Source organism: Halichoerus grypus, chromosome 2, assembly GCF_964656455.1.
Source record: "Halichoerus grypus chromosome 2, mHalGry1.hap1.1, whole genome shotgun sequence".
Classification (NCBI taxonomy): Eukaryota; Metazoa; Chordata; class Mammalia; order Carnivora; family Phocidae; genus Halichoerus; species Halichoerus grypus.
The window spans coordinates 172,938,379-173,082,557 of NC_135713.1; the positions used below are offsets into that span (position 1 = coordinate 172,938,379).

The 144,179-nt window shown below is 40.0% G+C and overlaps 3 protein-coding genes, 1 non-coding gene and 1 pseudogene across 27 annotated transcripts in view; 2 read left to right on the forward strand and 3 right to left on the reverse strand.

Annotated features, from left to right (window-relative positions):
• Positions 1-1,145: 1,145 nt before the first annotated feature.
• Positions 1,146-1,838, reverse strand: LOC118543620 (protein LZIC-like; annotated as a pseudogene).
• Positions 1,839-16,501: 14,663 nt separating this feature from the next.
• On the forward strand, positions 16,502-38,704 carry DDX52 (DExD-box helicase 52). Of its 3 annotated transcripts, XM_078063926.1 has the most exons (16): positions 16,502-16,628; positions 17,675-17,873; positions 20,954-21,084; positions 22,681-22,866; positions 24,462-24,605; positions 25,225-25,336; positions 26,197-26,269; positions 26,783-26,986; positions 29,403-29,493; positions 31,731-31,853; positions 31,987-32,137; positions 32,338-32,413; positions 33,910-33,981; positions 34,563-34,655; positions 35,167-35,268; positions 37,529-38,704. In XM_078063926.1, exons 1-16 carry the CDS (start codon positions 16,542-16,544, stop codon positions 37,584-37,586), a joined length of 1,902 nt encoding a protein of 633 aa, XP_077920052.1. In that variant the 5' UTR covers positions 16,502-16,541; the 3' UTR covers positions 37,587-38,704. The 3 variants fall into 3 exon arrangements, with proteins under 3 accessions (XP_077920052.1, XP_035960698.1, XP_077920061.1); XM_036104805.1 differs by lacking the exon at positions 35,167-35,268; XM_078063935.1 differs by lacking the exons at positions 33,910-33,981; positions 34,563-34,655; positions 35,167-35,268; positions 37,529-38,704 and adding an exon at positions 33,513-33,887.
• Positions 38,705-40,632: 1,928 nt separating this feature from the next.
• On the forward strand, positions 40,633-118,058 carry SYNRG (synergin gamma). 19 transcript variants are annotated; one of them, XM_078063850.1, is made up of 24 exons: positions 40,633-40,802; positions 46,956-46,996; positions 50,328-50,449; positions 62,256-62,386; positions 63,037-63,142; positions 63,678-63,789; positions 68,342-68,644; positions 69,534-69,767; positions 70,691-70,768; positions 73,035-73,231; positions 73,843-74,091; positions 75,714-75,847; positions 80,273-80,391; positions 80,588-80,650; positions 85,651-86,598; positions 95,742-96,335; positions 97,604-97,767; positions 98,162-98,278; positions 98,564-98,617; positions 99,119-99,215; positions 101,079-101,227; positions 101,773-101,885; positions 115,960-116,070; positions 116,401-118,058. In XM_078063850.1, the coding sequence occupies exons 1-23, from the start codon at positions 40,726-40,728 to the stop codon at positions 116,048-116,050; spliced, it is 4,293 nt and encodes a 1,430-aa protein (XP_077919976.1). In that variant the 5' UTR covers positions 40,633-40,725; the 3' UTR covers positions 116,051-116,070; positions 116,401-118,058. The 19 variants fall into 19 exon arrangements, with proteins under 19 accessions (XP_077919976.1, XP_077919970.1, XP_077919984.1 ...); XM_078063844.1 differs by having other exon boundaries at positions 115,960-118,058; XM_078063858.1 differs by lacking the exon at positions 101,773-101,885 and having other exon boundaries at positions 40,634-40,802.
• Positions 96,863-96,969, reverse strand: LOC118543652 (U6 spliceosomal RNA). The gene has a single exon (XR_004921190.1). It is a non-coding gene; the product is annotated as a U6 spliceosomal RNA (small nuclear RNA).
• A 3,438-nt stretch (positions 118,059-121,496) lies between the features above and the next one.
• Positions 121,497-144,179, reverse strand: part of DUSP14 (dual specificity phosphatase 14) — a 23,688-nt gene continuing 1,005 nt past the window's right edge. The window contains exons 2-5 of one of the 4 annotated variants that reach the window (XM_036104815.2): positions 143,337-143,432; positions 141,731-141,805; positions 124,377-124,465; positions 121,497-122,833 (exon numbers count right to left, since the gene is read on the reverse strand). In XM_036104815.2, the coding sequence (XP_035960708.1) occupies positions 122,145-122,741 (597 nt within the window). In that variant the 5' untranslated portion in view covers positions 122,742-122,833; positions 124,377-124,465; positions 141,731-141,805; positions 143,337-143,432 and the 3' untranslated portion in view covers positions 121,497-122,144. The remainder of the gene's footprint in view (positions 122,834-124,376; positions 124,466-141,730; positions 141,806-143,336; positions 143,433-144,179) is intronic. The other 3 variants (XM_036104817.2, XM_036104819.2, XM_036104818.2) reach the window with 3 other exon arrangements.

The following is a 144,179-nucleotide window of genomic DNA, read 5'->3' on the forward strand; positions in this document are numbered from 1 at the left end:
CTGAGTCCACATCGGGCTCCTCGCTGAGCGTGGAGCCTGGTTAAGATTCTCTCTGCCTCTCCCTCTACCCCTTCTCCTGTTCGCACATGCTCTCTCTCTCTCCAAAAAAAAAAAAAAATGGTATTTGGATCTAACAACTTAATGAATGGAATTATTAAGTATTTCTTTTGGTGTGAGTTACCATGAAAAAATTAGTAAGACAATAAGACCACAGTTAATCAAGAAAAAGAAAGTTTGAGAACCTTGGTTTTCTCAATTGTAAACTGAGTCTAATAATAGAGTCTACTACACAGGGTTGCAGTGAGATTAAATGGATTAATATATGAACAATATTTAGAATAGTATCTGATGGGGGTGCCAGGCTGGCTCAGTTGGTGGAGCATGCAACTCTTGATTGCAGGGTCATGAGTCCAAACCCCACATTGGATGTAGAGATTACTTAAAAAAATAAAATCTTAAAAAAAAAAAAAAAAGAATAGTATCTGGCAAGTTGTCATGAGAGTAGTATTATCACCTCATTACCAGGTTACCAGGATGGTTCTTTTTTTTTTTTTTTTTAGTTCATATTTTCTCATTTATTATCAGCACTTAAAAACAAGGAGGCTTGGGGCACCTGGGTGGCTCAGTCGTGAAGCGTCTGCCTTCGGCTCAGGTCATGATCTCAGGGTCCTGGGATCAAGCCCCGCATCGGGCTCCCTGCTTGGTGGGGAGTCTGCTTCTCCTTCTCCCTCTGACCCTCCGCCTGCTTGTGCTCTCTCTCTCTCTCAAATAAATAAAATCTTAAAAAAAAAAGAAAAACAAAAAACAAGGAGGCTTAAAACAAACAAAAACAACAAGGAGGCTTAATAAAAACAAGCAGAGAAACTGTTTTCTGTTCTCTCTCAAACCCACAAGACATAATGAATAAGGCCCAATGGGTCCCTCATCCCAACAAATCTCGGATCACTCAGGCAGGCAGCCCTACACAAAGCAGAATGATGAAGAGTATAACCAGAAGCCACAAGTATGTTTTTCTGTCACCTTTTCTTAGGTTATCAATGCATTTCAAGAATCTCTTGATTTCTTTGCAATGATTCAAAATCCCTAGAAGACAAATGGCCATTTGCAGCAAGAATGAGCTCCATGTGCCAAGCTTCCACACCATGTCACTTTTTTGTTTTTTCAGCCTCAGAGCTTGCCAATGCAAGAACCTTGTCTCCAGAGCCAAAGTCTAGAGACTTTCTCAAACTGGCTGAGTAGAGCACCTGCATCTGCTGACAAGAAGGTCTTGTTATCTGCAGTTAGCTTCTCTCCAAGTGTCCTGAGAGCTGTTAGTTATCTCCACTTTCTGTTGAGTGTAGAGGACTCTTTCCAGCTTTCTCACCATGAGATCTCTATCCATCTCTACTAACCTTGTCTGAAGCTGACGTGGTTGTTTCTTTGCAAGTAATCTGATGACCTCCGGGGTTTGAAAGGCCTGGCTGATAGCTGCCTGGTTAGCCCAGTTACATTCAACTTAGCTCATCTACCAAAGTCATATTTCTGGGCATAATTTTCTTCAGTGAATCAGTAAATTCACTTAGTTGTTCCAGAGTTTCCTGTTGTGGTTTCTTCATAGTCATCTGTATCAAGTTCCTCTCTGCATTCCTCCAAATCTTGTAATTGCTGCATTACTCTATCCAACCGTTCTTCTAAATTCTGCTTTAATTTGCTTGTCTCTGTCTTTCCTCTGGAAGCCATTTTGATCTCTTGTCTCTTAGTACTTTGAACTCTGCGGTGTTGACTGGTCCCAAAGTGCATAAACCTTCAACTATTGAAGTTTCAAGTGTCATAAACCTGAGGAAACTAAAACTGTTCATCAGGACTACAAGAAGCTCAAAGTTCAAACCACTTGGAGGCGCAGTTTGCTTCTCAGGCCCTCAGTGTCCCCTCTCCCCAGGACAGTTCTTTTCAATGATCTTATACTTATTTCTATGTAATAGAAAAAAAACAGTTTTGGAGTATGTCTGTGCATCAGTCACATTAAGACTTTATAACTGCCATAATACTCATAAATTTCTATTTAAATTTACTATCTGGGAAGAGAACAGAAATTACTCCATTTCTTTATTGTTTGATTTCTTTGATTTTTAGGTCTCCTGGGATTGAAATCTTCATCCAACTGTTTATTTAACAACTAGAAACAGAATTTGTCCCTGGTACCTAACAGGGAGTTTTAAAAATTGCTATCAAAAACTCTTTTCCAACAGGCTTACATCTTTTCAACAAAATATTTTTAGGGACGCCTGGCTGGCTCAATCAGTAGAGCATGCAACTCTTGATCTTGGGGCTGTAATTTTGAGCCCCACATTAGGTGTAGGGAGAGGCCACTTAAAAAAAATAAAATCTTAAAAAAAAACAAAATATTTTTTTAACATTTGTTCAAGGAAACATCTAATAAGGTTTTTGACTTCCCACCACTCCCTTCTCCCCAAATGATGGCTTCCCATAAGCTATTCTGCTAAGGAGGCAGGCAGAATCAACTCACTATACCTTGATGACAGTTTTTGTCTTGCTGGAGCTTAGGAAATTCCTTGGAAGTGCTTTAATTACCATTTCTTTTTAATTTTTATATAATTCCAAACTTAGAGAAAAGTTATAAAAACAGTACAAAAATATTCCTGTATACCTCTCACCAAGATTTCCCATTCATATTTTACCACTATAAAATTTACTACTTTTCTCTTTGTAATTAATAAATATCTTATGAGAACATACTTTGTGACTATGTAAATATCCTGTTTCTCATCCATCATTCCTTCTACATTTATTAGCTGACATTCTACTGTAAAGGCTTATTTTCCCTTGTCCCACATTTCTTATTTATTTATGTGTTTACATATTTTTATTTTATTCCATGGGTTATAATACATAACTATCGTTTTTTATTTTTATGCTTAATTGTCCCAGATTTGGCTGGTAGGAGACCTTTCAGTATGGCTCTTTATCATTTGGACATGTCCCACCGTCCTTTGAGCACTTTCTAACTTAGTAGCTTACTATGAGGCATCATATGAGGTTCATCTTATTCTTTCCCAGCTCTAGCTCTGGAACCAGCCAATTCTCCAAGGAGCCCTGGTTCCTTTCAGTAGCAAATGGAATTTAGAAACCATGTTCTGGGTGGTAGGTGTGCTTATTGCTCCTGGGGTATCATTGCTTAGGAGCTTTCTCAGTGGACAGAGCTAAAAAATTATATACATATATACACACATCCATATCTATCTATATTAAAAGCCATGAGTTCATACTGTCTTGTCCAACTCTAATCCAGTACTATAGGATATATTCTTTTTTTAATTGTTATGTTAATCACCATACAGTACATCATTAGTTTTTGATGTAGTGTTCCATGATTCATTGTTTGTGCATAACACCCAGTGCTCCATGCAAAACGTGCCCTCTTTAATACCCATCACCAGGCTAACCCATCCTCCCACCCCCCTCCCCTCTAGAACCCTCAGTTTGTATTTCAGAGTCCATCGTCTCTCATGGTTCATCTCCCCCTCTGATTTCCCCCCCTTCATTCTTCCCCTCCTGCTATCTTCTTCTTTTTTTTTTTTCCTTAACATATAATGTATTATTTGTTTCAGAGGTACAGATCTGTGATTCAATAGTCTTGCACAATTCACAGCACTCACCATAGCACATACCCTCCCCAGTGTCTATCACCCAGCCATCCCATCCCTCCCACCCCAACCCCCACTCCAGCAACCCTCAGTTTGTTTCCTGAGATTAAGAATTCCTCATATCAGTGAGGTCATATGATACATATCTTTCTCTGATTGACTTATTTCGCTCAGCATAATACTCTCCAGTTCCATCCACGTCGTTGCGAGTGGCAAGATCTCATTCCTTTTGATGGCTGCATAATATTCCATTGTATATATATACCACATCTTCTTTATCCATTCATCTGTTGATGGACATCTTGGCTCTTTCCACAGTTTGGCTATTGTGGACATTGCTGCTGTAAACATCGGGGTGCACGTACCCCTTCGGATCCCTACATTTGTATCTTTGGGATAAATACCCAGTAGTGCAATTGCTGGATCATATGGTAGCTTATAGGATATATTCTACTCTTCTCTCTTCCCCTATTTGTAACTCTTTTCTCTCAGTGAGAAATTTGAATCCCATTGTCCATATATTTTTACTTATTTACCCAATCCCAGAATACACAGAAAGTAGTTTTAGAATTGCTACCAAAAACAAACAAAACAAAGACAAAAGCCAACCATTGTCGGTTTTATAGTTCATTTTTTCTTTAGTCTGAGAGTATATAGTTTTTAAAAAATTATATTCTCAAGTTATTTGGCTTGAGTTAGTTTCCCTTCCCTCCCACCACACCTGCATTTCAGTGTGATTATATAATTCATTTGAAACTTAGGTTGATTTGTTCATATTCCATTATTAGGATTTTCCCCTATTTGTGTGTGTGTATGTGTTTCTTTTTTTTTTTTTTTTTTTAATATATGAATCATTAACATGGCTCTAAAAGATAGAACCATACAAAAAGTAATATTCAGGGGGCACCTGGGTCTCTCAGTCTATTAAACATCTGCCTTCAGCTTAGGTCATGATCCCAGGGTCCTGGAATCAAGTCCCGCATCGGGCTCCTTGCTCATCGAGGAGTCTACTTCTCCCTCTGCCTGCCACTCCCCCTGCTTGTGCTCTCTCTCTCTCTGTCAAATAAATAAATGAAATCTTTTTTAAGAATGTTTAAAAAAAGGGGGGTGGGGGGATGAGTTAGCCCGGTGATGGGTATTAAGGAGGGCACGTATTGCACGGAGCACTGGGTGTTATACGCAAACAATGAATCATGGAACACTACATCAAAAACTAATGATGTAATGTATGGTGACTAACATAACATAATAAAATAAAATTAATTAAAAAAAAGATGCTGAATGAAAAAAAAAGTTTAAAAAAAAACCCAAAAAGTAATATTCAGGAGAAATGTCACTTTCCATCTTCTGCTCAATACCCACCCCCCGTCACACTTCCAAACACATTCCCACCCACCTCCTGTAAATAACCAATCTTGTTAGTCTCTGGTTTATCTTTCCTGTTTTCCTTTTTGGTCAAAAAGCAAGCACATGCATATTTTCTCACTTCCCTTCCCCCCCCTTTTTTTCTTACACAAAAGGTAGCTTTGTTCTTTGCTTTTCTCATTAAACAGTATATCCCTGGAAATCATTCCGTATCAGTTTGCAGACATCTACCTCATTCTTTCTTAGAGATGTGTAGGTGCTCTATTACGTGCTTGCACCATAGTTCATTCAACCACTGTCTTCTACATGAGCATTTAGATGGTCTCCAATATTTTGCAAATACAAACAATGCAGCAATAATTGACCTTGTGCACATGTATTTCCATATTGTTGGAGGTGTATATTTAGGGTGAATTCTTAGAAGTAGGATTACTAGGCCAAAAGTAAACACTTTTGAAGTTTTTAGATACCTAATAAGTTTTTAACGTAGAGATTTAAAGTCATTTTTGTGATAATGTTCATTATGTGTTTATCCATATAGGTATTTTTATTTTAGATTCTGGGCTACTAGGCTTTTATGCCTTTTAAGCAGCACAATTTTATCTTAATAAATGTGTTCTGGTGATTAAAAGCAATTGAATGACAAAATTCTTCTTAAGTAAGTATTAGATTTTGTATGTGTGTGTTTAATTAGATTTTAGCACCAAGGGTAGTGTCAAAAATAAGGAAGGAAAAAATCCCTTAGATCTGTAAAACATTAGGTATATAAGGATAGATCACATTCTATCTATGGGGATGACATAATATTTTTACATCACTAAGGAGGAGGGATTTCCTCCCAGAAGAGTTGATGATCTGAAGTCACTGGAAACGTGATGAATAGTGGGGGAGCGAGTTTGCTGGTGCTACAAGGCTGGTTAATTATACTGTAAATCATGCAAACACCGACATTTCGAACAAAAAGCTCTCCAGATGTCATTTCCTTCTCACTAAAAGAACAGTTCTTTTAAAAATAGGCAGATTGGTAATTATCTTAGGCTGAGAATATACAAAATGTGGACATTAATGCCTAGAGATGCAGAGAAGCTTTACAGCTTTGAAGTCTGTAAGGCATTTTAAAAATGCTTTATAAATATGGTTTGATACTCTTGATTAAGCATTGTAGAAGGAAGGACAACCAACTCCCACCTCTGTAGTCTACGGTCAGTATAATAATATTATTCTGGAGTTTTATTATTTATGTCTTTCTTTTGGGAGTCTTCCTTTATATAGAGTCTAGGATTCCCCAATAATTCTTTACGCCTTAGAAAGGTAAATGTTTCATTTGGAAACCTTTGTGGGATTTGAGCTTTCACAGATGAAGATCAAAGATAAAAATTAGTCCTCCGCTCCACTGCTGACTGATGTCAACAAATCCTCCCTTGTCCCCCCTCTTCTTTTCCACTATAAAAGGAAAAGAATTTCTCTATGGCACAAATATTGTTATTTTACCACATTTGCTTTATCATTTATACTTTGATGATTTTGTTAACATAGTGTCCGCAAGGATTCTCCACTGTAAATTTATTGTTTTTCTCTTTGTAATTAATAAGTACCTTGTGGGATATACACGTGACTCTAAATATCCTCATGTTTCTCGTATGCAGGGAAGAGTTTCATGATGAGGCTTCAAATTCACAATAGGGGTCCTCACTATATCTCCTTAAATACAGTGTTATTGAAATTACCTCATGCCAAACATCTATACCCAAAGAAAACCACGTTTCATTTGTTACTGCTTTCATCTTGGCATCACTAAGATGAAGCAATGCAGCGTTGCTTAAAGAGCTCAGGTTTGGGAATCACACAGATTGGGTTCAAAATGCAGCATGGCTGCATACTACCTATATAATTTCAGATGCAAGCTATTTAATGTCTTTGAGCCTCAGTTTCTTCTTCAGAAAAACAAGAATAATTATTAATCTCATAGGACTGTCGTGAGACTTCAATGAGCTCTTTTAATATGAAAAGTACCCACAACTATGTGCAGCCAACAATAGGCACCAGTAAATGGTAGCTATTAAAAACTAATAATGTGAATATTATTTTCCTTAGTTTTAAGCCCTGATTGAATTTCTGTTTTCGATGGAGACATTCTGTATATTATAGACCTATATTATTGATCCAGCCTCAGGTCAGAGCTGATTTAAAATCAGAAAAGCAGGGCGCCTGGGTGGCTCAGTTGGTTAAGTAACTGCCTTCGGCCCAAGTCATGATCCTGGGGTCCAGGGATCGAATCCCACACTGCAGGGACTCCTGCTTGGCAGGGAGTTTTTTTTAATTAATACAAATGCATGCAAATTATTTATTCATATTAACTCCTTCTGACCCTCCCCCCTCTCATGTGCTCTCTTTCTCTCTCATTCTCTCTCTCTCTCAAATAAAATAAATAAAATCTTAAAAACAACAACAACAACAACAACAAAAAAAACAGAAAAGCAGGGGCGCCTGGGTGGCTTAGTCTGTTAAGCATCTGCCTTCAGCTCAGGTCATGATCACAGGGTCCTGGGGTCAGGCTCCCTGCTCAGTGGGGAGTCTCTTTCTACCTTTGTGCCCCTCCCCCCCCAGCTCGTGCTCTCTCTCCCTCCCTCTTTCTCTCTCTCTCCCTCCCTCTTTCTCTCTCGATCACTCTCTCTCTCAAATAAATTCTTAAAACCAGAAAAGCATATCCTCTCCTGTAAATTCTCCCCAGGAAGTTTCACTGTGGGGTCTATGGACCTAGAGTTTATGCCAACTCTTTACTTCAATGTGGACCATCCACTTACAAGTTAGTAGTAACATGATTCCAGAACCCTTTATTCTGACAAGACTGGAGTGCCACCGTGAGGTCAGCTTTGGTCCTGGTGATATTTACTTGAATTCTGTCCTGATTACAAGAATATTTGAGTGGTTACATTTACATTGCATTATACTTATATTAAAGCCTGAAAAGTACACTCTGTTGACCCTTGATGGCAAAAAAAAAAAAAAAGTACAAAAAGTATAAAAATTTGGATTTCTTATAGTATTTGATTTGGATTTCTTTCTTTCCCTTTCTTCCTTCCTTTTAACTAGGCTTCACACCCAGCTTGGGGCTTGAACTCACAACCCTGAGATCAAGAGGTCCATGCTCTACCAAGTGAGCCATCCAGGTGCACCCCCTTGATTTGGATCTTTAACCTACTATAGTACTGGTGAATCTTGAGAATTTGAAATTGAAAACTTAGCTCCGGGGACAGTGAGATTTTTCATCTAAGCGTGAGTGGCTGCTGATTTGTTATCTTTGTCCCATCACCCTCTCCCCAATTTTATTTTATTATTTTCCCCCCACCCCAACTTACATTTTAATTAAGCCCCTGAAGCTGTGATCTAGAAGTCTCTAGCTCCCTTTGCAAACAAATAATTCCCATTTCCAAATGACCATTAGGAACTCCACTCAGGTGTCCCACAGAAATCTCAAACTCAGCCTACTCAAAATTAAACTGATTACATGGTCCTTACACAAACCTAGCCCTCCAGTATTCTCCATCTCCACGAACAAAGCCATTCTCACCCAGTCACATAAGTTTGAGACATGGGAGTTATCTTAGCTTTCTCCCTCTCCCCATTTTCCTCCATCCAATCACTAAGGGAGTTCTAGCAGTGTTACCACCTTATTGTCCCTTAGTTCTGCTCTTTTAACCTCTTCCCTTTTGCTATTGCCTTTTCCCCTCACTAGACTAACTACTGCACTTTTCTTCTGGTCTCTGACTTCAGACTTGCCTCCCTTCCATGTTGCTACTAGAGTGATCTTGTAATATTAAAAACTGTTTATATCACTTGCTTAACATCCTTTAATGGCTGGATGCCTACAAGATCAAGTCAAAACTCCTTGGTATCCTATAAGGGGTATGGGGTCCAGTCCTTACCCACCATCCAGCTCCATCTCTTGCTGCATTATCTGCTTCCACCTTTTTTTTTAATTAATACAAATGCATGCAAATTATTTATTCATATTAACTCCTTCATTATTAGAATTTATAACTTCATGTCAATAAGTAACTTATGTCATATATCTTTCCATCCAGAAATAGGGCAATTTAATATATTTTGTATCAATGGCAAAAAGATTTGTTGTTTGTTTTATTTTGGTCCCAACTATGAAATTTCTGTGAAGATGTAAGGAATGAAAGGACTCCTAGGGTAGCCCTACACTGAGGTTCATGGGATGGGAATATTAGAAAGTAAGAGGCTGATCACTTTATTCTGTTTGGCAAACCACTAGATCTCTGCACTAAGCTTCTATATTTTTATTCCAGTATAATTAACATATGGTGTCATATTAGTTTCAGGTGTACAATATAATAATTCAACAACTTTATATGTTACTCAGTGCTCATTATGATAGTGTACTCTTCTCCCATTCACCTATTCACCCATCCCCCCACCCACTTCCCCTCTGGCAACCACCAGTTTGTTCTCTGTTAAGAGTCTGGTTTTTTGTTGTTGTTGTTTTTTAAGATTTTATTTATTTGTTTGTCAGAGAGAGAGAGAGAGGGAGCACAAGCAGGGGGAGCAGCAAGCAGAAGGAGAAGCAGGCTCCCCACTGAGCAAGGAGTCCAGTGCAGGACTCAATCCCAGGACGCTGGGATCATGACCTGAGGCGAAGGCAGATGCTTAACGGACTGAGCCACCCAGGCATCCCAAGAGTCTGTTTTTATCCACTTCCAGCTTTGTTGAACCACTAGTAGATCCCCAAACACAACAGGTTTTTTTTCATACCACTTTGCATTTGTTGTTATATTCCCCTTACTTAAAATAGCTTTACCTGTCTTGTCTAATTTGTTGACATCTTATTTTTTAAGGGTATGCCAAATTTATCTCCCCTATAAACCTTTCCTAACTTTCCAGAAAGCCCATCCTATCCTGCCACCACAGAGTGACTACTCCCTTACCTGCTATAACTTACACAACTGTACCTATATAATCTTCTTGCTTTGTCTGAAAATAGCTCTCTACCCTTAGCAGACTTGAAGCTACTCGAGAGCAAGGACCGTGTCCAATCCTTCTGTGTATCCCTAGGCCCTAGTCCATGCCAAGCACACTGAAAACAACAACCACAAAGTTTGGGGTATGATAGGTGGGGAGTGGAGAAGAAAAAAAATATTTTCAAAAACATAATTTTAAGGCATGGAGTGACCCCTCTATTCATAAAAACAAGATACCCCAAGTAGCTCCCACTACAGTGCTATCCAGACTTTGTGTTCTCACTTGCTACAGTTGAGAAACCATGAGTGTCCACCAGTCAGACCATACTGGTTTTTGGAGAAATTCCAGTTATACAAAATATGATTCAATTTCCTTGCCACTTTTATTGACAATGGTTCTAAATTGCTTTGTTTTGTTTTTTCCCCAAGAGGAAATGGTCCTTTAATGAGTCACCTGGGCATTGTCAAGATCAGAATTGATAGAACTCTGACAGTTCCTATTTGACTTTATTTATTCCGCCCCAATTTATTACAAAGCACCAAGCAAAAGACATAGGTCCTTTCCTAAATCCGCAAGGTTGGCAATTTCAGGGATCTTTGTCTATTTTATTTCACCTCATTAACTCAACAAGATTTATTGGCCACTTACTATGAAACGGGCTCCATGCTAAGCAAACATAATATGAGAATAAGTGAGATACAGGCCCAATCCCCCAAAAAGCTTAAAGTCTTGTGTGGGACAGATGTGGAAGCATAATTACAACACAAAAGGAAAAGAGCTAAAATAGAGGTATTTACGAAGTGGCATGAGAACTCATGGAAAGAAGACAGACTATGTCAAAGAGGGGACATTCAGGGTAAGCTTCACAGAGGAGAGGAGATATAAAACTGAGTTTTGAATAATACAAGGAGTTTGCCAGGAAAAGGAGAGAGGCCATATCAAAAAGAAAGAAAAATATGTACAAAGGTTCTGAGTCAGAAGAAGCCAAGCCAAAATGAGATGATAAAATTAAAGCTTAGAGAGGATAACTTGTCCTAAGGTCACATAGCTGGTAAGTAAAAGGGGTGGGGGCTGGGGGAGTTGAACCCCAGCTGAAATTATTCATGGGAGTATGTCATATTTCTTGAGAGTATGGAGAATCATTGCTCAGGGCCTGGCATACAAGTTACAGGAGCTCAGACTACACTCAGCAGAAAATGGGGAATTATGAGAGGTTTTTAAGCAGAGAAACAACATGGTCCCATTGGGCCTTCAGAAAGATAATTCTAGCAGTGATTTTTAAATATTAAAAGTAAATTTATTCATTAATTTTTTTGAGCAGTGCTATTATGAACATGCATGTACATGTACATATTTGAGTACCTGTTTGCAGTTACTTTAGGTATATATTTAGGGGTAAACTTCTGGGTCATATGGTAATTCTATGTTTAATGTTTGGAGGAACCAACAAATGTTTTTTCCACAGTGGCTGAATCATTTTTACATTTTTAAAACAAATACATTTAACAGAAGTACATATATTTTTAACACAGTGTATGAGAGTTCCTATTTCTCCATGTTCACTAATTCGGCAAATACCTACCAATTACTTTAAATGTTCAAAATGTAGTGTGGGGCTATAAAGAGGAAAGAAATGGAACTGATATTTTAAGACATAATGAGGCCTGATGTCATCCACTTGATTAAATCCTGACTGTATAATCTAATTCATCAAATTCTTCACATCTCACGATTTAAAAAAAAATTCTTGAAAATAATTGATACGCAGTGTTACATTAGTTTCAGGTATAAAACAGTGATTCTACAAGTTTATGTGTTATGTTGTGCTCACCACAAGTGTATCTACCATCTGTCACCATACAACATTATTACACTATCATTGACTATATTCCCTATGCTGTACCTTTTATTCCCATGACTTATTCATTCCATAACTGGAAGCCTGTATCTCCCACCCCCCTTCATCCATTTTGCCCATTCCCCACCCCAGCAGTGATTCTTAACCCTGACTGCAATTAGAATCACTTGAGAAGCTTTCAGAAATTATAGGCCTGCTACACTAAAACAGTTAAACCTGAATTTCTGGGACCCAGTTTTCTTTTGTTTTTTTGTTTTTTTGTGTTTTTTTTTTTTTTTTAAAGATTTTATTTATTTATTTATTTGAGAGAGAGAGAGAGAGAGAAACAGCATGAGAGGGGAGAGGGTCAGAGGGAGAAGCAGGCTCCCCGCCGAGCCGGGAGCCCGATGTGGGACTCGATCCCAGGACTCCGGGACCATGACCTGAGCCGAAGGCAGTCGCTCAACCAACTGAGCCACCCAGGCGCCCCTGTGTTTTTTTTTTTTAAGTAGGCTCCCAGCCCAGCGTGAAGCCCATTGTGGGGCTTGAACTCACCACTTTGAGATCAAGAGTCAGACATTCAACCAACTGAGGCACCCAGGCGCCCCATCTTTTTTGTTTTTTAAGTTCCTCGGAGGAGTCTAATGTGCAGTGAGGGTCAAGAACTACTCAACTAGGAGAATGGGCTGAAAGATAGAAAAGAACTAATATTTATTAAGCACTACTTTTATGAGATTTTATTCCAAATGCTTTATTCAATAACTATAATTTCTATATATTAGCAAATGTATATATATGGTATCCTGACCTACTTCTACCATTTTGAGCCCTGTGTGGTGAACAATCATATTATTCCTAACCTTCAAGGTAGATATTATAATCCTATAATCCCTATTTTACCAATGAGGAAACTGAGGCACAGACCAGTGAAATAACTTGTCTAAGATTATCACATTAGGTAGATACAACTGGATTCACCCATAAGTCTTTCTGATACTCCACACTCATGCTCTTTCCACTCTACACCATTGCCTATGAGCCTAGCTTAATTCTCAGAAGAATCCTGGAGTAAGTCTCAGGATCCTCATTTTACAGATGAGGAAATGAGTTCTAGACAGGTTAATTTGAATAGGTCACAGCTATTAGGTGGAGAGGCTGGGAGATATTTAAACTTAGACTTGTTTAACACCAACTATATGCTTATGAAAGTAAAGTATATAGCACATATTCAACATTCAATACAATTCATTACTCTGAAAGAAGAGAGGCATGATGGATTATTAATATAATCCAGAATATTATTCTTTTTTAAAAGATTTATTTATTGGGACACCTGGGTGGCTCAGTCGGTTAAGCGTCTGCCTTTGGCTCGGGCCATGATCCCAGGGTCCTGGGATCGAGGCCCACATCGGGCTCCCTGCTCAGTGGGAAGCGTGCTTCTCCCTCTGCCTGCCACTCCCCCTGCTTGTGCTTTCTCTCTCTTTCCTTAATAAATAAATAAAATCTTAAAAAAAAAAAAGATTTATTTATTTATTTATTTGAGAGAGAGAATGGGGGAGGGGCAGAGGGAGACAGAGTCTTAAGCAGACTCTGCTGAGTACAGAGCCCAACATTGGGCTTGATCTTACGACCCTAGATCATGACCTGAGCAGAAACCAAGAGTCAGAGGCTTAACCAACTGTGCCACCCAGGTGCCCCCAGAGCATTATTCTTAATAAGGAGAGCTATCCCTAGGTCTTCCTTCTTAGGTCTCAGGATGCTAAACCTCTGTTGAACCACCAATTCTAGGGGCCTTTTTTTATCGGGGGGAAAGAGGCACAAAGAATTCTGCCATAACCCTCTATCATATTTACCTGAAAAAACTTTAACCCTGGCTAAGTTCAACACTACAATGTCTTCACACCCTTATCTAAGCAGCTGAATCATGCTGATTGGTTTCTTTTTTAATTCACTGTCTCCAACTCAAATGGGCATTCACTGCTCAGCAGTTACGCACTTTCCTACTAAGTTAATTTTCCCACTCTAGAGGATATTATTTCATATCATTTCTTCCATTCCCAACCCTCCAATGCTCCCTGACAAAATCTCATCCCACCCCCAGTCCACCAGTCTCCATTCTCCGTTGCATTATTGATCTCCATCTTTTCACTGGATCATTCCTTAAACTTTACAAACATCCCCTAGCACCTATCTTAAAACCATCAAAACCAAAAAGGAAAAACCTCTTTTGAACTTTCATCTGCCTCTAGTTATCACCCTACTTCTCTGCTTTCCTTCTCAGCTAAACCTTTGCAAAGCATTGGCTTCATCACAGTCTCCAACTTCCACCTTTATCAAATCAACCACCTCCATGCACCATGCCACCAAAACTGATATTATCAGGGTCACTAGTGACCTCCTCAGCCTCTCAACAGCCTTTAAAACAGCTTATCACTACCTTCTTCCTGAAAGTTTCTTCTGGCTTTGGTGACTCCGTATTCCTTGTCTTCTGTCACTGGTTGCTTCTCAAACTTTTGGTTTATAGGCGTATAAATTTGTTTTATAGGCAACAGGGTTCCTTTTCCTCCACATCCTCACCAACACTTGTTGTTTCTTATGTTTTAGATTCTAGCCTTTCTGACAGGTATGAGGTGATATCTCATTGTAGTTTGGATTTGCATTTCCCTGATGGTGATGTTGAGCATCTTTTCATGTGTCTGTTGGCCACATGATCATGCTTTTAACTGACTGAGCCACCCAGGCACCCCCACATGATCATGCTTTTAGATATGGGTTTTCCACCACTTACAAAAAGATTGGGTTCTAAAGTCAGCTCATAAAGAGAAGAAACCTCGTGATGTAGAATTATTCTCAGAAATTCCTTAAATCACCTATAAAGTCTGGTAGTTGTGATTTCATACATGTTGATTTTATACATGGTTGTGGCCATATTTATGTGCTGAACTGAAGGTCAACACTTCATTTCTTAATAAGCTCTTAAGTCAATTCTTTTCCTCCCATGTTGAGATAAGTTGTTTTTATGAAGCAACAGATGAAGGACTTGGGGCTTTCACTTAGGGGCTGTATTTCATGAAAAATACTTATTTTTAAGGAGTGGATACAACTGGAACAGCAAGATTCTCCCACTATGAGAGGGTATCAGGGGCTGAATCCATCTGAGAATACAACAGATTTACATCACCCATCTCGTGCTTACTCCACACTTGCTTTCCTTGAATGTAAAGGAATTACCCCACTATTTAAAGTATTTTTAGACTCTTTGGTTGAATATGTATAACTCAACTTTAACAAATTAAATGCTTCTTAGATAGTATTCCATTGTACCATTTATATTTTGATGGCTCCTAAATTTATTTCTCCAGCCTTGACCTTTTTCCCTGAGATTCAGACTTACGGAACCAACTACCTCCTTGGACTTCTCCATTTAAAGTCAACTAGGCATCTTCACATGTCCAAAACATAGCAGTTGATTCCTCGCCGCCACCACCACTCCTGTATCTTATCCTCACCAAAAAGCTGTTCTTCCATAATGGTTCCTGGCTCAGTAAATGGCATACCATCTACCCAGGGTTTCAAGCAAAAAATCTAGGAGTGGTCTTTGTGATTCCTCCCTTTCCCTCACTTCCACAGAAAATCAATCTGGTACATTTAGCTCTACCTCCAAAATATATCCCAAATCTATCCATTCATTTCCATCAGCACAGAGACCCACCCTAATCCAAGCCATCATCATCATTTCTACTTTGACTAGCCTCCCTCTTTCCACTCTTAGCCTTTCTAGGATTCATTCTCCAAATTGCCAGAGTAATCTTTTATGAAACATTCACTTATTCAGTCACCAAATACTTATTGAAGAGTGCACAGAAACTGGGAATACAGCAGTAAAGCAAATTAGATCCCTGTGCTCATGGACTTTCATTCTAGAACGGAGAGAGGCGATGCATAAGTGAATAATTTTGTACATTACAATGAAGAAAATAAATATAAAGTGATATGCTAAATCATGTTGTTCTCTCAGTACAAAAAAATTTTAATACCTTCACACTGAGCTTAGATTAAAATCCAAATTCCTTACCATGACTCATATGTTATAAGATTCTATGAGATCTGGTTTCTATTTGCCCCTTCAGCCTTATCTGTACCACACTTCCTCATTACAGCTTGGTTCCAGTCACCTGGGCCTTCTATTTCCTCACTGTTCCAAACCTTTCCCCTTCTTCAGACACGTGTTTCCCCTATGTGGAATGCCATTTCCCAGATCTGGGAAGGGCTGCCTTCTCTTAGCTAAAGTATCACTTCTCCAGAATGAACCTGACTAAGCTACCTAAAAGTGGCTTCCCGTCCCTTTCTCTATCAATTACACCGTTACTTGTTTCATAGCACTTTTCACTTTCGGAAATTATCTTGCTTATTTAACAATATCTTTGTCTCCACTAAAATGTAAGTTTCCTGAGGTGAGGAATCTTAAGGTGTTGTTCACCAAAGTACCCATAAAAGTCTAGAACAGTGCCCGGCATAAGAGGATCTTGATAAACATTTTTGAAAAGAACAGATAATGTCGGGCTATAGGAGGTAAAACGGTTTAGTTTCTCGCAGCCGCCAGGCTCCGCCCCCCAGAACCACTTCCGCCCACGGCCCAGCCCCAGACCTTCTGGGGGAGGAAGTTCTCTGCGCAGGCGTCCTGGGACCGCGGTGCTTTCTGGGTAAAAATGGATGCTCACGATCTCTTTCGCCGGCTTGGCGTGGGGGCCAAATTCGACGTGAGACGTTTCTCTGCGGACGCAGCGCGATTCCAGGTACTGTACGCAGGAAAACAGAAGCCCCAGTAACTGAGAGCGCAGGGGCCCGAGAATGATCTGGCTGCTGGGAGAGCCGGCGCTGGGAGACCGCGGCCTGGTCGTGGGGCATGTTCCCTCTTTGCGTTGGGCTCGTGCTCAGACCTACCTGGTCAAGTCCTGCCACCGGAGTGAACTCTTACCATTCTTTTGTAGACTTCGGTGGGCCTAGCACAGAAACCCTTCTCCCTCCCTGCTTTTTAGTTTATTCAAAGCACAGTTAGAATCCTTTCAAAAGTAGCTTTTTCTCCGAAACTGGTAGAAAGGAATTTCGAAAACAGAATGAACCCAGAATGAAGAGAATAGATTCTTTCACTCTAGTCTACCCAGGTTGGCTTGGCATGCATATCCTTTAGTGGACATGAGTCTTTTTATTCCTGTAACCTCATGACGTGTTAAGTAACCGGTGAGAAGAGCGACTTAGAAATGGGGACTCTTACATAGTTAAGTAGTGGGTGAATGGTAAATCGGGAGAAGTTAGTTGGGACCCAATTATGGAAAATCTTCATTATCAGCCTTGACATTGAGCAACACGTGTATTTCTCCTTTCTCTGGCGGTAGGTGTAGTTGTTGAGTTTGAACTCTGGAGCCGGATTATTTGGGTCCAAATACTGGATCTGTCACAACTTTTGAGACCTCAAGTTATTTGACATCCTAATGCCTTGATTTTTTTTCATCTGTAATATCGCTATTTACCCCTTAGCATTGTTGAAGGATGAAGTAATTTAATATATATAAGCATGCTTAGAAGTCTGCCTGACAGCATATAGGTGTTATGCTGATGAGCATATAAATGGTAATTACTCTTATGATTATTACTAACAGTTAAAAGGTCAGAAAAGTCATCTTGTATTCCATTTGCTCAAACACACTTGGCAGCTCAACAGATACTTGGTGAAAGGATTAAAAAAAGGTGGGGAGTTATTAGACCCACGCCCTTACTGCCAGTACTGCTTGGGTGAAAGCAGTCAGTCAGTAGATTGCATTTTAAATTTTTTGGGTTTTAGGTAGGAAAAAGGAAACATGACTTTGATTCTTCAGAGGTGCTGCACGGACTGGACTTCTTTGGAAACAAGAAGTCTGTCCCAGGTGAGTGTGGAGCATCAAGAACTCATCAGGAGCTTAAAGATGAAGAGAAAAAAGAAGAGAGCCTAACTGAAAAGAAGAGGGAACAGAGCAAGAAAAAGAGGAAAATGATGATGTCAGGTTAGTTCTTAGTTTTTTTCCTCTTTTTTTTTTCCAGTTACAAAAATAATACAGGCTTAAGGTTACAAATCAGTATACTGTCATTCATTAGTTAATGGCATTCAGGTTGTTTCCAGGTATTTGCCATTACAAATATTGCTACAATAAAGATACTTGTGTATATATACTTTTGTACAGGTTCTGTTATTTCTGTAATTAGCATCCCCAAAGTGGACTCACTGGCTGAAAGGGTATGCACACTTCTTTCTTTGAATAGATAATGAAAAATGACTTCCCACACCTGTGTCAATGCTGGATAGTATTGGTCTTAAATTCTTTGTCAACCTAATGAATGAAACTAATTTCTGTATATATTTTCTTGATAACTGGTGAGGTTGAGCATGTTTTCATATGCTTTAGTGGATATTTACATCTCAGCATTTGTGAATTTTCGGTTCTTACTCTTTGCCGATTTTTCACAGGGTTTTTTTTTTCTGTACTTTAGGGATATTGATCTTTTTCTTGGTTATATCTATTAAGTTTCCTAGCCATTTACCTTTTTCAGTAAAGTAAATACTTACACCTGGTTTTTATTTTATTTATTTATTTATTTTATTTTTTTTAAAGATTTTATTTATTTATTTGACAGAGAGAGACACAGTGAGAACAGGAACACAAGCAGGGGGAGTGGGAGAGGGAGAAGCAGGCTTCCCGCCGAGCAGGGAGCCCGACGCGGGGCTCGATCCCAGGACCCTGGGATCACAACCCAAGTGAAAGGCAGACGCTTAACGACTGAGCTACCCAGGCGCCCCATTACACTTGGTTTTTAAAAGTTATACAGTGGTGAAAAGCAAATCTTCTTCCCACTATTTCTAGTCCCCTATTTCTCCAGAGGCAACTGCTGTTAATCATTTTCTTATGTATTTTTATAAAGATATCTATTCACTATATTTATACCTCCCTTAAAAAACCTGAACAATAGCATACTGTATCTGTTGTTCTATTCTGAACCTTCTCTCCTCCTCCACTTAAAATATATATATATATATATAAATATATATATATATGTATATATTTTGGAGATTGTTTGGAATCAGTAGGAAGTGCCCTGCCTTTTTCATTTTAACACAAAATATATCCCATTATACATTCCGTAATTGATTTAACAAGTTCGTTTGTGATGGACATTTAGTTTGTTTCCTCACTTTTGCTATTACAGTGTTGCAATAAATGCCATCCCACTTATCTTTGTGTGTATGTGGGTATATCTGATAAATTCTTAGAAATGGAATTTCAGAGTTAACCAATAGGTTTATTTTAAGTTTAGGTATCTTGAAATTGTCCACCAGAGACCTTGTATCAGTAGGAAGTCCACTGCTTTGTTCATTGAATCATAGTATAGCATGCCATTACACATTATAAGGATGTTCCGTAATTGACATGACAAGTCCACGTGTCAGGGACATTGACTTCGGTTCCACACTTGCTGTTACAGTTTTACACATTTTACTTCCCTGACGGCAAGGAAGTTCGATAAAGACTTCCACCAAGAGTAGTTAAAAAAAAAAAAAAAAGACCTGCCACAAACTTGGGAAAAGGATTCAACTGTTGGGCAACCAGAAACACACAGATATGTACTATAATGTAGCACATATGTGGCATAGTACAGAGTAATGTGGCATACCATGTTTTGATTGCACAACTAAATATTTTCTCCCTGAGGTGATCTATAGAATCAATGCAAAACAAACTCAGTTAAAATTCCAGTAGGCTTTTAGGGTAGAAATTGACAAAGGACTTTTTTAAAAAGTTAGACATACACCTACCATATGACCCACCTATTCCATTCCAAGAATTTACTTAAGAGAAAGGAAAATCTGTGTCCTCACAAAGACTTCTACCAGGTGTTCATAGCACTATGCTTTATTTTCAGTAGCCAAAAACTGGAAATGACCCAAATGTCCTTCAACAGGTGAAGGATAAACAATTTATATATCCATAAAGTGGAATACTACCTTTAAATAAAAAGTTAACTATTGATACATGCTCCAACGTGGATGAATCTCAAAATAACCATTCTGAGTGAAAGAAGCCAGACTAAATTTAGTACATACTACATGATTCCATTTATATAAAATTCCAGAAAAAGCAAATTGATCTACAGTGACAGAAAGCAGACAGGTGGTTGCTTAGGGATGGAGCAGTGCATTACAAGGGGCCACAAGGAGATTTTGGGTGGTGATGGAAATAAACTTGAATGTAATGATGATTTAACAGATGTATACATATGTCAAAATTCCTCAAATTGTATACTTTAAATAAATGCAATTTATTGTATATCAGTGGTACCTCAGTGAAGTGAAAGAACTTTATTTTTATTTTATTTTTTGAAGATTTTATTTTATTCATTTGAGAGAGAGAGAGAGGAAGTGTGAGTGAGGAGGGGCAGAGGGAGAGGGAGAAAGAACCCGAAGCAGACTCCGTACTGAGCGCAGAGCCTGACTCAGGTGTCAATCCACAACCGTGATATCATGACCTGAGCTGAAACCAAGAGTTGGATGCTCAACCAACTGAGCCACCCAGGCGCCCCTCCACATGAACTTTTAAAGTCAGCTAGTCTGGTTTCCAAAACAATCCTGCTATGACTTCCCATTGAACTAATTTTAGTTATAGATTAGTGAGAATTACTATCTTTATATCAGTGACTAGTCCGTAAGTACTGTGCTATGTTCATTAAAAGTGAAGTCTATTCTTTCATCATTTATTTTCTAAGTGGTTGAATATAGAAAAGCTGGCTACCTCATTGAAATCTCTTATTTAAGTATTTTCAATTTAATCTGTTACTGTTTTCAAGTATACAGTCATCTACATATCACACAGCTGAAATAAATAACGAAAAGAAGAGAATGAGCTTCAGAGCTCTGATTTTACTGACAGAGAACTTGCCTCTCCTTTTTCCAATTGTTATTCCTCCTATTACTTTCTTTTCTCTGTTGTATTAGCTAGTACTTTACTTTTGTTTAACGTGATGCTGTGGCCTGTTTGCTACTCTCAAGAATGTTGCACTTAAAAATCTTTTGATTTTTTAATATATATTTTAGAAATTACTTCTCACGAAGAAGGTTCTACTATACAGTGGATATCATCTGTGGAAGCGAAGATTGAAGATAAAAAAATTAAAAGAGAAAATAAACTAACTTCAGGAAAGTTGGAGAATCTCAGAAAAGAAAAGGTTAGAAAAATGTCTTAGCCCGTTTCTTTTCTGACCTAGTGAATTTTTCCTTGTCCTTGGGTTATTCTCTTGGTAAAAGTGAATATAGTTTTATGAAGATAGAAGATTAATTATATTAGTTTAGATTTCACTCTAATGGAAACTTAAAGTAGGTATTTGTGCTGTGGCTGAAAATTTTAAAGTTTAAAATTCTTCCCCCCCCCCTTAAAGATTATTTATTTATTTATTTGAGAGAGTGAGCGAGAGAGAGAGCACAGGAGCAGGGGCAGAGAGAGAGAGAGCAGCAGACTCCCCTGCTGAGCAGGGAGCCCGATGCGGGGCTTGATCCTAGGACTCTAGGATCATGACCTGACCCAAAGGCAGATGCTTAACCAGCTGAGCCACCCAGGCACCCCTAAAGTTTAAAATTCTTGAAAGTATCTTGAAACTTGAACAGGTCAAAAGATTTGTGTGTGTGTGTGTTTCTTCTCATATTCTCATATACTATATACTGTGAATTTTTGACCTGTCTAAATTCACATTTGGAGTAAAATTTTTAAAATTCATATCCCCTTTGATAAACATAAAATTTGCTCCCTTTCTCCTCTTTGTTAAGCTCACTGGTTTATTTTTTATTTTTTTAAGATTATTTATTTGACAGAGAGCACAAGCAGGGGGAGCAGCAGCGAAGAGAGGGAGAAGCAGGCTCCTTGCCAAGCAGGGAGCCCAACTCGGGGCTCCATCCCAGGGTCCCGGGATCATGACCCGCGACACTCACTGGTTTAGAAAGATTTCCTCTGATAGAGATTTGAGAGTTAGATAAGATTTTATTTATTTATTTGAGAGAGAGCACGAGCAGGGTGGAGGGGGAGAGGGAGAGGGAGAAGCAGACTCCCCATTGATCAGGAAGCCCGACTCTGGGCTCCATCCCAGGACCCTGAGATCATGACCTAAGCCAAAGGCGGATGCTTAATGGACTGAGCCACACAGGTGCCCCAAGAGTTAGAATTAAGAAACCTATTTTATACCTTGGGGTGGAGTAGAATCCAGAACAAATAACAAATACATCATTGTCATGTCTGCTGCACACCTGCTATGTTGCAGATGGAGAGTATTGTTCAGCTCACTTCAGTAACCCTGAATCCAGCATTTGGCTGTCATTCTCACAGAATGGGAAAACAAACCGAATCAACACCACTTGACTCTGCTTTTGGCCCTCAATTTTAATAAATAGAGTTTAGAGTAAATCATCAAAAAGCATTGGCATTTGTGTGCTGTCATATAAAGAAAAAACTAGATGGATTCAATGTCTGCCTTCTAGAAACTTATATAAAATTATAAGTTATGATTATCATTGTGGCACATTAATATAAATAACCATTACTCATGCCACTGACACATTAATACAAGAAAATGGATAGATAGGTTTTATTGTTACGAAGGTCTTCTGTCTGTGAAAGGGCATGAAGTATATCTAATATCTGTATCTTTTAGGGCTTGGAATTTAACCAGAAAGTTTCACATGTTACTAAAGCTTATTCTAGAAACCGTTACTGTTGCTTTACAACATCTTACAATATATGTGACAGTCTGTGACCCCTTTATTTCACTTCTCAGATAAACTTCTTCCGGAATAAACACAAAATTCATGTCCAAGGAACTGATCTTCCTGACCCAATTGCTACATTTCAGCAACTTGACCAGGAATATAAAATCAATTCTCGACTGCTTCAGAACATTCTAGACGCAGGCTTCCAGATGCCTACACCAATCCAAATGCAAGCCATTCCAGTTATGCTGCATGTGAGTATGAAGGTGTAGAATGCCTCTAACATTCCTTCCTCTGTGTCTTAGGTCATTCTCTTCCCTGTTTTTGAAGTCTTCCTCTCTACCTTGTCTCTCCCTGTTGAAATCCTTCCTTTGCTTTTAAGGTCCATCTCAAATGCCTGGGCCTCCATATCACTACAATTAGATGTGATCTTTTTCTCTTACCAACACTCTTCCCTCAACCACCAGTTCTCCAAGGTATTTAGTGTCTTTTTTTTTTTGCAACATTTATCTTAAACTTTACCCTATTATATAGTTATACTAATTGTGTATACCTTTTACATTTTACTAGAGTGTAAACCCTCTGAGGATAAGGGCTATGTTCTGTTTATCCATCCATGATTTAGTTTATTATTCCTAGGAACTATTTCAGAAATAGCGAATTCTTGTACATAGCCTGACTTCTTTTTCCCCAGTACTTTTTGTTACTGAAGTATACCTTATATACAATAAAATGCATAGATTGTAAGTTCATAGTTCAATGAATTTCGACAATGCATACACTGTATAACTAACTATCCCCCCGAACAGAGACGTGTTACATTTCTGTCACCCCAGAAAATTCTGTTGTGCCATTTCCATTCAGTCCACACCTCACTCCTGCCCAGGGAACTGCTGTTCCGATGTTTATTGCCATGTGTTAGTTTTGCCTCTTCTATAGAATGTCATATAAGTGGTATCATCCATTATTTATTTTTTAATTTGTGGTTTCTCTCATGCTGTATATTGTTTTTGAGATTCATTAACATTGCATTTATAATTTGTCAGTGAGTAGTATTCTGTTGTTTGAAAGTACCACAATTTGTTTATCTACTGTTGATAAAGGCATGGGTTAACTTAGAGTTTCGGAAATTAAATTTTTCTGAGGTTTTTTTTTTTTTTTTGTCCCTATGAGAGCTGACTTTTTCCCCCATGTAGCCAAAGAATAGGAGTTACCTTTTCATCCGTACTAGTCCTTTTTGTTTTCTTTGGGAACTGAAGTGAGAATACATTTGAATGATGTTGTTGTCTCACATTATAGTAAATTTGCTTCTAATTTTCATCTAAGATTGTTTCTGTTACAACTTCAGCTTAAAGCTCTAAAAATCATAGTGACGTTTTGAAGACAGTCACCTATAAATTACTGTCACTCAAGTTATTGCCACTTTTTATTTCTTATCTTTAGCCATTCTGTTACTTATTAAAACCATCCCTAGGGATTGAGCAGTACAGATATCAGGGGGAAAAGTTGGTTTTATAATTTTGCTTTGATAAGAGAATTTGATGGGAAAGAAAAATGGAAATAATGGAAATACTTGAGGTTTTGAATTATCTTTGGATTTTAGTTATCCATATTCTTTACCCAGGTCAAATGGTATTTGGTGGCAATGGTCAGAAACTCCTTTGGGGCACTGGTGGCAAGGGTGGATGATGTTAGAAAAGCAAATATGGGAAAAGTTAGACAAGCGGTGGGAAGATGAATGATTACATTCATTATGATTATTTTGTTATTTCTATGGTTGGTTGTATTACTTGACCAGGCTCTGAAAAGTTTATGTACTTACCTTATACTTAATATACCTTGTTTTTAGGGTCGAGAACTTCTGGCTTCTGCTCCTACTGGATCTGGAAAGACTTTGGCTTTTAGCATTCCCATTTTGATGCAACTAAAACAACCCACAAATAAAGGCTTCAGAGCTCTGATTATATCACCAACACGAGAACTTGCCAACCAGGTATGACTTGTAGCTTCGAAAGAGGATGTATTTGGTGTTTGCTTTAGTCATTTCTTATTTGAGGGTAGTAAAATGGTCTCAAAAAGAGTAAGGCCCATGTCTTTTGGCATAGGCAAATATTCTGTACTGTATCTTACTCTGTTCTGTAACTTACTACACATGGGCAAGTTTTTTTGAATCTTTTTATAATTTTCTAAAACAATGATTTAAACATTAATGACGTTTCTTTGGCAAATGCTCTAAGATCTTTTAAGTTGAGGCTACTGAGGCTACTGGAATATATAGTCCCTCTCTAAAATGTATTTTTTCACCTAGAAAAATTAAACCTCATCTCAGTTTTTGAGAAAGAAAAACTACACAGTGACCTGCTCCACGCTTCCAATGTGCTCAATAGAAAATATATGCCAAGCATGAGATAGTTTTCTAATAGCACTGTATTCCAAAAACAGTATGTAGCAGATTGCAAAATGCTGAGATTCCAGGTTAATGCACATATTTTTATGGGTTTAATTTCAGTTATTCATGGGCTGGTAATAGGTTTATTTTAATAATGTAAACAAGACTATACATCTTATCTAAGTATCTTAGCAGCTAATATTTTTGTCATTTGCCATTTTAGATTCACAGAGAGTTGGTAAAAATCTCGGAGGGAACAGGATTCAGGATACACATGATCCACAAAGCGGCAGTGGCAGCCAAGAAATTTGGACCTAAATCATCTAAGAAGTTTGGTAAGGGACTCATGCTTGAGATATAGAGCATATAAGGGATTTGCAAATTACAAATATCCTTAACTGCCACCTAAGAGTTCTTAAAAGTGTAGTCATACACACAATTAGTTTGGTTTTTAGAGAAACTGAAAGAGATTTCTCCACTCCCACTCGGTACTTATATAAATATATACCAGTGATTCTCATCCAGAGGCAGTTTTGCCCCCCACCTCACCTTCCACCCCAGGGACATTTGGCAATATCTGGAGACATTTTAAGTTGTCAAAACTGGAGTGCTACTAACCTATGGTAGGTAGAGGGAACAGCATCCCACAATGCACAAGACAGTCCCCTACAACAAAATGTTATCTGAACCAAAATGGCGGTACTGTTAAGGCTGAGAAACCCTGCTTTATACTGTTGATTTTTAATCTGCCATGGAAATACTCTGCAGATAAGAATGGCTTACATCCCTACCCTTATATCAGTCAGAAAATCAGCTTTAACCTGTCTTTCATTTTGAGCTTCTGAGTAAAATTTCATTTAAAGAAAGGATTTTCCCAAAAAACAAAACTAAATATTTGAAAATAACACTGTTGGCTTATAGTGTTCTTGCCTCTTAGAAGTTGAGAAGGCAGATCAAACATAATAAAAGGAAAAGTAAGCATATAGTAGTTTGTGCTATCATGGATTAAAAAATACATATATTAGCTTACAAATAAGAAAGAACTTTTGTGGGGTTGGTGTAGTAAGATAGCAAGTATAACCTCCCCCTCCTCTCCCCTCTTCAGGTTCTTCACTGAAATTCAGGAGGCTTAATTCCCTTGTTTAAGAGAGATGAATCTTGCTTTTGCAATTTGTATCATTTGTTTTTCCTATAGATATTCTTGTGACTACTCCAAATCGACTAATCTATTTATTAAAGCAAGATCCTCCAGGAATAGATTTAACAAGGTACAGATAATATTTTAATCTCTTCTGTGTGTATTTTCATTTAGTTGATTCTGTTTTGTCCTTGACTGCTTGTCTTATGGCCCGTTGGAGCTTGCTTTCTGCCAGCTTTCAGTCAGTGTTGGTGCTGAGAATAATAGTTTTCATTAGACTCGTAGGAAAGTAACTGTCTGGTCTGGAAGAAAGTTACAGATTCTGATAAGCAGTTAGTACAGAATTCCCCTAGATGTTTTCACTTCTTTCAGCAATGGTGATGGAGTTTATAAGGTTTATGTGAAGCTCTTTTGTTGCTAATGGAACCTCATCTCTTTGAGGTTAAAGGAATAGAACATTGCTTAATGTTTATCTTGTTTTTACCTTTTTCCTGCTGAGTTTTCTTTTACCTTTTTCTGGTTTGATGTGTGGATCTGAGAAGTACCATAATGGTTTGACTGTTCATGTGTCCCCACAGTTTAGTGAAGTGTCTTGGATCTTCCATCCAGTTCAGTACCCACAAGATGTTTTGTTATTTCTCAGTGTTGAGTGGCTGGTAGTAGATGAATCAGACAAACTGTTTGAAGATGGCAAAACTGGGTTCAGAGACCAGCTGGCTTCCATTTTCCTGGCCTGCACATCTCATAAGGTCAGAAGAGCTATGTTCAGTGCAACTTTTGCATATGATGTTGAGCAGTGGTGCAAACTCAACCTGGACAATGTCATTACTGTATCCATTGGAGCAAGGTAATTGTTCTTCTTTGTTATCCCACTGAGTTTTTTTTTTTTTAATATAAGTCCGTTTTTGTTTTTTGTTTTTTTTTAAGACTCGAGATAGGTTGTTTGGCCTTAGATTAATAACAGGGAAAGTTTTACTGAAAGACATGTATTCTTTAAAGTCAAGATTGAGTAAGGATTTTCTATTTTATTTTATTTATTTTTTAGAGAGAAAGGTGAGGGGGAGGGGCAGAGGGAGAGAGAGAGAGTCTTAAGTAGGCTCCATGCCCACTACAGAACCTGACATGGGGCTTAATCTTAAAACCCTGAGATCATGACTTGAGCCGAAATCAAGAGTCGGACACTTAACTGACTGAGCCACCCAGGCGCCCCAAGGATTTTCTATTTTAGAATAATCCAAAGGGAGATTCTCAAATTATCATATTAGTATTTCTGTCATTATGTTTTCAGTTGATTTTTCCCATCTATCCATAAAGTGTGAAAGGAGCTTTATAGCCACCCAGAGGATTTAGTTTCTTTGATGGCTTAAGTAGGACCATAGGGCCACTTGATTTATAATCCTTTTAAAAAATATTAGGGGAAGCATTTTATATTAAATGAATGTGCACTAGTAGAAAAATGTTTTAGGAAATTGTAATATAGACACGTGATAGGATATTATGTGACCCATGAAATGATAAGTATGAAGACTATAGCTATATGAAAAAGTGCTTGGGGGCACCTGGGTGGCTCAGTCGGTTAAGTGTCTGCCTTCAGCTCGGGTCATGATCCCAGGGTCCTGGGATTGAGCCCCATGTCGGGCTCCCTGCTCAGCGGGGAGCCTGCTTATCCCTCTACCTCTGTGTTCCTTCTCTCTCTCTCTTAAGTAAATACATTTTTTTTTAAAAAGTGCTTGAAATACCATATTAAGTAAAATAGAAGCCAAATGGAACAATAAAAAATACTTTAAACTTAAAAACTTCTGTTTATAAAAAGAAAGAACAAATACACCATAAATATAAAGGCAGAAAACAGAAGGGAGGGGTGCCTGGGTGGCTCGGCGGGAAGCCTGCTTCTCCCTCTCCCACTCCCCCTGCTTGTGTTCCCTCTCTCGCTTTGTCTCTCTCTGTCAAATAAATAAATAAGATCTTTTTAAAAAAGAAAAGAAAACAGAAGGGAAAAAATATTTATGGTGCAGTGTAATGTACTACAGCAACTTTTTTTTTTTTTTAAGATTTTATTTATTTGAGAGAGAGCACAGAGAGACGGGGAGGAGGATCAGAGGGAAAGGGAGAAGCAGACGCCCTGCTGAGCAGGGAGCCTGACATGGGGCTCAATCCCAAGACCCTGGGATCATGACCTGAGCAAAAGGCGGACACTTAACCGACTGAGCCACCCAGGCGCCCCTCTACTACAGTATCTTATTAGTGTTTATAAAGCCTTTTAAGGCTCACCCCCAACTGTCTATAAAAAAGCTCTTATTAATCGTTAAGAGAAAAAGCTCAGACCTGTAATAACCTTAAAAATGTTATCATTATTTTATCCAGTAATTTTATTTTTAGAAATTTTTGTATGTAAATAATTAGATACATGAAAATTTATGATTAGACTACAATAAAATGTCACAATTTATTCTAAAATGGTAGAATTGTAGACAATTTGTTTTACTGTTTACATTTTTCCCTATTTTTCAAATTTTCTTTAGATAACTTCTTTTTTTAAGATTTTATTTATTTATTTGACAGAGAGAGATAGCGAGAGAGGGAATACAAGCAGGGGGAGTAGGAGAGGGAGAAGCAGGCTTCCCGCTGAGCAGGGAGCCCAATGCAGGGCTCAATCCCAGGACCGTGGGATCACGACCAGAGCTGAAGGCAGACACTTAAGGACTGAGCCACCCAGGCGCCCCTAGATAACATTTTTATAATTAGAATAAAACATTTAAAAATAACTTTGGGGGGCACCTGGATGGCTCAGTCAGTTGGGCATCTGGTTCTTGGTTTCAGCTTGGGTTGTGGTCTCAGGGTCATGGGGTCAAGCCCCGAGTCAGGCTCCATGCGGAGTCTGCTTGTCCCTTTCCCTTTGCTCCTCCCCTGTGCATGCACACACGTTCTCTCTCTCAAATAAATAAAATCTTTTCAAAAACAAATGAAAAATAAAAATAACTTTGGGGCATCTGCCTGGCTCAGTCGGAAGAGCATGTGACTCTTGATCCCAGGGTGATGAGTTCAAGCCTCATGTTGGGTGTAGAGATTACGTGACTAAATTAAACTTCAAAATAAATAAATAACTTTGTCTTCATATTAAAGTATAAATAATTAAATGCTTATATTGACAATGGAAAACTTGATTCTGTTGGGGTTAAATGTAAATTTTTTCATTTACTTAGAATTCGGGGGGAAAAGCAAAAATTGGCTCTTGCAATCTACAAGGTATGTTTTCTTTTCAGGAATTCTGCAGTAGAGACTGTAGAACAAGAGCTTCTCTTTGTTGGGTCTGAGACTGGGAAACTTCTGGCCATGAGAGAACTTGTTAAAAAGGTATATTTGGGCTATCTTCTTAAATTTTGATGAAGTTCATCAAATCTTTTTTTTTTTTTTAAGATTTTATTTATTTATTTGCCAGAGAGAGACACAGCAAGAGAGGGAACACAAGCAGGGGGAGTGGGAGAGGGAGAGGGAGAAGCAGGCTTCCCACTGAGCATGGAGCCTAATGCAGGGCTCGATCCCAGGACCCTGGGATCATGACCTGAACCAAAGGCAGACGCTTAACGACTGAGCCACCCAGGCACCCAAGTTCATCAAATCTTATATGACTGGTGGGAGGCTGAGCACTATTCCTGTATCATACTTAGTAATCTAGTGGTAAATTCTTAAGCACATTGAGTCAACTGTTGCCCTAAGCAGGGAGGCTCACCACTTAGATTAGATTAAGTTTTCTGTTCCCAGCTTAGGGTAGGCTAGGAAAAGACCTACCTGATGCCCTAAAAGCCTCCTTTTTCCACATGTACATCTGTTTTTCATCTCCCCCCATCCCTCTGCTGGTTTCTTCTAGAACTCTAGGAGCATTGTAGAATGAGTAGGACACTGAGTGTGGTTTTCTGTTTCTATCCTTTCAGTAAATATTGAGTAGAAGCCATAATTTAAAAGTTAACTGTGAGGGGTTAGGGCAGGGGAAAATAAAACAAATAGAAATCTTAAGCCCTGCCCCTAGAATTTAGTCTTTTTTTAGGGGAAATATCTTAGATATAGACTTGTGTAAGATAGTTTGCAGTAAAGTGTCATAAAAGGCTATAGAGTGTTTTTCTTAAGCACCCATGTAGTCATAATGGGGCCAAGAGGGAGAGTTGAATTGGTTGGGGAAAGCCTTATGGGGGAAATGCTACTAATTTGGTCCTTGGAAAGATCTGTGAGATAAAAGGGCAAGGGAAGTTGATAGTTGGAGGAGCAGCTGGAGTAGTCTAAGCAGTGGAGGGGAACACAGTGGGTTTAGAGACTTATGAAGAGATTACCTATCTAAGGCAAAGAGTTTATGGTGAGAATTAAAGAAGATCAGGTTGGACAGGAAGGTTGGGGTCACTTTAAGAGAAACCACTGGACATTTGAAGAATTTTAAGGAAAATTACTTAAATTACTTAAAATGTAATGGCAAGAGACTGAAAGTAAAGAAATCAGTAGGTTGTTAAATTAAGCTGGTTAGAGATGAGGAGGAAATAAATGAGAGAAATGAGGGTGACAGCCTCAATGGTGGAATGTTAAGAATAGTTGGAGGGTGAAAGGGAAAGGTGTTTGCGAGTACCTAGTGACTACAGAAGTGGTTAAGAGCTTGAACTTTGGAGCCAGACTACCTGAATTGGAATTCTATCTTTAGGCAAATTAACCTCACAGCTTCCTCATCTGCAAGATGGAAATGATAATATCTCATAGAATTGTTTTAGTATTAACAACTTGACACAAACATAGTACTTAGAATAGTGCTCGGCACACCATGCCATGCCATGTACATTCGTTTCATTACTATTCTGAAAGGTATCATTTGGCACTAGGAATTTTAAGGTTTTCACATGGATATTCACATGGAGATTATATATCAGGGATTTCTAGCCATGTATGAGCTTAGGAGGTCTGTGAACCCTCTGAAGTTGTTAGATTTTGTGTGAATGCATGGTTGCCTATTAGAAAGCTTCACAGCTTTATTAGATTTCAAAAGGGTCGAGATTATGAACCAAAATAAAAAGGTAAAGCCCTAATAGGGCAGTTGAAAATAGAGAAAGCTGGTTTGAGAGAGAGGTGGGGTTTGATGATAGAAATGTAAAAATCATCTGCTTAGAGTGAGTAGTTGATAACAGATTATATTTAACATAAGATAATGACTATATTGAGAAAACTGAGAACCAAAGACTGAGCTTTGGAGGAATACCCACAATTAGGATAAACAGTGAATTAATAAAAGTTACTGCATTTTAGCAGAATTTAAAAATCTCTGAGCGCAGAAGCCAAGAGATGATTGTTCTAGGGAGTGGGTATCTATCATTATAGGAAGGTAAAGGGATTAATTAGACATGATTGTTGGAATTAGCAAGATGGAAATTAGAGTTCAAGTTGAGTAGAGAATGGATGGTGAAGGAGATGGAGGCAGATACTAATCTGAGAAATTTAGCAATAAAAAGTACACTAAATTGAATTGGGTTCTTTTATGAACTAAAATCATATGAAATACTGCTATTGTATTCTTGATTATGGGTTATATGTGCTGATTTTTGCCTTCTCTCTTTTAGGGTTTCAATCCACCTGTTCTTGTTTTTGTTCAGTCCATTGAAAGGGCTAAAGAACTTTTTCATGAGCTCATATATGAAGGTATTAATGTAGATGTTATTCATGCAGACAGAACACAGCAACAGGTAAAGTCAAGTGTATACTTTCAAAATGATAAAGAACTACTAAACTTTAAAATATTGGCATGAAATTTATAAAGTACTTGTTTTCTGTTCCTAGAGTGGTACTAAAACATTTAACATGTGTTTTATTAACTAGAGAGATAACACAGTCCACAGCTTCCGAGCTGGAAAAATCTGGGTTCTTATTTGTACAGCCTTGCTGGCCCGAGGGATTGATTTTAAAGGTGTGAACTTGGTGATCAACTATGACTTCCCAACCAGTTCAGTGGAATACATCCACAGGATAGGTGAGTTGTCTCTTCTGCTGCAACCCCCTGCCCCCCACAACCCCTGCCACCCCCGGGCACTACTCGTCTTGTCTTGCGCCTACTCCTTCCCTTCAAACATGCTCATTTTGTAGTGCTCATTTTAGTGAAAAGCCAATGACTTGTACATGAATCTTGAAGTTCCCTTTCCCCAGAAAAGCGGTCTTTTTTTTTTCTTTTAGGTCGAACTGGAAGAGCGGGGCATAAAGGAAAAGCTGTTACATTTTTCACTGAAGATGATAAACCATTATTAAGAAGGTAAATTAGGAAAAATAACTTAGTATTAAGATGGCAGGACTGCTTCATTATTCTTGCATGCACACACAATCAACAGATAATTACAAAATGGCCAGGTCCCAAATATGGTCATGGCATTAGTCAACCAGGTTTTAGCCATGGCAAAAGGAAAAATGATCAAAGGGCTTTGTTTTTGCATTTTCATTATTAGAATTTGGAAGTATTCATAATGGAATGTTCATTATTAAATTTCAAACTCACAGGATTCTCCCAATAGCCATTGGTTGATATTACTCACAATGTAATAGTGAAGTTTTTGGATTGGTGAATAAAGTTAACCCCTGAGTCTCTTCAGCCCAGTCGAAATTATCTCTTACCATGATGCACCCTTCCCTTAACTCTTATGGGCAGATGGAGTTTTATATTTAGTCCTGGGAAAAACCGTTTCAGTAACACACTCCCAATATTATTCAATTGTAGCTCTTTGAAGCCTGGGTAACACATGCACTTTTAGAATCTTGGGTCTTAATTTAGCCCAGCATCATAGATTTTAAAATAAAAGCTGAGTTTCTTACATTTTGGCTGCCTACAGTAATTTTAGACTGATGATAGCACTTTGCATTTCTAACAAATGAAATTGAGTTATGGCCAAAGGCAGTTTGTACTTTGATGTGTTTATCAGTTTTGGCAAAGATTTTGATTTGTGCCTTCTGAACCTTGGCTTTGTCAGCCTTGGATATACTTTGAGCAGACTTTTACACGTTCATGTGTAGGGGAGTCTATTCCAAAAGCCTAGATTCACCTACATCTCCTCAGTAACTCCAAGCATGTGAATTTGATGACCTCCATGTCAGTATAACCATGCCTCTCAGTTTTCCATCCAGGCAAGGGGGATAATAATAGTATTTCATTAGTAAAGGGTTGTTGTGTGGATTTGGATTAAAGAAGTCACTACATGTGAAAAGCCTAAGACAGTGCCAAGTGCATAGTAAGCACTATCATCTAATAAATTCTAGTCAGTGTCCTCATCCAAGATTGGGTTAGTAGCTTTTCAGGGCTTGGTAAATGTTGGGGAGAAATGGCTGCTAGATAAAATTACTCATCGGCGCATGGATTTCAGTCCAGCAGACAGTTCTCTCAGCAATCCTGCGTGCTTACATCTGGTGATCATTTATAACAGAACGCTGTCCCAGGGGCGCCTGGGTGGCTCAGTCGTTAAGCGTCTGCCTTCGGCTCAGGTCATGGTCCCAGGGTCCTGGGATCGAGCCCCACATCGGGCTCCCTGCTCCACGGGAAGCCTGCTTCTCCCTCTCCCACTCCCCCTGCTTGTGTTCCCTCTCTCGCTGTCAAATAAATAAATAAAAAATCTTACAAAAAAACAAAACAAAACAGAACGCTGTCCTGGATTACTTTCTTGTGGGTGTAGTTTTCATTCCTCTCAAATTGTGCAGAGGGTTTAAGTACATAAACATCAATTTGACTAGATACAAATTTATGTTTATGGGTTCCTTTTTCAGCGTTGCCAATGTTATACAGCAGGCTGGATGTCCTGTGCCAGAATACATAAAAGGTTTCCAAAAACTACTAAGGTACAATCTTGAATTTGCCTAGATGATCTCTCTCTCTCTCTCTCCCTCTCCCTCTATCCCTCCATATGCATTCTTGCTTTCACACTCTTAAAACTACAGTTCTAGCAATACTACTAGTTTTAGGAATTCTAAGATAAAAATTTTCTTTTTTTTAAATATCTGTGAATATGTTCTTTCCTTATCAGTTTTTTCATTCTTGAAATGTTAATCAGATTTTTAAAAAATTATTCAATGTAAGTGAAATATGCTTAGAATTTATTTTAGTCCATAAAACTGGTAAAAAGCAGTTAATTGCCCCAAATCGAACTTTAATGCTTGTTGGCACAGGATATAAGTGTGACTCAGGACATATTTTAGTCAGTGCCTTTTTAAAAAATTGATCAAATTTATCATCCCTTTGGGTTCTCTCTCTAAATGCTACTGGGTAATTTAGCATTTTAAAGTGGATATAGTGTCACCACAAACCATAAGTAGATTAAAAAGTGAATTTTTGTGATCAAGAATCAAAACTAGTTTTAGCTTAAGCTGTTTTCAGTTAAGTTCTACTGAATTTCATTCCTTTCTCTTTTTATAACTTTCAGCAAACAAAAGAAAAAGATGATTAAGAAGCCATTGGAAAGGGAGAGCATTAGTACAACTCCAAAATATTTCTTAGAAAAAGCTAAGAATAAACGGTAAGTATATGATGACTGTTCAACTCTGTCATATGGTTATAGTAGGCATTATTTCTCCTTAGGATAAATTTTTCGAGGTAGAATTGATAGGTTCAGTCAGTTATAGAATGTAATGAAAGTAATATATTTTAGGTTGCCTGTGATTTGGGAACTTGGATGATTCAATCTCGGAATTTTTCTCTATCTGTATATTAATGATCTGGTTTTTTCCATCTTTGAAAGAATGATTTCAGTTCACTTTGAATTAGAACTGCACTGTCCACCACCTCCACACAGCCTACTTCAGGACATACTGCTGAGGCAGTGAGGGCTCTTGACTCACATTGATGGAATCTTCCCTGAAGGCTCCCTATTCTAGGCAGGATTTCAGTATAATCTTAGGCTTATGCTGAAGCACATTGTAACATCTCTAAAAAGTTATGACTTGAATAAATTTGTAGTAGTTTAGCTGAGTTTTAGGAGGATGTTAAAGCATTGTTGGTTTTTTTTGTTTTGTTTTGTTTTGTTTTAGTATATACACAGGACTACCTTTTGATAGGGGTAATCAAGACTGTGCCAACCTCTACTACTCTTTACACTATTTAAGGAAAATGACACTCTTCAAATTCTACCGGTACCAGTTTATATCTAATATATATAAAATGTAGGCATTTACCAAGTACCTTTTCTCCTGCCAGGTGCTTGGGTATGTGAATGAATCTAAAATGAGACCCCTTTCCTAGTATACGTTAAAAAACATTAGAGAATAATTTTTAAATAAAATAGAAGTTTGGAGACGACAAATACTCTGAATTGGTGTAGTTACAAAAAGCTTCAAGGAGCTAGAACTATCTTTAAGGACAGGTAAAATTTAGGCATATGGAAGGGACAAGGTGAACAAAGGCAAGAAGACTGGCATGCTTTCCATCTAAGTGGAACAAGAGTCTTACTTGACATTTTGTATTGACTGTGAGAAGTATAATGTTAAGTTCAAGGATGTAGAGTGTACACAGTGTCCCAAAGTTTTAGTGCAGTTTTAACCTTTAATAACTTGGGAAGAATAAATGCAACAAACTTAACAAAAGTATCATTTGAAAGCTTAAAACATTTATTTATTTATTTATTTTTGGATGTTACGTACTCTTTTTTTTAAATTTTTTTATTGTTACATTAATCACCATACATTACATCATTAGTTTTAGATGTAGTGTTCCATGATTCATAAAACATTTTATTTGTATCTGTACATACTCATTTTTGTTAGTTCTTAGTATTAACACTTTTTATTTGAATTTTTTGTGGTAACAGTTTCTGGCTGACACTTAAACCAGTGGATTGGTAGAGATGGTCACCCTGCTTGGCCACCTTGGTTACCTGATCTATTAGACTTTTTCTTGTAGCTGTATCATAACTGTTGTGTATGCATCAGAACATTATTCTGTGGGTGATCTTAAAGCTAGAATTAGAAATGTAATCTCTTCAGGCACTGAGCAGCAGCTGATGAAAGTTTTAACAAAAAGTCAGAAATCACATATAGTATTAAGATGGTGGCTATGTTGAATTTTAATAAGAAACATAATATTTTAAAGAATTATACTTTGGATGTTGATTTTTATATGTTTGTAGCATGTACACTTGAGGTGTTAAAACTTAGCTGCACTGAGACTTCGAGGACACTTGATATAAATCTTGTCACCTAAGCCCCCCATTTAAGATGCTGTGGTCATGTCCATTGTTTCACTTTTTTTTTTTTTTTAAGATTTTATTTATTTGACAGATAGACACAGTGAGAGAGGGAACACAAGCAGGGGGCGTAGGAGAGGGAGAAGCAGGCTTCCCACCAAGCAGGGAGCCCGATGCGGGGCTCAATCCCAGGACCCTGGGACCATGACCTGAGCCGAAGGCAGACGCTTAACGACTGAGCCACCCAGGCGCCCTGTCCATTGTTTCACATTTAAAAGCCATCCTCCTTAATAGAGCATGTAAACAACACCTGATCCAACTCCAGCTTACCTTTTTACTCTAGATATTCCTTTAATGATCCCACACCTTGCTGAGAACTCTGAAGTCCATATATCCAGGCCCAGCTTTCCATATAAACCTGAATCCTCTTGCCTAGTGGACCTCACATCAGGCACTACAAACTCAGCCTGGTAGAGTGGAGGGAAAAATTGGATTTGGAGTCTGAAGGATTGGCTCTCATACCACCTTTTCCTGTGTGACTTACGGACAGGTCACTTCCCCCTGTATATGATAGAAATAAGTATGTAAGTCATGCCAAATCTGCTACTCAAAGTTGGTTGAGGATTAAATAAGTTAATATACATCCAGGAACTTTGCATTACTAAACTGTAGAATGCAAACATTGGTTATTTTCTCCCAACATTTTTCCTTTTCCTCTGTTAACTTAATTGATGGGCATTCACCAAACTCTAAAATCAGACTGTCAGGGTTCATATCTAACATTTATTATCAGTGTGTGATGATCAGCAAGTTATTCAACCATTCTGCCTCATTTTCCTCATCTGTAAAATGAGGGTAATATTAGAATCTTCTTCGTAAGTTAGGAATATTATCTGAGCTGATACATACAAAGCACTTATAACAGTATCTAGCACTTAATCAATGTGAACTCTTAACTATTAGTAATGTCAGAGTCAGACTCCATCTTTTATACCATGTTGTAGTGTAGTTTACGATGATGTTTCTGTCTCACTTAGGTGATTGTGGTTTCCTAAAGGGCAGAAACCATGTCTTATGCATCCTTGTGTTCCTAGTGCCTCGTATACTTGATTATACAGGTTTCAAGAAGTGTTTGTTAAACTGGCAGAGTTTTAGAGAGTACATATATCTAGAATTTTGGATTCAACTTTTCTTTAATTTTCTTGTCACAGGAAAAAGGTCACTGGTCAGAACAGCAAGAAGAAAGTAGCTCTTGAAGACAAAAGTTAAAAACAGACTTTTTAAAAGACTGTATCAGAAATGGAATTTTATGATCCCAGCATGAATGTTGTTTTCATGAAATACTTCAAATCCTGTAATCACCTGTAACCTTTGAAATCAACTACAAGGACGTGGGACTGATGAAATATGATCCTAAACTATCAATGCATCATGTCAAATTTCAATTTGTAGGTGACTTTTAAATGATTACACAATGGAAATAACGTTCATTCACATTTCTGTGGTGTGAATCCAGAGAGATACTTCTTATAGAAGAACAAAAGCTTATGCTAAAATTAACAACACCCAAATGTGGTGAACTCTTAAGGATTTTTTCCTTCAGTGTGAAGGAAGGTGTGATGTATGCTGTGGAGGGGCATCTGGAACCAAATTTCAAAATAAAGCCTTGAGATTAAATGCCCCTTTTCACCACCACTCCCCCCCCACTTTTTTTTTTGAATGGACAAGAAGCAGCACAGGCTGTCTACCAAGAAGAGACCTATTGCTCTCTTTATTTTACTATTTCTTAATTTGTTGATGGCCTTTTGTGGTAATGAGCCACAACAAAGAGCCTCTTCTGTGACTTGTTACTCAAGTTCCCTAGGATTTTAAATTCTTTGGTCTATTAAATATCCTTATACCTCATTGGTAAAAGAGCTCATGCCTTACCTGTCATAATGTTGCAGCTACAAGATTATGGTCAGCCTCCCTCTTTCTTCCATTTTCCATCATTTAATCATGCTCCCCGTCTCTTTCCATTCAAGATGACTTTGCTTGAAAACTGATAAACACTTTATCCTGATAAGGAAGAATGTTCCTGTTACTTGATACACCTGTGGCTGCATTCTCTTACAGCTTGTCTTTCCTGAGGCTTTATGGCCCTGCATCCATTTAGTAGACAGGTCTCTGCCAAAGGTAAAGAGTCAAACTTATACAGTGATGGAGACTATTCACTATTAGCAGATTTTTCTTAGTTGCTAGTTTTTGTACAGTTGGAATAAAAAATTGACTTCATATATGTAAGGTACTTAGAATGGCACCTGACATGAAGGTAGTTATTACCAGTACTACTACAATAATGTAAATAATCTTAGCAGCATTTGAATTAAACATATTAATTTCCTTTATTCTCAGCCTCTTATTCTAATGTCAGGACAGATAGACTCCAACTTGAATATTTTAAATGAGACAAATTGTTCATCTTCAGAATTTATGTAAATGGAGACCGTATGCTACAAGGTACAAAAAATACATACAAGCATGTGATTTTTTTTTTGTTCTTGCAAACAGATTCTTGGCTCTATATATCCTGGAGGTAGTCGTGATGGCCACCTATTGCCAACTGTATGACTTTGAATAGGTTCTTTAATTTCTCAGAGCTTTGGTTTTTTTATGTATGAGATTGGGGGTAATACCAACTATGTCTCAGTATTGGAAGTGCCTAGCTCTGTGCCTGACACGTTATATATTAATGCCAAATACTCCTTAAACAAACATGATATATTTGGTTAGGAATACAAGGCTTAATAACACAGTCTGTGCCCTTAGAGTGTAGTGGTGGGTATAGAGTAAAGGAACAAATAGTGTGGCAGGCAAATGCTGTGTTAGACATAAGGCCAAGATGCTGAAGTATCAGAGGATGGCATCTAATATCATGGAAGGCTGACCTCCTGTGCTGAGTCTAGCGAATGTAGGAATCCACAGGCAAAGGAGAACAAAGTATCCTGGCAGAAACGAGATCACATCTTCTATGATCCTGATATACCCCCTTCATTTGACTTTATTTTTTCTTTTTAGTATTTCCTCCTGTGTAACTACCCATCCTTAAATAACAGTGGCTATATACACCAGTATTAACTTGGTTTGTCAGTGGATTAATACCGAATTTAGCACTTTTATATCTGTTGGGACTATATGCTACACAAATTTCAGTTTCACCTAAAGAAGAAGAGAAATGAAATTAGTAGACCGTTATGAAAAGAGAATACATGATAACTGAATAGCTGCGCTAGTGAAATGAGTAAGGACTTTTATATGTAACACCTGGGTTTGAATCCTGGTCCTGCTGAGTTGCAACTCTATGACCTAGGCAAATTACAACTTCTTTTGACCTTAAGTTTTCTCATCTGCAAAATGCCGATACTAACTCTTAGGGACACTGAAGACTTGAAAAAATTCAGTAAGGTTCCTGACTAGTGATTTGTGCCCAATAAAAGATAACTATTACGACAAATGGTTTCCCTGTAAAAGCCTTGGGGCAAGAGTGAAAGATAAAGCTAATTATAATTAACCCACTACCTGCTAATAAGCAAACTGCTTGAAGGCTTGAAAAGGTTTACATCGGACTTTGGTATTTTACTTAACAGTAGTTCGAGTAGGGGAAAAAAAAATGCCCAAATTTTATATATATTTTATATAATATATCCAGATAAGTTCAGAGTAATGATGAACTGCTTTCCAAACACCGTTTTGCCCCTGCTTGCAAGTATAGGAAAAGCAGGGATTATTGGGTGGCATGGTGGCAGAACCAAACACATGGAACGGTGCGCGTTGAAGGTTTTACATACGGGCTAGGTTTATTTGCGCTAGGCTGCTTCACTAAATTTTAAATACCTTTATCTTCTGGGGTGGGTGCCAAAAGGAAGCTGCCGAATTCTCGGGAAAAAGTAGAAAGAGGTGATCACTGATCAGCGCCGTAAAGCTATCAAAGGAGCGTCCAGGATCCACCTACTCTTTAAGTGTAAAAAGAATAAAATACCCGTGCACCCATCATTCCAATTTAAAAAGCAGGATTCGATCTCCTCTTTTCACTAACCAACCTGACGGTTTTTCAAACGGAGGGACAACGCTCTGCCGCTGGGCCGCCAGCCGGACCTTCCGGAGGGCCTTGCCAGAGAATGAATCAGCTCCCCTGAGCCGTCCACGCAACCCCAGAACTAGAATCGCACTCGGAGGACCCCCAGCGGCGGTCGGGCCAAGTGACGAGGGCGCGCCGCAATCCCCCTCCCCGGGGCGCGGAGGGTCACGTGGGCGCATGGCTCCGCCCCGTCGCCCAGTCCGCGGCGTGGAGGGGCTGGCGTTTGCCCCGGAAGTGGCTGTCTTCCCCTGACAGCTGCTTGTAAGGTGGCGGCGGCGGGCCCGGAGCAAGATGGCGCTGCGGCCGGGAGCGGGAGCTGGCGGCGGTGGGGCCGCGGGAGCCGGCGCTGGGGCTGCCGGGGGAGGCAGGTGGGTGTGAAGAGCCGGGCCGGGCCCCAGGGCTGGCCCCGCCGGGGCGAGGGCTGTGTGGCAGTTATGGCGGTTTTCGCCCGCTTCGACCCCTTTTCCTTTGGCACTGGGTTACGGGAGAAGGGGGTCCTCCGGGGACCTAGGCCGAGGGGGCGGGGGAAGCCCGGCGCCCGACTCCTGTCTCCCAGGCTCAGGGGCGCTGGTGCTGTGGCCGAGCAGCGAGCGAGAGCGTCCCAGTGCGGGGAGGGGAGGAGGAAGAAGAGCAGGAGGTGAGGGTCCGCTCGGCTGGGCTGGCACCCGGCCGGGGCTGGGGAAAGCAGGAACCCCGACGTCTCGCTTCTAGCCCGGGCTGGCTCCGAGCGACCAGACTTCCCTTTCCCAGGGCTTTCCCGGCTTGACCGGGGTTAGGGTAGTGAAGGCTCTGAAAAAATCTGGTCACAAAACTGAACAGCTGATTCCAAGATTTGTGTGTGTGTACTGTTTGTCTTCCCCCGTTTAGAATGTCCTGTCCTTTTTATCACCTTAGGAACACACGAGAAACAGCAGGAAAAGGTAAAGACCTTTGAATTAATAAATAGAGCTCTTGTAGACGTAACTCTTAAGACTTGTCTCCTTATTAAAATCAAATCACTATTAAACAGCAGTTACACAGTTATTAGAACAAAGCTTCCAGACTTTTACTTAGTCCTTAAATAAATCTGTCCTCTGTCATGTAATAATTGCCTGTGGTTCTCATATCCAGAATGATAAAGGAGAAGAACGTCTGCAACTTGACAAGTTCATCATTTAAGGAAATCCTTTATTCGGGGAAGTTTTCGCCCCACTTCTGTAATGACCTAGTCTGAGTTTGTTTTGTTAGCCAACACATAGTGCATACACATTTGAAGATAAAATTAGCTTTTTATCTTCAGCATCCTAAATTATTTTTGGAAAGCAAAGTGTTAGTATTTTGATAGGCAGTGTTTTAATTTTGGAGTCAGGAACACTAAGCAGTGTGAAGTCTTTAAAGTTATCACCTCCTGCAGGTGCTTATATATATGCTAGGAAAAAAGGGCAGTGGCTGTTGAATGAACCACCTGTGTGCAGCCCCATTTTCCATTTCCTCAACACATCTTTTACTTTAGATTTAAAACTTTTCTTTTGTTTTCCAATCTACGCTGTTTCATTAGAGTCTTTCGTGAATACTTGATATGTCAGTTTCTGGCTGCAGAAGACATATGTAATCTATTTTCTATATGTGATGACAGTTTCTAAAATGTTCTTGAGTGGCATTAATTTGACCAAGTATATGATTAATCATGGCACTCAGTTCTGAAAAAATATAAATTTGGTATTTTAGGCCTATGGGTTTTCTTTTGGTTGTTTGGTTTCTCTTTGTGTGGGGGGAGGACCATGTGCAGAAAGTTGAGTGGATCATCCCCCTTAGTTTATAGTGTTTTAATGTCACCAGTCCATGAACACTCATTTTTAAAAATAAGTATGGCCTGAATTGTGATGGAAGTTCAATTGATTTTAAAATTTCTTTCATCTATAAAAGGTGGTTGGAGTAACATCGAATTCTAAAACTCTAGAGGAGTGGGACGCCTGGGTGGCTCAGTCGGTTAGTATGATCCCAGGGTCCTGGGATCCAGTCCCGCATCAGGCTCTCCTCCCTGCAGGAGCCTGCTTCTCCCTCTGCCTCCCACTCCCCCTGCTTGTGTGCTTGCTCTGACAAATAAATAAAATCTTTAAAAAATAAAAATAAAACTCTAGAGGATATATGGGAGAGAAAAGTGGCTTAAATGTTCCTTACCTTGCAAAATGTATGGTAACTGTTACATATATTGGAAACTTTCTGAGGCTGAAAAGCTGTATGCTCAATAAAGAAAGAATATTACAGTTTTTAGAGAGCAGTGGTGAGGGCTGAAGTTATTTTATAAGGAAGTTAACATTATGATAGCCTAAGTATATTTTAAGGGAAAAGAAAAAGAGCCAGGCAATCTTTCTCAGCTTTTAGTAGAGAAAATCCAGGAACTATAAGGTACCATATTTCTTAGATACTTGTTTCTGTTCTAAGAGACTAAACAAAAATCAATGACATTTTCCAACTTCCTTAACATTAGCCTACTTTTGATTGGTATCCTGGTTGGGCTACTTTAGAATAAATGGTAGAGTTATATAAAGGACAGAATTTACCCAAGAGATGAGAAGTATAATTTAAAAAAAAAAAAAAAAAAACAAGTACAGTGGAGAGAAAAGAATTGAAAGATCTTGATTAGTCTGTATCCTTCTGGGATATTATGATTTGTGAGCTTGTCTATGTTTTTCCTTCTGTTTTACAAGCTCCTTAAGGACTTCCTCATCTTTTCATCTTCCACTGCTTCTAGTACATTGTAACATAGAAAACATTCTGTAAATATTTGTGGATTCAAACTACATTGAAAGTAAAGGAGGTATTTCAGCTGGGCCCCATTTGGAGGAAGAGGAAGGGGTCAAGGGATTGTCATAAGAAATATGAAGGCCTACTGAACACTAAGGGAACAGCAGGTAAGGCCAGATGGATTGTGGCACTAAATGGGAGATGAGTTTTGTGAGGTAAAACTGAAAAAGTTGTGCTAAAACTGGAGGTGGCCTTGGATATAAAGGAAGGAAATTCAACTTAAGGGGGAATTATTATGTAGTTTTAATCCCAGGAGTGGCCTCATCAAATGGTCCTTTAGGAAGATGCACCTCACCTGTTCTCTATGAGCTGTATTAGGAGTTTGAGAGTCTGGAGGTGGAGAGGCTTTAGGAGGTTTTGTTGGGAGTCCATGCCTGCCAAGGGAAGGTTAGTAGCAAAGGTAACTGAAAGGGAAGGATGAATGGGACAGGCATGTGACAAGTAGACCTCTTGGTTCTGCTTTCATACTCAGGTATTGGTAATAAATAGTGGTTTTACCTTTGAAATTAAATTGTTGGTCATCTTGCTGCCCAGTTTTTGGGTTTTGGGTTTTTTTTTTTTTTTGCCAACCTTTTGCTGTCTCATCAGTGTCTTAGCTGCTTGTCTAACCAGTCTTAAAGCATGTTGATGTTAGTTGTCTAAACATTCCAGAGAATCATATGAATGGTACATAGGTCACTAAAGAGTTTGGGTTGCTAAATAATTACTGAAGTCATGTTTGTCAGTAATGTTCTTAATTTAGTTTTTATTGGTTTTCAAGATAACCTTTATACATCCTATACATTTATTCCTATCTGTCTGGTTATCTTAGTTGGGACCTTGGCAAACTTGCAGTTCTTGTGTTGTCATTTGACAGAGGGGGAAATAGGACAGGGTGGTGAAGGGGTTTGCATAGAACTTTACAGTTAATTTATGGCTGAACTGGAAAAAAAAATATAACTTGAGTTTCTGGTTTTTACTTAGCCACTAAGCCATATTGGTAATTGTAATCTTTAAGACTGATTTGGAGAAGTCTTGACAAGTTGATTACTTAAATGCATTGGTTCTAAGTTTGTAAATCGTAGTATGTATGAGTAGCTTTTTAAAAAAAGTGATACTACCAAATTTCAACTTGCAGTTTAAACATCTTATCCAGGTAACACACAGCTTAATTAATATATCTTGTGTGCAGTTCAGAAAAGCTGTTCACTATTCAAGCCTCTCTTTGGGTGTGGCCTGCTTGTCAGCAGTAGAATTTGCTAACAGTTCAAATCCTCTACAAAGCTATAAATCACATATAACCAGATGGATATCCAACTAGAACTTTGTAAACCACTTTACACAATTTTTTTTAATTAAAAATATTTTAGAGCTAAAAGACTCTAAAGTTTGGTTTTTAGCCTTTTTCCTGAGAAGGGGGTGTTACACAATAGAAAAATGCAAGGACACATAAATTTGGCATATAATTCCTGGATTTCACTAGATTCCTTAAAGATTATTCAAAACCCCCTTCAGATACTTTGACTCCCAAATTGAGTCTTTCCCACTCAGACTTTTTCTTCCTTGAATTGTCCCATTTTCTTTCCCTCCAGCCTTATAAAAAGAAGTTTCTCTTCCTTTTCAAAGCAGATCCTTTTTGCTACCTTCCTTTGTTAATCTCATTCCCTCAGAAACTTTGTTTTATCAGTTAGTAAGTATATCTTTTCTGTCCTAAACCTTTCTCCGTACAGGTCCAAGGGTTTCTCTTCCTCTTGACACTGTTTACTCAGAGATCAGCATTTTCGGAAGCAGTGAGCTTTTTTTGTTAATCCTCATTCTGATCACCTTTTCTAAAGCATTAGATACTGGTAATTACTTCTTTCTGAAATGTGGTCCTTCCTCAGTTATCACTCAATTATAACTAACTCCCTTGGTTTTCGGTGGCCATTCCTTACTCAGTTTTCACCATAAGAATTCTCCAAGTTGCCCTTTGGTGTCTTCTCCCTATATATGCACATTCCCTTAGCTATTTCATTCACAACCAGGGCATAATTTTATTTTTTTTACCTTTATTTAAAAGAGCCTCTCTAGGGGCGCCTGGGTGGCTCAGTCATTAAGCGTCTGCCTTCGGCTCAGGTCATGATCCCAGGGTCCTGGGATCGAGCCCTGCATCGGGCTCCCTGCTCAGCGGGGAGCCTGCTTCTCTCTCTCCCTCTGTTGTTCCTCCTCCTTGTGCTCTCTCTCTGTCAAATAAACAAATAAAATCTTAAAAAAAAATTTTTTTATTTATTTGACACAGAGAGACAGTGAGAGAGGGAACACACACACACACACACACGCATGTATATATCTCCAAAAGAATTGACAGGGAGGACTCAAACAGATACTTGTACACCAATGTTCTTAGCAGCATTACTCACAATAGCCAAAAGATAGAAACAACCCAAGTGTCCATCAACAGATGAGTGGACAAACAAAATGTGGTATGTACATACAATGGAGTATTATTCAGCCATAACAGGGAAAGAAATGCTGATACCTGCTACAACATGGATGAACCTTGAAAACATTATGTCAAGTGAAATAAGCCACGTACAGAAAGGATAAGTATCTCGTATGATTCTACTTAATCTGAGGTAGCTAGAATAGGCAAATTCATAGAGACAAAAAGTAGTGACCACCAGGGCTTAGGGGAGGGAGTGATGGGGAGTTATTATTTAATGGGTATAGAGTCTTTATTACGGATGATGAAAAAGTTCTGGAAATGGATCATGGTGATAGTTGTACAACATCATGAGTGAACCTAACGCTACAAACTATACACTTAAAACTGGTTAAAATGGGGGCGCCTGGGTGGCTCAGTTGGTTAAGCGACTGCCTTCGGCTCAGGTCATGATCCCGGAGTCCTGGGATCGAGTCCCACATCGGGCTCCCGGCTCGGCGGGGAGCCTGCTTCTCCCTCTGACCCTATCCCCTCTCATGCTGTTTCTCTTTCTCTCTCTCTCTCTCAAATAAATAAATAAATAAAATCTAAAAAAAAAAAAAAAAAAAAACTGGTTAAAATGGTAAAATTTTGTGATGTGTATTTTACCACAATTAATAATCTCTGCCTTCATATAGTACTCAGAGGAAAATCAAAGGTCCTCCACAGTCTGCTTCTCTAATCCTATATCTTATATTCAACCTTAAATCATTTCTCTAAACACACAGCTCTGGCCTCAGAGCTTTCCCTCAAACTATAGTGTGACTCTCTTTGAGGTTCGGCTTAAGAGATACCTTCACAAAATTGTGAGCTATATAACCCATCAAATTAATCTTTTTCTTTTCATCTCTGTTAGTATTTTGGACCTCTCCCAGCACTTAGCACGTTCTATCCGATATTAGAGTTAGTTGCTTGCATGCATGTCTTCAACAAGACCGTGAGCTGCTTCAATTCCTCCATGTAGTAGGTACTCAGTAAATGTTCGCTGAATTGAATCTAATCCAGCCTTCTCATATTATGGATGGAGAAATTGGAATCTAGAGAAGCCACACAGTGACAGGACCAAGACTAGTTTCAAGGTCTTCTGTTGTCTAGTTCAGAAATTTTCTCCCTATGCTAACATGCTGTCATGCATCCTATGGATGTTCAGTCTGTATTGATATTCAGTATTGTACTATAGAACAAATGGCAGGACCCTGTTTACACTTCTTTTGTTTATGTAAAAAATTACATGTTTTATTTGAAATCATTGTATATATTAAATAATCCTGATATGTTTTTCTTCTCTTCTCAGCTTCATGTTCCCTGTTGCAGGTGGAATGAGACCCCCTCAAGGTATGTGAAAGCTGAAGTTTTAAACTTTTCACTTTCATGTTTCTGAACTTGGGAATTAAGTGAATAAAAAAGTCTTGTTGCTGCCAAATAGAGTAAAATTTTCCTACAGTCTTGAACCTATATATATGCCAGCTATTCTTAAAATTTCTCAAAAATTGTGTAATTCTAGATTGTTAGCTCCAGAGGGCAGAAGCTATGTCTGCCTTATGCTCATCGGTATCTGCAGCACCCAGCATACTGTTAGAAAATTATAGGGTCTCTGTGGATGTTTGTTGAACCCTTTAATTACTTTATACTACCATGTTTTCTCTATATGATTTGGTCTTATGTATGTAAGAGAGCATATATTCTGATGCAATATAGATTATTTCTTAAGTCTCAGTTTTATTCTTTTCAATTTCTTTACTGGGTGTATCCCTTCTGTTTCAGACAAGGGCCTACCAATACCAGTTCTAGCTGTGTCTTTAGGGCAACTGTAGTGAAGGGATACAGTCTTGACTCAACGCCGCTGTGCCACTGGGACACAGCACTGAAGAAAGAATGTGTCTGCCTTTCTCTTCTTTCTGCTCACACCCTGACACATACCAGTCTGCTTCTGAAAACTGTCCCTTCTCACAAAGCCAGTGTTGATTGCTTATGGTGGAATTGCTAGAGAAACTGAGACTCCCAGGTCACCACTAGAGATGAAAGATAAAGAGTGGCTCAGTAGCAGGTGGTCAGTGGCTCATACTGACTTTGTCTCCATTTGCAATCAGTGATGGAGGTTGAGTTTCAGGTAAATTTTTCCAAGGGTCAGTTGTATTATTTTCATTGTGCTGACATTTATGCATTATTTAAGCTATCTGTAATTAGATGTGTCCCAGATTTAGACCGAATGGTTTGAGATCTTTTGTTCTTTAGGAAGGTGTTACAGAGTTATTCATTACTGTGGCTCAAGAGTTTGCATTTTTATAAAACTTCCAAGTAAAAATCTGCATTTGGAGCAAGAAGAGAGCCCAAAAGTTTGCCTGATATTTTTTCTTCTGGAATTTGGAATTGTTTTTGAGATTTTTTTCTTTTTACAAAGAATGTTAGTGTGGACTTTTTGATCATTACAAGGCTTTAAATTATGCATGGATTATTTCTGAAAGCATATACAAGAAGCTGACAGCAAGAGTAACCACAAGATCATGAGTAGGTAAACAGGAGACAAGAGAGAGACGAGAGTTTTCACTGTGCATACTTTCATGCCTTTAAATGTTGTACCAGATACCTGAGTTACCCATTCAAGAATTAAATAAAACTAATCCAAATGAACAAAACTTTAGGTCCAAAGGGGCAAGAGGGAAAACATGGACGTTCCATGAGGGTAAGGACCTGGTTTTGTAGACTACCGTATCCCTAGAATGGTGCCTGACAAGGAGTAGGCCCTCAAATGTTTGAATAAATGATTGAGTGAATAAATGAATGCCACTAATAATGTTACTTGTAAATATGGATGTTCATGCTTCTGAAATTAAACTGTGTATAAATAACCTTTAAGGTACACAGAACTCACAAGGTAAATGTGGTATACTTTACCAGACTTTTAATTTTTTTAAATCAAAATTTGATTAAAAGCTCCTTATACTAGAACCAACACAGATGTAATAAAGTGCAGAATTAGGTTGAAATTTGTGTTCAGGCCATGTAGGGATTTTGTTTTGTTCACAGTTGTATACCAACTCTCTAGAACTGTGCCTAAAATATAGTAGGCACTTAGTATTTATTAAATTCCCAAAGGTATATATCTTTAGTCTCCACTCTTGGGAATATTTCATTGGAAAAGTTTGGGAGTTATTTTACTCTAAATCATATTTTCATGATAGTTCTCCTGCCATTGCATTATATACTTTCCATGCTGATGGCTATTTAGTGGTAAATGTTATATTAACTATTCATGTAAGGAAAGAGAAGAGGAATACCATTTCTTCAAGCATATTAGGTATTAAACAGTTTTACAGATAAGAAACTGAGGCACAGGGGTGCCTGGGTGGCTCAGTCGTTAAGTGTCTGCCTTTGGCTCAGGTCATGATCCCAGGGTCCTGGGATCAAGCCCCGCATCGGGCTCCAGCCCCACATTGGGCTCCCTGTTTCGCCGGAAGCCTGCTTCTCCCTCTCCCACTACCCCTGCTTGTGTTCCCTCTCTTCGCTGTGTCTCTCTGTGTCAAATAAATAAATAAAATCTTAAAAAAAAAAAAGAAACTGAGGCACAGAAGTTAAGCAAGTCCCGAAGGTACTAAGTGACATTTCTCATTGGCATCCACAGTTCATGCTATTAGTATATATGTTATTGTATAGTTACATGCTGCTGCATAAAAAAATACCCCAAAACTTAAAAAATACACATTTTATTATTTCACATTGTATCCACAGATCAGGTATCTGGGAATGGCTTCACTGGGTGGTTTTGGCTCAGGACCAAAGAGATTGCAGTAAAGATGTCAACCAGGGCTGTAGGCATCTTAAGGTTAGTTAGGGCTGGGTGATCTGTTTCCAAGATGGCTTACTCATACAGATGATAAATTTGTGCTGCCTTTTGGCAAGAGGTTTCAGTTCCATGCCACATGGATTCTTCATAGGACCTTGAGTATTCTTACCGTGTGGCGGTAGCTTTCCCCAGAGCAAGTGATGGAAGAGAGCAAGGAGGAAGCTGCAGTGCCTTTTAAGAAACCAGCCTTGGAAGTTATACACAGTCATTTCCACCATATCCTATTGGTTATACTGGTCAGCCCTATTCAGTGTGGGAGGAGTGACAAGGGAATGAGTACCAAGAGGCAGAGATTGCTGGGGTCCATCTTGAAGGCCAATATCACAATTAGGCCATCCTGTCCATTTTTTAAGTAGGCACAAAAATTCTGTAGAAAAGTTATTATCTTCACTTTACAAATGAAGTTTTGTAACTTGCCCAAGATCGCATAGCTAAGTAACGGATGGAATTGGAATTCATACTCAGGTCTATCTGTCTCCACGGCCTGTGCTTTTTCCACTAAACTGTGCTGCCTCCCAGGTAACAAGTCCTTCATGTACTTATGGTTTTAAGAAAATAAACTTTAAACTACATTGACTTTAGGGGCACCTGGGTGGCTCAGTTGGTTAAGCATCTGATTCTTGATTATGGCTCGGGTCGTGATCTTGGGGTCGTCAGATCAAGCTCCGCGTTGGGCTCTGTGCTGGGTGTGGAGCCTGCTTGGGATTCTCTCTCCCTCTGCCCCTCCCAAGCTCGCGTGCACACACACACACACTCTCAAAAAAAAATTTTTTTTTAATAAAAAATAAATACAGTGTCTTTAATGACACCTTTGTTTTTCAGCAGGACTGATGCCGATGCAGCAGCAAGGATTTCCTATGGTCTCTGTCATGCAGCCGAATATGCAAGGCATGCTAGGAATGAATTATAGTTCTCAAATGTCCCAAGGACCTATTGCCATGCAGGTACTTGCCTCTTTAACCAATTGTTTACAAAGTTATTGTTTGTTGTTATGTGTTACATACTAAGAGCTACATACCAGGAGCTTAATATTATATTTGGAAATGTCTGCCTCTTAGGTGGCTTCCTTCAAATATGTTCATAAGAATGGGGGAAGATAAATCATGTAAGGAAAATCTGGTGGTGACTACTTTGATTACTGGCTTAGAAGAATTTTAGAATGACATCTTGGAAAGTTCAGGGACCTGATGCCATGAAGAAGCATTGTTAGAAGTAACATTGTTCTCGTGAAAGGGGCAGTGTCATTGTTTGGAAGACTTAGAGCCTTCTTTATATTGAATTGTGTAATCCCCATAACTTTTTAAAGAGGTAGTGTCTCCATTTTTCTGAGAAGGAATCTGCAGCTTTGTGAGGATGCTTACAGAGCATAGGAAGCCAGGATTTGAACCTAAATCTTGAATAAGTCTGTTTTATCCAAATTAATACATTGAATTCTGTCTCAATTGAATAGTTTAAAGCAGTGGAATGACACAATCAGGTTTGTATTTCAAAAAGATCATCCTGACTGCTGACTAGAGAAGGATTGGAGGGAGAGGAGGGAAAAGTAGATAGAAGGAGAATCATTAAAAGGCTGATGTAGTTAGAGCAGGTGATGTGTTGACTGATTAAAGCAAATAATGTTACATTTTAATTTTAGAATTGGTGAATGAAATTGATAGTATCAGGATTTAGTAAGCACTGCCTAAGATGGGCTTCTTCCATTTTGGATCTCTCTGTCTTTGTAAATTATCTTCTTTAGCTATGATATCCATTTAAACCAAGTAGCCAAATAAACTGAATCCAGGAGTCAGGTCTTTGAATGGCTGAATCCAAAGTGTTACAGTAATTTTTTTTTTTTAAATAAACATATTGGGGGCGTCTCGGTGCAGTCCGGTTAAGCATCCAACTCTTGGTTTCTGCTCAGGTCGTGATCTGAGTTGTGGAATCCAGCCCCACGTTGGGCTCCTTGCTCAACACGGAATGAGCTTGAGACTCTCTCTCTCTCCCCCCTCCTCTGCCACTCCCCCCGCACTGTCTCTTTAAAATGAATAAATAAATCTTTAAAATAAATGTATTCATTCACAAATAAGCCAGAACCAAGAGTTTCCATACTGTTAATAAATATTATAATGGCATATATTTTGTTTTTGCTAATTATTTAAAATTTTCTATGTGTGTTTTATCATGTATACAAATATATTAGTACAGTAGCACATGTATATAATTTATAAATAAGTAATATTCAGCATTTACAATCGGAATTTAAGTTGAAACTATTGTCATGTTGAAGTCATTTAAGCAAATAAAGCTTCTGTGTTGTATGTAAAGATTTGGGAGAACTTCCAGAATCATTGTTTATTCATTGCCAGTAAAAGAAGAAATGGCACTAAATTGAGCTTTCGTAGGTTTTAAATCCATGTTACTCAGCTTTTGCTAGATTATGTTACATAAATAGCAATCCCAAAATCTCTGACTTAGAAAAACAAAAGTTTATTTTTTCATTTGTGATACTTGTCCTTTGTGGGTTGGCTGTGACTCCGATCCATGTTCTCTTTATCCTGGGACCCTTACCTAGGACATCCCAGACTCTTGACATAAGGAAAAGAGATGGCCAAACGCTGTTACAACTTCTAAAGCTTCCTCTCAGAGGTGGCATTTATCAGTTACTTCTACTCACCAAAGTAATGTGGTCAAAACAAACAGCAGTAGGGGAAGAATATACCAGGAAGAATGCACATCACATAGGAATGTATAATCTTTGAGTAAAGACAGCAAATAGCTGGAAACAATCTACCATAGAATGCAATATTGTTGTTGTTTATTGAAGTATAGTTAACATACAGTGTTATATTAGCTTCAGGTGTACAATATAATGATTAACCAATTCTATATATTACTCAGTGCTTATCAAGATAAGTATACTCTTGATCCCCTTTTTTTCACCCCTCCTTCCATTCACCTCCATCTGGCACACACTAGTTCTCTTAAGAGTTTGTTTCTTGGTTTCTCTCTCTTTTTTTTTTTTTTTTTGGTTGTTCCCTTGTTTTGTTTCTTAAATTCCACATATGGGTGAAATCATATAGTGTTTGTCTTTCTCTGAGTGACTTGTTTCACTGTGTCATGGCAAATGGCAAGATCTTATTCTTTTTTATAGCTGAGTCATATTGCATTATATATATGTGTATATATGGCACATCTTCTTTAGCCATTCATCTTTGGATAGACACTTGGTTTGTTTCCATATCTTGGCTATTATAAATAATGCAGCAATAAACATAGGGGTACATAGTGTTTTCATTTTCTTTTTTTGTTGTTGTTGTTAAAGATTTTATTTATTTATTTGAGAGAGAGAGCACGAGTTGTGGGCAGAGGGAGAGGGAGAAGCAGACTCCCCACTGAGCAGGGAGCCTGATGTGCGGCTCAATCTCAGGACCTCAAGATGATGACCTGAGCTGAAGGCAGACGCTTAACTGACTGAGCCACCCAGGTGCCCCGTGTTTTCATTTTCTTTGGGTAAATACCTAGTAGTGGAATTACTGGATCATATGGTAATTCTATTTTTAATTTTTTGAGGACCCTCCATACTGTTTTCCACAGTGACGGTAGCAGTTTGAATTCCACCAAAGATGCATGAGGGTTCCTTTTTCTCCACATCCTTGCCAACACTTGTTATTTCTTGTATTTTTGACTTTAGCCATTCTGACTGGTGTGAGGTGTTATCATTGTAATTTTGATTTGCATTTCCATGATGATGAGTGATGTTGAGCATCTTTTCATGTGTCTTTTGGCCATCTGATGTCTTCCTTGGAAAAATGTCTATTGAGGTCCCATTTTTAATCACCTTGTTTGTGTTTTTGGTGTTGAATTATATATATTGAATAGATAGATAAATATTGAATTATTTTGGATATTAACCCCTTATCGAATACATTATTTACAAATACCTTCTCCCATTCAGTAGGTTGCTTTTTTGTTTTGTTGATGATTTCCTTTGCTGTGCACAAGCATTTTATTTTGGTGTAGTCCCAATAGTTTAATTTTGCTTTTGTTTCCCTTGTCTGAGGAGACATATCTAGAAAAATATTGCTATGGCCAATGTCAAAGAAATTACTGCCTGTGTTTTCTTCTAGAAGTTTTATAATTTCAGGTCTCACATTTAGGTCTTTAATCCATTTTGAGTTTATTTTTGTGTATGGTGTAAGAAAGTGGCCCAATTTCATTATTTTGCATGTAGTTGTCCAGTTTTCCTAGCACCATTAGTTGAAGAGGCTGTCGTCTTCCCCATTGTATGTTCTTGCCTCTCTTTTATTGTAGATTAATTGACCCTATAAGCGTGGATTTATTTCTAGGTTCTCTATCCTGTTCCATTGATCTGTGTGTCCTTATTTTTGTGCCAATACCATATTGTTGGGGGTTTTTTGTGGTTTTTTTTTTTTTTTTAGAATTTATTTATTTATTTATTTGAGAGAGATTGAGAGAAAGAGAGCATGAGCATGAGGGGGAAGGGCAGAGGGAGAGGAAAAAGCAGACTCCACACTGAGCAGGGAGCCTGATGCCAGGCTCGATCCCAGGAGCCTGAGATCATGACCTCAACAGAAGGCAGACACTTAACCAACTGAACCACCCAGGCACCCCAGTACCATATTGTTTTGATTACTACAGCTTTGTAGTATATCTTGAAATCTGGGATGGTGATAACCTCTGGCTTTCTCAAGATTGCTTTGGCTATTCAAGCTCTTTTGTGTTCCATACAAATTTTAGTATTACTTGTTCTAGTTCTGTAAAAAATGTTGTTGGTATTTTGATAGGGATTGCATTGAATCTGTAGGTTGCTTTGGGTAATATGAATATTTTAACAATATTAATTCTTCCAGTCCATGAGCATGGACTGTCTTTCCATTTGTGTCATCTTCAGTCTTTCTCATCAATATCTTATAGTTTTCAGAGTAGAGGTCTTTTGACTCCTTGGTTCAGTTTATTCCTAGGTATTTTATGACTTTTGGTGTAATTGTAAATGGGATTGTTTTCTTAATTTCTCTTTCTGCTACTTCCATTGTTAGTGTATAGAAATGCAACAGATTTCTGTATATTAATTTTATACCCTGAAACTTTACTAAATTCATTTATCAATTCTGATAGTCTTTTGGTAGGCTTTAGGGTTTCCTACTTATAGTATCATGTCATCTGCAAATACTGACAATTTTACTTCCTTATCATTTAGGATGCATTTTATTTCTTTCTCTTGTCTGATGGTTATGGCTGAGACTTCCAGTACTGTGTTGAATTGAAGTGGTGAGAATGGATATCCTTGTCTTGTTCCTAGTGTTAGAGGAAAAGCTCTCAGTTTTTCACTATTGAGTATAATGTTAGCTGTTTGTTTTTTATATACAGCTTTTACTATATTGAGGTATGTTCCCTCTAAACCCATTTTGTTGAGTTTTTAATCATGAATAGATATTGTATTTTGTCAAATCCTTTGTCCACATCTACTGAAATTATCACAGTTTTTATCCTTTCTCTTGTTAATGTGATATATCAATGCTGATAGCAAATATTGAGCCACCCACCCTTGCATCCCTGAAATAAATCCCATTTGATATGGTGAATGATTTTTTTTTAATGTATTGTTGGATTTGGCTTGCTAATATTTTGTTGAGGATTTTTACATCTATGTTTCTCAGAGATATTGGCCTATAGTTTTCTTTTTTTGTAGTGTCTGTCTGATTTTGGTATCAGGGTAATAATGCTGGCCTCGTAGAGTGAATTTGGAAGCTTTCATTCCTGTTCTATTTTTTGGACTAGTTTGAGAAGACTAGGCATTAACTTTTCTTTAAATGTTTGGTAGAATTCGCCTATGAAAGCATCTGGTCCTGGACTTTTGTTTTTTGGGAATTTTTTTTTTTTTTTTTTTTTTTTTTTTAAAGATTTTTTATTTATTTATTCAGGAGAGACAGAGAGAGAGAGAGGCAGAGGGAGAAGCAGGCTCCCAAGGAGCAGGGAGCCCGATGCGGGACTCGATCCCAGGTCTCTGGGATCATGACCTGAGCCGAAGGCAGACGCTTAACCATCTGAGCCACCCAGGTGCCCTGGGAATTTTTTGATTATTGATTCAGTTTCATTGCTAGTAACCAGTGTGTTCAAATTTTCTATTTCTTCCTCATTCAGTTTTGGAATGTTACATATTCCTAGGAATTTATCCATTTCTTCTGGGTTGTCCAATTTGTTGGTATATAATTTTTCATTATATCCTCTTATAATCCTTTGTATTTCTGTGGTATTTGTTATTTCTCCTTCTTCATTTCTGGTTTTATTTATTTGAATCCTTTTTTTCTTGATGAGTCTGGCTAAAGGTTTATCAATTTTTTTTTCTTTACAAAGAACCAACTCCTGGTGTCATTGATCTGTTCTTTTTTTTTTTTGTAGTCTCTATTTCATTTACTTGGGCTGCAATCTTTATTATTTCCTTCCTTCTACTGGCTTTGAGCTTTGCTTTTTTTTTTTTTTCCTAGTTCCTTCAGATGTAGGATTAGATTCTTTATTTGAGATTTTTCTGAGGTAGGACTGTATTGCTATAATCTTCCCTCATAGGACAGCTCTTGTTGCATCTCAAAGATTTTGGACCATTGTGTTTTCATTTTCATTTGTCTCCATATATTTTGAGATTTCCTCTTTGATTTCTTGGTTGACCCATTCATTGTTTAGTAGCATGTTATTTGTGTTATTTCCAGATATTTTCTTGTGGTTGATTTCTAGTTTCATACTGTTGTGGTTGGAAAAAATGCGTTTTATATATATTTTTTTTTTTTCCTTTCATCATTTTCTTACTCCTGATTATGACCTTTTCTTGCCAAAGAATTCCCTTTTACATTTCTTGTAAGGCTGGTTTAGTGATAAACTCCTTTAGCTTTTTTTTTTTTTTTTTTTTTTTAAGGTTTTATTTATTTATTTGACAGAGACACAGCGAGAGAGGGAACACAGCAGGGGGAGTGGGAGAGGGAGAAGCAGGCTCTCCGCGGAGCAGGGAGCCTGATGCGGAGCAGGGAGCCTGATGCGGGGCTCGATCCCAGGACCCTGGGATCACGACCTGAGCCGAAGGCAGATGCTTAATGACTGAGCCACCCAGGCGCCCCACTCCTTTAGCTTTTGTATGTTTGGGAAACTCTTTATCTCTCGTATTATTAATGATAACCTTACACGGTAGAGGATTCTTGTTTGCAGGATTTTTTCTTTCAGCACTTTGAATATATCATGCCACTGCTTGCTGGCCTGCAGAGTGTCTCCTAAAAAATCAGCTAATAGCTTTATGGGGTTTCCCTTGTATATAACTGTTTTCTTTTGCTGCTTTTAAAATTCTCCCTTTATTACCTCTTTTTAATTATTGTGTGTCTTGATGTGGACCTCCTTGGGTTCATCTTGTTGGGGACTCTCTGATTCCTGATCTGGATGTCTCTTTCCTTCCCCAGATGAGGGAGGTTTTCAGCTATTACTTCTTTAAATAAGTTTTCTGCCCCCTTCTCTCTGTCTTCTTCTGGGATCTCTATAAAGTGAATGTTGTTATGCTTGATGATATTGCAGAGTTTCCTTAACCTGTTCTCATTTATTATTACTCTTTTTGTTGTTGCTGTTAAGCTTGGTTGCATTTCATTAAGCTGTCTTCGAGATTGCTGATCCATTCTTCTGCTTCCTCTAATCTGTTGTTGATTCCCCCTAGTGTATTTTTAAATTTTAGTTATTGAATTCTTTAGCCCTGATTGGTTCTTTTTAATATTTTCTATCTCTCTGTTGATGGTCTCACTGAGATCCTCCACTGTTTTCTCATGCCCAGTGAGAATCTTTGTGACCATTACTTTGAATTCCTTATCAGGCATATTGCCTATCTCCGTTTCATTTAGCTCCCCTCCTACCCTTTTTATTGTGGCCTTCTCTCTATAATTAGCTGTGGAAGGTCTATTCTGCCAGTCTTCGGGTTGTTTTCAGAGTTAGTCACATAGATGTAGTTCCTGTCTCAGTGTGTCCATGGGAGGAGGTGAGCTCAGGATCCTAGTTCATCCAGGATCTAGATTTCAAAAGAACTCTGCCATCTTCCCCAAACTACCCCCATTCTGTTTTTGTTTTTGCTTTTGTTTTCTTAAGTAGGCTGTACACCCAACAGGGGCTTGAACTCATGACCTGAGATCAAGAGTTGCATGCTCTACCAATTGAGCCAGCCAGGTGCCCCCTGTTTCTTTTTTTTTGGTAGTAGCTGTTTTAATGGGTGTGAGGTAGTATCTCATTGTAGTTTTGATTTGCATTTCTCTAATGAATGATGTTGAGTATCTTCTCATGTGGTTATTGGCCATTTGTATATCTTCTTTGGAGAAATGTTTATTGAAGTCTGTCCATTTTGGAATTGAGTTTTTTGTTGTTGAATTGTAAGAGTTCTCTATATATTTTAGATATTAATCCCTTATCAGATGTATGATTTGCAAATATTTTCTTCCATTCTGTGGGCTCCCCTTTTACTCTGTGGATAGTGTTTCTTGATGTACAAATTTTTAAGGTTTTCATGGAGTCCAAGTTGTTCATTGCTTTTTTTTTTTTTTTTTTTAATGTTTGGTAGAATTCACCAGCAAAGCCATCAGGTCCAGGACTTTTCTTGTTGGAAGATTTTGATTACTGACTAAATATCTGTGGCTATATGACAAGTCTTCCCATGTTATTCTTCTTTTCAAAATTATTTTAACTATTCTAGTTCTTTTATCTTTCCATATAAGTTTTAGAATAATGTCTATATCTATGAAAAGTCTTACTGGAGTTTTGATAGGAATTATTAATTACCTTTTTATCAATTTGGGGGAAATTGACATCTTTAATATGTGAATTCTTGGAATATATGAGCATGACATGTCTCTCCATTTATTTAGGTCTTTGATTTCTGTCATCCGCATTGTATAGTTTTCAGCATATAAGTTCTTTAAGTGTTTTGTTAGATTTACGTCTAGGCATTTCATTCTTTTGAGTAATTGTAAATGGCATTGTAGTTTTTATTTCAGTGTCCTGTTCATTGCTAGTATATAGAAATGATTGATCTGGGTATGTTTGTTTTGTAACCTGCAACTTTGGTGAACTCACTTATTCTAGGAATTTTTTTGTAGATTCCTCAGGATTTTCTTTGAAGATATTCATATCCTTTTATCGAATTTTAACATACCATATTTGCTTCATATTTTTAAAAGAATTGAACAAAACAGTTACAATTCCATTCTTCTACTTCCCCAGAGTTGGTTATCACTATCAAGAATTCAGTGCTTATTGTTTTCGTATGTATTCTTATCTTCTACTATTTTACATGTTTGAATATTCATGGACATTATATATTTTCTAGGTTTTGTACCCTTCTGCTTTGATTTTTTTATTTGACATTGTTTCTCCCCTAGATTTATCCCTGTTACAGAGTGAAGTCAAGTTTGTTCATATAGCTGCTGTGTAGTGTTCCAGTGCATGAGTATATATACTTCTGTTGATGGACATTTAAGTTGCTTCCAATTTTTTTGCTATTTTTTCCAGTTTTATTGATTTCTAAGAGTTCATTGTATATTCTGGGGTCTTGCCTTTGTGGTTATTTGTGTTGCCAGTGTCTCCTCCTAAACTTTGGTTTGTCTTTTAATTTTGGTGGTGGTGTCCTGTGTTGTAAAAGTTAAGTCAGATGGATAAATAATTTCTTTTATGGTTTTGAGTTTTGTGTCTCAGACATAGTCCTACTCTGAGATCATAATATTATTCTCCTATATTTTCTTATTAAACCTATCTGGAATTGTTCTTTGGTATCAGTGTGAGTCTAAAGTTCTAATTTTATTATTTTCCATTTGAGTAGCCAGTTGTCTCCAGATCATTTATCAATATCTGATTCTTTACTCATTGATTTCTAAGATTATTCCTATACTATCCAATTTCTTTATATGCTTTGGATTAGTTTCTGAGCTCTTCTATTTATCCCATTGCTATTTCTGTCTATCCCTGCATCAATAACTATCTTAGTCTCCTAATTTTTCTAGCCTAAGATAAGCCTTGATATCTGCTAGTGTGATCCTCTTAGTTCTTCATTTAAAGAATTTTAGCCCTTCATGGTTCTTTCCTCTTCAATATAAATTTTAAGATAAGCTTGTCAAATTCCACATAAAATCTGTTGGGATTTTGATTGAAATTGATATTTTTACTTTTTTAGTCTGTCATCTCTCTCCAGTTACTCAAATCTTTAGTAGCCTTCAGTATTCTTCATCTAGGGAGTGAACTTCTTTATCTTTAGTGTTTTTAGCAGTTTATTGGATATATCTCAGATTTCTGAGTTATCTCTTTTGTCATGTCATCCACCCAGTATATAACTAAAGATTAGTATTTTTTAACCTTTTGGTGTATCTAGATTTTAAAAGAATGTATTAAAAAACTAAAAATGTATAAACTAACCTTTCAGTAGTCGGAGAAAGACAAAATATCATTTAGCAAGTTTGATGATTCTTGAAGAACAGAATTTTGTGAATAGGAAGGCAATGTGCATAATAATGCCTTTCCTTCTTTCATTCTTTATTATTTTTTGTGGAATATCTGGTCTTTTGACCTATATGAGTTGAGTGGGGTTTTTTGCATTTTATGTGCCTTGGGTAAACTAAATCAATTTAAAAAGGAACTTAATCCCTCACCACAAGAAAGAAATGGTGATTCTGTGACATGATGGAGGTGTTAGTTAATGCTGTGTTGGTAATCATTTTGCAGTATGTAAGTGTATCACATCAGCAAGTTGCATACCTGAAAATTACACAGTGGTATGTCAGCTATATCTCAGTAAAGCTGTAAAAAAATAGGGAATTGATTAAGTAAGTTATTATATTTAAATAGAGCTGGAAAAAAATAAATGTAATCCTAGGACTACAGTGCTAATTTGTAGCAGCAAGAGAACCACACTATGACTAAAAGTAAGTATACATTGCCACCCCCACCCAAGATTTAGAATAGAAAGTGTTAGTAATTAAGCAATATGAATTATTTGTAATTCCCGTTGTAAGGTCCTAAAACCATTCATAAGCCTTCCAAGCTGCTACTATTCATTAAGCAGGTATATGACTGAGCATATGAATAGACACACAACAGAACACATTAAAATTGTTTTTAAGTCTAAATCTGTGGTAGTTGTTGGTAATTGGAGAGGCAGCATGGCCTAATGGTGGAGAACATGGACTTTGGAACCAGACGCTGCCTGGTTCTAATACTGGCTCTGCCACTTACCAGCAATAAGTAAGGTAGGTAAATATCTTGTACTTCAGTTTCCTCATCTGTAAAATGAGAATAATAGTAATTATTATTATTAGTTATTATTATTACTGTTATAATAGTAATGGATCTTAGTCTTGTTAAAAAAACAAACTTCATTAAAAATGAATTGCTGAGGGGCACCTGGCTGGCTCAGTCAGTGGAGCATGTGACTTGATCTCGGGGTTGTGAGTTCCAGCCTCTTAGGTATAGAGATTACTTAAAAGTAAAGAATCTTTAAAAAAAAAAAAAAAGTGATAAAAATCTGACTATATTAATTCCCATAGTGTGAATCTAATCTTTACCTTAAAGTAATTTAAACTTGGTAGTTTACATTAACCAAGTTTGTATAAGGTTAGGGGAGTTAAGTTTTATTACAAACACATCCTTCATCCTCTATAACTGAAAGTAGCAATCCTGGAATAATGGACTAGGCAATTTGGGTGACTGAAGTAGCTGGATGCATGTATTCAGGTTTTTGAAGGAAGAGAGAGGATAAAAGGTTTAGAAGAAGCAAGGAGGAATATTCCCCTTCTTTGCAGGAAATGTGGAAGAGAAGCAGCAGTCTCCAGATGAGAGAGCGCTTCCGGGGACAGCCAGGTTTCAGTTAGGACAGAAGGGAAGCCTTTCAGGGAGAAGGCTGAGGAGTAGAATTTCCACTCAGTGTAAATTAGCCATTATCATCATTATCAGTGTCCTCATCATCATCATTAACATTAGATTTTGTGATTATCTATTGTGTAATACTATTCTTACTTCTGGATGCTTGAATAAACTTTATACTGTGGTATTGCTATGTCATTTATTGCTGATTAAATACATTTTACTTTCTGTAAAAGTTTGGATATCAGGTCTGTGATAATAAACATCAAAATATTCATTATCCTATCATACTTATTGGAAAAGCATGTTTAATCTCATTTTTGGAGTAACTACCATATGCCAGGCTCTAATCTGTTGCTGGAAATACAAAGACATGTAAGATCTTTTCAAGGAGTATGGGTCAGTGAGCTCACCAGAATATACCCCGTGTGTGCTTCCATGCACACACGCCCTCAGACTGTTAGTAGTGGTCACCTCTAAGACAAGGAAATGAAAGCGGTGAGATAGTAAGGGGAGATTTCCATTTTTAGCCTGTATTTTTTTACTCTGTTATTTAAAAAAATCATCGTATAGTTCATTAATATATTAATTAAGAATTTATGGAAGTCATATTTTTTCTTTGTAACAATTAAAAGGAGGAATTGTGGGGCACCTGGGTGGCTCAGTTGGTTAAGTGGCTGCCTTCGGCTCGGGTCATGATCCTGGAGTCCCGGGATCGAGTCCTGCATCGGGCTTTCTGCTCAGAGGGGAGTCTGCTTCTCCCTCTGACCCTCCCCCCTTTTGTGCTCTCTCTCTCTCTCTCAAATAAATAAATAAAATCTTTTTTAAAAATTTAAAAAATAATAAAAGGAGGAATTTTGTTTTTTAAGCCTTTGTTTCTTTCAGGCAGGGATACCAATGGGACCAATGCCAGCAGCAGGAATGCCTTACCTGGGACAAACACCTTTTCTGGGAATGCGTCCTCCGGGCCCACAGTACACTCCAGACATGCAGAAGCAGTTTGCTGAAGAGCAGCAGTAAGAGACCTCAGGAGTCAAGCATAAAGACGCATGATAGCTGCTATTTTAAGAACGGTCAAATGTTCTTTAATGCAGATTTGAAGCCAGTACAGTCGTGTCGCCTTTAAGATACTTGCAATACATTATTATATATGTTTTAAGCAAGAATGGACCTTACGGATCCTCTAATTCAACCCTGTAATTTTACATTTAGGGAAAGTGCGGTTCAGAGGATGAAGTGACTTGTCAGTCCAGGTCACACAGTTACTAGCAAAGCCTGGACCCAAATGTAGGCCTCCTGATGCCCCAAGCATTGCTCTTTCTCCGGTACAACACTGCCTTCCCAAGTCAGAGTTCCCTTTTTGTCTACCTTTGTCTGTTTTTGGAGATTATTTTTGAATGCAAAAGGTTATCTCTTTCTCTTGCAAATTAAACAAGAAATAAATTCATGTGTATAATTTAGGTAAATCTTTTTTTGGACTCATTTCATATATTTCGAAATTAATGTAATGAGGAAATGGTATTGTCATAAGAAATTAGATCTAATTAGCAGTGAGGTTTTTAGTTCTAGAAATGTAAGGTGATATTGCTAAAACTATTAGAAGTATGAATATAACACAGTTTATAATCTCTGAAGCTAGTTCTTTACTAGATTGTTTTTCCTTCAGAAAACGATTTGAACAGCAACAGAAGCTCTTAGAAGAAGAAAGAAAAAGACGCCAGTTTGAAGAGCAGAAGCAAAAGCTCAGACTTCTGAGTAGTGTGAAACCTAAGGTAATATATTCCACCACCACGGCCCACATACACCCTGCATATGCCTCTCGCTCATTCAGTGGATTCTGTCACTTGGGCACCAGCCCAAGCTCAGGCTGTGGTTGATTCATTTGGGTCTGAGTCTAAAAGTGAAGAATTCTTCTTTTCCTGTAAGACACTGTATTATGGAACGGAATGAGATATCAACCATCATCTTTTCAACTCTTTTTTTACTACCATTGGTATGTTTGTGATCTTTTCTTGGGAAGATTAATAATTGATTTCAATACTAATTAATATAGGATACTTAATATCATTTGTTTCCTGAAGTATTTATAAATGAACCCTTTAATATTTTTTTGTTTTATAGAGTGTCATTTTATGCCTTTGGTATATGTATATACTTATCAGTGTTTTTCTGACTTAGAGAATTCCCTATCAGAAGTATGTGGTAAAAATACTGAAAACAGACCAATATCTATACTTTTAATTTGGGAGGATCTAGGATGAAGTAAGCCATAAGTGAAGATATATCCATATATCTGTTGTCTCTTAGACGGGAGAGAAGAGTAGAGATGATGCTTTGGAAGCCATAAAAGGAAACTTGGATGGATTTTCCAGAGATGCTAAGATGCACCCTACTCCAGCATCACACCCTAAGAAACCAGGTAATTTTAATTTAAAATTTTTCTTTCATTGGAAGGTGATTTCCTGTGTGTTTAATTGACCATTACGTGTGTGTGTGTGTGGAGAGTCAGTGCTCATTTCATCCTTCAAGCTGAGTAAAGATTTGGATGTTTTAAAATTTATAAGGGGTTAAGAATAACATTTCATTAATAGATGAAGAGTTGTTGAATCATTCAGCCAACCAAGTACTCTTTTCTGCTGGCATATATTACGTTGATAAATTTCATCTTAGACTCTTGTATTGTAGTACCTTTTATAGGTGATATCAGTAGGGAATAATCTAATATTGGCACAGTTACCAGTTCTTGACTTTCTGGGACAGCTTTAACTCTGGCCTATTAAATTCGCTTGTTAGATTATATACTCAGATTCTCATTCCAAATGTTCCCCAAAGTAAAATATATAGCAAGCTTGAAAAGAGAATGGATATAGCAGTCAGATTGAGTTCAGAAAGGAAAAACATAAATAAAAATGAAAATTATAAGCTAAATAACCACTCAGGAAGTAATTGAAAAATAGATATTGGAATGCTTGGAACTGGACCCTGTGTGGAACTTAGAAGAAGAAGGCAGAGATGAATGGTCATTGTTAGGGCAAACACTGTTCTGTCCATATAATGCCCTTTTTGGACAACTAGGTGTAGTTTAACAATCTCATTGTTAATAAATTGTTTTGATGTTTAAGTGGTCTCATGAATTCAGTCAACATGCATGCAGTTAGCTGTTTCTAGTTAACTGCTTTATACTTATCCAAAAAAAGATTTTTTAATGCAAGCCCAAGAAGTTTCCAGAGCTTCTCCAGTTAGGGACTTATACCTAGGCCTAAAGTACATACAAAGAGTTTTCAGCCTTTTACCCACCAAAGGCATCTATTAATCCCCCTACCCCCACTGACTGTTTACCTTAAAATGTGGAATATACAAACTATCACATAATTTTATACTTCTTCTTAATCATGTATATCACTGTGAGAGTCTATAAACCAAATATATATAACACATAGATTAACATAATTCTAGTCAAATGCAAAGAAACATTGGTTTAGCATTTGCAGCCTTATTGCTGGTAAATATTTAGGGTCCATTTAAAAAATACTCATAGTAGCTCTCAGTTTTCCATTAGTACTATTTTCTACCAGTACTGGTCTGAGAACCCAAATTGAGAACTTAAATTCACACTCTCGTAACCATTTTTAGGAGGGGTGGGCATTCATTGGGTCATGGCTTTTTTTTTTTTTTTTTTTAACAAAATTAATTAAGACAGTAGTCTTGGATATTCATTTTACATCTTTCATAAAACCTGGAAGCATTGAAGATTCTATTTTATGAATCCAAAGGAGAAGTGTCCAAAAGAGAAGCATGTGGTGTCCCCATTTTTCAGATGAGAGCGTTTTTTGAAAAGACTGCTCCTGTGGCATTAGACTTTAGTAAATGTTAAAGCAATTTAAAGTAGTTAAAAATGTGAAGAAGGTTTACATGTAGAAAACCCTAAAGACCACCAAAAAATGTTAGAACTAGTAAATGAATTCAGTGAAGTTATAGAGTACAAAGTCAATAAGTAAAAATCTGTTGCACTTCTATACACTAACAGCAAACTATCAGAAAAAGAAATTAAGAAAACAGTTTCATTTACACTTGCATCAAATAGAATAAAAGACCTAGGAATAAATGTAACCAAGATGAAAGACCTGTATACTGAAAACTTTAAGACATCGATGAAAGTAACTGAAGAAGACACACACAAAAAAGGAAAGATTCTTTGTGCTCATGGATTGAAAAAATGACTATTGTTAAAATGTCCATGTTACCCAAAGCAATCTACAGATTTCAGTGCAATTCCTATCAAAATTCCAGTGGCATTTTTTCACAGAAATAGAACAATCCTAAAATTTGTATAGAACCACAAAAGACCTCAAATAGCCAAAGCAGTCTTAAGAAAGAAGACTAATCATGACATACCTTGATTTCAAAGTATATCACAAAGCTGTAGTAATCAAAACAATATGATACTGGCATAGAAACAGAAACATAGATCAGTGGAACAGAATAGAGAGTCCAGAAATAAATCCAAACACATCTGGTCAATTTATGACAAAGCAAGAATACACAATGGGGAAAGGACAGTCTGTTCAATAAATGGTGTTGGGAAAACTGAACAGCCACATGCAAAAGAATGAAACTAGATTACTATCTTATACCATACACAAAAATTAATTCAAAATGGATTAAAGACTTGAATGTAAGACCTGAAACCATAAAACCCTTAGAAGAAAACATAGGTGGTAAGCTTTTGACATTGGTTTTGGCAATGATTTTTTTGGATCTGATTCCAAAATCAAAGGCAACAAAAGCAAAAATAAAGAAGTGGAACAACATCAAACTAAAAAGTTTCTGCATAGCAGAGGAAACCATCAACAAAATAAAAAGGCAGCCAACTGAATGGGAGAAAATATTTGCAAATCATATATCCATAAGGGCTGATATCCAAAGTAGACAAAGAACTCCTACAACTCAATAGCAAAAAAAAAAAAATCTGGTGAAAAAAATGGGCAGAGGATCTGAATAGACATTTTGACAGAGAAGACATACAGATGGTCAACAGGCACATGAAAAGATGCTCAGCATCACTAATCTTTAGGGAAACGCAAATCGCATTGCAAACTACAATGAGATACCACCTCATACTAGAATTACTGTCACCAAAAGACAAATGACTGTCACCAAAAAGACAAACAATAAGTATTGGCAAGGATGTGGAGAAAAGAGAACCCTCGTGCATTGTTGGTGGGAATGTAGGTTGGTGCAGCCACTGTGGAAAACAGTGTGAAGGTTCCTCAAAAAATTAAAAATAGAGCTACCATATGATCCAGCAATTCCACTACTGGGTATTTATCCAAAGAAAATAAGAACACTAACTCAAAAAAATATATACACCCCATATTCATTGCAGCATTATTTACAATAGCCAAGGTATGGAAGCAACCTAAGTGTACATTGATGGATGAATTGGTAAAGAAGATATGGTGTATGTATACAACAGAATACTACTCAGCCATAAAAAAGAATGGAATCTTGCCATTGGCAACAATGTGGATGGATCTTGAGGGTATTAGGCTAAGTGAAACAAGTCAGAGAAAGACAAACACCATATGATTTTACTTGTATGTGGAATCTGAAAAACAAAACGAAGGAAGAACAGAACGGTAGTTGACAGAGGAAAGTAGGGGGTGGGAGGTGGGTGAAATGGGTGAAGGAGCTCAAGAGGCTCAAACTTCCAGTTATGAATAAGTCATGGGGTTGTAATGTACAGCATGAGGACTATAGTCAGTAATTTTGTAGTGCATATTTGAAAGTTAGCTTAAAGTTCTCATTATGAGAGAAAACATTTTTTTTGTAACTTTGTATGGTAACAAATGGTAATGAGACTTACTGTGGTGATCATCTCACAGTGTATATACTATTATCAAATCGCTGTGTTGTACACCTGAAGCTATGTGTGTTAGCCATACCTCAACAACAGCAGCAAAGGCAGATTGAGAGGCACATGGTCCAGTTTGAAGCTGGCTGCGGACGATGGAGGGACAGAGATGGAGATAGTCAGGGATGATGTTGCCTTTATCTGTGTATCTGTGTGTGACTGTAGTTTTTAAAAGTTGATTTATTTAAAATAAATTTTGTGGATTTTGAGAAAAGAATGTGAAGAAGCAAAAATAATATTATTAAATGAAGTCCCTACAGAGAAGGCTTATTACATAAGTAAATCTCACATTTAACAGTAAAGAGCTGCAATGATGTTTATAGACTTTCGAGCCAAAGGTCTTTTAAACATAGTCCTCAGTCAGGGTTTACTTTCTTAAATTGTTGAGTTGTTTGACTTAGCACTTTATGGTGTCCCAATTTTGATGCTTTTTACAGTACCACCTTGGTATTTGGTTTAATGTTCTTTTGTAATTTTCATTCCTCAAGTGGTAGCTTTACTGATGTGAACTATGTATTTAAAGTGTATGGATTAGGCATGATATATTGAAAATGACAAGTATGTATCATGCATTGTTTCTAACTGGCATAATGAAATTTAATCATCAGAGTACGTATCTGTCCAAAATGTATTCAGCAGCATGGAGGTAGGTTTTCTAATATGTGGTACATACTGGTTTGAGAGGATATAATCCAAACAGATGACGTGGGTGTCAAAAGTAATCACCACTTTGATGTAAATTATTAGTGGTCTCAGGGAAAAAAACTGTAATAAAAGAAGGGAGGAAATTTTGAGTTTAAATTTTCTTGTTTTTTGAACAAAATGTAAAATAACCATAAAACTGGTTTTTGAAAAGAGAAAAATTGTGTGTAAATAGACATCAAAGTGTTTTTCATTCATTTCATAATTCCATTGGACTCTCATTGCATGTTAGTTCTTGTTCACCTCTGCTATTCATGTTTCAGTATACTCTTTTGGAATTGCACTACATCTTAATTTCTTTTTTCCTTGCTGATTTTCATTTCTGAGTGTTTCATTGCCATTTTCCATTTTGCAGATTATTCCACATCATCTCATTCTACTAAAACTGTCTCCCCATCATCTGCCTTTCTTGATGAAGAAGAATTCAGTGACTTTATGCAGGGGCCTGTTGAAGTGCCCACATGTGGTCCTTCTTCCACTTCCCAGCCTTTTCAGTCTTTCCATCCCACCACCCCACTTGGCCAGTTGCATACACAGAAGGCTGGAGCACAGCCTCTCCCTCCAGGTCAGATTCCAGTGTCTTTTGCCTTACATGGTGTCCCTGGGCAAATTCCTTCTTTCTCTACTGCTGCAGCCTCATACAATGTACAGAAAGCAGGTAACTCCTAGAATATTAATGAAAGCATTCTTAAGATAATCTTGGATAATTTATTTCTTTTATATAAGTAGAATAATACACTGTTGTTGGTAAAGAAACATGTACCTGAATATATGAGTACTGTTGAAATTCACCCAAATAAGAATCTAGATTTTTTAATTCTGGGGGCCTCACATTCCAGAAAAATGATTTAAAACTTTTGCTCCTAAATTAGGAGCTATTTAAACCACCTTCAAACTTTAAAAACAAACTGATTTCTACAGAGTACTCTTGTTTGAGAAAATCACCAATATTTTGTTCAGAGTAATGAATTAAGAAAAGCTGCTTTAGAAAGTGCTCTCTCTGGTTCAGTGGTAGAGCACTTGGGGGGCAGAAGCCCGGGTTCTCCATTTATTGTCAGTGTGTCCTTGGACAAATCTTTAAACTGTACCTTAGTTTAGCACTTGTGAAAAGATGGGAGGGGGGACAGTTACACCTTCATTCTTGAGACATATATCCTAGCAAACTTAGTCCAAACTTCCCCAGTTGGCAGATGTAGAAACACACCCAGAGATGACTTTACTGGCCAAGGGCCTCCCCAGCAGTGAGTAGAAGTGTCTCTATCTTGTGGAGGTCGTCAGAGTCCTAAGGTAGCACTCCTTCCACTATACCATTCTACCTGCTGGCTCATAGAATTCTTGAGAACCAAAGTAGGTAATGATGTTTAAGTTCTCTAAAACCTCTAAAGTCTTTCAGGTCCTATAAAAGTGTGTAGTGACTGGATTATTTCAGAATTTACGTTATGTGTGGCAGGGCCTACCCTTGAGAATCTGGGGATGGAAATGGATAATTGAAAAAAAATCCGAAATTTGCAATTTTATACAAATAACCCTTCATGCTGTTTGTTTAGGCCCTTCCTTGGAGGAGAAGCTCCTAGTATCTTGTGATATAAGTACGTCTGGGCAGGAACAAATTAAATTAAATACTTCTGAAGTTGGGCACAAAGCCCTAGGCCCAGGTTCCAGTAAGAACCATCCCAGTTTAACGACCAAAAACGGGGGTGCTGTAGATGGACGTGTAAGTGGTACCACCACTGCAGAGGCAGAAAAGACTTCAGACCAAAACCTGTCCATTGAAGAGAGTGGTGAGCTCATGAAATACTCAGCAAAAAGTTTATTTAACCAAATGTCGCTCAAATGCTAACACCTTAAGCATTAATCTTCAAATGAATGCTGCTTCATTTTGCTAATCAGTATTTTGCTTAAAATATTTTTAATGCATTCCTTTCTCCAATTAACCCCTACGATTTTGCTCTGAATTCTTTCAGCACAGTTATTCCTTTTAAAAATTTTATGATAACCAGTTTTTTAAATCAGAATCATTCCTGATTTTAAATTTCTTTTCCTTTTATTTTATAAAAACTCTTTCTCCCCTCTTACACTTTCTGTTCTTCTATAAGGGTTGAAAGTTAAAATTTAACTGGAAAAGTCACCAATGAGAAATAGTTTTGTTTCTCTGAAATAAATCATACACACTGCTGCCTAAAAGATCCAAGTTTTTATAAACTCAGCTTGCAGAGATAAATTAGAATTTGCATGGCATAGGAGACAAACTTTTGGAGGATTTTTTCTGAACAAAATAAAAATTAAAAATCCCATACATTAAGGCAGCAGTGTTATATTCAGGTTAAAAAAAAAATCAGACTTTGCAAAGAAGTATTATTAAAAGCTGCAAGGAAAGCTTGAGCCAATTACATTTTTTTTTTACGTGTGCAATTTTTAAACCACTGGCTGTCATGTTTTCTCCTTTAATTTGTAATATGTGAAATGGTGCAAGCCTCATGTGATTCAGAATATTGATTTGGTACATTTTAGTTTTTTTCGCTTTCTCTTTAGGACATAGTTAATGTACAGAGTTGTTTAGAAACCAAATCTTTTAATCGTATTGGTGACTTTTTTTTAGTATCTTCAGCCAGCGCTCTTCTTATAAAAAAGGGTGACTCAGTGCAATTTCCCCATCATCTGCATGGACCGTTATATACGTTAAATAATGTTTCTTATCTCCTAGGTGTGGGAGTATTTCCCTCACAGGATCCTGTTCAGCCCAGAATGCCTCCTTGGATTTACAATGAGAGTTTGGTTCCAGGTAAAAAAGCTGCTTTGTCCAGGATTCCCATCTGGATATTTCACTTTAAGTGTTGAAAACAGAGTTGTGAATATCTACTGTTGTGGTTACAAAATATGCAGAAGGAATTTTAACTTTTTTCTTGTTTATTTTTTTCTGAAAGAGTACAGAAAATTTTAAAGATCTGGTATTTCGAAAGACAGCCTTATGTGTGAAATAGCTATATAAATGTGGGAGAAATGTTTTGCTTTAATGTTTTATTGACCATCATAGACTTTTATTTCTAAAAGCTTTGCTTAGATTTATCATGCTTTAAAAGATACTGTTATTTCATAGATTATTAATAACCTCTCAAGAATAGTACTAATACGAGTGCCTGGGTGGCTCAGTTGGTTAAGCGTCTGCCTTCGGCTCAGGTCATGATCCTGGGGTCCTGGGATTGAGCCCCATGTCAGGCTCCCTGCTCAGTGGGGAGCCCGCTTCTCCCTCTCCTCTGCTGGCTCCCCCTGCTTGTGCTCTCTCGCTGTCTCTCAAATAAATATATAAAATCTTTAAAAAAAAAAATAGTACTAATACATTTAATGTAATTTTCTGAACTCGTGGTGATTAATTTTTATATTTTAAAATATATTTGTTTTATGACTTATAATATGTGAAGTAAAAGACCAAGTAGCATCTTTTTCAACATTGGAAGGTGGTGTTTACTTTTTACTTTATGTATATTATTACTGCTGAGCCAAAAAAATCCCTAAGGTGCATATTTTGTGATAGTATTCAGTTGATACGAGGAAATACTCTGTTGAGCCATGGCTGATGTGCCCACAGTAATGACTATTATAGCAGCATGTGTTAATCTTAATATATTGTAACATGTTCAGTTTGCTGTATTTTGCCAATCCCTGGAAAATTGTAGCTGAACTTTTTGGGGTAAAACCAGTAATGTCTACTTTATATCATAATCATGTACTCACCAATTGAAAGGCTAATTTCCCCAAATCCTATGGGACTTCAGTTGTACATAAAAATAATAGGTTTTCTTCCAGGTGCCCGTTAGACAGTTTGCATCTTCTTACTCTCTGTCTTCAAGCCAAACAAACAAAACCCAGATCTTGGGGCGCCTGGGTGGCTCAGAGGGTTAAGTGTCTGCCTTCAGCTCAGGTCATGATCCCAAGGTCCTGGGATCGAGCTCTGCATTGGGCTCCCTGCTCAGAGGGAAGCCTGCTTCCCCCTCTCCCACTTCCCCTGCATGTGTTCCCTGTCTCGCTGTGTCTCTCTCTGTCAAATCAATTAAAAAAAAAAATCTTAAAAAAAAAAAAAAACCCAGATCTGATATATTTTGGAGTTCCTTCCATTTTCTGCCAGCTTGTATTTCTCCCTCCTTCCAAACATACATGCACACATAATTTCCTAGCCAAAATATGTGTTTTTATAGCCAGCCTACTAACCTATAATCCATATTCAAATCCTGGATGTAAATTTTTTGCTTTAAACATTTTTTTTCTGTCTGCCTTAGCCCTACCCACTGTCATCCTCCAAAACTCGTCTAACTAGGGTTGCCAGATTTAGCAAATAAGCTTATATAACATCTATTCAATTTTGAATTTCAGATAAATAGTAAATAATTGTTTAGTATAAAAGTATGTCCCATGTGATATTAGCATCCTCTATTTTATATGGCAACCTCATCTCTAAGAGCCTTTCCCATTTTGTCCTTCGGAAACCCCATTTGACTGTGGAAAAACTCCTCAGCAGTTCCTTCCTTTTTTTTGAAACATGTATTCTGCTTTATCAACTTGACTGAAAATTGCTTTCTCTGAAGGCTCTATTCCCATAGCACCTTACCCAGTACTATTTTTGCTCATAACCTCTAATTCACTGGGGGAGGAGACAGGTGGTATTGGTACAGTTCTCGCCTCCCTACTGCTATTTTCAAACTGTTCCCACCATCATTACAACTTCTCTTTTAAAGTGCAAAGCATCTGTTTATACCACCTCCATCTTAGTATTGTTACTATCTTCTCCTGAATTTTAAGACTTTCTCTGACCCTTAGCCCCAAATCTTTATCTTCAGGACCAAGTTCCAACCTGTCTTCTAAGCTGTAGACTCTGATTGTGTGTTGGAAATTTCCACTTGAATAACCTTTACAGCAATTCAAACCCTGACATGGCTTCAGTTCTGTTAAAGCAGTTTGACTTAAAATTATTCTTGTGTAAGCAACAATGACAACAAAAAAGAGCAATCACTTTTAATATGTTTATATTTGTAATCTGGTCTTTCCTTTGATAGATGCCTATAAGAAAATTTTAGAAATCACAATGACTCCAACTGGAATAGATACTGCTAAACTTTATCCCATCCTGATGTCATCTGGACTTCCCAGGGAAACTCTTGGACAGATATGGGCCTTAGCTAATCGAACTACACCTGGCAAACTTACTAAGGAAGAACTTTATACTGTTCTCGCCATGATAGCAGTAACACAGGTAGACATTGTTTCGTAAGTTTGATCAAATAACTTTTCAATATAAATCCTATTGACTACAACCTTGTAGAACTCCTTGTACATTAAAATTTAGATTATTTTTAGGATACAGTACTTCAAAAATGTACAGTTTTATATGATGCACATACTAGTAAAATATTCTTTTGTTTAAAGACTGTTTAGTATATTAACATTCTCTGACCTAACTGTATCCTTTCTGAACTTGAAAGTTATTCAATAATAGATGGAATTACTCTTCTTGTTTTTGAAATCCTTGTTTAAAATTCCTTAGATTTAAGTATTCTTGGTCTGGTAGCAATTTTTCTTATAATACAAAATCATTTTAAATGATTTGATTATAATGAATTAACCGAACTTGTCAGAGAGTACAGTGTCACCATTGAGCTGTGTTAACCATTTCTTTGCCTGATACTAGGTTTACATGGACCTTGTAAGTTATTTTCTTGTATCAAATTCATGAGTTTTGGGACTCAGTGTAGAAAGCTATCAGGACTACAGATTTTACATTTAGGTCTCCCTTTGCAATGGATTTAGATTATATGTGGTTTTCAATCCCCTAAAATGTTTCCATTTTCCTTCTATTCTGTATAGAGGGGTGTTCCTGCCATGAGTCCTGATGCTTTAAACCAATTTCCAGCCGCTCCTATTCCAACTTTAAGTGGCTTTCCTATGACTTTGCCTACTGCGGTGAGTCAGCCAACTGGGATGTCTTCAGGCCCTGCAGGCTCCATACCCCTCAACCTCGGACAGCCAGTCATGGGCATTAACCTTGTTGGACCAGTTGGGGGAGCTGCAGCCCAGGCTTCCAGTGGCTTCATGCCACCTTACCCTGCAAACCAGGTAAGTGGAGCAGCTGTGCATATTCCAAATAATCCCTGAAAGTGAATCTAGCAACTTTTTTCCCAAGGATGCAGAGAAGATTGTTGTATTATGATGGACACTGGAGGTGAAAATTAAACAGTAGTAAAACAATACAAAATTTCATTTCTCATTATTTAAAAAAAATGAAGAAATCTCTTAAGTCTTAAGAGATTTGAATTTTGGCTAAAAGTTTATATAGTTCTTTATAGTATATATATTTTAAACATCAAGCTTAATGAGGTTAACTAAATTCCTAGACTGTGTCTTTTGGAAAAGCTACTAAACCTGAAATTCAAATGCTTCCATTTATTTTTCACTTCTCAGATTAGCAAAAAGTTTAGAAAACAATAGTGTCAGGGAAAATGTAGGGAAAATGGTTTGCTGGTACAGCCTTCTTAGAAGGCAGGTTTGGCAATAACTGCCCAAATTCTAAATGTCTGTATATTCTGCCCTAGCAGTCACACTATTAGGAATCTATCCCATAGAAATAGTAACTCAGATTAACAAAAATATGCAAGGATATTTGTTATAGCCTTGTTTATTAGAGTAAAAAGAAATAGCTAAATGTCCCTCAGAAGAAGGAAGGTAAATAAGTTTTGCTTCATCTATATAGTGGTAAACTATTTGATCATTAAAATGAAGAACTACTACATGTACAACATGGAAGAGATGTCCACATTATATTTATAATTACATCTTTTTTTTAAAGTGCAGAACAACATAGTATAAGCTCATTTTTCTATAAAACAAATGAACTGTTCACAGTACTTACTTCCAGAGCATGTGATTAGGAGTCAGTGTTCATTGTTGACTTTATACATACACTAATGGATTATAACAAGCTTGTATCACTTTGGTAATTTATATCGTGTATAAAATGTTTTTTAAAGATGGCAGGTTCTCAGTAATAAATATGATTTAGCTGCTTTAAAATTGTGTAGATTAGTTCTTTAAACCAGTCTTTTACCATTTGTACAAGAGAGTATCTAAAAATACAAGACAGGGGGGCACCTGGGTGGCTCAGTTGGTTAAGTGACTGCCTTCGGCTCAGGTCATGATCCTGGAGTCCCGGGATCGAGTCTCACATCGGGCTCCCTGCTCGGCGGGGAGTCTGCTTCTCTCTCTGACCCTCCCCCTCTTGTGCTTTCTCATTCTCTCTCAAACAAATAAGTGGAATCTTCAAAAATAAATAGTAAATAAATAAAATAAAAATACAAGACAGGGGCACCTGGGTGGCTTAGTCGGTTCAGCTTCTGACTCTTGATTTTGGCTCAGGTCATGATTTCAGGTCGTGAGTTTGAGCCACGCATCAGGTTCCACACTGGGGGTGAAGTCTGCTTAAGATTCTCTCTCTCCCTCTCCCTGTGACCCTCCCACCACCCCCCAAAATAAAAAAATACAAGACAGATTCTTGCTTTAGATACTTGAGTTGGTGTTATACCTAAAGTGTGTCCTTCTAAAATTAGATAGTCATGCCTACCTAATTTAGGTACCTAAACTGGGAGATTTAAAAGGTAGTTTTTGAGTTTGACAGTTGTAAATTTGTTACTTACTCTTTTATCAATTCTATCTCTCTCTTTAAATGTCCTCTATACACCTAGGTGGTAAAACCAGAAGAAGATGACTTCCAGGATTTTCAAGATGCTTCTAAGTCAGGCTCCCTTGATGACTCATTCAGTGATTTCCAAGAGTTGCCTGCTTCTTCAAAAACAAGTAATTCCCAGCATGGAAACAGGTAGAAAAGGGTTGAATATAGTTAACATTGTGTTTAATAAATGAGAAAGAGGCATCCATTTATTTGTGGCTCCCTGCGCTCTCCCTTACCACCACCAACTCTGTCAGCTCTGCTTGGCTTGGAAAAAGGCTATATGTGCTCTGGCCGCTGCCTGTTCTCTCGACCATTGCCCTTCCCCCACAGCTCATGCTCCACCCATGCCAGAATGACTCCAAACTGATCCTGCTCTTTCAGGCTTCTGACCTTTTACTTTCTTCAATCTGAAATTCTCTCTATAGTTCATTCTAGTTCTATTTCAAAAGTCAGTTTAACATAGGAAGTTTTTAGGGGCGCCTGGGTGGCTCAGTCGTTAAGCGTCTGCCTTCGGCTCAGGTCATGATCCCAGGGTCCTGGGATCGAGCCCTGCATCAGGCTCTCTGCTCAGCGGAGAGCCTGCTTCTCCCTCTCCCACTCCCCCTGCTTGTGTTTCCTCTCTCTCTCTCTGTCAAATAAATAAATAAAATCTTTAAAAAAAAAACAACATAGGAAGTTTTTACTAACCTCTCTGCATTAATTGCCGCCTCAAAGATGAGGGCCCTTCCCTTTTTACTGCCCTGGTGACTTCTAGATATCTGTGCCCTGGTTACTGGTTTACCTGTTTCCCTTACTAGGCTGTCATACCTGAAGACAGTCTTTCATGGCTGTATTTGTAGTACTTAACCATATTATGTAATTAATAAAGGATTACTGGATGAATGTGTTGCAGTATGAAGGTTGTAAACCAGATTCATCAAATTAGTGGTTTACTCCTCTGGGAAAAAAAAACTCTCAGTGGGTGAAACTTTAAGATGGTGACCAGATCCAAGATATATGGGATATTAGCAATTTTGTGTGGCATTATCTCCACATAATAGTTTACTTTCATACATAGTCATACTTTGTAGTCTTTTTTTTTCAGTTCTGACTTGATTACTTCCATGCTTACATGAAAACATTTTGCTCATGTCTAAGAATCCACACTCATTGTTTATTTACTCACTGAAAAACATTTACATACCACCTGCCGTATGCCAGACATTGGGGCAGGACTAGAACTACAAAGGCAGAAAACGCAGTTCCTGCTCTAAAGAAGCTTGGTGTTATCTGGGTATTTATGGTATCAGATAAAATTCTCTTAGAATTGGTCCTTCAGTCTTTGTGTGTGTGTACGTGTATAATGAATTCCCTAGTTAATGATCTGTGTTCCATATTATGAGTTTATTTTAAAGGGATATTTGTTAAATGATGATATAAATGGCTAAGCCTAGGTGAGACTGCTTTGGGCAGCACTTTTTTTTTTTTAAGTAGGCTCCACACTGGGAGCCCATCGCGGGGCTTGAACTCATGACCCTGAGATCAAGACCTAAGCTGAGACCATGACTCAGACTCTTTTCTTTTTTCAAAGATTTTATTTATTTATTTGACAGAGAAAGCACAAGCAGGGGGAGCGGGAGAGGGAGAAGCAGGCTCCCCGCTGAGCAGGGAGCCCGATGCGGGGCTCGATCCCAGGACCCTGGGATCATGACCTGAGCCGAAGGCAGACGCTTAACCCTCTGAGCCACCCAGGCGCCCAGTGACTCAGACTCTTAACCGATGAACTACCCAGACGCCCCTTGGGTAGCATTTTTAAGCAAAAAATGGGCATTATTTGTTCAAGAAGATGAAAAGACAAGTAAGGTGTTAAGTAGGCTGGAGTGGAGAGTATTGTTAGTCTATGAAAAAAAAATCTCATTAGTTAAGGGCAGCACCAATGTGGGATGGCTTATGATTTGTGACTAATCTGTAAAGGGTTTTAGAGATAATAAGTGGCCTGAGGAAAGTGATCCCTGCTACTGTGTGGGTAAATTCAGCTGCCATAGTGATCCTGTGGTGAGCTGTGGAGAGGTGCTCTGGGTTTAGAGTCAGGCACTGAAAAGTGTGCGTCTGAGAAATTGGTCAGACGCGGTGTCGAACTGGATGTCAGAGGAGAAATAGCTAGCCCTTGAGTCGGCATGAAAGGGGATCTGGAAGTCAGCAGTGTCATTCATTTATGCATTCATAAAATACTTAACTGTGAGCCGGGCACTGGGGAGCCTGGAACAGTAGACACCACAGACATGGGGTACCGATGCTAAAATAGTTCAAAAAGGATTAAGGTGTAGGGGTTTTGGTTAGCTTCATTTTACTTTTTAAGTGGCAGTATTTAGTGTGGTGTCTCTCCAATCAGACCCCAAATGTGGGGTGACAATAGGGTGGAAGCCCGTGGCGGCCCGTGGTGCAGGGCTGTGAAAGGATTCACCCCAGGCAGAACAAAGGAGATAGAAGCTGATTGAATACATCGCGAGGGAGCATCCGGCAGGACAGCAAAGGAGAGACCATCTGCCACCAGGCAGTGGGTGCGGGCTGTTTTTAAAGGGGGACGATGGGGAAGTATGGCCACAGATGGAATTTTCCCTATTTGGTGGCGATGCCAAGTAGCCCACTGGTCTGTTAGGGCCTGTGGACATTTTGAGCTGAGTGGACTGATGGCCTTGTCTGTATTCATCCAGGTGGTCGCTGTGAGCCCTTTTGCCTTGATTAAGTTTCCGTGGCTCAAGCCTGTTGTCTAAAATGTCTCTACCTTTGGCAGGGTAAGCAACTAAGTAAAATCATCTACGACAGCCACATGGAGTGATTGTAAAACAAATGGATGCACTAGAGAAAAAGCAAAATACTTTTTTTTTGGTAGCCAAATTCTCTTAAGTCTTATCTTTCAATAGCCTGCAGGTTCTTAAATTTTAAAACAATTTAAAACACTGAGTATCTTTCACTAGTATTAAATAGAAATAACAGTTTTCACATTTGGAATAGATATGTACTTTATATAACTGGCCTAAACACTGTCATGGTGATTACAGTTTGGTTTTTTTAAATAATTTCAGAGAACTAGAATGAATTATTCATTTGTAATATGCATAAAATTACAGTCTGAGTCAGCTTTTTTTTTGAGTGGAATTTTATTTTGTTGACTTCAATCAGTATTTCATTACCTGAAGTTCCTCTATTTTTTTCAAATCCTGAAAATAATTTTAAAATTAATAATAATTATATGTCACATTTAGTAGATTTTACCAGTGGGCTTTATAAGACCGTAGCTAAAGTTGGCAGTTCATGAAAAACAAATAGGTTGTTCAACTTTGTGATTTTTTTCTCCCTCAAACATTAATTACTTTTATTTATATGTAACATTCTATTCAATGAGTTGTAGTTTAATTGCTTATGGAACTTAAAAAATCCACCTATAATGTATAGATGATGACCTGTTTGTCAAGATCAAATACATCACAGCTGTTTGGTAGTGATGTGAAATTATAATGTTTGATAGCATTAAGTCCTAAAGCCCTGTGGACCTCCATTAGCATGCATGTGCAAGAGCTGGGTTTTTTTACCTTGCTTGTAGGCCACTGATAAGACTATTTAAATGACTGTGGAAAGATTTTTGCTTCAGGGCAAAAAACTCAATAGAAATCCATTTATATAACTTGTGTGTGCGGTATTGAATGACACAAACTAGTGGTGGAATGTAGTCATTCATATGTAAAGTTGTTCTTCCAGGGAGCTGCCTGGGTGTGATAAGAAAAAAAAAAAAAAGCTATGCTTTTATAGTATGTGTTTAAGCCATCCAAGAATTACCCACACAGATACTACTCATTACACTATTTTTCCATCCAGCGAGAAGTATGTCCACAGGCAAAAGTATCTTTATCTAATTTTGAAGTGATTGTTGTTTTGCTACAAAGATAGCTTCTGGAACCGCTGATGTGGTCCTTGTAAAAATGTAAATTGTATTAACTCTACTGCTGCTTATCAGATGTGTGAACTTCTGCCAGTAAGCAATGCACTAAGATCAAATAAGAACAATTTACATCTTGGCTTGAACAACATTTCATAAATAGATGTTTATCTTAACTATTCTACCTCTGCATTCTGAACCCATTTCAAAGAATAATTTATATGAAGGTTAACAGAATTTACTCTAAAATATTGGGTGTACATATTTGGAACAGTTCACTTTTGCAATTTTATGGACCTTAAGTTAAAATTCTAGGAGGTCATCATTCTATAAGAATCTATTTCCAGAGCCATTCCAACTGTTTTTGTGACTTACAGCGATGATTAGATGGTCAGTGTGGGTCTGACTCCTCTTCAGATAATCAAACAAAGAATTATCACGTGGGCGGTGTGTCAGTATATTTTTACAAGAAAAAGGATGTTTAAAAAAAATGTTTTTTCGCCTCTGTGGTGAATATAAACAGTTTCTAACTTTTAAAGCAGGGAGCCATGAATTTTAACCAGATACCTGTTCGCCATTTTAATTCTAAGCTTCTACTTGATAAGGGAAGGATTCAATGTTCTAGTCATTAAGAAATATTTCATTTTCCCTTATAGTGCCCCTTCTTTGTTGATGCCACTTCCTGGAACTAAAGCATCAGCTTCAATGGATAAATATGCTGTGTTTAAAGGAATTACAGCTGACAAGTCCTCTGAAAATACTGTTCCATTTGGAGGTAAAAACACATTGTCAATTCATAAACCTATGAATGTAAACCTTTTTAGTGGCGGCCTTTTGTGAGAAATGTATAAAATGCTTACACCACGTGTCAAGTATGTATGGTTTGGTTAACCCAGTCTGCCTGCCTTACTTCCTTGAGTTTTAATCTCAAGGTTCTTAAACTTAATGGACTTTCTGTCTTTTCATCATAGAGCCTGGTGATAAATACAGTGCTTTCAGAGAACTTGAACAGACAGCAGAGAGTAAATCTTCAGGTAAGTTTTTGATTCCTTAAATGGATAAATTACTTCAATTGTTTTTTTTTAAGATTTTTATTTATTTATTTGGCAGAGAGAGAGCACAAGTAGGCACAATGGCAGGCAGAGGGAGAGGGAGAAGCAGGCTCTCTGCTGAGCAGGGAGCCCGACGCAGGGCTCGGTCCCAGGACCCTGGGATCATGACCTGAGCCAAAGGCAGACGCTTAATCGGCTGAGCCACCCAGGCGCCCCTAAATTACTTCAATTTTTTAAAAATTTTATTTATTTTAAGTAATCTCTACACCCAATGTGGGACTCGAACTCATGGCCCCAAGATCAAGAGTCGCATGTTCCTCTGACTAAGCCAGCCAGGCACCCCTCAATTTTTAATAAAAAATATTTTTGATGGTTCTTTCAGTGATATTCCTGAACATGTCTTTATAATATTGTGTGTGTGTGAGGGTTTTTTGGCTTTGTACCTCTGGAAATTATAAGGAAACAAAATGTGGTTCAGCTATTGGAAATTATTTTCTAAAATTTAGGGCAAACCCCAAATTGAGGCAATTTTTTTTTTTTTAAAGATTTTATTTATTTGACAGAGACACAGCAAGAGAGGGAACACAAGCAGGGGGAGTGGGAGAGGGAGAAGCAGGCTTCCCGCGGAGCAGGGAGCCCGATGTGGGGCTCGATCCCAGGACCCCGGGATCATGACCTGAGCTGAAGGCAGACGCTTAATGACTGAGCCACCCAGGCGCCCCGAGGCAATTTCTTTTGAAGCTAGTGCGTTCTCTTTCACTGGAAGCCTTCGAGCCAAGTTAGACTTCTGTATCAAATGGAGGGCTGTGACTGGTCTCAGTTATTTTAATGTTTAACAAGAACTTGAACTGTTGTCAGTCTGTGGACTATGGAAAAGGTAGCAACCAGTCTTTTCAAGATTTTCAAAATTGGCTATAATTTAATAAGATGAGGTAAGAGGGATTTATAGAAGGGCTTAAAGAGAGTAGAAGGGAATATAGAATGATAGTTTGAGAGCCATATGTGTAAAGACTGGAAGTTATGTTTGTGGTTAAATCCTAACCTGATGTGTAGGGTTTAGATAATCCATAGGTCAAATTATGTCCTTCAAAGCTTAACTGCACATGCTATGATATTTGTATACTCTCATGAGGATTTCTTCCTCAGTACAGTGCCATATTCTATCTTTGTGTATTGAGTGCTCAAATTTGAAACATCCTTTGATAATCATTTGTTCTCACCCTTCTGTCCAAGAGGGTGGGAGTGGTGGGGGGAGGTGAGAGGAGATTATAGGAAAGATAATGTATGTGTGAAAGTCCAAGGGAAAAGTGTACTGCTTAGGGCGCCTGGGTGGCTCAGTGGGTTAACCGTCTGCCTTCCGCCCAGGTCATGATCCCACGGTCCTGGGATGGAACTCTGCATCAGGCCCCCTGCTCGGCGGTGGGGAACCTGCTTCTCCTTCTCCCTCTGCTGTTCCCTCTGCTTGTGTGCACTTTCTCTCTCTCTGTTGCAAAAATAAATCTTTAAAAAAAATTTTTTTAAGTGTACTATTTAAATATCTCTAAAAAGAAAGACCCACCAATTCTAAAAATACTCAATCCCTTATAGCTGTTAAGTTCTAGAAGTGTTGCCTTATTTCATTCAAGCCTTTAGGATGTAATAACTTTTTTCCTCAATGCCTGTGTTAGGCACTAGGAGTACAGAGATAAACCTTAGAGGAACTTGGGGCACCTGGGTGGTTCAGTCTGTTGAGGGCAAACTCTTGATTTTGGCTCAGGTCATGATCTTGGTCCTGAGGTTGCGCTCAGCAGGGAGTCTGCTTCAGGATTCTCTCTCCCTCTGCCCCTCCCCCTGCTCACTCACATGCTCTCTTTCTCTAAAATAATAAATCTCAAACACACACACACACACACACACACACACACACACACCCACACCCCCCCCCCAAAAAACCCTAGGGGAACTTCTGGCTTGTTAGGTGGGTTTGACTCCCTGCAGTGCTTTCCTCACCTACCTCTTGGGCCAAGGCAAGTTTGGAGTAAAGAGCATGGTTTAATATCAGAGTTCTTTGTGTAGGGTGGTATTAATCATCATATCATAGGTATGTTATTCCTGAGAAAGACGGTGGTGCCATCAAAATGGAAACAGTACCTTAGTGCTGCTTTTATTAGTACTTTAGTAACAGAACCCCGTATTGTTGCTGCCGTGTTTGTTGGCTTGCTTTCATTCCTGCCTTAACTTTAAGTTAAAGAGTTCCAGGTAGAGGTGCCAACTCTTTGTTCATTTTAGAAGAATATATTTTATTCTGTTTTCATTAAAAATGCATTGGCCTGGGCGCCTGAGTGGCTCAGTCGTTAAGCGTCTGCCTTCGGCTCAGGTCATGATCCCAGAGTTCTGGGATCGAGTCCCACATTGGGCTTCCTGCTCAGTGGGAAGCCTGCTTCTCCCTCTCCCACTCCCCCTGCTTGTGTTCCCTCTCTCTCTGTCAAATAAATAAAGTCTTTAAAAAAAAAAAAAAAATACATTGGCCTGAATGCATCAAGTATGTTAGTGTCTTAGAATTTATGAAAAATCATGTAGTATTGTGTTCAGAACTGTGGGTTTCGTAGGTTACTAAGTGACAGAGATTAATATTATTTCCTTTTTTCCTACCCCTACAGTTTAAACCATAAATTTAAGGAGATGAGGAAAATACTGTATATGGAGAAGTGACCCTTCTTACTGAAGTTTTAGCAGAAAGTGACCTCTGTTGAAATGTTTTTAGGGCCTAAAAAGTGACAAGTAGAGAGGGGAATTTATGGGGATTCAGAGGATTAATGTACCGTCTGATATGCAAGCTTCCAATGACTGCAACTAGTTTATTTGCCCCAAAATTCCCTTTGTTTTTGAACTTGTAAACCGATCCATTTTTATTTCTTTTTGACCCTTTCACACAGCTTACATTTCTAATGGAAACATTTACAATTCATCAGTAAGTTTAGTTTGCTGTAGTAATTTCTTTTTAAAAATAACAAAGCAAAACTTGTCAATTTCACAGATAATTTCAAAGCAGCACATCAAAAATATAGTGTGTGACTAAATTGGCTGCTTGTTACGTTTTCATTTGCAGAAATGATACAAATATTATCAGTAATATACTTATCCAAAATTGTAGGGTGATTTTTTTTTTTTAAAGTTTTACATCTGCTTCTCCCGTCAATTTGTGAAATTGACTTTAGTTTTATTAGTGGTATGTCTTGAAAACATAAAATACAGAAATTTTGAATGCTGTTCCTCTCTTTCTAAAATTTCCCTAATATTAAATAGATTTCTCTGTGTTGATGAATTATGCTGGTGAATTGATTAAATCAGCTTCCATTGTTTTCCATGCTTTCTTCTTATGATATATCAAAGTGTATATCATGTTACAAACACAATATATTTAAAGCCTGTTTTATTTTAATGACAGTTTTAAGAATTAGATTTTGGTTTGAAATATACTTTTATAGCTCATCTGTTTCTATATCTCATTTTTAGGGACAAATAGAATTTTAAAAATGGACAAAGAAATTAAAGCCTATATTTTAGTTTATAACCCTCCAGAAATAGCACTCATATTTTCAAATAAGTGATGTTGGTATAGCTATATTTATATTTTGATTTATCTCTTGATTTTCATTACTTGGTAAAACCTAGTGGATTTTATGGAAGACCTTCAGACAGCATTAGAAAAACTGAGATCATCTGCATCCTAACCTCATACTTATGAGTGATAACGTTACTCTGATAATAAAAGGAACTCTATTTAGAATCATGGGTCTAGATTTTTATCAGCATCTTAACTGAGTCAATTTATTTATTGGAAATACATTGTACCTATTTTCTCTAAAAAATGATGAAAAAAATTTTCAGTAACTCCTTCCTCAGAATAGCACAATATAAAGTTTAAATCCTATCCTTTGAAATTTTTAATACAGTTGGTATTTACTCAAATCCCTCTGAATTTTAATAAATAAGAATAAGTACTCATTGGTACAGTGGGATGGATGATTTCAAGAACAACCCAAGTACTCAGATTTTTTTTCCCATGAGATTGGCTTATTTGTTGGAGGGTATAGAAAAACCACTTTAAAATGTGTCCTTAGCAGGGGGTGGTGCAGTCAGTTAAGTGTCCGACTCTTGGTTTCAGCTTGGGTCTGATCTCAGGGTTGTGAGATCCAGCCCCGCATCAGGCTCTCTCCTCGGCACAGAGTCTCCTTGAGATTCTCTGCCCCTCCCGCTTATGCTCACATGAGCATACATGCTCACTCGCTTGCTTTCTTTCTCTCTCTCTCTCTTAAATAAATAAATCTTAAAAAAAGTGTTCTTAGCTAGAATGCTTTGCAAATAAGTAGATACCTTTTCAAAAATTTTCATCAAAGTTCCCTTTAAATTAATGCCTCCATATACTGGAGCAAGACCACAAGATATCTAACAATATGCTTACAGTGCCACGTTGAGCAAAGTGTTTCACATCCTAAATATTAGATGCAGGATTTTTCATAATACCTCATTGGTACCTGTGACATTTTTTTCCTGGTTGATCACCATGTAAAACATTTCATCTTTAAAGGATCATTATTTCAATGTGTGTCTCTTCGGGATCCTCCAGCACGTATTTCTCCTTCCCTTGTGTGCTTGGCTGGCTAGCTGTAGTGAGGAGTCCTGAGAGCAGCGCTTTGGGCCAACTGGAGGACCGGGCACTAGGAGACCTAGCACACTTAGATGAGCAAATGAAACTGACAGTGTTAGGTGTTCTTGGTTTGATTTGTATTTCTTTTGGTATCACTAGCCTTCAAGGTGGAAACAGATGTGTAGTTTCCAAAGAGATGTTTTGGTAGGGTTTACAGTGTAGTTAAATAATGTCAAGCCGGTGAGGGAATAGTCTCTAAAAGTATGCTTGTAATTTAATATGCTGTGCATCATGTGGTTTTCAGCTCAGCATTCTTATTCATTTGGCTGTGTTTTTTTTTTTTTTCTTTCAGGAGAAAACTTTGCAGAATTCCGATCCGCAGGCACTGATGACGGCTTCACCGATTTTAAAACTGCCGACAGTCTATCACCACTAGAACCACCAACAAAAGACCAAACTTTTCCAGCGGCCTTCCCCTCAGGAGCTATACAACAGAAACAACAAACACAAGTGAAAAGTCCTCTGAACTTAGCAGACCTAGACATGTTTTCCTCTGTTAACTGCAGCAGCGAGAAACCCTTGCCTTTTTCAGCTGCATTTAGTGCATCCAAAGCTGTTTCCACACGACCGCCGCCAGCAGGATCTGCTGCAGCCACGACAGCATTGGCATCCACGAAGATGTCTAGTCTGGCTGATGATTTTGGAGAATTCAACCTTTTTGGGGAATATTCTAGTCCAGCATCTGTTGGGGAGCAGGATGACTTTGCAGATTTTATGGCTTTCAGTAATAGCTCTGTTTCAGCTGAGCAAAAGGCCGATGACAAATACGATGCCCTTAAAGAGGAAGCTAGTCCTGTTCCTCTAACCGGCAGCTCGGGCAGTACAGTGAAGACTGGACAAAACTCAGCTGCCGCGTCTACCAAATATGATGTCTTCAAACAACTTTCTCTGGAAGGATCTGGACTAGGTGGTGAAGAACTGAAAGATAACACTCCTTCAGGAAAAAGTGATGATGATTTTGCTGACTTCCACTCCAGTAAATTTTCTTCCATGAACTCAGACAAATCCCTGAGCGAGAAATCAGTGGCTTTCAGACACACCAAAGAAGACTCTGCTTCGGTGAAGTCCTTGGATCTCCCTTCCATCGGCGGCAGCAGTGTTGGCAAGGAGGACTCTGAAGATGCACTCTCTGTTCAGTTTGACATGAAACTGGCTGATGTGGGAGGAGATCTTAAGCATGTCATGTCTGATAGCTCTTTGGATTTACCAACAGTTAGTGGCCAGCATCCTCCTGCTGCAGGTGAGGAATTGGTGAGATTACTCTGGTGATGGTGATGTAGATTTCAAAGGTGGTTTGGTGGGTGTCGATTTACAGTAGAGTGAGGCTCTGGCTCTTAACCTTTATGAATTTCTAATGACATCTTCGTTGCCAATCCCATTAAAGCAGTGTTAAATTTGATTCTATAGATACTTGGACATATGGATCCCATGAATACTGTGGAATTTAGATTGGATCACTAAAATATTTTTACTTTCGAAATCGAACACCAGCTTGGTGTTAGAGGCACATAAAAATCCACTGCTGAAGGAACCCTACATCACTAGGAGTTTTACAAAGACTTCTGCAGTGTCAGTAATGTTCCTCTATTTCTGTGAGTGAGGTCAGTGTTGCCCTCGCCTTCTCTCTTCTCTTGGGTCTGTTTGGCAGCTGCCAATGTAGTAGTCTGTTCGGTTTACAGAAACTGACTCTCGGTAGGCCAAGAAAGTAAAAATGTCTAGCCGCTTGTATTGCAGTTGGCCACGTCCCCACAGGAGAGGAGGGAAAGCTTGTCTGTGGATGTCCTGTGTGCCAGAGTCTGGCAGGAGGAGGGCGTGAGTTGTTAGTGGAATTCAGGTACGGTTTTCGGCCTGAACTCTATGACTGGAAATATTAAATCGTAACAAATCTGTAGATGGTAGAATAGGGTAACTACTAACTTTCTCATAAAATGTTTGAAAACGTCTTACAAGGGAGCCCTCTCTAAACTCTGTATGGATTTACTTGTAGTGGTTTATTCTCTAGTCCAGCTTCCTGTCATAAAAACTAGATTCCCAGGTGTCCTCGTTTTTATTTTGGTTTGTTATTTGGTATGTTATGTAGAAAGATAAACTCATTTTGTGGCCTTTAATAATGAGAACTCTCTCAGTATTACTGTATTACTCTAGAGAACGTATTACGCATTTGAAGGGTTTGTTGTGTTTTAACTAGAGAGGGACACACAAGACACTTCCAAGTTTACAGATTGTGGCGGAAACGTCAAAGTAATACGGCTTTTGCATATATCAAGTTGGTAAGTCAGAGAACAAAATTGCATCCATCCTTTGGCGACTGAAGTGTCGGAGGTACCCTTGAACAGCGTGCTGGATCAGGAGCAGGTTCTCAGAGGCAGGATGCGTCTCACACAGCGGCTGGCTAGGGCACTGTCCGAGGGAGCGGGCTGTCTGCAGAGCTCCTTGCGCCCCACTGTCTACTTCCTTTTTTTGTACTTTTCCTCAGACGTTTTCCTGTTTTTTTTGCTGCTGTTTGTTTGATCGAGTGATTTTGTTTCTCTTTTTTGTATGAGCTGCTTGAGCCACGGTGGTCGGTCGCAAAGTGCTCTGTTTTTTGAAAAATATCTGATTTTTATTTAAAAATCTCATGACATGTATACTAGCCTTTTGGACTCCAAAGTTATTAATTAGAAGCTATTTTTCTGAAAGTGAATCTATATTCTTTCATAGTGCCAAGCTAGACGTCTTTATGAGATGAGTCTAAATCAGGTTTGGGATGTCTTTTTCTTTTTCCTTCTTTTTAATTTTTTTCATTTTATTTGGGGAGGGGAGATTTTTTTTTTGACCGAGCTTGTTTTGATTGACCTGTTAAAATAATCTTCTGTGCTCATGTTCTTTTATGTATGTTTGGAACATCCCCAGCTTGGAACCTGTAATGTTCAAGCCAAGTCTCTTCAGTTTGAGGATATTCTCAAAAGCAGATTGTTTCCTCTTTTTGACCTGTAAACCGCCTGTCAGAAAGGAGCAGTATCCCTTTAGAGCGGTTGGTAAAAGGGGTTGATGTCTCACCAATGAGCTATACTGTTGTTGAGCAAAACTGCTGCATACATGTATTGTCGAAGGTAAATGGCAGGGACTTCTTCAATGCAGTTTGGTTTTACTTTAACCTCATGTTGACCACAGTGTCTCTTGCTCTCTTAGTTTGAGGGTTAAAGGTACTTCTTGTTGGAGAAATAAAAAGGGGGCTGATGAAAAGAGAATGAAACCTAGTAGATTGCTGTCTCTGGACCTTAATCTTGTTTAGAAACCCTAACTTAACTCTGAAGGGGATACTGTCTCTTTTAACTCCTGCTATAATTCTTTGTATGGAAGGTAGATAATACTAATAACATTGCCTGATTTCTCTGCATATTATTACATTTAACCCTTTGAGCCCTTGCTGCATATAATTTCAACTAGGCTGCTTTTGTCCCCACCACCAAATTTAATCTCTCTGGCACTGAAGCATCTTGATGTGCAGTCATTACGATCATCTGGTTTTGTTGGCAGCAAGAGCTTACCCTCATTTGTGCCACTCTCAAAGGGTTAGCAAGACTTCTGTAGCTAGCTAGCTACCTACCTGTAAAGTAGCTCTTCTTTGACATTGAAAATCGTTGTATTTTAATCAGCGCCTTATTATTAGTATTTTTTTTTTTTTTTGGCTGCTTTTCTGATGTCTTTTTTTTCAATTTAGACATTTTCTGTGTGAATGTGCCTTTTCAAACTTGCTTTGGTATATTCCTCTGCAAATACTGATCTGCATGCTTATTCTGATGACTTCTTTTCCAGCTCTTCTGTACCACTCTCTTTTGTGATCTGTAAGTCCTATGTTAATAAATAATTCTTTGGCATATTTTGAAAGTGTGGGGATGTGTGTAATTTGTACTTTTTCAGGGTTAGACCAGAGAAATACCTGGTCCGTATCAAGTGAAAAGCAATAGCACCTCCTGTGATTAGAGGGTCTTTCCCTTTTGTTTTGTTTCTTCAAATACCTTTCTCCTAAGAAAGTATTGGTTTAGCCTTTGCCCCTTATAATTCCATTGATAGAAATTTTTAACATGGCACTGGATTAAAACGTTAACTTTAACCTTACACTATGCAATAGGAAAAGTTTACTCCTTTCTTCTAGTGAAAAAATGGAGTAGATCTTATTGCTTAGTAAACAAGACAGAGCCTGTCTCCAAGACAAGAGAGAGAGCAGCTGAGGGGACAAATCTAAGAGTTGAGTGTTGGGGACAGGGGATACATCTGTTAATAACTAGATACTTGTAAGTTTGACTGAAAATAAATCATGAAATGGTATTGAGATGGACTTCTGAGCACAGTACATGAAAACTGAATTTAAATTGATAATCTCTGTAATGGAGAGTGTTCAGTGTTAATATCAGGAAGTCTTCAGGACTGAATTCAGTGTGAGTCTGAAATGGGCACTTGGGCTCTAATTGTAGAGCATGTTATCTTTCCAGCTTCAGAATGTATCATGAAGCCACCCTGAGTCTTTTTTTTTTTTTTTTACACTCATAGTCCATAAAGCAAGTTCTTTTTTTAAAGATTTTATTTATTTATGTGACAGAGAGAGACACAGCAAAAGAGGGAACACAAGCAGGGGGAGTGGGAGAGGGAGAAGCAGGCTTCCCGCCGAGGAGGGAGCCTGATGTGGGGCTCGATCCCAGGACCCTGGGATCATGACCTGAGCGGAAGGCAGCTGCTTAATGACTGAGCCACCCAGGCACCCCCATAAAGCAAGTTCTTAAAACAATTTTAGGGGATGTCCTCAAAGTAAGCTTTAAACCACTTTCCTTTTTAAGAAAACAATTCTAGAAAGACACATAAAAGTTAGCAATAAGAGAATGCCAAGTTTGGAAAATATTTTTTCCATTTTAGAGTATATTAATAGCAAAAAACCTTGGGAATATTATTATTATTATTTTATTTTATCATAAACCCAAGACCAGTAAAGACCTTGGAAAAAAAGATTGTTTCCACGGTTGACTTTTTTTTTTTTTTATATTTTGAGATTTTAGTTCTTTTTTCTTTTTTAAAAATTTGAGGCAGACAGGAAATTAAACCATTAGATGAGGATTTTGAATAGGATTCCAGAGAGATCACTCACAGTATCTGAAATAGGCCATTTGAGAAAGAAAAAAGTTGCATGTTGGGGTTTGGATTAATTCAAAGAAAAGCTGAGTCTGCCATTCAAACTACTATGTTTGGATAAATATATTATGTCTTAATTATGATGTGTGCTGCAAACTAAATTGGAAGAAAGAGATCTTGGTATAGCCTCCATATAGTGATGATACCAACTGCCCTTTATTTAGGATTTTCTTGTGCCATATTTAAGACCAATCTTGTGGTGGCTTTGGTGAGGAAATTCCTTTGTCAATGGAATTATCTAATGCTAGATTGGTCCATCTGGGACTGCTTTATTTTGCCCTTTCTGCATTTATCTGAACAGGCTGCAGAAAATAACTAAATATAACTGTGTGTAAAACATAATCACATTCATTTAATAATATAATAATATAAACTTGTAATAAAGACTTGAAGAACTCTATGCTATAGGTTCAAACAAACAAAAAATACTGTTCTGTTTACTCCTATGTCAAGTAAAGTAATACAGCTAGTGCTTGATGTCATATATCAGTGCCTGAGAAATTATACAAGTGTATTCATATTCTACAATCACTCTATTGTTCACATTAAAATCTCTGCTGATTTTTAAAAGTAGCAGATGAACATGAAAGGGACACTGGCAGTATCGAAGAAGCCGGGCTAAATCCTAAAATAACTCAAAATCAAATTATTTTCTTTTTAAAGAGTTGCTTCTGGCTTTGTTTTCCATCAGTTGAATTCTTTTGATAAGTTGTTTTGGAAAACGTTGGCCAATGGCTTTGAGAGCATGATAAGGTCATGGGCATAAGAGGGTCTTTTGGGTGCTGCCCTCTCTCTTGCATGGCCAAAAGGCCCCACCTACAGTTGCCATCTTCTGTGCTCATTTGGTGGGTTTTTTAATGAGATTTTTCATGATGACCATGAGCAGTCCCACTGTATGGTTGATCCTTGAACAACATGGGGGTTGTTGCCCCCAGTGTGGTCCAAAAATCCCCATACAGCTTTTGACTAATAGCCTACTGTCGACCAGAAGCCTTACTGATAATGTAAAGTCAATTAACACATATTTTGTATGTTATATGTATTAGGTATTATAATAAAGTAAACTAGCAAAAAGAAAATGTTACTAAGAAAATCACAAGGAAGAGAAAATACATTTACGGGCTAAACTGTATTTATTTTTTTAAAAATCCACGTATAAGTGGACCTGTGTGGTTCAAACCCGTATCATACAAGAGTCAACTGTATATCCTGAAACTCTTCCTTGGCCCTCCAGCCCCTTCTGCCTTAAAATATCCCCAGAATAGCTGCTTTTCTGTGTTGAACTTGAAAGCACTGGTGCAGAAACGTGGGCATACTTACAGATAGCGTGGGTATCATTGAAACCATAGATTTCTGTGAGTCGGGACAAAGGAAGAATGGGAGGTTTCTATGCAGATTAGGGAACATTAGAAGGCAATTATACCACAGCATTTTGTAGCCTGTCATACTCACACTGTGATCACTTTCATTCCTCTTTTCTTGAACAACTAACTCTCCGAGGGTTTGAGACTTCCAGGACATAGCCAGGTTCTATAGTTAATAGAGCATGTGAAGGTAGAACAGGGTCAGGGGTGGAAAGAAGTTGAGATGTATGAATATTTCATGGTTTGCTTTGGCATGTGAAGTTTGGATTAAATCACTATTGGAAATTAAAAGATATTTCTTCCTTAGTCCCATGAACATTTTTATTGCTATATAAAACCCTGGAGAATAGTGGACTTTGCACATGTATCCTTTCTGCTTTTTCTAAACTCCCTTCTCAAAAGCCAGGAACTTAATCACCTGGGCATATGCTTACTGCTTTAGAAAATTTCCATGGAAATCGGTATGGCCTTTGCGTCGTGTAGTGGCGGCTCACATTCTTTGTTCCAAGAAATATCTTGTTTTTGTCTTCAGCATCCATTCAGAGGGGATTTGCACAGAGGTTATGGAAGAGACTGCTAGGGTTACTTGCCAGCATAAGCAAGAAATCCATGTCTTGATTTGAGCTCCATGATGGAAAGGAGCTCGCCTACTTGATTCCTCTGGCCTTTGTAATAGGACATTCCTGGTTGCCAACAAATACCAGTATTACAGCACACAATTTGGCCTATTATCTGTGTGCAATTGCTGTTCCACCTAGCACAGCCCCAGAGCTCTCCAGGAGAACTGGAAACACAGTAGTGATTCTCTTTTCATTTTATGGCATCCATTCTCTGTTTTCTTTTTCCTGTTTCTCCCGCAATTTTCAGAATTCAGCTATCAAATGAAAAACCCATCTATAGAAACTTCAGCGATTACAAAATGTGGGTTATTCCACATCATTTTTCCAGACAGGGTTTCCATCACTTACGTTGTGGGTCTTACAGCATCTTTAATATTTTGAAAACCATCATACAGTAATACATGTAATTTGACTGCTTAGAAAATGTAGAATTGTTAACATGGGAAATGAGAAATTTTCTTGGTTTAACCTTCCCTCAGTGAACTGATTTACTACATTTTTCTTAGAAAATGGCTTACTAAGATTCCCCATTCCAGAAAATACTACTCAGTTTTTATATTATTTAAAAATGCTAAGACTTAGAAAGACAGTGTTCTCATTTTCCTTACGTAATTCAGTGTTAGTACTTCCTTATGTGTTCAAATGCATTGCACTTCAGTAAATTTTTTTTTACACTCTAGTAGCCAGTGAATAAGCAAAGTAAAATTTTAAAATCAACGTTGAGGCTGGATTTTGGTATATCTTGTATATTTACTCTTCTTTTTTTATTATAAATTTTTTTTTAATCTTTCACTTGGTCATTTCTGTGAGTTGCTCCAAAAGGCAAAATGTTATGCCTCTCATTTTTAATAAAAGTAAGGTTTGTTGAAGATCTGTAGTATTATAAAAATATTTAAAAGCTCTTCAGCTAACGTAATCCCTTATTGTTTATAGTGCCTTTTACCTGATTATATTACAATCATTTCTGTTTTGTTTTTTTTTAAACCCTTGTTTTTTTCTTATTGCATAATTGCGCAAAAGAGTCTTTTTATTAACGTAGCAACTGGGTTGTGGTTTTTGAACTAGAGCTTAACTTTTCATTAAATTTACCTTTGGTCTTTGGGAAAATTGCTACCCTTTTAGTAGATGAGATTCTTGGAGCAGTTCATAATACAGCTTCCCCAAAAAGCTTTCTAGTAGGGTCTGATAATAAAAAATACCCATGTTGTGAGACATTTTTCTGAATGCACCCCTTGGAGACGACTCTCATGTTTAACTGCATCTGCCTCCTGATTGCAGTTCACCTCATTTGAGTCAGGGCACCTGCTGATCCCTTTCATTATTTGGGGGAGGGGTGGGAGGGACAAAACACTACAGCCAGACTCCAAGAAAGCATTTTTGTCTGGGGCCTCTTTTTATTCATTCTAAACTGTACATTTCTCACCTGAATCTTTCTTTCCCCCTCCTGTTTAACCAGCCAGATTTGAAGGTACCGTTCACACCACAGAGGTTTAAAATACACTGTTCTGTGAAAGTTATCTGCTTTTTGCTGGTTCGCCTTTTGTGTAATCCACAGTTTTCCACTTTTATTATTTAGTGCCCATTTCCTAATTGAGTTGAAAGAGAAAGAGAGAGAGGTTTGGAGTCTACTCTTAGAAGAGCTGTGGAAATGTCAGGAATCCCTTCATCCTCAGGGGAAGACAGACACAAGGACCTAGTGTGGTTCACCTATTGACTTAGTCAGCAAAACCTGGGTCACAGGACTTTGGAGCATTGCCTTGCCAACCACGCTTGCGGTGGCGAGACAGAGGGAGTCTCGGCCTGGCCCGCCGAGTGGGAGATGAAACTCAGCCTGTCAGCCAGACTGGACGGGCGGCCCGCGGGAGGCGTGGCTCCGCAGCCTCAGCTGCTTTGCTCTTTGAAAACGGGCAGGAAACTCCCCCCAATTAAGACCATTAAAAGGATGAGTTGACATTTCATTTGTACTCTGAAATAATTCCATTTTAGGCCCTAAGGCAGCAACTAAATGTCAGATGGAGGCCGGCGGCCGCTGTGCTGTGTACAAGGCCCGCTCTCGCGCATTGCTCCCCAGGCGCCGAGCCGGGCCCTCTACACGCGTCACAGCACCGCCCTTCCAAGGCCATGGTCGTCTAGGTTTATGGAGAAGCAAACCAAAGTTATGAGAACTGTTAAATAACTTGCGTCGTGTCACGCAAGCAGTAGGTGGCACCGTGCAGTTGAACCGTGATCTGTCTAAATCAAAAAGCTACATTCTTGGGGTGCCTGGGTGGCTCAGTCAGTAAAGCCTCCGACTCTTGATCTCAGCGCAGGTCTTGATCTCAGGGTCATGAGTTCAAGCCCCACATTGGGCTCCACGCTGGACATGGAGCCTACTTAAAACAAAATCTTACATTCTCTCTGCTGTTTTATGCTACCTCTTAAATTCTTTAAACGAATAATAAGACTGCTTTGTAAAATGAGTCTTCTGCCCCAGCATTTCTTTTTCTTCTTTCTTTTCTTTTTTCTTTTTTTAATGAGGGGCTGATACATAGTTGAAGGAGAAACAGGAACCCACCAGAACCCAGAAGTTTGATTCTATTTTTTAGAGGCTAAAGTAGATTAGATTGATTTTTTTTCTTTCCTCATACTCCATCACAGCAGTGTGGCGTCCATATTGACAATAACAACTAGGTAAGTAACTGCTTAATTAAAATCTTACCTTTGATCTTGCCTGAGACAGAGACTCCTAAGAATGGGTTAAAAGTTAGGTAACGTTATTTTCACTTCACTTTTGAGAAATTGTCAGTTTTTAAGTAGTTTGTCATATACGTTTAATATGTCCGTGTGTTAAAGGAACATTTCCCAACCAAGTCAAGATGAAGGGGACCAGTTTTAGGCAGGGAGTATTGTAAGTACATTTTAAAGTTTATATGTGAACAGTTTATTAAATGACCTGAACCATGTCATACACTGGTAGATGATACTCCTGTCTTTTTATAGTAATCTTGACATAAAAAAAAAAAAATGGCTCTTTGTAACTAAATATAAATGCCAACTCAAAGCTAATGTGGGTTTTTAAAGATCAGATTTTACAGCCCGATTCCTTTAATTTTAGTACAAGCTCTAAATTTAGTTAACTCCAGCATAGCATAAAACTAATCAAATATGCTAGACATTTTGCTTCTGCAGAGTTTAGGGCATTTTGCCTAAATCGCGAGCTTGCCTCTAATCGTGGGGTCTTATTTCCCTTTCAGATATAGAGGACTTAAAATATGCTGCTTTTGGAACCTACAGTAGCAATTTTGCAGTGAGCACATTTACGAGCTATGACTGGTCAGACAGGGATGATGCGTCTCAGGGCAGAAAACTCTCTCCATTTGTCCTCTCAGCAGGAAGCGGGTCCTCCTCAGCTGCCTCAGTTCTTCAAAAGAAAGAGACTTCATTTGGCAGTTCCGAAAACCTCACCATGACCTCTCTCTCCAAAGTAACAACCTTCGCAAGTGAAGATGCTCTTCCAGAGACCGCCTTCCCAGCTTTTGCCAATTTTAAAGATGTGATTCCTCAGGCCAGTGACCAAAAGGAATATGAAAGTGGGGAGTATAAAGATTTCACAAGACAGGACTTGCCAACAGCCGAACAGAGCCAGGAGGCCACCTGTCCGAGCCCAGCTTCCAGCAGCGCTTCTCACGACACCCCCAAAGAGTGTTCAGATGACTTTGGAGAGTTTCAAAGTGAAAAGCCCAAAATCAGCAAATTTGACTTTTTGGTGGCCAATTCACAGAGCAAAATGAAATCCAGTGAAGAAATGATCAAAAGTGAGCTGGCGACCTTTGACCTTTCTGTTCAAGGTGAGTAGCTTTCAGTGTAGACTGTTGTACTCTATGGTCTGTTCCGCTGAGGTGATAGATGTTCTTTCATACGAATAAAAAGTTGGCCTCTGGTTTAGAGGGAAAGAGATTTTGCAGCCTCTGAAGTCAGGGTCTGTTACACATAGCTGTAAAAAAGGTTTGCAGCTGAACTGAAGGCAAGCCAGTATCCCTCAGATAATTGCTTTTGGGACTAAAAACAAACATAGCTCAGAGTCTGTTGTTCATTAGCATGTTGACTAGAGGGGTACTGTGTTAAAAGAGCCAGAGAAATGGATTTGATCACTTGTGGGCAAGTTAGCTCCGCTCCTACTCCCTGGCCATGGACGGTATTTTTTAATCCAGAGACTGCAGCGTGGTAGCCATGGATCTGGATCCGGTCTGCAGACTTTTGTTTTGATTGAGCCACACAGAAGGTTTTTTAATGTGTGGAACAGTTGCCAGTATATAAGAATCATGAGATTTCCTAGTCTAGATTTCTAGCTTTTTTTTTAAATTTTTTATTGTTAAAAAGTATGGAACGCTTCACGAATTTGCGTGTCATCCTTGCACAAGGGCCATGCTAATCTTCTTTGTATCGTTCCAATTTTAGTATATGTGCTGCTGAATCGAGCACTAGATTTCTAGCTTTTCTTGAAAAGTTGTCCTATCTGACACTACTAAGCCTGTGTCTCCCCTTTTGACAATCCCATGGGGCTGAGTAGCACTCTGACAGATGGGACGCGCTGTCCCGGTGTCACAGGCCCACCACTTCTTGTCTCCGGCTGACCTACTTCAGTCATTTACTTGACCTGCCTACTCCCCAAAGACATTTGAGTGTGCCCTTCCTGCTTTAAGCCCATCCTGACCAAAGGCATCATTGATTTCTGTTGGATTGGGAGTAGGTAGGAGCTCGGTGCAAATCCATGACTAAGGCCTGGAAAAGCAGCCCAACCCTTATGCACTGATATTTAAAATGCTCTTTATTGCACACTTAACAGACTACAGTGTAGGGTACACATCACTTTTACATGCACATTTGACTCACTTTATTGCAATACTCGCTTTACTGACGTGGTCTAGAACCAAATGCACGCTATTCCTGAGATATGCCTGGATAGCTTGCCAGAGAAGAATGAACAAGGATTGTGTTTCTGAATGCTTCATGACATAAGCATCTAAAGAAGAGAGGGTCGTGTGAGCAAGGAAAAGCCTTGGCTTGAATTAATCTGAGTAATGAGGACCTTTGACCGTGCCGTCCACTTCTCCAGGATCACACAAAAGGAGTTTGAGCCTTGGTGATAAAGAAATAAGCCGTTCTTCTCCCTCTCCGGCTTTGGAGCAGCCTTTCAGAGACCGTTCCAACACTCTTAGTGAGAAGCCGGCCCTGCCTGTCATCCGTGACAAGTACAAAGATCTGACAGGAGAGGTGGAGGTGAGTAGGGGAGTTTCCTCCAGGGGGCAGGTCGAAGACCAGCCGGGCACTGAGGGCCTCAAGAAAAGATACTTATGGGGAAGCGGGGGCAGAAAGTCACAAGGAACCAGACATAAAATATTTAATTAGAGGGAGAGAATGGTAACATTAGCCCTGGATGAAAATACTTCTCAGATGGGACATCTGCCAAAAGTTGTCAGTGACCCTAAAATTGAAATTATTCATGAGACTTCACAAGGACGAAAGTGCTTAAAGGAACTTTTCTTTGAGCGCTTAGACTTTATCGTTTTAGACTTAGCGAACGTTAAAACGTCAAAATGGAGGAGAGGGGGAGAATGTTCCGGATCTTTGTTTGTTGGCTGCGTCTTAGTCCCACACTGTCTTCCTCCCACAGCCAATGCTCTTAACTCTCCGCCTTGGCCCTCCTTGTCACTCATACGCGCACAGTGGCCTAGCTGTGGCGCGGGAAGCCGGTGGTTTAGGGTTGGCTCTCGAACGAAACATCTATGTGGTGAGCACCTTTGACGCAGTTTACGCTATTACTAGAACAAATGAGGCAACATTTACAGAGGGAAGCTGCTACAAAACATTTCCCTCAGATTCGCAAATCCTGTGCTCAGAAGTTACACGTATTAATAATTTTGAATAGTCATTAGTGGTTTCAAAAGATAAACTGTGCTTGAAGTAGAGTGGTTTTAATAAAAAGGAAAGTCTTCTAGTGCTCTTTAAATGGACAGAAGTCATAGAGGATTCCGGCCTTTCTGGTTTAACCCAGTTCTTGTTATAAATTTCACAGGAGAATGAGAGATATGCATACGAATGGCAGAGATGCCTGGGGAGTGCCCTAGATGTGAGTATGTCATTTTTGTGGTGCTCACATGCATGTAAGTGCTGTCTTGTGCCATTTTGCCTTCTTTTGGTTCATTCGAATGGACAGAGGAAAACCTGAGGAGAGCCCTCCCTCGATGGCCTCGTGCAAAGGGAAGCTCTATGGAAAGTCAGACAGCTTAAGGGAGGCTTCTTTCACATATATGATAGCAAACACTGGCTCATTTGTCACTTGTGTCCTCACCTGTCACTGTGTTTAAAAAATAACAAAATGATATCATTAACACTGCCTAAATTAAAATAGTATTTAAAGAACCTCTCTCTTTTCCAAAGAAATGGAGGATTGTTTCTTCAGGGTTAAAGTTAAGTTCTCAGATTCGTGTCCGCATAGTCATAAACATCTATCAGCCCGTCGTGCTTTTTCACACCTCCTGGCTTCTCCGTTGGGTTTTCTCCTAATAGGAAATTGATTTGCAGTGACTTTTCTCGATTATCTAAGGTGATGTGATTTCATTTCCCGTAGGTCATTAAGAAGGCAAATGATACTTTAAATGGAATCAGTAGTAGTTGTGTGTGCACAGAAGTAATCCAGTCAGCTCAAGGCATGGAGTATTTATTAGGTATGTTCTTTTGTGTTTTACTTATTCAAAATCTTGACACTTCACAATATTTTCAGTTTTCCCTTACGTTAAGTATTTTGACCTAGATCTTTCAAGCTACATGTGACTTCACTAAGTAGCATCTGCATTTGTAGGTAAGATGCTTAAGTCACAGGAACAATTGTTTGACTTAAGGTCCCTGTGGCGAAGTTTCTAAGTCCTTATACACATACCAGCAACAGTGTAAACTTGGATCTGCATTATTGGTTTATCAAAGAACCTGACCTAGATGAGGCATTAGAATGAAATCCTTGTGGGGGCGCCTGGGGTGGTTCCGTCAGTTAAGCGTCCAACTCCTGATCTCAGCAAAATTCTTGGGTCTCCAATTAATGCCTTACCATGCTCCTGCTCTGTTGATTCTTCCTCTGTCCCCCTTAATGACTTCGCAGATTCCTTACCTCCCTGACCATCTTCAGCTATTAAATGTCCCAGTCCAACTTGAGACCCCAGTCTCTGTCCAGTCCAGTGTTGCTCTCCTCCTGAAGTTCATGCTTGGCCATGGCCAGAGCCACGTGCACTGGACCCTAGTCGTTTTCAGATCTCTGCTCAGGTGCCACCTTCTGAGTGAGGTCTTCCCTGGCCTCCCTTTCTCATAACTGTGTCCCCTAACCCTACCCTTGCACTTCCTGTCCCTTTCCCCGCTTGATGTCTCCTCTGCCCTGTCGCCTTTAATAGCTTGTATATTTTACTTATTTTTCCTGATGATCTCTTTCCCTCCCTGGAGTGAACCTCCAGAAAGGGAGTGATTCGGTCTGAGCCCTGCTGTGCCTCTAACACCCCGACCCGTGCCTGGCACACGGTAGTCCCTCAGACGTGCGCTGGCCGAGCAGGCGGTGAAGGGATGCGGTCTCTCCTTCGCTTCTGCCGCCTCGCTCTAGCTCCTGCCCCCTGCTCAGTCAGGCACAGCCCCACTGCACAGACAGACCGGTAGGAGGGTGCCTGTCTATCCTCGTCTAGATTTCCTGGTATCTGTGAAAGATTGTCTTAGAAGCCCCCTCCCTTGGCTTAGGGTAAGCAGTCATTCCTGCCCTTCCTCTGGGGAAAGAGGAAAAGCAGAGCACTGTACCCCAGCTCCTGGTGCCCTACTCTGAAGACCCCCTGGAATTCCTCCAGTCCTCTCTTCTAGAGGCTCGGGGGGAAGTTGGGCATGTGTCTGGTGGCTGTCCTTAGAAAGTGAAGATACTTGGCACCTTTCATCCTGGCTGGAAGAATTCAGCCACAATTCAGAGACCACAGAAGAGGAACCATCCTATGTTCTGTTAAGTATATATAAAAGATGCATGAAGCCACAGGGTTTGTAAATCATTGGGCATTCAGAGAAGTGAAATATTTCTTAATTACTTTGTGATGATTTTGACATTCAGATTCTTCTAGGCTTTTGATGTTCCCATTTTCTGCCAGTTTAATGGGATTTCCCAACTTAAACAGATGGACTTATAAAGAAGCCAGAAAAAAATGAGTTAATACTTCCATAGTGTCTCTTGTTCTCCGGGGACTATTCTAAGCCTTTTATAGTATTAACCCATTTAATCCTCTCTGGTGAGGTGCTTTTATTATCCCCATTTTACAGATGAAGAAAGTAAGGTCCAGAGAGGTTATGTGACTTGCCCAGAGTGACACAGATAGTAAGTGGCAGAGCCGGGATTTGAACCCAGGTAGTGTAGTGGTGGTGTGAGCTCTTACACTGCAGCACTGTGTAGACTGGTCCCAGGGAGTAGTACGTTATAGTCCATATTTCCAGCTAAGATACCAGCAAGCGGTAGTGGGGCCCTGTGCTGCCCGTCTCTGCACTCCCCGCCCTCACCTGGCGCTCTCACCCTGCAGGTGTCGTTGAGGTGTACAGAGTGACCAAGCGTGTGGAGCTTGGGATAAAAGCCACCGCAGTGTGCAGTGAGAAGCTCCAGCAGCTGCTGAAGGACATTGATAAAGTATGGAATAACCTCATTGGCTTCATGTCCCTGGCCACACTCACGGTAAGGCCGGTAGACGCTCAGCACTTGCTTTCCTTTCCAGAAACCTCAGTGGTAAAGCGAAGTGTACGTTCCTGCGGCGGCACTTCCTGCAGTATGAAGGTGAGGTGCCTGCTGGATCGTGGGACTTATGGTGAAGGAAGGAGATCAGTGTACCGTTAGCTGAATAGCACCAGCTTGGCTTCTTGCTAGCCCCTGGGCCTGCGGTGCCACAGAAATCAAGAGCATAGGAAAACATTCACTCTGTCAACATCCTGCTGCTTCTTTTTTTCCCAAATTTTATTCATTTAAATAATCTCTCCACCCAACGTGGGGCTCAAACTCACAACCCCAAGATCGAGAGTCTCACGTTCTTCCGCCTGAGCCAACCAGGCGCCCCGTCTGCATCCTTCTTAAGTCACATACATAGACACGCATTTTGCAGAGCCTCAGTGGGTTCCTGTGTTTGCTCTTCTAGTTCCGAATGGCCCCATATGTGTCCTTTTAAAAAGCTGAGCAACACACATTGTTGCTGTCCTGTGGTTCATTTAGCCTTTTTACTTGCTTAGGTCCTTGGATTATTTCCACTTCTTCCTATTGTGATATTGTTCCATCTGAATCTCGTTAAACAAATGACTATTTATCCTTTCCGGGATATAGTTCCTCCAAGTGGACGTAAAAGGTAGGAACGTGTGTTTGCACGCGTGCGTGCATTCATACGTAGCTGTTGTTACTTTTCTTGTGTGGCTTTCCAGAGAGCTTGGGCTAGCGGGCAGTGCTTCCAACAATATGTAAGTGTACTTTTCTTTACACTGTGTTCCAGCTTTCTTTGTCCGCCACTTCATTTAGCAAGTGTGTAGTGAGTCCCTAAAGGTGTTTTGTTTTCTTTGTTTTGTTTTTAAAGATTTTATTTTTAAGTAATCTCTACACCCAATGTGGGGTTTGAACTCACAACCCCAAGATCAAGAGACACACACTACTGACTGAGCCAGCCAGGCGCCCCCCTCCAGGTGTTTTTATGTTTCATTCATTTCGTAGAGGCTCTGCAGTATTCCAAAGGATAATTTACTCTATTTCCTTTATGTGTAAGTTGATCATCTATCTGTTTTGACCGTTTGACCATCTATTCAATGAAATACTGTTATTAACCTTACGTATTTCATATTTGTAATAGATTTATATATACACACAGACATAGACTGGCAAGCTTATATCTGTTATTTTCTTCGTCTTCTATTTTCCCTTCGTTTTCCATTTCATTGGGCAAAACTATTTTATTTTTATATATTCATACCTATTCAGTTTGTCTCTGATAATATCCTTTATTTCACAATAGTCAGAAATTTATCTTTCTTCCACAGCTGGAATAAATATCCTATTCCATTTTCTTCCTTTCTCTTTTCCCCCTCACATATAACTGTGTGACCCATCTGAGCGGGCCCGCAGCCGTGGGGTGGGAAGCGGTTCTTACGGTGCTGTGCTGATAGGCAGGCGGACACCAGCTCTCCCAACAACATGCCTTCAACGGCGGATCTTCTCACCATTGTTACGTTGCTTCTGGTTTGTAATATTCTTTTTTTTTTTTTTTTTTTTAAGATTTTATTTATTTATCCGACAGAGAGGGACACAGTGAGAGCAGGATCACAAGCAGGGGGAGAGGGAGAGGGAGAAGCAGGCTTCCCGCTGAGCAGGGAGCCCGATGCGGGGCTCAATCCCAGGATCCTGGGATCATGACCTGAGCTGAAGGCAGACGCTTAACGACTGAGCCATCCAGGCCCCCCTGTAATATTAAGTTCTTAAAGAGTTTAAATCATTTCCAAAATCTCTATTTTGTTCCCTTGGACTATTTTTCAATTTATAGCCTAAAATCATACAGTTTGGGTAATTATTTTTAAAAAATACAGTTCTGGCCAGTACAATAAGAAATGAAGTATAAATATTTGAAAAGAAGAGATAAAATTATGTTTATCTGGTGATATGAAATACAGAAATCTGAATTCAAGAGGTTAAATTTATTGAGTTTGGCAAAAACTCATAGCATTCTTACATATTAATCATAGCTAGAAAGTATAATAAAAATGGGGGGCGCCTGGGTGGCTCAGTTGGTTAAGTGACTGCCTTCGGCTCAGGTCATGATCCTGGAGTCCCTGGATCGAGTCTCATATCAGGCTCCCTGCTCGGCAGGGAGTCTCCTTCTCCCTCTGACCCTCCCCCCTCTCATGTGCTCTCTCTCATTCTCTCTCTCTGAAATAAATAAATAAAATCTTTAAAAAAAAAAAGGGAACCTCAGTTTTCTTAATGTATTAAATCACTCAGGTCCTTATCACTTCTGACTGCATCGCTAGAGTTGCTGGTTCATTTTGTTATCCCTTATCGATCTGTCCTGCACACCCTCCCAGCCTGTTCTTTCTGAAATGCCAGTCTAGTCGTGTCATTTAAATCCCATTTAAAATCCTGCAGTGGGCTCTCCATAGTCTTCAGGATCAAGTTTCAACTCCTTAGCTCAATATATAAGGCCTTTTCCATCCCTTGGACTGCCTTTGCCTCTTTCTCTGTTAGACTGCTTTTCCCTCTGGACTCTGCATTGCTTCTCCCAGAAGTCATTCCAAAGAGCCCTTCAGTCTGAATTTGATGCCCTTCCTGTGTGTCCACAGCCACATTTCCCTCTGTCCGAGCACTTAACGTGCCTGTTGATAATCTTGTGTTTGCTTGGTTCTTGCCTGCTAGGTTGTCCGCTCCTTAAAAGCCAGACCGTGTCCTTTATTTCTTTGTGTTCTAATGCAATATTTGGTGGGACTTTGTACATGTTGTTTTATACCCTTTTGAGCCTTCCAATTTTGTTCAAACTAGATACGCACTTTTTATACCTCATAATGTTAATAACTGGTTTAAATTTTTTAAATAAATGGATAAGAAAAATGAAACAGGGGAAGAAGAAAGGAGGGAAGATAATATAAAGCCAGGAATGAAGTTAAGTATACAAAAGTGTGTGCTTTTAAAGGCTTACATTTGCTAGTGGTGAACTGTACAGTTAGTTGACTTTACCCTTTCTAGGAATTGACCTAAAGAAGACATGATGAGTTCCGTGATTCACTGTGTTCATAACGTAAAAATAAACCCACTATTGGGAGACGCATAATTAATTATTCCTGGTACTGATACCAGAAAGCATTTCTTTTGTGGGCTTTTGTAAAGAGGAAACTAATGTAACCTATGTTATCTTCAACCTCCTTTCAGCAAATAAAGCAGTAGTTTTCACTGAGTCGTTTCTTAGGAAATCTCTGCATATAGGCCAAATGGCGTAGCTCCAAGTACAAGTTAGTGGAAGTCATTCTGAATGTGGGAAAATAGACTGAATGGGAACTGGGAAATAGCCCAGCAGGGCACACAGACGGTGGGCTCACGTCTTTGCTCCGTAAAGAAAACCTGCAAGTAGACGAGAAATAGACCAACATCCCAGTAAAATCTGAGCAAGACCGTGATGTGACTTGTGAAAGGGGAGGCACAGCTAATCAGTAAACATTAATTCAGACCCAAGCAAGATTTCATTTTCTACCTAATAATAAATCCAGTTTTTGTTTGGTTTGCTTATTGGAATCCTAATGGGGTCGATGTGGTAAAATGGGGATGATTCCTTAGGGAATTTATTAAGAAATATAAATCGGTATCACCCTATAAAGAGTATTTAGCAATATACTTTCCCCCTGTCTGTGAACTCCTTGAGGACAAGGACCAAGACCACATGTTGTTCATGTTTTGTTCTCTATGTGAGCACAGTGCCAGGCACTGCATAAATACCCAGTAAAAGTCAAATGAATTAAAGGACTTACATTCAGAGTAGTTGGCTCAGCAGTCCCGCCTGTAGGAAAACTTCCCAAGGCAACAGTTCTTTTTTTTTTTTTTTTTTTTTTTAAAGATTTTATTTATTCATTTGAGAGAGAGAATGGGAGAGAGAGCACGAGAGGGGGCAGGGTCAGAGGGAGAAGCAGACTCCCTGCTGAGCAGGGAGCCCGATGCGGGACTCGATCCCGGGACTCCAGGATCATGACCTGAGCCGAAGGCAGTCGCTTAACCAACTGAGCCACCCAGGCGCCCCCCAAGGCAACAGTTCTAAATACAAGCTCACAAAAAGAAGCAAGATAAATGCACAAGTTGTTCTTTGTAAGAGTGAAAAATCTAAAGGATCAGTCAAGTCAATTGTGTGAATCTTCATATTAGGATGTTGTGTGGCCGTTTGTTTAAAGGAGCACCAAGTTTGAAATAACACAGAACTGCTACTACAGGGCTGGAAGGAACTAAGCCACAGTGACAATAGGGTTGTGTTTGGGTGATGAAACCTTGGGTTTTCTAATGTTTCTAAGTACCAGCTACAAACCAAGTGGGTTGGCTCATGACATTCAAGGGTGGCTGTGGGACAGGGAAGGACATGTTACCAGTTGTTTATCATGGAGTTCACTGTGGTGTTACCTTTACTTCATCTGAGCCTCTCTGGCTAGTCTTACAGGAGTCTTACCTCAAAACTCATCTGTGACATGTTTTTATAGCAACAAGATATCTAAGACCAAGCATTAGCAATCTAGAGATGATGTGTCTGGGTCTCTCCTAATTCACCCATCTTTTGCTTCCTAACTTCGTGCTAACATGAACCAGATTAAGCGTGAATATCTTCATCATCATCAGCCAACTTTTACTGAGCGCTGACCGTGTGCTATTCCCTGTTCTTAACTCTTAACTTTTTAATTTACTTAATAGAGAACTTTTGAGGGTAGATACTATCATTCTCCCCCCTTTACAGGTGAAGAAACTGAGGCACCAAGATATTAGACCTGGGTACAGTCTCAAAGTCAGGAGTCTGCTCTTCAACCACTATACTCTGTTGCCTCCTTGAAATGGGCAAACTGGGTGGGGAAAACCAGAGATGTGCAAAAGCCTTTTTGGGGAAAGAGGGTCATTACTTAGCATCTGAGTTAATGAGGTGAAACACCAGGTGTCTCTCCTGGCAGCAACTTGATAGGAAAAATCAAGTTCTTTTCTGTACATTTTTCCCCTATTTTATATCCCAGGACTAGAGAGCAGCTTAAGAACCTCCCCCTTTCCATTTAGATTGTAAGACTCTTTGATTTGGTGGCAGTTTCTCATGTAATTAATGCTTTGAAAACTAGATTTCTTTACAAACCCTCCAATCAGGGGCGCCTGGGTGGCCCAGTCATTTGACGTCCGACTCTTGGTTTCAGCTCAGGTCATGATCTCTGGGTCATGAGATCAAGCCCTGCATTGGGCTCCGTGCTGGGCGTGGAGCCTGCTTAAGATTCTCTCTCTCCCTCTCCTCCCACCCCACTTGCGGTTGTGCTCTCTAAATAAATAAATAAAATCTTAAAAAAAAATACCTCAGGTCAGCTACCCATCTCTTCTCTCCTGCTGCTGGTAGGAAAGGATGACTGTGATAGCAGAGCATCTTTCTTTGTCCTGAGCTCTTTGAAGAAAAATTATCATGAAAGACCAAGCACCTTAACCAAGCTCCTTCTGTATGAATGCTTTTCAGTCTGGGGCCAGGACGAATTGAGGAGAATCCTGGCGTGGGTTGCTATCGTGTATTTACTTCTTGAGGTGTAGCTGCTGTCAGTGGGTGAGGTGGAAGCCAGGTTCATCTGTGCACGTCTTCTCAGACTCGCAGGTTCCCTGGTGCTACCGCTGCTGCTCGTGAGAAGGGCTGGCCTCCTAGACTGCCCCTCCAGGCCGGCCTGCCTGCCTGCCTGCCTCTAGAAAAATGCAAACCTCGCTTATACCACTCAGTAAGTTGTGTTACGTAAACCACTGAGCTTTGACAAGTGTGTACCCCAAACAACTAATACCCCTATCAAGATACAGGCTATCCCATCATTCCAGAAGGGTTCCTTATGCTCGTTCTTTGTCATCATCCCACTCCGAGATTGTCATCCCTGTTCTGATTTTTTTTATACCAAGGATTAATTTTGTTCAGACCTTTTTAGGGAAGCCATAGGGGGGCGCCTGTCTGGCTTAGTTGGTAGAGTATGCGACTCTTTTTTTTTTAAGATTTATTTATTTGTTTTAGAGAGCATGCACTCGTGTGAGTCAGGGGAGAGGCGGAGGGACAGACTCTTCAAGAAGACTCCCTGCTGAGTATGGAACCAATGCGGGGCTCGGTCCCAGGACCCTGAGATCACAACCTGAGCCAAAACCAAGAGTCAGATAGATGCCCAACCCACTGAGCCACCCAGGCGCCCCGAGCATGTGACTCTTAATCTTGGGGTTGTAAATTGGAGCCTTACATTGGGTATAGAGATTACTTAAAAATAAAATCTTTTAAAACAAAAAAAAGCCATAGAATTTGCTTTTGTGATTTCAAAGAAAGCCTGTTGGGTCTGGTTACCCATCTAACCTGGGAAGTGTTGCCCTGTTCACATGTGGTGATTCTAAATCCCTCAGTGTGGCAGAAAGTGAGGTAAATGGGAAGAGATGCCAGACAGTCATGCCCTCTCCATCAAGCTCCCATGAGGAACTTCCATATCTAGCATCTCTGTCTAGTGAGTGATGTTACCTGACATTCTTTTTAGACACAGGGTAACAGTATAGGGATTAATTAGCCTGCAACTAGACAACCCAGGAATGCATGCAAATTGTACATGAACACAACTGAGTATTCATTCCTCTAATTACCCATGCTTTTCCACTTGCGCCTTTTTCACCAAGTTAGCTGTGACAGAAAAACTATCCTTCTCTGCTTGGTTCTTGTTACTATTCCTGATGATACCATTGTCATTGCCTTTTGATAACTTGTAGGTCTTTGGTCTATAAAACTTGCTTGAATTGCCCACTGCATGAAGAATAGTGTGCACTCTCCAGAGGAAGTATAAGATATGACTTGTCACAAAGAAACTTTACTCTAAAAATAGATATGCGAATGTGAATGACACAAACCAACATCTGTGTAGTTCAGCTGGAACAAAGCTCTGCAAACTCCAGGGACTCTGGATGGGAGACTCAATGCAAAGAAATCATTACTAGAGAGAAGCAGGACCGAGGTTGTATAGGAAGCTTGTAACTATTTATACCGTTGTTTCATTTTAGGTAGAATTTAAATTTAAAGTTCCTTAGTGAACCAAATTGCCATAGTCGGGCTCTTGATTCCAGTACTGTAATAGTTTGTTTTGCACTAGAACCTGTCAGGTGTCGTGCTGTATGCTTTCCATTCATTCTCGTTGAACCCTGGTAGCCGTCCTGTGAGGTCACTAGTACCATCCCCATTTGCAGCTGAAGAAATTGAGGCTCAGAGATGAACTTTGCCTGAAACTGACAAATCAGCAATTTGAATGCACATCCTAGTTTTATTTATTTATTTTTAAAGATTTATTTACGGGAGGCCTGGGTCGTATAGTGGGTTAAGTGTCCGACTCTTGGTTTGACTCAGGTCGTGATCAAGCCCCGCGTCAGGCTCCATGCTCAGTGCAGAGTCTGCTTAAGACTCTTTCTCCCTCCCCACTGTTTGTGCATGCTCGCTCGCTCTCAAATAAATAAAATCTTTAAAAAAAAAAGATTTATTTACTTATTTGAGAGAGAGAGAGAGTGAGTGAGAGCACCAGTGGGGTGGGAGGGGGCAAAGGGAGAGGGAGAAGGAGGAAGAAGACTCTGCGCTGAGTGCGGAGCCCCAGAAGGGGCTCGATGTCACAACCCTGAGATCGTGAGTTTCAGAAGTCCACTCTTCTTACTGTGTCCATGCCAGCTTCCAGGATGCTAAAAAATAGACTTGTTTCTTCCGTGAAGACATCATGAAATTATTCCCATCAAGAAGCAGCTGCATTACCTGTCTTCGGTGAAAAAGTCCTAGAGTGTTAGTGCTCTGTCACAGTAGTGGTGCTTGGGCTGAGGAAAGCAAAGTACACAGCCCCAGACTCCAGACGGTGGCTCCCTGATAGTTACTGAAGCGGGGAGTTCTCCGGCCGAGTTTCAGCGCGCTCTTTATGCACCAACGCCCTCTCGTGGTGGAAGCATATGCACCTCTGGGCGCAAACTGTGAAGGAGCTGGGCGTTTCTCAGGAGGTAAACATCATCTATTTTAGTGAGATGAGTGAATGGTTACCTAAGAGATGAAGTGCAGTAGGTTTGGAACAAAGACAGACTCAGCCCTGGAAAACGAAACGGATCCATTTTGCCATATAAAATCTTGGAAGAGAGACAGGACTATTAGTCTCCTAACCTCCAGTCAACTGAAAATCACACAGGCTTTGATTCCACTGTTTTCTGTATAATCTGTATAATACAGATTCTTTTGTACTTCCTTCCAATGTGAAATAAGCAGTGAATTTCAGAGTACTTAACTTCCCATTGCTGTGGCATGTCAGGAGGTCAGTTTATTTTTAATAATGATAGCATTTTTGTCATCTTGCCGGTGCACATGTTGTTTTAGAGACCAAATCTTCATTTTGTTTCTGCATGGCTATCCTCAGTTGACAGAAGGTGATAGGGTAGATGGAATAAGGCACACACACCCCCAGAGATGACCATGTCCTAATCCCTGGGACCTGTGAATTTATTACCTTATATGGTAGAAGGATCTTTACAGATGTGATTAAGCTAAGGGTCTTTAAATGGGGAATTTATCCTGGATTATCAGGCATAAAGTGAGCACGAGAAAAAGCCATATGACAGTTGGACCAAAGAGAAAGATTGGCAGATTCTCTGCTGTTGGCTTTGAAGATAGAAGGTGGTACCATGAATCAGGGAATGTCCAGGTGGTCTCTAGAAACTGGACAAGGTAAAGGAACAGATTTTCCCCTAGAATTTCCAGAAAGAATGCTATGTTGCCGGCCGACTTTAGAATTCTGACCTCCAGAACTATAAGAGAATAAATTGAGGTTGTTTTAAACAACTAAATTTTTGCTACTTTGTTAGGGCAGCAATAGGAAAAATTAGACAAAACATTGAAACTAAGAATGAAAATGGTTACATTGTAACTCACACCAAAAGTCTAGAATTACTTGTGGAACTGTGTCTAGATCATTTTTTGTATTAGTCAGACTAGGTCGGGTTTGCTATGGGAACACTTCCCCCCACCGTCTTAGTGATGTAAAACCGCAGAGCTGTGTTGCTTCTGCTATATGTCCATGTCAAGTTGGAGGGGTCCCTGTGGACAGGTCCTTCTCACTCAGGGACCTAGGGGACAAAGCCTCCACCATGTGGAACATAGCTAATCACCGGGGGAGGGTCAAGGGAACGTGACAAACAGCACATCAGTCTTAAAGGCTCCCTCCCAGAAGTGACACGTGTGACTTACGATCACAGTCTGTTGACTCTGCATGCTATTAGGCTATGCATCATTTAAGGGAATAGGAAGTGCCCATCCTACCATTTGTCCAGAAGAATTATAATGAGGATATTTGTAAAGAGCACCAATTACTACCAAATTCTTCTTCCTTGATAATAATTTTCTTGGACACCATTTTAGCAGTTTATTATTGGCTAAAGACTCGGGATTTATATATCCCAGTCTGACTTTGGGACTTACTGTATTCAGGCCATTTATACTGTAACTACTTATTAAAATCTTTACTAAATGCATGAAACACTTGCCAGTTAATGTAGGTGATGTTCAATTTAAAATGGCCTGTAGAGAGTGTACCTTCTTAAAGAATTATGGCCATGGATTGGTGTCCCGCTGCCTCTATATACAAAACAACCCCCCTGCTTATAGTTGTGTATTTATAAAGGTTAATTTTATCATTTGAAAGACTAATTTGACCACAGGGTAATTTATGAAGAGCCTTATGATTTTCACGGGAGATTACAATATGACCTTTTCATTCGCTTTCCTTATGCCTTTGGTAAACAGATATTAAAGGGCTTTCCTTAATTGGATTGATTTCAAGATTGGGTTTTCCCAGATTCTTAATTATTTCTCAAATAGCCCTTGTTCCGTAACATGATAAATATCTATAACATAGATTATAGAAGTGCTACTATTTTTTTAACCTCTTAAAAAAGCTTGTTAGATTTTGTCAGGTAAATAATTTTAATAATCATTTAGAGCATTTCAAAGAACTTTTTATATATCTCTGAGGGTCCCAACAGCAACTGAGGAAGGTAGGAAGAACAAGTGAAATTGTTAACCATTTTATAGATGACAAAATTGGACAGCAAACAAAGTATAGTACAACCTGCTTCTAGATTTGACCAGAGTTGGCCATGATTGCATTAGAAAAGAAAAGTTATTGTCTATGGCTAAGGCCATGTAGGTTCATTTCAAGGTCAGAGTCCTCATGCATATTGGTGAAACATCTGCCTCCCCTTTTCTTTGAGAACTGTCTGTCCTTCCTTCCCTAGGTGTGATCTGAATGGATTCAGCTCAGGTTAGTTTAAGAAAGGTTTGTGAAGCTAATACACAGTTTATGATTTCAAATTAGAAAGGGATGAGGAGGGATGCCTGGGTGGCTCAGTTGGTTGAGCATCTGCCTTTGGCTCAGGTCATGATCCCAGGGTCCTAGGATTGAGCCCCACATCAGGCTCCCTGCTCCACAGGAAGTCTGCTGCTTCCTCTGCCGCCATCCTCCCTGCTCGTGCATGCGTACTCTCTCTCTCTCTCAAATAAATCTTTTTTAAAAAGTTGCGGGGGGGATGAGACCTATATAATCTATACATTTTTGTAGGGAGGAGCCATTTTTTTTTCCCCTAGGGAAGAATAACACAATTTTTCAAATACAAAAACAGTACACTAACTCCTCAGGGGTTCAGCTTAAACTAAGTATAAAAGATGTAGCTATTATTTTGGCAGGAATTTGCCATCATCCTGGGTCACCTCAGTATCCACTAGGACAAACCACCCAACATGCCAGGCTCCCAGATCCTTGGCCACTGGCCTCAGGGACTCTTGTCTCCATGGCACTTCGGCCACCCGCTCACATGATCAACTCAAACTGCACGACATGTGCCATCTTAAATTCAGACCTCTTTCTGAGCCCACATTGGTAACCCCCTGACTTGCTCACACCTGACTTACACTGCTCTTGTTTGGGGTTCTCGAGATAGGACAGTTGTTTGACCCTTTTACTTGGTTGCCATCGACTCCCATCCTTACCTCTTGTTCCCACCTACTTGGTTCTTAGCTTTTGAGGTTCCTTATGTCTATCCTTGGACAACCACTGATACCAGTTTGCTTAGGACTGAGGGATTTCCTCAGAGCTGAAATTGGAACAGTCTTGAACAAACCAAGAAGTTGGTCAGCCTAGTCTGTTACATTCACATGTGGAAACACTATAGGATGGTACTGCAGGCATCTCTTCCCAGCACCATGTTCAGCGACATCACGTTGGTACCTTGAAATCAGCAACGGTGGCAGTATTTATACCAAGGAGGTCCGCAAATGCTATATTGTGAATAGATCAGAAGCTGAGGAAATGTTCTCCAGTATTTGAGAACCGTTACCCAATTCAGCAGAGTCATTCACATATCTGACAGATGAGGGACATTCTGAGATCTGTCTGCTGTGCCACCTCAGTCTCAGTCCTTAACGGAGAACCACCAACCAGTGCTCACAGCATCCATGCTCTGGTGAGCACAAGCATAGGCTGACTGTGGATCCGAGAGTTGGGCAAATGTTTTCAGAAGAAGCACTGTGAGAATCAAGTGACTCAGGAATTTGCAGTAAAGATGATTGCATATTTTATTATTTGTAAATTGTGTGCTTCACAGTCTTTTTATATCAATACATATTTATAATAAGCTCATGTACATGTGTATGTTTATATGTGTATATGTATTTGTATGTGTGCATATTTTTTTTCTCTTTGGAAAGTCCATTCTTAATGGTGGAAGAGGGGGTGATTTTGCCCCCAAATTGGCTATGGATCCTGTTTAACATCCTCCAGTGCAGAGGACAGGCCCCACAATAAAGAATTATCCAGGTTATCAGTGGTGCCAAGTTTGAGAAATCTCTGCTCAAGGGCACATAAAATCAAAATTAATTGGTGGGGCGCCTGGGTGGCTCAGTTGTTAAGCATCTACCTTCGGCTCAGGTCATGATCCCAGGGTCCTGGGATTGTCCCCACATCGGGCTCCCTGCTCAGCGGGAAGCCTGCTTCTCCCTCTCCTACTCCCCCTGCTTGTGTTCTCTCTCTCGCTGTGTCTCTGTCAAAATAAAATCTTTTAAAAATAAATAAAATAAATCTGTTTAGGTATATCTAAAACTTCTTCACATTAAGAATACAACTTTTCTGGGGCACCTGGCTGGCTCAAGTCAGTAGAGTGCAACTCTTGATCTCAGGGTTGTGAGTTCGAGCCCCACATTGGATGTCAAAATTACTTTAAAATCTTAAAAAAAAACAAAAACTCTTCCGAAACTTTTTTTTTTTGGCTTGTTTTGTTTTGGTTTTATAATTCAAGTGTTTTTCTTAATTGAGGGATAACTTAGTGAAATGCACAGATCTTAAATACATAGTTGAATCGGTTTCAACAAATGCATTTAGCCATCTAAGCCCACACCCTATCAATTTATGGAGTGCTTTCATCACCTCTTAAAGTTCTCTCTTGCCATGATCTGATTCCAAAAATAACCACTGATCTATTTTCCATAGACTTCTATCACCATAGAGTTGCCTGTTCTAGAACTTCATATAGAATTACATAGTATATATGTGTATTTGTATCTGACTTCTTAGCATGTTTTAAAAATTCATTTACATTGTTATATCACTTTGATCCCTTTTATCAGTGAGTCCTATTCCATTGTATTGATATACCATGGGTTTTTAATCCATTTTCTATAGAGATGTACTATTTCCAGTTTGGCTAATGTGAATGGAGTTACTGTGAACACTTTTTGTGCAAGACTTGGTTAGCATGTTTTTATTTCTCTTGGATAAATATCAAGGAGTGGAATTGCATATAAGTTCATATAGTAGATATGTATTTTAACTTTTAAGAAATGAAGAGCTTTCAGGGTGCTTGGGTGGCTCAATTGGTTAAGCGACCGAGTCTTGATTTCAGCTCAGATCTTGGTCTCAAGGTTGTGAGTTCAAGCCCCACACTGCGCAGCATGGAGCTTACTTTTAAAAAAAAAGAAGAAGAAAAAGAAGTGAAGAACTTTCCAGGACCACCTGGCTGGCTCAGTCAGTAGAACATGTGACTCTTGATTTTGGCATTATGAGTTTGAGCCCCTGTAGGGTGTAGATACTACTTAAATAAATTAAGAAAAAAATTTTTTAAGGGGCAACCCCTTCAGGTCCCCTACCTCCTTGGGAGCTTTGTACTATCACTTTACTGTCCCTCAATAGACCTTACTTTGCTGCCCACCAAAAAAGAAAAAAATTTTTAAAGAAATTAACAGCTTTCCAAAGTTGGGACCTGCCCTGTTAATCATTGGGCTATGCTCCTATTTCATAGATTTGTTGTAAGGAAGAAATTAGATAATGCATGTGAAGAGCTTGATGTGATACATAGCAAGTAAGGACTGATAATAGCTGTATGCTGTATTTATATTTCTCTTTCTAGCTGATAACTTCTAAATCTCACAGTCTTGAGCACTAGAACTATATATCTGTCTTACCGCTTACATAACATCAGAACTTGGCTGTCCCACAGGCAGTTCCAACTCAGCATATACCAAACTGAGCTCTGTTTTTTTTTTTTTTTTAAATTGTATTTATTTATTTGACAGAGCACAAGCTGGGGGAGCTGCAGGCAGAGGCAGAGGGAGAAGCAGGCTCCCGGCTGAGCAGAGAGCCTGATGCGGGGCTCGATCCCAGGTCCCTGGGATCATGACCTGAGCCAAAGGCTTAACCGACTGAGCCACCCAAGCGTCCCAGCAAACTGAACTCTTATCCCCAGCCCCCAGCCCCAAACATGAGTCTCCTTTCATGTGCCTTATGGCAAATCCTGTTGGCTGCCCAGGCCTCTCCCCTTCTTGCACATCTCACACATCACGCAGGCTTTTTCAGGTGACCATTTCTCTCCATCCCCCACTGTTGCTTCCCTAGTTCTAACTTCCTTCACTGTCTGTCTCCTGGACCACTTACAACAGTGTCATAACTGAGGCCCATACCTTGAGGATTGCCATCCGCAATTGGTTGCCTACACTGCAATCAGAGGGATCTGTCCATAATACAGACCTGATCCTGTCATGGTGCAGTTAGAACCCTTAGTGGCTTCCCAAGATAAAGTCTCTTCTATTCCTTTATTCCTTTCAAGGCCTTCATGCTAGAGTTCCATCTCCTACCTCCTTTCATAAGCTTGGCTCCCACCCCCTAGATTTCTTCCCACAGCCGATCTTTTGCTTAGAGGCCTTTGCCTGTGTTGCTTGTTCTGCGTGGAATAAATACCGTCTCCTCTCTTACCTCCCCTTTCCTGTCCCCTTCACGTAGCATATACCTCTTGAAACTGAGCCAAGGTGTTTCTAAGTGCTAGGAAGCATCCTCTGCCATCGGGCTCTTTTTCCCTTGGGTCGGAGTAGGTGCTGCCCAGCCCGTGTGCCCTAGTGCAGCTCTTCTGTCACCTGTCACCTGGTACCTACGTGGCCACCCACCCTGGACTGTGAGTTCTCAGAGGACAGACCGCTTGCTGCTCATGCTAGCACCCCTAACACCTAGAACACAGCCGGTACCCAGTAAACGTTTGGGAAATGGAGTAATTGTACTGATGGGATCAGAAGTGACAATTTGCTGCTAGACCTGTTGGGGCTGAGTGATTGGGAGTGAAGCCAGCAGCATTTAGAACTGCTGCGCCCTTACCCATTTGTCTTGTCCTCACAGCCCGATGAAAATTCCCTGGATTTTTCCTCTTGTATGCTACGGCCTGGGATTAAAAATGCTCAGGAACTTGCCTGTGGCGTGTGCCTTTTAAACGTGGACTCCAGAAGCCGGGTAAGTGACATGCCTTCCCCCTGCCCCTGGCAAAGCGCCTCCCTCGCGTGACCTCCGGGGACCACCCTGTCTGGCCCCCTTCCTGCCAGGCCTGTGACCGCAGGCGGGGATTTTGATGAAGCCCAGGAATCGGACCCAGAAGTACCTCGGTCCTTACAAAAGGCCAGTGCGGGGAGCGGTTGTGTGAGGCGGGGGCAGAGGCCTTCCCTTCGGCGCCCTGAGCACAGCGGGGTGGTGAGGAGAGGAGGTTAAACGTGGGAGGCTTCGCTTGGAGGCACGAGGCCCTGTTCTGGGACTTCTGTTGACCTTATGGTTTCGGCGTTACTTCAGAAAGAAGAGAAGCCCGCAGAAGAACACCCTAAAAAAGTACAGACCGGTCACACATTATCCTAGTGTCTCCATCTCAGTTTTGAGTGTGGAAGGCAAATCCACTGATTCCGCCACCATCCTGAACTGTTCTGACCGGGAGCCCTTTGCCGAGGCCTGTCTGTTCCCGTAACGTTTGATTCAACCAACGGGTGTGTCTGGGGCGGGGGGGCGCTCCTGTCTTGTTTGCGTGCTTGTAGCTCATGATTGGCTGCCGCTGTTGCGGGCATTTTTCTCCGTGATGCACAAGGTAACAGATGGAGCAGCTTCTGGAAGACGAAGTTGTGACACAGAGAATGAAATCAAAGAGCAGCAGGATTCCGCAGTTATCAGACAAAAACAAATTGGGGTTCGGAGTTCTGTTTACTTGTAGTGCTTTAGAAAAGCCCCGGGGAGCTGAGGTTAGGACTGGCTGAGTGGGACTTCCCTGTAAGCATTAGTCGTCTGGGAGTAATTCTTACGTGCTTTAGTATCTCTTTTTACAAACCCTGTACCTGGTTGGACTTTTTAATTATGTTGATTCAGTTATCAGGCCCCAGTGGCCTTGGTCCCCGAGAGCTTTCAATCCCGTGTCTTTCCCACGGGAGGACGGTGGGGGATCGCACGCATAGTTAACGGCCCGCCTCGGGGCAGGCCTCCTTCGGCACAGTGAGGGGTAAAAATCAGCCAGGGCCCTTGGCTGTGTCAGTTCCCCATATAATGAACACCCCCACCCCCATGGCCTCCCCCGGTTCAAGCTCTGTCTGCCTTTTCTGTGAAAGATTTGGCCTCCTTTGGCTGAAACTGGGTTTAATGGTAAAGATTTTTTTAGACCTTTAATTAGCAGCGAAGAACTTCCTCACTGGAATTGCTGTAGCTCCCTGCGCAGCTGCTTAGGCTGTCTGAGCTGCTCGGCGCGCTGGCTGCCGAGCGAGCGGCACTTGGCCGCAGAAGCAGCCGGACCTGCCCCACTTGTCCCTCTCCTTCCGGCAGGCGTTCAGCTCAGAGACCGACGGTTTCAAGCTGGCCTACGGGGGACACCAGTATCACGCCAGCTGTGCCAACTTCTGGATCAACTGTGTTGAACCAAAACCTCCCGGCCTCATCCTGCCTGATCTGCTCTGAAGAGCTCCTCGACGGAGTACCTACTGGGTGGTTGGGGGTTCCCTCACAACCCGTGAGGTGACAGGGAGCACGAAACAGAAGGTTCGCCTCCAGAAGCTGTATGAAGACCCCCCCGAGCCACAGCAGGGAGGAGGAGCTGCTGGGGTCCCAGGCCTTCCTACAGACGACCTTTGTCCCCTGCGGTCCCACTGCCGGCCTTGGGGGCTTGAGGTATTTTAAAATAGCCCTGCCCAGACTGCACGTGGTACCAGAAGTTTGCTAACTCCTCTCTCGCTCTGGTAAGATGTTTGAAAATGTGGACCACAGTTTTCTTTAAGGAGTGACTTGCTGCTGCAGTACTGATCCTGGGAAGAACTGATGTTTGAAGAAAAAGCAGTTCCAGGACTGCAGCTGGCAAGCATGTTCGGAGCCAGGGCTTCCCCCGATCTAGAACACTGTCGGCCTGTGAAGTAGAATGCACTTACCCACATTTAGTTTGTCCATATCTACATGAATAAAAAGGGGAAATTGTGATTCAACTGATGTTTTTTTTTTATTATGTTGTATTGATCACCATACATCACTAGTTTTAGATGTAGTGTTCCATGATTGTTTGTGTATAACACCCAGTGCTCCATGCAGAACGTGCCCTCTTTAATACCCATCACCAGGCTAACCCATCCTCCCACCCCCCTCCCCCCTAGAACCCTCAGTTTGTTTCTCAGAGTCCACTGATGTTCTTTTTATAGAAAAACTTCTGCTCGTCTCCGTGGGACAAAACAAGGGTAGGTAGGTAAGGGTAGATTCACCAACTTTACTGTCACAACTGAACCAATTCTCCTTTTGTTCATTTCTAACACTGTCAACTTTCAAGAAGACTTTTTCCTCCAAATATGCTTGGGCACTTTGCAATGGGTTGAATGTTCATTTTGACAAAGACCCAAATCCTTGTGTGTCAGGATGAATAGCCTTCCCCTTAGGAGCCTCCACAGAAAACTTTGGTTTACCTCAAAGACTGAACGTGGTCCTTTTGTTCAGACAAGATTTGGAAAGGCAGCTGAATGAAACCTCTTTGCAGTGGCCTGTGTCCAAACTTCCAGAAATGGTGCAGGGACCGGTGCTGCCGACTTGGCAGTATCTATGTGAGAGTCCTGAAAATTAGTTCAGGCTAGAAGCCGGAGTTCCTGGCCTACTGAGGTAAACAGTGAGATGGCTATTTACGGTAGCGGGAGAGGACTTAGATGCAGTGGAAGAAAATTGTTCTAAAAGAGATGGCATTCTAGAAGGCTCATGCTTGCTATCTGGTGTAGGGAACTTTCTTTGCCACTTAAACTGAATGCATAAAATCAGTAGGGGGGACAAAAAGCCAAATGGTTAAGGATCGTCAAGTCCTGGGAAGAATAGGCCAAACTAGGACATACATTTCTCTGAATTCTAAGTTATGTGCTTTATGAAGAGACTCTGAATCTTGTGTTTCACATTGTAGGACTCAGGCTGTCTGACCTCGCGTTAGTTTTTATTTATAAACTGAACAAATTAGTTTTGTCTATAAAATAGCTACTTTACATCACTAATTAGATTGTTTTCCCTTCTCAGGACAAAACTTGAAGGGATTCTGTTGTGTTCCATCTTACACCCGTTAGCCTCCATCTTCTCCAGGAAAGGTATAGAATGTTTTCGTTGAACAGCTCTTGTTGAGGCTTCTGCTTTACCTTGCTGTGCCCCAGAGTGCAGAGAAGTGAGGAGATGAATCTGCTTTTCTCTTTTGCTCCAGATTCATCTGCAGCTGACACAGCTGTCTGAATTATTACCCTCAGGGTTGTTGTCCTCCGTGGGGTTCGCGGAGTGTTAGTAACCACACGAGTGGGCCGGTTTCTCAGGCTTCCCTGAGGCCTCCGTGTTCCACGTCAGCCTGAGCAGCACCTCGTCTCCTCAGGGCCCCAGGATTCAAGCAGGCTTCTAATGTACCTTGTACATTCCATAAGGAACCGTGATAACAGAATCTACCTTTGCCTGGTAAGAGTGTCTCCCAGTTAGGCAGAATTTACAGTGCGGAGAGTTTTCGGGAATGCCATATGGACTATTACTCTGTCGCAGTGGCCTGTGTCAATGACATTTTCACAAGTATGCTCACCTGCTAACTAGAATGGTTCCATTCCTGGATTCCAGGATGTAAGCTAATTGCCGCTGGCCTTACCAAGTATGAGGGGTTTAGTCAGTCCACGGGAGGTGCGGGAGGACACAGCAGACGTCACCAAGAAGCCTCGGCTATGAGAAATAGTCCCCCCTTGTAGCATCTGTTCACTCACATGCCACCAATAAGGATTTCGGGAGTGTGGAATAATACTGCGTGTCCTTTATGTACACAAGTTAATTCGAATGGCTCCACACTGCATTCAGCTTCACCTCAGCTCTTCTTAGCCGAGTCCAGTGGCCCTGGAAACAGTAACCAAGGTTACTTATTTCCGTACCGCGAGTCGTGCAGGCGCCTTCAGCCCCACCGCTTGAGTGGTGATTAGTAAGCGCTCTTCTCTTTTGGTATTGTGTTTTGCTTTTCAGCATTCTAGGGCCGTGTGTAATCTGATTTTTGTCTGGACGCACTTGAGGTAGAAGAGGCACAGGGTGTGTTACTAGCCATGCTTTATTTTTTCTGCGGCTACTAGTTCGCACTCTCTATAGGTTGCATATTTTAAATTATTTTCATGTTTTGTATGCACGGACGTTATTTTTTGTCGTTTAAGGATGCCTTCTTTTATTTAATGACTTGTGTGATTTCAAGCTTTGGAAAGACTATAGGACCTTTACATTACAGAAATTTGCAATGTTTGCTTGGCGCGGGGGATCACCACAGAAATTCCCCTAATGCCCTCTGGGTCACACACCTTCCTTTGTGACCCACTAATAAGCTCTGACATTTAGATAAGGTGTTAGGCTTCTTAAGTACTTAGTTACATCCCAGTTGTGGTGCTGGCCAGGATTTCTGCAGGAAATTTTCCTACCAAGAACATCTGTCACCAAGTGTTCCCTGCCTGTAGTATGGAGGTTATTTTTGGACTCTTAATCCACAGACTACAAGACTTCCAGTTCGCCTTCATCCTAGAGAAGCCACAGCCGTGGACTGTTTTGTTCTCTTGATGGATGTTTGACCATGTGCTGATGTAGCATTTATGGGTTCCTCTGCTTCCCCGTTGAAACTATTAACTTCATTTTAATTTTCCTATTTAGACAATGGTGCATGTTTATAAAAGTAAATGGTATGAAACAAAGTAGAATTTGGATGGCAACCACTGCCACAGACCAGGTAAGATCTAGAAAATATAATACATATAAACATGTAGCCATGGGCATTATATTTATGGCTTCTTGCCAAAATAGGCCAAAAATCTAGAAAATTATTCCGCGAATAAGCAAGCTGCAACCTACCTGGCAGCATCGTGACAACGCAAGGGCAGCTGGAGGACTCCCAGTAGTTTGTAAGGGGTGTGGAATAGGGGAGAACCAAGTAAACTTCTACCAAGTCCCTGAGGAGTTATGTCATCATGTTTTTTAGGAGCAGTGAACCGGGTGACATTTTCAAGTTTCAACAAAGGAAGCCATTGTTATTTGCTTATTGGCCTAGGGCATTTTTGTGTTTGTTAATGCAGCAAAGGCATAGCTTTTGTTAAACAGTGTCTTCGATGGAGGCCTCCCCGCTTTGGTGCACTCCAGTTACGGAGAGACAGCTGAAAACAGGGCCCTTCCTCAGAGTGCACACTCGATGCCGTTTCACACTGTTCCAGCATCGGGAATGGCACGAGTATCTGCCTGCCTGCAAGGACGGGACGCGCTGACATAGTCCAGCTGGGGTGTCTGTTTTAAGTAGCATTCACAGTTGTCACAGGAACCATATTCTAACGCAGTTAGGGGAGAGCATCTTTCTTCTGGCATCAACACACGCATCCACATACACACCCTGACGTTCTTAGTAAAAATTCTAATACGTTATGCAGGTATATTTATTAAAAATAATGCTAATATAGTCCTGGGGCACAATGATTCCAAGAGGGTGTTTGCAGCAGATTTCATTATAATTACTTAACAACTAGATAATAAAGGTTTATGTTTTTAACTTACAGAGTCACTAAATAATTAATAGGAAAGGAAAGAGTAGGGCTAATCCAGTAGACTGAAGCTGGTATCAATCGTCCCTAAGCATTGGTTTGGTCGGCAGCCTTGGGCAAAGCTGGTCTCTAAAGGGTTAATCAGGACCCAAAGTGATTTTTGCACTGAGCTCCTCCCGCACCTGCCATGATGCCTAAAGGCATGGGATTCAGAATACAGCAGAACCAAACAGTTTATTAAACTGTTCAAATTGTTAAAAATGATTAAAAGCCAGTTAAAGATTTTCATAAACACTATTCCAAAATGTTTGTTAGTTTTAAAAATGTTACTAGCAATGTGTGCATTCCCCTCATGTTCTTCCCCTCCCTCCCTAGCTTTTAAAATAAACTTGAACACCCAGTGTAAAGAACACTTCAGGGAGAACCAGAAGTCAACCATCGGAAAAGCAAGCTGAAGAGGGGAGCAGACGGTGTGTAGCAGATGCTGGTCCTGCTCAGGGGCTGCTGATGCACGCTTTGGTGGCTTCAGATCCCCCAGTAAGGCATCAGGTGTCGGGACTCTTTCTCATAAACGTCTGGAACTACGCCATACGGCGTCTGTACCATTTTCACTGTCGACTTCCCAAAGAGCTGGCGCTCGTAGTCTATCAGCTGCCTCCAGAAGCCTACGTTGGGCCTGATGACGGGCCTGCGGGCCTTCACCCAGTTGTAGGCCTCCAGCAGGCACACACTGTGGCATTTCATCAGGTAAGCGATGCAGAGAGTGGCCGAGCGGCTCACCCCCGCGGCACAGTGCACCAACGTGGCCCCGTGCTTCCTGCTCACGCTGTGGATCTTGTCGGCCACCGTGTCAAAGTACAGTCCAATGGGGGCATGAGGCATGTCAGCCAGAGGCACTTTAACATATTCAAACTGGGGCCAGTTGAAATTGGGGATCTCGATGGTAGCATTGACGATGCACGTGATGCCACGAGCCTGCAGGAGGTGCCGGTTGGAGGCCACGCTGCCCCTGCCCAGGAAGAGAGAGGAGGTGATCTGAGCGATGCCTCCTACATCGCCCTCAGAAATCATCCGAGGGGCCATGAGAGTCCGTGGAAGTGTGCTGTGACCTCTGGAGCTCATGAAGATGCCAGCGATCACACTTGCATCGTTGGAAGCAAGACCAGAGGGTTTGGTTTTCCTCCACCAAGGAATCCGAAGTCACCGTCTCCTTCCTGAAAAACATAGGTATCGGTCAGTACTTTCAATGCTCCCGATTCTGGATACATCACGGCCTTCTCTGGTTTTGTAGAATAGGAAGGTGAAAGGATTAGAAGTGGTTCATTTTTTCAAGGATGTAGATAAATCATTTTCTATTGATAGGAAAAGTAGTCAAAGACAACATGTAAAATCAATGTTAAAACTCAGCTCTCTGGTGATTCTATTAAAAAAAAGGGGGGGTGTAAATGGAAATAGTCATCCTATTTTAGAAATAATCCTAACCTCAAACATGCCCAACTGATCCCTGAAAAACAATCTTGCAGGGCCTTGCTCTTTTTGAAGGGGGGGGGGGTGCTCCCTGGTAATTAGGAAGAAATTAGAAATTTTGATTGCTCCAAGAGCCATGTGCCTTCAAATACCTCTTGCCTAGTTCCATAGCTATGACGACTATATTTTCCTAAACCTAATTCTAGACATAGAGATCGTACAAAGATATCAAAGTATAAAAATGATACATTAGGTAATATATTCAAGGAACTGCCTTTATAAACTGAAAAGATAATGAATTCAGAATGAGTTACAGAAAAGCCAAGACATATGGTCACCTTAGCCCTTTATTTAAAAAAAAAAAAAAAAATAGCTAAGGGGCACCTAGGTAGCTCAGTCAGTTGAGCATCTGACTCTGTGATCTCAGGATTATGAGACTGAGCCCTGCTTCAGGCTGGGTGTGGAGCCTGCTTAAGATTCCCCCTCTACACACCCCCCTCCCCATACTCTCACGCTCTAAAATACATCATTCATAAATTAATCACTAAATAGTAACATGCTGTGGCATTTCCATGGCAATAATCCCAGGCACTTTGAAGGCCATGATCTTACATTAGTCTACCGGGTGCCTGGCTGGCTCAGGCAGTAGAGCATGTGACTCTTGATCTCAGGGTCGTGAGTTTGAGCCCCACGTTGCGTGCAGAGATTACTTAATTTTTTAATAAATACATTAGGGGCGCCTGGGTGGCGCAGTCGGTTAAGCATCTGCCTTCAACTCAGGTCATGATCCCAGGGTCCCCTGCTCAGCGGGGAGCCTGCTTCTCCCCCTGCCCCTCCCTCCACTCATGCGCACCCTCTCTCTCAAAATCTTAAAAAAATACATTAGTCTAAGTTCATGAGCGTTTTAGTTGACCTGACCCTGGGTGTGGTTAAATGAGAACATCACCTTCCTCAGCCAATTCTCAACTCCAAGACGAATCCCACGGGCTTCAGATGCTTGTTGGAATTAAATTTTAGTTTAATATTTGAAGATCTACCTTCTCTCAGTACAGTGTTTAAAAGACTTTAATATTATATAATGTCTATATAGGACACCAGTAACAAAAGAAATAGAAAATACTGGTTTCCTGAGATTTTAGACAGATCACTTCCTCACACTACTATACAGTCCGGGCCTGTGGGAAGTGTGCTCCTCCCCACCCAGGGTACCGCAGGGGCCCCTGAAATGATTGCAGTTGGACAAGAACATCCTCAGTGCCACGGACAAAGGTGCTGCCGGAGCCCACTCACTTGTGAGGAATCTGGTTACTCCGCAGTCCCGGGTCAGGATCTGGAAAGTCCTAATTGAGAGTGCTGATCACAGTGGATACAAATCAGATCTGCAGAAAGACAAGGAGGCAACAATGTGGCCAATCAGGAAGTTCAAAAGAATTCCTCCTGGGTTTTATTACTAAACTGGGTTTGACTGGAATAAAACCAGCAAGTGGAAAGCATGCTAACTAAAGAACGTACCAGTAAGAAACAGCAACCTAAGTCTCAGCTTTTTGTTAAGGACACGTAACTCACAGTGTAACAACCGTACGTACAGGTTTGGCCGTAACAAAGGCAAATTTTTGAAAGGAAATGTAATAAGGCACTGCTCACAGGGCCTGGGAAAGATGCAGACCAAGCTAGAGCATCTTCCCTGTACCCTCGGTCCGCTCAGCGGCTCGGCCAGACGCAGGGAGACCTGCACGAGCGGCGGCTGCTGGGGCCGGACGGGCTGGACGGCACTCGGAGCCTGCGCCTTGTCTTCCACGCTGGACCTCTTAGCTGTTCGTTTACTGACGACATGATGAGCACCAATAAGCGCTGTTCCAGTGTGTTCCTCCCCTCCCTGTCCCTCTGCTTTTCCCAGGTAACCATCACAAGTACTTTCACAGCCCTGTTGAGGTGTGACTGACACACCACTTGACCAGGTGTACAACCTGATGAGTTGTGAATTCTGTGCATACACTCAACACACCATGACTCAACATGATAAATCTCTCCATCACCCCCTCCAGGTTTCCTCATGCTCCTTTAATTCATCCCTCCCTTACCCTCTAGCCCCTGCCAAGCAAGCAATGATGTTCAGTCACTATGTGTACATTTCCTAGACTTTATATAATGGAATCCTCCTGAAAGGATTTGTTTCTTCATTTGGCCTGGCTTTCACTCAGCATAATTATTTTGACATTCCCCAATGTTGCTGCATATATCAACAGTTCATCCTTTTTGTTGCTGAGTACTAGTCCATGGCACAGACACATCGTGGTTTGATCACTTACTGATGGAAAGTGGGTTGTTTGTAGTTTGAGGCTATTACAAGTAGAGCTGATGTATAACGTGACGTAAAACATTCATGTGTAGGTATGTGTGTGGACATACGCCTTCCTTTCTCCTGGTTAAACACCCAGGAGCGGAAGGGCTGGATCATAGGACATGTTCATATTTAACGTTTTTTAAAAGCTTTAAAAATAGTTCTAGCTTGGGGCCTGAGGGGCAGGCGTCTAAGTTAAACACACACGGATGTAAGCATCCACTGCAGTCCTCTCCAGGATGCCAGTATTTCCCAGACAGGAGCTTCTCCATGTGTCTGTGCCCTGGTTTTGGTGGCTGCCACCCAGGGGCCACCCACTGCCTGCCAGCTTGGTGCTCAGCAGGGCTTGCGTTCCTGGGCCCCGTGAGACTAACAAACGAGGAGACCATTCTCACTGGCCACCACCCCCAGGGCACTGCACAGCCAGCCAACTGGGGAAAAAAAAAAATACTCTTTTTCTGTGAAAAAGGCTATTGCTTGTCCTGGAGCTTTAGCCTCAAGGGCAGGCTTCTGCCTTGGCACACGCCTGGGGGCCACTTGGGCTCGGTCCAGGGACCAAAGCCAGGGGACGCCATCTTTGTGCTTTCCCTCTGCCCCACTCCAAGTGTCCAGTATCTCCTGGAAAGGAATTGTACACTTGTCTGGTGTCCTGATTTTTTACTGCTGTCCAGGGGACACCTCTAGATCACTGGGTTCTGCTGGCCAAGGAGACTGACACTTGCAGTCCCACAGGACTATGTTTATCTGCATATGTTAAAAGCTGCTGAGTGACATCCTCCCCTTTAGAACACTGACAGGTCTTGTCACACGAGCAACGACTGGGAGCCACTAAAAATAAATAGGCTGCTGGGACAATCACAAACGTCTGAGAGAAAACCAAAAAGAAGGCCGTACTGAATACTGTTTCATCGCCTATACGAGGCCACTCCTTTCAGGCCTGGGAGAGGTGGCTGTTTTATCAAATGCAGAGTCAAGGAAAATGAAGAAACAGAAAAATATGTTCCAAATGAAAGAACAAGATAAAATCTCAGAAAAAGTCCTTAATGGAGATAAGTGATTTACCTGAGAAAAGAGTTCAAATAATGGTCAGAAAGATGCTCACTGAACTGGGGAGAAGAGTGACCACAGAGCTTCAACAGATAGAAAATGTAAGAAAGTACCGAAGAGAAATCATAGAGCTGAAGAACACACTAACTGAACTGAAAAATAAACTAGAGGGTTTCAATGGGAGAACTACCTGATACAATCAAGCAGCAAAAGAATGAACAAAGTGAAGACAGCTTAAGGTATTTATGGGACAACATCAAGTGGACCAACATTCACATTACAGAGGTCCCAGAAGGAGAAGAAAAAGGAGCACAAAACTTATGTGGAAAAATAATGGCTGAAAGCTTCCCTAACCTGGCTGGCAAAGGAAAGAGACATCCAGATCGAGGAAGCTCAGAGAAGTCCAAATAAGATGAACCTAAAGGGACACACACTAAGACACATTATAATTAAGCTGTTAAAATGTTAAAAGACAAGGAGAGAATCTTAAAAGCAGCAAAAGAACTTGTTACATACAAGGGAACCCCCCCCTCCCGCCATAAGACGATCAGATTTTTCAGCAGCAACTTTGCAGGCCAGCAGAGAGGGGCACAACCGATTCAAGGCAGTGAAAGAAAACACTTCCAAGAATACTCTACCCAGCAAAGCTGTCATACAGGAGTGAAGGAGAGAAAGAGTTTTGAACTACAGGAGTTCATCACCACTAAACTGGCCTTACAAGAAATGTTAAAGGGACTTCTTTAGGCTAAAAAGAAAGGGTGCTAATTCATAACAGGAAAACACATAAAAGTATAAATCTCACTGGTGAAGGTAGATATAGTAAAATTTAGAATAACATAAAGGTGGTAGATTAGTCACTTATTTATAAAGCTACTATGGGGACGCCTCGGTGGCCCAGTTGGTTAAGCAGCTGCCTTCGGCTCAGGTCATGATCCCAGGGTCCTGGGATCGAGTCCCAAATGGAGCTCCCTGCTCAGTGGGGAGCCTGCTTCTCCCTCGGTCTCTGCCCCTCCCCCTGCTTGTGTGTGCATGCTCTCTCTGACACATAAAATCTTAAAAAAAAAAAAAAAAGCTACTATGAAGGTTAAAAGAAGTAGTAAAAATAACTATAACTGCAATAACTAGTAAAGGGATATACAAGATAAAAAGATGTAAAATGGGACATCAAAGGGGCACGTGGGTGGTTCAGCTGGTTAAGTGTCTGACTTGGTTTCACCTCAGGTCCTGATCTCAGGGTTGTGAAACAGAGCCCTGAGTCAGGCTCCACACTCAGTGGGGAGTCTGCTTCCCCTCTCCCCCTCCCTACACTCACAAGTGTGCTCTCTAAAATAAATCTTTAAAAAGTAATTTAGTGGGGCGCCTGGATGGCTCAGTCGGTTAAGCCTCTGCCTTTGGTTCAGGTCATGATTCCAGGGTCCTGGGATTGAGCCCTGCATCAGGCTCTCTGCTCAGCGGAGAGCCTGCTTCTCCCTCTGCCTCTGCCCTCCCCCCACCCCACTGCTCGTGCTTACTCGCTCACTCGCTCTCAGATAAATAAAATGTGACATCAAAAATATAAAATTGGGGGTGTGTGTAAAAGTGTAGAGCTTTAGAATGTATTCAAAGTTGAATTATCAACTTAAAATAGACTCTTATAAGTTGTTATATCTAAGCCTCATGGTAACCACAAAGCAAAAGCCTACGGTAGGTACACAGAAGATAAAGGAATCTAAGCATACCACAAAACATCAAATCACAAAGGGAGCAAGAGAAGAAAGTAACAGGAATTACAAAACAGCCAGAAAACAATGAACAAAATGGCAATATGAAAAAAGACCCATCTATATGTTGCCTACAAGAGACTCACTTCAGATGTAAGGACACATGCAAACTGAAAGTGAAGGGATAGAAAAAGACATTACATCAAAAGAAAGCTGGAGTAACTATATTTACATCAGACAAAAAAGACTTTTAAAACAAAGACTAGTAAGAGACAAAAAAGGCATGACATAATGATAAAGGGGTCAATTCAACAAAAGGATGTAACATTTGTAAATAATCATGTGCCAAGCAGGGGCGCCTGACTGGCTCAGTCAGTGGGGTATGTGACTCTTGATCTCAGCGTTGTGAGCTTGAGCCCCACCTTGGTGTAGAGATTACTTAAAAAATATTCTTTTAGGGCGCCTGGGTGGCTCAGATGGTTAAGCATCTGCCTTTGGCTCAGGTCATGATCCCAGGGTCCTGGGATTGAGTCCCACATCGGGCTCCCTGCTCAGTAGGGAGCCTGCTTCTCTCTCTGCCTCTCTCTCTCTGTCTCTTATGAATAAATAAATAAAATCTTAAAAAAATATATTCTTTTAAAAATAATGCACCCAACATAGGAGCACCTAAATATATAAAGGAATATTAACCTTAAAGGAAGAAACAGACAGCAATACAATAATAACAGGGGACTTTAACAACCCACTTTCATTAATGGATAAATCATCCAAGTCAGAAAATCAGTAAGGAAACATTGGTCTTAAACAACACCTTAGACCAGATGGACTTAACATATACAAAACATTCCATCTAGAAGAGAATACATATTCTCAAGAGCACATGGAACATTCTCCAGGATAGATTATAAGGCTATAAAACAAGTCTTAATAAATTTAAGAAGACTCAAGTGATATCTAGCATCTTTTCCAACCATAATGGTATGAAACCAGAAATCAATTACAGGAAGAAAACTGGAAAATTAACAAATATGTGAAGATTAAATAACATGCTACTGAACAACCAATGGCTCATAGAAGAAATCAGAAACTACCTTGAGAGAAATGGAAATGTAGCATACCAAAATTTAAGAGATGCAGCAAAAGCAGTTCTGAGCAGTTTATAGTGATAAATGCCTACATCAAGAATCAAAAAAGCTCTCCAAAGATTTAACTTTACACCTCAAGGAACTAGAAAAAGAAAAACAAATTAAGTCCAAAGTTAGAAGGAAGGAGATACCAAAGGTCAAAGTAAAAATAAATGAAATAGAGACTAAAAAGACGCTAGAAAAGATCAATGAAACTAAGAGCTGGTTCTTTGAAAAGATAAAATTGACAACCTTTAGCTAGGCTTACCAAGAAAAAAAGAGAAAAGACTCAAATTAATAAAATCAGAAATGCAAGAAGGGAAGTTGTGACCAATACTACAAAGAAATACCAAGGATAAGAAACTAAACAATTAAACCAACAAATTTGACAACTTAAAAGAAATGGACAAATTCCTAGAAAGATACAACCTGCCAAGAATGAATGATGAAGAAATAGAAACTATGAACAGATCAACAACTAGTAAGGAGATTGAATCAGAAATCAAAAACCTTCCAACAAAAGTCCAGGACCACTCAGCTTCACTGGTGAATTCTACCAAACATTTAAAGAAGAATTAATACCACCATTCTCAAACTCTTCCAGAACATACAAAAGGAGGGGACACTTCCAAACTCATTTTACAAGGTCAGGATTATGTTGATACTAAAACCAGACACCCAAGAAAATTACAGGCCAATATCCCTGATGAACATAATGCAAAATCCTCAACAAAACACTAGCAAACTGAATTCAACAATACACTGAAAGAATCATACATCACAGTCAAGTGGGATTTGTTCCAGGGATGCAAGAATGGTTCAACATCTGTAAATCAGTGTGTTACACCCCCGTGAGATACTACTTTACACCTGTTACAATGGCTGTTCCAAAAAGACAGGAAGTAACAAGTGGTGGCAAGAATGTGGACAAAAAGGAACTTTTTTTTTTTTTTTTTGCACTGTTGGCGGCAATGGAAACTGGTGCGGCCGCCATTGAAGAGAATATGGAGGTTCCTCAAGAAATTAAAAATAGAACGACCAGGGGCACCTGGCTCGCTCAGTCAGTGGCGCATGTGACTTTTGATCTCGGGGTCATGAGTTCAAGCCCCACAATCAGGGTAGAGATTACTTAAAACAAAAACAAAAACAAGCAAAACAAAACAAAAAAACCTACCATATGATCCAGCAGTCCACGTCTGGGTACTTATCTGAAGAAAACAAAAGCACTAACTTGAAAAAATATATGCACCCCCGCGTTCACTGCCAAGACACGGAAACCACCTACGGGTCCGCTGACAGATGGAAGAGATCAAGAAAATGTGGTATATAAACACAATGGAATGTTATTCAGCCATAAAGAAAATCTTACATTTGAGGTAACATGAATAGATCTTGAGGGCATTTTGCTAAGTGAAATAAGTCAGAGAAAGAAAGACAATTATTCTATCAGTTATATGTGGAATCTAAAAAGAAAAGAAAACGAGCTCACAGACGCAGAGAACTGACTGGTAGTTGCCAGAGGTGGGGGAGGGGGCACTAGATGGGAGGAGGAGGTCAAAAGATACAAACGTCCAGTTATAAAATAAATCATGGGAATGTATTACACAAGTTAATATTACTGTATTGCATATTTGAAAATTGCTGAGAGTAAATCTTATTAAAAGTTCTCATTGCACACCCCGTCATCTTCGAGACACCCCAGTTGTGATGTGGAGGAAGAAGAGCCACCTGCAAGATGGATACGAGCGACAAGCTGCACTGTGAACCTGGGCAATCCGTGCCGACACCGCCAGCCTGCGGGTCTCTGAGGGGACCCCCCCCAGTCGGAATGCCAAATTCTCCGGTTTGCCCTGGGATATTATAGCAAATTATTTGTACGTTTAATGAAAATAAAACACCTCGTGACAAAAAAAAAGTTCTCATTACAAAAAAAAATTTGGAACTATATATATAGTGATGGATGTTACTAGACTTACTGTGATGATCATTTTGTGCTAATGTAAATATCAAATCATTATGCTGTATACCTGAAACATGTTATATATCAATCACACCTCAATAAAAAGATAAATGAAACAGTTATAGCTACATAATACAGTGATCCTCAAACTTTAGCCTGCATCAGAGTCTTGTTAAAACAGATTTCTGAACCATACCCCAGGAGTTTCTGATTCAGTAGCTGCAAGGTGGGGTGGGTGGGGGGACTGGCATCCCCAAGGTGATGCTGCCAGTCAGAGGACACACTTTGAGAACCACTGCAGAGGTCGACGCCGGGGTGAGCCACCGGTTCCCCGCATCAAGACCGAGGCACTCAGAGTGCTGGTCCTGGTAAGTTCCAGAGTCTGCCCTTGTCTGAAGGGCGCTGCCTCCCCCAAGGTTCCAGCCTTCTCTGGGGGCCCGCAATTGGATACCGGCGGACACGCAGTATTTAGGTGAAATTGCACCATGAAGAGGAACAGGAAGTAGTCACCTAAGGAAATGTGTGCAGGTATGTGTTTTAGATGGAAATGGGCAGAATTTATATAGGAGAACATCCTGTCCTGCTGCAAAGTACAGTCTCGCGCCACTACCACATCCTTCCGTGGCACAATCCCAGTGATTTAAAAAGCAAAGTCACTGTAGTAATAAACACAAAATCAGGCTCTCAGACTGCTGGTGCTAACTCCCTCCTGACTGAGGAAAATCTGGCAGATGCTAATCAAACTTCCAACCAGGTTATTTAGTCACTGTCTAATTACTAGTAACTCAGTCTTGTGGTCTCCCAAATCATCATTCTGTTCGGGAAGCCACTTGCCCTCCTGAGACAAAGGTCCCAGACTCACTGTCTTTGCAGCAGAAGGGTCTTCATCAAGGGTAAATAATGGGTGGCCCGGAAGCCTAACTTACTCTGCTAACTCTCCTTTGTTGAGCAGTGAGAAGGTACTTGGTACTGCAGAGAAAACAGATTGTGAGTCCTCAGGGCCGAATCCAAGTGAGACAGACATGATGCTCCCTCCCTGCTGCTGCCAGTCAGTCTCGTGCCAGCAAACCTGCACCAGGCTGCCAAAGCTGGGTCCGACGCTTAGAGAAACAACGTCTGCCGGAGAGCACGCAGAGGGCACAGCTATTACTGATGCGCCTCTGACTAACGCTCCTGGCCTCTTTACAGACCAGAAAATAGAAGGCTCAGAGAGGGTGAGCCGAGTCCCACTTAGAGACGAGACGTGCCCGAACCAGAAGGCCCAAGGGGTCTGGGCTCCTAGCTCAGGCCCACACGCTGCCCTCCTGCGTGACTGTGACCTCACAGCACTGCGACACCAGCAGCCGGCACCCGCAGTGCAGGAAAGGGGTCCTGGATCTGCCGAGGACAATGTGGTTAAACGCTGCTTACAGAAAAGCCCAGACGGGCTGAGCTAGTCTGGTTTCTCCTGTCACCCGGAATAGGGAAATACTGCCAGACTGGTGTACCCTTCAGGACACAGACGGCCCCCCTGAGAGCAGAGGGGCCTCAGCAAGGAATGGTTCCACGGAAGGCACAACAGGAAGCCCTAGTGTGCTCCGAGGCCAAGACCAGGAGATTCTGACCGTGAAGAAGGAAAGAATTCATGTTTATTACATCACAGGCTCGTCAAAATCATCTTGGTCAGCGTGTACTGGAGGACAGACCGAGGGGCTCTATTAGCGGAGTAAAAGGCTGAGGCAGGTTGGGGGGATCCACGACTGCAAGGTACTCTGAGTGAGCACCCCACTCCCACTGCAGCACACCTGTCTCCGAGGTGACCAGAGGGAGCGCCCAGGGAAGTTCACGTCGCTGTCCATGGTGGTCAACTCAGTCCTTCCAAGTTGCTCTGGCAGCTGCATTTACCTCTTGGAGGGAAAAATGCTTTCCGGGCCAGGAGAATATGGGTGGGGCGGGTGCAAGACAGAAGGGAGAGGTACCAACCCCAGAGAGGTACTTTTTTTTTTTTTTTTTTCACAAGTTCTAAGAAACATCTTGCTGGTCTGTCTGAATAATAAACATCAAAGCACTAAAGTGCTCAGCAAAAACACAGAGCTAGTGTCTGTCTCAGTGGCCCGTACTCTCGATGCATAAGCTGGTAACACCAGACTGCTCCGTGCGCTGGGCAGTCCTGGGATGGGGGCGCCAGCCTTGCATTAGCACTGGCGTCCGTACCTGGCGCAGCCTTGGAATCGCTACCTGGGCTCACGATGTACTCGGAGCATCCACCCCAATGCCATGGAGGCTAGTTTGCTTGCTTTCTTTTTTTTTAATCATAGCAAATAACCACTAGAATTAGCTGTTGGAAACTAAAATTCTATCTACTGCTTTCTCTCTTCTCACATTGAATAAGCAGAATATGGCCCTAAGGATGCCAGAGATGACCGTGTAAAGTGACCTGACTGAATTACTTCTAGCTGCTTTAGGAATTTCAGAAGGACACAGTATACACTGGAGGCCGGCACTGTTATTTTTTTATACCTGAAAAGCCCATGTAATCACATTTTCTCCTTCTGTTAAATATTTAAGGTTTTTTTTTTTTTTAAGAACTAAAGTCACCCTTTTTAAAATAGAAGCATGTTAGCCTACATTGCCATAAATAAATAAATGCTACTTTTCTCATTAATTTTTATTAAATCAGAAATGTGTTCTGCTGGGGAAAAAATTAAAATACTCTTAAAAATAAAACTCATGGGGCGCCTGGGTGGCTCAGTCGGTTAAGCGTCTGCCTTCGGCTCAGGTCATGATCCCAGGGTCCTGGGATCGAGCCCCGGATCGGGCTCCCTGCTCAGCGGGGAGTCTGCTTCTCCCTCTGCCTGCCGCTCCCCCTGCTCATGCTCTCTCTCTCTCTGACAAATCTTAAAAAAAATAAAATAAAACTCAAACAAATGTTGAGTTATATTTGTATTAAAATGAAATAAAAGATACAAATTGTTCTCGCTCGTCTGGAAAGCTTTAGTAATTTGGCTAAAACACCTCAACATCTTACTTATGGAAGAGGGGTTGTTTTTGCTTTTTCCCACCACATAAATGAACTGATATGAAGATGTCCTGGGATAAGGATAAACATACATAATACACATAAAACTAAGGACAGAGTCACCATTCTGGTTTGGCCACATATTCCCCCAGTGTGACACATAATGTGCTGTATAGCAACTGCCTAAATATTGTGATCTGATCACCTCAGTGTCCTCATGCGCACCACCATCCCATGAACTGAGCCTAACAAAGGACAATCATTTTAGAGACTCTAACCAGCTGCTGGTTAGAGTCCAAAAGAATGACATGGGTAGTCAGTCCACCTGATTAGAGCAGGGAAAAAAGTATGACAATACAGTGACATATAAAAATGCACAGACTTTAAGAAGTTTACTTCCATATAATTAAGTTCAGAGATTCCCATGTTGGAAATAGAATGAGTACTGAGAAGAGAGTATTAATAACTATAAAAGGTGAAAGCACATATTTATTTGGGTCTCATGGGGTAATCTGTGCATATCTGGAAGTAAATTTTTGAATTTGGTCCTCATCCACCTGAGTGTTAAAATTACTTGCCACTCATTCACACAACAGTCTTTACTGAGTTCATGCCATGTGTTCAACACTATTCTAAGTGATGTGGGGATTGAGGGAAAAGGTCTTTGCCACAAATGACCATGAGGGAAAAGGTCTTTGCCACAAATGACCACAATATCTCCCATCCCACTTGACCTTCTTACAATGTGACCAACTCAACCAAAAGAGTAGAGCAGAAATAATACTTCAAAGGCTACATTATAAACATGTCACACACTTCTACCTTGTTGTCTTGGGACTTGCTCTCAGAACCCAGCTGCTATGCTGTGAGGAAGCTCAACAGAGTTACCATGTGGTGAGGTCATACACAGGTGTCTCAGAGAGCAGCCCAGCTGGTGTCCCAGCTGAGAGCCAGGATCAACTACGAAATATATGAGTAAAGACAAATCGATGATTCTAGCTCCCAGCCATCGAGTCACCTACAGTCTTTGATTATCCCACCATTGGCCCCAGCCATTGTGGAGCAAAGACAAATTGTCCCCACTACATGAGGTCCAAATTCCTGACCTACAGGAATCAATGAGCAAAATAAAAATGGTTGTTTTTACACCACTGAGTTTGGAATGGTGTGCTACGCAGCAATAGCTGGAACAAGGATATGAAGGTGTAACATAAACCATCACCCTATGCTAGGATTTTATCATCTTAAAGAGATGACACAAGATACATTATAAAACAGTTGAATAACAATAGGAGATCGACTACCATTAAGTGACTCAAATGAGTGGTGCAAACAGTGGGTTTGCAATTGCAATTGCAACCTCCTTAGCAATTCAGAGAAGACACAGGATCAAAGCAAAGTAAAACAGTCAATGGGGCTAAAAAACAGAGTTGTCTGTTTCTTGGGGAGGTGTCTCATAGAGGATACTATCGTACTTTTTCTCCAGTCCACTTAAAACATACTGCCATTTATGGGCTCCTGGGTGGCTCAGTTGGTTAAGTGTCTGCCTTCAGCTCAGGTCATGATCTCAGGGTCCTAGGATCAAGCCCCGTGTCGGGCTCCCTGCTTGGAGGGAAGTCTGTTTCTCCCTCTCCCTCTGCCATGCCCCCCTCTGTGCACTCTCCCCGACTCTCTCTCAAATAAATAAAATCTTTATAAAAAAATTTAAAAAATAAGACTACCATTCTTGACATCCAAGAGCCTTCTTATTTTCAGATTCCAAATAGAGAACACAAGCCCTTCTCTCTTTTTTTAAGGATTTTATTAGAGAGAGAGAGAGAGCATGAGAACAGGGTGAGGGGCAGAGGGAGAAGCAGACTCCCCGCTGAGCAGGGAGCCCTACACAGGGCTTAATCCCAGGACCCTGGGATCATGACCTGAGCTGAAGGCAGTCGCTTAACCGACTGAGCCACACAGGTGCCCCCAAGCCCTTTTCTATAACCCCTCACCACTCCAAGTGTGATTCAAGACCCAGCAGCATTAACCTGGAGCTTGACAGAAATGCATAATCTCAGGCCTCATCCCAGACCTATGGAATGGGATTCTACAGTGAACAGACCCCAGGTGATCTATATCAACAGTAAAGTGCGAGAAGCTTCGCTCTCAATCAGCCTCAGTCTGTCCCATTGGACTTGCTGGAAAAAAAACAAAAACAAAAAACTCCAGTGCCTGTTTTGTTGAAGCTCCATGAACATGCTCAGCCTCACGTGAATCAGTATTGTTCTGCTGTCATGGTTCCCAGATGAGGAATCAGAGGTAAATGGAGGTTAAGAGGCTTTCCCAGACTTTACATAGAAAAGTAGTAACCCCACTGGGACCAGAACCCCTTTTCCATGAGTTGTCCATTTGTTGATTAGTCATACAATCTGACCACGACAGGTCAACTGATTGAAAGACTACCAAAATGTCATTTCATTGGGGAAGAAAACAAAAACTGCAAAGGAAAGAAATTAAGGCACATAAGGTCAGTCTCATTGTGCTTTATCAATAATGTAGATATGAATCTAAAAAATCGTAAACTGCTATGTGGTATGAGATGGTCTTAGGATGTGAAAAATCTGATAAACCTAAACCAAGAAAATGCTTGCAAAATCTTCCACAATCACATTTAAATCTGTTTGGTGATAACTAGAAACCAATTTGTGCCAGAGCCTATATAAATACTTTAAAATCTTCAAGGAGTTAAGTGGTAAAAATTAAATATGAATCACAGACTCTTGGTTAAGCAGTGAACTTTGATTTATATAGGTCATAACATCTAGATGCAGAGTACTTTAAAAAAAAAAAAACAGCAATTAAACCCAAAATAGATAAAAATGTGCCTCAAAATTGCCAAAGTCATTATTACCACCTCTGAGAAGACTATGAAATCTCAGAAAATGCAGATTTTTTTTTTTTTTTATAAATAAGATCTCAGTCCTTAAAAGTTCATTATTACTTTAAGGAAGACAAAAAAGGATTTATAAATTAAAGTTCATAGGACTAAAAGCTCAACAGTGAATAGCTGACAAACTTCGACCATTTTACTCTAATGTCTTAGTGGGTGTACCAACACCCTTAAAACCCAAGCAATGAGCCTCAACTTTCTCTCTACAAGGATTTCTTTATCATACCCATGACCCAATTCCACATTTTTGGTGATTTCCTAGCAAATTAACTTCATTTATAAAGTACTGATAAATTAATTTCCCGTTTTTTTTCTTTATAAATCAAAGGCATCTAATTACCCACTAGAGTTCCCGAGAAGAGTAAGATAACCAGCCAGGTAAGGCTCTTGAATTCACTAGAAAGAGGGAACCCGATGAAGCTCCGTGCCCTTTCCCTGCTGGGACAGCAGCCCTACCTCACTCTGAGGGCAACTGGGTGTGTGTGGGCCCCCCCGTAGCAAAGGGAGGAATCAAGTTTTTAGCTAAATATAAGTGCAAAGGCAAAGGATCCTGAAGTTATTCCCTTGTCTTTATTTTTTTTTATTCCCTTGTCTTTGTCTCCTGAAAAAATAGTCTAATACAATAGAATATACATAATTATTTATGACAATTGTTTATATTACTATATTAGCATAATTTATATAGATTGTATTACTGTTATTCACATGCTATGAAAGAATGTGGTGGCCGGTGAACCTCACTCTACTCTGCTTCAAATCAGGGGTGGGGAAACCACGGCAGACAGACCATGTCTAGCCCGCCACATGTTTTTGTACAGCCCATGAGCTCAGAATGGCTAAAAATTAAATCACAAGAACAGTACACTTCATGGCATATAAAAACAGTGTTCATGAATGAAGTTCTATTGTAACACTGCTGCATTCATTTGTTACAGATTAACTACGGCAGCTTTCTTGCTGTTAAAGTGAGTTAAGTAGTTGCTAGAGAAACTACATGGCCCATGAGCCTAAAATATTTACTACCTGGCCTTTACAGAAAAGGCGTGGTTGAAATTATGTTCTGAAGCCATCATCCTATGGCAAAGGAATATTTTCAAAGTGTGGACCTAAGGACCGCTGCATGAGAATCACATCAACTACTGGTTAGGATGCATATTCCTAGGCCCCACCTCAGACATAATAATCAGGATCTCCGGGGGTAAAGGCCTGGAATTTTTATTTCTAGCAAGTATCTCTGCAAAAGGAATTTAAGATAATATTAAGGGGCACCTGGGTGGCTCAGGTGGTTAAGTGTCCGGACTCCTGATTTCAGCTCAGGTCTAGATCTCAGGGTCATGAGTTCAAGCCCTGTGCTGGGCGTGGAGCCTACTTAAAAAAATAAGAAGATGGGCTCCTGGGTGGCTCAGTCAATTAAGCATCTGACTCCTGATCTCAGCTCAGGTCTTGATCTCAGGGTTGTGAGTTCAAGCCCCACAAAAACAAACGAACAAACAAAAAGACGTAATCCAGTATGAAAACAAGTTTCACTTCATTTACATTTTGGATCATCTTTATCTGAAAGTTTAAACCAGGTAGTTGAAACTCTGTAAAACATTGAATACTTCTCCAGTTTTTAGCAAGAATCATGTGAAATGATGTACAACCTCTAACCCTGAAAGAGTTCTGTCCCCTAAACACGACATATGTGACAGTGCAAATTAAAGGCTATTGAAGATTTGTGTCCATCTGACATTCATCAAAAATGCACTACTTTAAATGAACAGATATTTAAATAAATCAAGTGGGCTGGAGTGAAACCTATCAAATTCATGGGGCATGGTTACCTCCGTGGGGAAGGAAGGGCCCCAAGGAAGATTCAACTTTATAATCCTCACCCTGCTTTTTTTTTGATAGAAGAAAGTATGACCAATTTGGGGTGGTAATGATATAAATTTGTTCTTTGTAATTTTCTATATGACTGCAATTTATTTATTCATTTATTATTATTTTTGAGAGGGAGGGAAGGAGGGAGAGAGCATGAGGAAGGGGGGAGGGGGAGGGAGAGAGAATCTCAAGCAGGATCCATACCCAGCACAGAGCCCCACGCAGGGCTCAATCTCACAACCCTGAGATCATGACCTGAGCCGAAATCAAGAGCTGGACACTTAACCAACTAAAAACTAAACCACCCAGGCGGTGCCCCAGTATATGATTGAAATTTCTAAAAATAAAAATTATTTGGAATAGAAGAAAATTAACTACAACAAATGGCTGTCAACACAAACCCCCCCTCCAGGCTCTGGCCTGCACCTGCTGTTCACATGGGAGCCAGACGCACAGCTGATTTGGTAAGAGAACTTGGCAAGGACACCAGAGCGGCACAAGGGCTAAATTAGTGAAATTCTTAATTATAAATTTTGATTTCAAATTTGTATGTAACTTGCAAAGCTGACAGTACTCTCCCGGATTTTATTTTTACCAGTACTTCCTCAAAACTTCAAGCAAGCTCACCTCATAGTCTCTCTCTTCCAGTCGAGGAAGGCTGGTGCTTCCCAGGCTCGCTCTATCTGCCACAGAAATGTTTACTAGTTCAACAGAAGCAACATGCTCTACCTGAAGAGTCCTCTCCTGTGTTACCCACAAACTCAAAGACCTAAGGAATCAAGAAGATCTGCTGCTATGCATAGGCCTGTGATGCTGAAACTATTCTGGGACAAAGGCAGAAGACCAGCAGTTGCATGTGAATTTCAAAAGGGCCCCTTGGGCTGAGACTTTGAGAAGGCACGGTGGGGGGGGGAGAAGCTGGCCAAACTGTCGGTGCCCTAGTAGAGGTAGTTAAAACTGGGTCAGTGCGAAGAGCAAGAATGGCAAGTGGCAAGGGGAGCTGGGAGGGCCGTGGGTGTAGGTGACGTTGTGTGGCCGGTAGGGCCATGGCCTCGGCACCCACCCTCCACCCCCTTCCCTGCAACAGGTGGAATCCGGAGCTCTTCCATCAGGTACTGCCCGCCGGAAGGGGTACCAACGAACACAAATAGGACTCCTCCCCCCATCACTCAGATTCAGAGGCTTGCACACTCCTTTTTGTACTTTCTTTAATTTACACAGTTTTTAAAATTATGACCATTTTAGAGAATCTGAAAAAAAACTTTAATATGTAAGTGAAAAAGTTCTCATGATTTATGAAAGCCGGAAAATAGAGTATATAGCCCTTTTCTAAGATGCCTTACAGAAGAAATAAAAAAAAGAACTACAAATCTCACATTCTTTGGACTATTCTTCCTTTACCCCTCCAACTAAGAAAAGGGATAGCCCTGAAGGTATTTTCTAAACCTACAGAACTGTAGAACATTCTACTCTAAGGATGGAAGCAAACTGTTAACAAATACTACTGGGCACTGTAGATACTCAACAAATACCTGTCCTGACATAACCTCCCCATCTCTCCCTAGCCCTACCCCCTTCCCTTCCCTCTCTCCCCTCCCCCACCTCTGTCTCTCCTGGACACACACTCCACACACACCTAGCTTTAAATCCAGCTAGCAACACCAAACACAAGCAATTAAAGTTAACCTGGCAACTGTCTCCTCAAAAGCAGAAATTGTTTCAAACCCAGTTTTAACTATCTCTACTACGTTATACTAAGGAAGATTTGGAAAGAAGTACATTTTAAAGATTCTAAGAGAGTACTTTATTCCCATAGCAAAGAAGCTGTGGTTCCTTTGGAAACGCCAAGGGAAGAGGAGCCTTGGTCTGTGCTCAGTGCCTCTCCAAGGATCTGCATGCACACACAGCATTCTCGGAGGGTCCTCCGAGGGTACTTTCACAAGCACTGGCCTGGGTTCCTGCACACGTCACACACTATAAAGCCAGCACTGCCGACCTATACATTCAGGGCTGGACACGGCAGGCATTCACCAGCACAATGCAAGTCACCAAGTCAAGGCAGCATCGAGTGGCCCCAGAGGTAGGATTCATCCAAAACCCTTAAAAGACTTTTAGGGAGGGGCACCTGGCTGGCTCAGTCGGAAGAGCATGCAGCTCTTAATGCAAGGGTTGTGAGTTCAAGCTCAATGTTGGGTGTAAAGATTACTAAAAAATAAACTTGAAAAAAAATTTTTTTTTCTTTTCAAAAAAAAATCCCTTAAAAAAGGTAAGACTTCTAGGTAACTAGACACTTTTATTCTTCACTTTGCATATTTAAATTTTCCTATAACTACACATCTGTTTTAAAAAAAAAAGGGAAGGATTTTCTTGGGTATTTGTCAACCAAATAGAGTGGAAAAACCATCTCTGGCCTTTGGGTGGTATGTTGGTCCAACCCACACAATTAAACTTATAAATATATATAAATACACTGGTACACAAAGGACCAGGGATCAGACCACCTAGGTGACATTCATTCATTCACACTGTGGTTATCCAAACATACTGTGATATCCAAACATACTGAGGTTCAACAACAAACACAGTGGATTATAAATTCAAGGTTGACACCACTGGAAGAATGTAAATTGGTACCAACCACTTAGGAAATGAGGCATCACCCAGTAAAGCTGGAGATAAACACACCTGAAGGCCCCGTTCATAACTGCCCCGGACCAGAAACGACCCAGCTGTCTGCCAACAGATGACAGGTAACTTGTGCTATGTTCATACAAAAATGAACTAATTACAGTCACAGATAACAACACAAATGAATCTTTAAAAAAATACCATGCTGCAAGAATTTTAAAAAACTGTAAGTGTCTGTATGTATATTCCTATATACACACATGTATATATATACCCACGCATGATGTTGACCCCTCAAAAAAAGTATTTAAAAGAATACCTACTTTGATTCCATTTACATAAAAATGAAAACAGACAAAACGAAACTTGTTTAGACATTAATATTTAGGGGAGAGAAACTAGCAACAAGAAAGGAAGTGATTTCCACAAAAATGAGGCTAGGTTACTTCTGGGGTGAGGGGAGAGGTTGTCATTGGCAAAGTACGGGAGGAAGGTGCTTCTTGACCTTCGAGATGGTTACAGCTGGGTGTTCTTAAAAAAAAATCAGTAATTTACCCATTTGTTTCGTATGCTTTTCTGTGTGTTATAATTCACAAAAAGGTTAAGTAAACAAAATGTTGATGTCCAAGAATTCAGAAACATTACAATTCTGGCCAATGTGGGGAAAGAACACTCCCTCTCTAAATGTCACTATTAGCCTATCAGTTTCATCGGTTTTCAGGGACCTTATTTGCCTTCTACCCCAATATCCAGCACTGGACCTTCAGCATGGCAAAAGTCCTCTAATATATAAACTCCTGATGTGAATTCTGTTTGAACTCACGTGTCTCCTGAAACTACTGATCTCAACTGTGCCCACATTAACACTTCCCTTTGTTTCCCAGTGAAGCTTTCATAAATAACTAAAACTACTACCTTAAATGTTCACCTGTAAGTTTATACCCAGGGGCTGTTGCTTTGGCAACTCTCCCTGCCTTCCGCTCCCTTTTATGCTTCCTTATAGGGTGGATACACTAGTAGTCCTAGATATTTTTTTTAATGGAAAAGTTTTCATTTTCATCTGAGAGTAACACCTAGGATCTTAATGATTTAAATGCTTCGAGGCTGTTTAAGTAGGGATCATTTGCCCATCGTCCTGAGAAATACTACCATGCTACAGAGGTAATGAACCTTTACAACCAGCTGTACTTAAAACACATGCTACCTCTTGTGGACAGAAGCCCAAACTCTATGAACAGGACTGGTTAATTTTATAATAATTCATTTCAATTAAAAAATCACTTTGCGCACTTATAAAAATGCTTAGAAAAGTCTAAGAGGTTATACACAAATCAATAAAGATATACACAGCAGTTACTTTTGGGAAAGATACTAAAAAGAAGGCTTTAACCTTATCTGTAAAATTCTAAGTTTTACAAAGAGAATTATTAATGAATTTCTGGTGACAGTGAGAAAAAGCATTTTCAATCCACCTTGCCTTAAAATCCCAAATGCAAAGGAATTTACCAAACACAAATTCCTCCCTATAGACCATCATTTAAAAATGTTAAGGTTTTCATGCTATAGTTTTAAAGGATTGCCTGGGTTTACACACCTGAGCAGTATTTTTTTATATGAATACACATTTATGCCATTCTATTAAGGAATATTACAGAAATCATACCTGCATTCAACCAATATGACAGATTTCAGATGAGAACTCAGCATAGACACGTTTGACACTGACGTTAAAACGACTTGGAATGAAGGAAACCGTCTCCTGTTTTATGGGGGAAAGCCAAAAATATCAAGCAACTACCTTCTCCTCCCCCAAGCGTCAGAAGATGAGTCAGAGCTGGAGGCAGGAATAGGGCCCATGTGTCAAAGCCGCCTGTGCAGGGCGCCTTCCTACCTCCACCCGACAACCCTCCCCCCCCACCCCCACCCCAGGTCAGGGTCCCTGCCTCAGCCGGTCCCTGACGGGAATTCTCAGGTGTCCCTGGTGAAGAAGAGGCAGTTATTCATTCCGGGGTGCCTCATTCTCTGCATTTCTTAAAAGGAGCCCAAGAAGGGGAGCCTTTATGAATCCACCACAACTAACAATCACCAAATGCAGCTCAAGGGAGTGGAGCCTCCAGACACACTCACGCAACTTTTCAAAGAAGACAGCACCTTTGTTCCCCTCATCTTAAACAACAGGAAACATGTAGGGAGCAGCTGTGACTTGTCCAGTATCACTTAACTCTTACACAGCAGAGCCTCAACCACGCTGACACCCGGCCCCAGCCTCTCTGACTTTTAACTGCTCTGTACAATCTCAGGGAGGATGCTCCAACATTCCATTTTCCTTCTATGTAGCCTAATGGACTAGGAATTCCAGGAAACTCAGGGTTAAATATCTTGGTCCATATTCCTTTAAGATTAGTAAAGAATCAGGACTTGGTTCTTTGCTTCTGTTTTTACATCTGTAAAACGAGATGCAATGCTCTCTACCTACCCCTCCTAATAAAACTACAATGAACGGCTA

What these genes read in the sequence shown, in the direction of transcription:
- DDX52 (XM_078063926.1), top strand. Translation starts at nt 16,542, where the DNA reads ATGGATGCTCACGATCTCTTTCGCCGGCTTGGCGTGGGGGCCAAATTC. An exon ending in GAGGAAAATGATGATGTCAG is followed by an intron (nt 17,874 to 20,953) that starts GTTAGTTCTTAG and finishes TATATATTTTAG; the next exon opens with AAATTACTTCTCACGAAGAA. An exon ending in ACTGTATCCATTGGAGCAAG is followed by an intron (nt 26,987 to 29,402) that starts GTAATTGTTCTT and finishes TTTTCTTTTCAG; the next exon opens with GAATTCTGCAGTAGAGACTG.
- SYNRG (XM_078063832.1), top strand. Translation starts at nt 40,726, where the DNA reads ATGGCGCTGCGGCCGGGAGCGGGAGCTGGCGGCGGTGGGGCCGCGGGA. An exon ending in TGGAATGAGACCCCCTCAAG is followed by an intron (nt 46,997 to 50,327) that starts GTATGTGAAAGC and finishes TTTGTTTTTCAG; the next exon opens with CAGGACTGATGCCGATGCAG. An exon ending in TGAGTAGTGTGAAACCTAAG is followed by an intron (nt 63,143 to 63,677) that starts GTAATATATTCC and finishes GTTGTCTCTTAG; the next exon opens with ACGGGAGAGAAGAGTAGAGA.